The following is a 144,179-nucleotide window of genomic DNA, read 5'->3' as shown; positions in this document are numbered from 1 at the left end:
CAACTTCTTTATCTTTGGACTCGACCATTTTACGAGTTTTCTTTTTCCCAATCTTGATAATTGACTATTACAAATTTAGAAAAAATTTGTTGTCAACTTTAATCTAAACAGTTTTGGGTTATAAACAAACCAACTGTTAATCCCAGAAATAGTGAACGGGTTTTTTGAAACCAACTATTTCAACAACGGTACTCGGGTTTTCCGATCACAATGTAAATCAAAACCAAACCGTTTTCTACCAAGAATAGTACACGGGTTTAACAAGGCAAGCCAAAACCAACTGTTTGTCTCAACCAACAACAGTACACGGGTTTATCCGTTGCCTAAGCCAACTATTCTAAACACTAAAAACAACCGTTTTCCTTAAATACGAGATGAATAGTACACGGGTTTAACAAGGCAAGCCAAAACCAATTGTTTGTCTCAACCAACAACAGTACACTGGTTTATCCGTTGCCTAAGCTGACTATTCAAAACACTAAAAACAACCGGGTTTTTTTTCAAACTGAGAATAGTACACGGGTTTAACAAGGCAAGCCAAAACCAATTGCTTGTCTCAACCAACAACAGTACACGGGTTTATCCGTTGCCTAAGCCGACTATTCAAAACACAAATGGTATATCAGTTTATCCAAACAAATCGACCAAGAATAGTATCCGGGTTTTCGGTTGCAAGGCAAATCAAAAACCAATTGTTCGTCTCCACTGACAACAATACAGGGTTTTCAAACAAATCAAAACAACTATTCTTAAACCTTCTGGTTCCTTTTTTCTCTTCAATTCTGATTATAACAAACAAAATCAAGCACAATCTGTAATCACAATCTTGATCAATTCCTTGACTGAAATTCGTTCAGCCCTTACTATTGCCTCCTTTTATTTTATCGAGATCCAAGACAACAAAAACAATTAGTTTCTGTCAATTAGATAATTTCTAATTGAATTGAATTCTGATCACTTTGTTGACCGGGACAGAATCTCCTTTGATCAATCAATTCAATCATATGGGTGTTCTTGATTTCAACTTATTACAACCCTTAATAAGAAACAATTGTACATGACCCTTTTCTGATTGATCGATTATAAACAAGGGACGTTCACAAACTCAATTCCCAAATCGATTCAGATCGATTAAAACCTGGGATGTTCACAAATAGAATACCCAAATCGATTAAAACCCTTAGCTCTGATACCACTGTTGGTAATCAGAGATCAATTCACACAATTGACGATTCAATTAGAACAAGATGATATACACAAACTGATTCTTGAATTAAAATACTGAAAATATGAGGTTGAATATACTGAATACGTTAATGTTAATTTGTCTGACATCATCCCTATTTATAGACTAAACAATTACATATTAACCTTACTAAATACAATAATTACAATAAAACCCCTTTACTTAATATAAATATTAATAAGTTTAGTTTATATACTAATAGGACATGCATCCCAGAACTAAAAGACCAGAAAATTGTGTTTCATATACTGAGATATAGTCAGCGTTATCTGATATACATTTAATCTTTATTTTTGCTGAGATTTTAATTTAAATAACTGCATGTGGTAATTAGATTGCCAAACCAAGCACAGTAGTCTTTCATTTTCGTCTAATGCAAATACTTAATTTTTTAGCAGGATTTATGAATAGTTTACGTTTAGTGACACGTATGAAATCTGTTAGCATTTAGTTAATGTTGATTCTAAAGGGTCAAGGACACGAACTTCTGAGTTATTGTCGGTGGCGAATGTAGGTTAATACTAGAGCTAGTCTCTGTTACCCCTAAGCTTCTCGTCGGTAGTGTAAAAAAAGTTTATGTCGGGTTTCGTGTCTCGTTACCCCTGGGGAAAAAATAACGTTACCCATATGCGTTTTGAGCCCAACCAATTTAAAAATTCAACCCAACTAAAGCCAAACAAAGGTGTAAAGCCTAACCAATATAACTCATTTACCCTTAAAATAATATATATTACACTTAAAATAATATATATGCACTTGTTAGACGATATTTAAGCCTCGCAAATGCTCAATCAAAACGTCTTCAAAAAAAAATCAAGACCTGTTAGAAGCGTCTAAGCTGATAAGCGGTACAAATCGAACATTGAATAATCTAAGACAAAACGGGTTTGACAATATGTTGGCTAGAGTGACATCTTATTGTGAAAAAAACAAGATTAAGATGTTAGATATGACGGAAAGTTATGGTAATCAACGAAACCGAAAGAATATCATTATTAATCGACATCATTTTGAGGTTGAAGTTTTTAATACCGTTTTGGATATGCAAATTCAAGAATTTGAAAATAGATTAGTGAGGTCCCAACTATTTTGATAGAAAATATGTTCGGTTTATATTTTTGTGGTTCATTTTCTAAGTTTGACATATCGAAGATAGTGGCATTTTCTAATATGTATCCGAATGACTTTAGTAATGAAAACAGAGTGTGTATTTCGGGTGATCTCATGACTTTTTATCACACTATAAATTAATACGATAAATTTGCAAAATTGGGTGGAATATGTGACATTGCTCGTGTAATAGTGGAAACCGGAAAATGCGTCACTTTTCCTTTGATTTATCGTATATTGAAGCTAGCGTTGGTTTTACCGTCTGCAACCGCAATCATTGAAAGATGTTTTTTTCTAAAATGAAGTTTATTAAGACGGATTTGCGCAATCGAATGTGTTATGAGTATTTGAACAATCTTTCATTTGTGCGGTCGAAATGGAAACTCTTGATAAAGTAAAAAAAGAGGATATAATGGCTCGATTTCTAAATTTCAAAAACCGAATGAGAGAAATATGCAGCCCATGTTTGTAAATTTATTTATCATTGTCCTTCTATTTTTGTTTAGTTTACACAGTATAAAATACGGTTTAAAAAATTTTGAAGGTTACCCCAGATATTTGTATCTAGATCCGCCACTGATTGTTGTTATCAGAAAATAAGGTTTTCTATAAATAGTATGCGCAGATATTTGGATGGAAGTTCGTGCCTTTGCAATTTGTAATTTGTAATGTATGAATTGTATAGAGAGTAATATAAATAGGTGAAATATTTCATCTATATAAACTACATTCAAAGTTAGCTAAAACGTTCATTGTGAAAGCTTATTGTAAAGTTCTATTGTAATATTGTCACACCCGGCTCTATGGGTCTAGGCGTGTGACCATAGTTAGTACCTGTTTTGAAAATATATCAAAGTATGTATTGCGTAGCGGAAGTCTTTTCTTGATTAAAATATTTATTTATAGAAGACCAGGGAATTAAATACCCGGTATTGTTTTACAAAACATTAAAAGTTATAAAACATTAATTTATATCTTTTACTTAATTAAAACCAAACTGAGCCATCAGATGCGTCTAACGGCTATACCCTCCATCTTCTACTACACCTTTCTACTCATTACCTGTAAAATAGTTTTATAAAATACGTCAGCGACAATTGCTGGTGAACACGCTGACACTAAATTATTTATATAAATCTTTAGCTTCACTCGTAACAACTCAGCGGCCCTGTAGACCGGCGTACCAAATATATCACATAGTCAAGCCCTAACGGCCCTATAGACCGGCTCAATGAGCAGGGACATGATGCTAAGCGTGGTGGGGTATGCCTACCCTCTGACCACATACGTATGGATCCAGACACACGTATATCTAGCCCGAGAGCCAGCGACCTCTAAAGTTTTAGGGATCTATAATCCCATGTAAACTTTGACTCGTTGAAATGACTCGATTAAATTATTTAAAAGAGTTGGGGCGTATTCACCTTTTTGATGTGCTGCTCAATTAACAACTTCTCTGTATTTGATGAACGATTACCTCGGACCTATAGTTCGAGAATAATAGTTTAATAATTTATCTAGACCAAATGATCTAGCTTCAGACCTTTAGTCTTGTTAAATAGCTTTAAACCTTGATTGAATATTTTATTGTTAAAATATTCCTTTAGATCTTTAGTCTATAAAGTCCTATTTTAATATTGACGTTTCTTCCTGTAGAATAAATCATCTAAATTATAGGTTTCTTCCTTTAGAAGAAATCGTGTTTATAAAACTTTTATGTTTCTTCCTTTAGTAGAAACATTATTTATTCAGAATGATTAATTAAACATTTTAGTTCATATGACGTTTGATGTAGTATGCTTTGGCCTAATAGGTTCGAACACTCTCATCAAGCTCTTCAGGAAAGTAAACGGGTCCCGCGGTTGATTGGGATTTATACGAATTACTTTCCTTAGAAACGAGACTCGACTACCGGTATTGTCACCCTTCCAGTTACTACATGCCCGTCATGTTTTCTGATTAGATATTTACAATTATCTTTTTTTATATATATAAAAATATTAACGTTTATTCCTTTAGAAGAACGTCAATTGACAACATTTATATGCAAAATTTTATGTTTCTTAATAATAAATAAACATTTAATTTTAAAAACTTTATATATAAAAAGTTTAAATATATCTATAAGCTTTCCAAGGTTTAGGCTATACCATCGACTAGGATCTAAGCTATGAGTTGAAATATCTTAACTTTTACCTTAAAATCGGTATAACGCTTAAGGAAGAATGCGCAGTACTTGACTATATGTAGGGCGTTGGGATATGGAACGTCGAAACTTTAGAGTGGCGTCGGACTCCCACTCGATGGCACGAACTTCGAGAAAGTGGAAGTGATTAGGTGTTCGGGATGCCAAAAATGAACAACCCATGATCACTATTTATAGTTGAAACTCACATCCTCGGTCGGACCATCTCTTGCCACCTTTTATTCATGTGATGACACGTGTCCTTTCATGTTGACATGTGGCGACACATGTCATTCCATATGATTAGTCATCGGACACATGTCGCTTCATGAGAGTTTGTATATATTTATTTTAGCTAAATGACTAATTGGTCCCTCAACTTCTTAAATTGTCAAAATTGGTTTGGAAATTTGTAGGTTGTTACAAATATGAATCTTTGATTTTGGCTGAAGACGAAGTACTAGGACTACCACACAGCAGCGCCGTCTTCGAGGATTTAAATACCTCGGCCGAGCAGAAATAAAAAAACCCATAGTCTTAACGAGTAATGAAATATATAAACTAATTTTTTTTAAATGATACTTAATGTTATAAAAATAAACATAGAGAAATATATGTTATTAAAATCAAATACCGTAATAACTAAGGATTTACTGCTGATTCATGAAGCTCTCATAGCATTAAAAAAACATAGCTTGGTCATTGGTGGTTGGCTTGGTTAACCACGGAGGAGCCTGGTGGTCAACGACTAACAAATAGTGGTGGTCGACTGAGTTGTCGTTGCTCAGGTTTGTTCATCATTGCAAAGAAGGAAGGAACCAAGGAGGAATTTCTATCGGTCGCTATTTCTTTTATTTTGCGTTGGGTTTTTATTTTATTTTTAGTTTTAAATTTTAGTTTGGGCCCAATAATTTAAACTTGATTAAATGGATTACGAATAAAAAAAACTTGGGCCCAATAATTATAACATAGTAAAGATCAAATTATATTTTATAAGTTTTATATTTTCAAAAGGAATTACTTCATAGAATAGTAACCAACTTTGAAAGTTATTCCAATCAAGTCACTGATAAAAACTTTTGTTCCAATCATGTCATTGAACTTTCATTTTTGTTCCAATCATAGATATTTTACCTGGATAGCAGGTAATCTAGGTTTTTTTTAATTTTTTAATGTTTTAACTTTGCATAATAACTTTTAAAAGCTATTATGCAAAGGTTGCGAAAATTAAGTAATCCCTTTTGAAAATAAAAACATTGAAAAAATTAAAAAAAAATACTAGATTACTTGCTATCCAGGTAAAATATCTAGGATTGGAAAAAAAATAACTTTAAGGTATTGTCTTGTATATAACTTAATATAACTGACTTATAACTAAGTTTTTGCATCAAGTTGTTTAGTGTTACACACGATATGTTCGTTAACCATAATTTGAATATAAATTTTTTAATAATAATAAACTTTTTTTTGAACATAAATAAGTTATTTTATATATAAATAAGTTATTATATATATAGGCTATATATCATATTGTTTTTCTATTCTACGAATGTATAGAAGAAGGTTTTTTTACTAACAATTTCAGTAGTGGTCATACACAATTAACAAATAACGAGTAAATTGAAACAAATTCATTCTAAAAGTGGTGACAGGCACATGTCAAAGGTTTGTGTTCATAAAAGTGTTTGTTTTCCAACTCGATCTTAGGTTCGGTTCGATTAAGGGATGCAAAACCTAAGGTGTAGGATCATGCATGAGTTTAAGTATTTTGTGAGGCTTTTCGTTAGAATTAAAAGTGTCTACCGTTGATTATTATTAGGTGATCGATTAAGCAAAATGCATAGCATGACAATACTTATCATCTAGCAATAAAGGTTGGTTGTAGATGCTTTCAAATTGGGGGCATTGATAAAAGCATATTTCCATAAAAGATTATGCTTGTAAATGCGTGTTTTACAAAGATCGCGGTATAGTTTGTTGTCAACCAATTGTTAAGCTGTCATATCCAACTTATTGTATTTGAAGCAATTGGTATGGTTGAATGTGTTAGCATTCACTGGTATTTGCATTGCTAACAACTTGATGTGGAAATAAGCATGTGCAACGATTATATGGCCTAACAACATACAATCAAAATAAATTATTAAACTTAAAAGAGGAAAAAAGAAAAAGAAGCTGTATATGCCATAGAGTGTTCACGATCTTCTTTCACGGTTTTTATATCAAACCATAAGCAACGGTTTTGGATTTTGCAAACCAAATCATGGAATTTTAAACCGAATCGAACAAAACCGTTGGTAACGGTTTGGTTTCACGGTTTGGGCTCGTTGGGCTTTTTACAGATTTAACAAATTGTCAAACACAAGCTTTTACAAATTCCAAACAACCTGTTAAAAAGTAAGAATACAATGCGGAAACAATCAAAATGTAAACCATCCAAATTTGTGGAAGAACAAAGTGGAGAGCTAGGATTATACAAATAGTTATATGTTAACAAATGCAGAAAGTAGGATTGAAATGCTATACAATTGGCTTAGCACAATTTTTTATTCACTGTATGAATGCATTTCATTTGAAGTTCATACATTTTTTTTAATTTACCTAGGTCTAATAAATATATATGTATATGTATATTTTAAAAAATTGAATACGTACAATCAAATCAAACTGCCCGGTCCTGTTTTATACGGTTGGTTTTTGGTGTAAACCGTAAACCAAACCGTCCGCTATGGTTTATCGTTTTTTAAGCTAACCGACCGCAAGTTAAGAAAAAAAATAATTGTGAAACCAAACTGACAAACGGTTTGAACGGTTTCACGATTTCGTACTGAACCATGAACAGGCTAATATGTCTATATATATGATTCCTTTTTTGTGTTTTAGAAAAGAAATTTAAACTTATAAAATTGTATCTTTTTTTTATTTTGTCCTTTCTAATGTGGTGTAGTGGTAGGGAGTTAGAGATCAAAGTTCAATTCTCTCTTACAACACTGGGGGGGGGGGGGTCAATGAAGGAAGACTGAGATCCAGTTCGATCCTGAGGCATCCGGGTTTTACCACCAGTTGGCCTTCGAGCGAGTGGTTTTCCCCGAAACTGGAGATAACTTGAAGGCGCTTAAGGGCTCCGTACGGCTGGGTTGGGCCAGCTGGTGGTGACCTTTAGCCATTTGATCACCCCGTACAGAGTACCTATGCATCCTATGTCTGTTGGCCATTAAAAAAAAATTTGTATCTTTTAAATATGGTAATGAATGTAACAATAATCTTTGACTAATACATCATCTCTAATAGTATGAGGACTTTTATTATAACCAAAAACTGAGAACACAAACACCTCATATCCCTGTTTAGTATTAAATAGTGAATTTTGCTTAGAATTAACAATAAAATTTCTGAATTCAAATACATGGTACCATTTTACCAACAAAATAACATTGATCTACCAATGATCTTTTTTAATCCAATGTTTCTTGTTATCATAAAACCAAAAACCATCTGTTCTTGCCTCCCATATACAATCTTTAACAAACCCCCCAACACAATCACTAATCATATCGTCAACAAAAACTGTAACATATTTCTCTCTTGATTGCCAATTGAAATGGCATTCGTAAAAACGATTGGTGTATACAACAAATTTAACTTCCTGGCCCGGTTGAAGCGAATAATCCTCAAGCATCTCCACATTTCGAGCGTCTGGAGCTTCACACCAAAACTTTAGATCATTAACATCTTTGTCTTTGATGTGGAGGACATGATTCCAGCTAGCTTCCGGTGGCGGCGGACCGGCCAAGCAAGATGGTGGTGCCACAAGAATGAGTAACAATGCAAGGCTTCTCATGGCTTTGTCCATTCTTTTTGTATTATATATGTAAACCTTTGATGCTTGTTATATAGAGGAGAAAGTTTAGTGGCCTATCAAATATTAAAAGAAACTTCATTGGTATATTAATTACGTTATTGACCGGGGAGGACTAAAAAATTACGTGTTAATGAATGTAATTAGTATGATTACCTAATGTAAATATGATTATTTATATGTACCTAAAAGTTGTGAATTTTACAAGTTTATGTATTTATCGTGACATTATTGCAAAACTCTTAGGTAGTGCCTGATATGAATAAATGGAATACGGAATGAAATAAAACATGTGTGGAGTGTGGTTGTCATGCATTTTTCGTTTTAAATATTTTCGTTCTTATGCGTGGAATGTAGTCGTCATGCATTTTCCATTTCTAACATTTTCATTCTTTGAGAATATATGTTTTCTTCTTTTTAATAAAATGGTAGTTTATTGAGAATAGAATAAATTATGAATTCAAACGTAATTCTTATTATTATACTTACAAGCAAATATCAAGGAGAGAATTATGTATAGTAAATAAATGGTATAATAATTATAAACATATGACATATATGTACTCGTGATTTTCTACATTGCCATATATGTACTCTTGATTTTCTACATGGATTAAGCTTGATGATTAATTCAAAATATAATTAATGATATAATATGATACTTTTGCTAATAACATTAATAATTATAATAAACAAAAATAAAGTTATGATCTATTCCATTCCTACATGCCGGTGGGTTTCCTAGGAACAGGAGATGCTTTGACTTCCTAGCGTTGTTTGTATCGTGGGGATATGTGGTTTCCCCCATGTAGTCGGGCTTCACTCATCGATCATTCATAAAAAACAAAAAGTCTAAAACCAGACATTATATATTATATAGCCATGGAAGAGTGATGGCAATTGTAACTACATTTTCCTTCAATCTGAGCCCTATGAGCCCTAGAAAAGACCTGGGGTGAAAACCTAACCATTGATGTAGTAGTTTTCATGGTGGTTACCATTTATCTCATATTCAAATGCGGTTATCAAACTGTTCCTCAATTTAATTCAACTCAACTATGAACATTTTGACCCATTTATTTACTAGCTGAAATTCAAATTCGTTATTTGAATTCGGTTCGGTTCAATTCGACTTGATCTGGACTAGAGCCCATTTTGACCCATTTATTTACTTAACCTGATACATTGTTTGGCTTTTGTAGTCACAGACTTACAGATGAAATTTCTTCCTATCCGGATGAAGCACAACAAGAACATGAAGAAAAAGAGGTTATTCTGATATTTAATCATCTATTCTTTTGAAATTGTTATATGCTATATGGTTTCATTGTTTTCCTGTTGTCCTTACAGGTTTCATGTACACCTAAGAGGTTTTGCTTCTGCTTACCAATATGTGCATGAAAACATATTCAAGATTTTCTTCAATACCTGAATTCTAAATGAACAAACACGGGGTAAAGAAAACTTGAACTTACGTATAGTTTAATGCATAGGGTTGATCATATCCACTAGTCACTCAATTTTTATTTTATATTTTGTTATTATGTTATAGTTCATATTTTTGTTTGTTTATCATTATGTGGCTTTGGTATATCTTAATGTGTTAACATGTTTTAAGAACATGGAATCATTGGATTGCAACCGAAGAAGATACCCCGACCCAGATGCCAAGAAGGTATGCTATTTACATTCTGGATTCATATTAGTCTATTTTCATTTATTTATTTTTACTTAATTTTGATCAAGAGGGGCGAACATTTCAGCCAAAAGATTGGGATGATGAGGAAGATGGTAATTTTCTTTATTAACGTGTTAGTTATCAGGTCATTCTTTTCCCGGCAACAGGGCATAACAATATTGTTTACTCACGGGTCAAATTTTCACGATAACGTGTAAAGGGTTGGTATTATCAACGGGTATGTGGTATGTGTCGAAACCGTGATTTCCAAGAACGTGTCAAAAGGTTTTCATTAACAAGTAAAATTAACCCGGAAACAGGTAATACATATAGTTTTTATTGTTAACGGGTCAAAATTATCCTTATGTTAGAATTTTGGTATTAATGAGTCAATAGGTTTATAGATATGAGCTAAAATTATGCCGGAAAAGGGAATATTATTTTTATTATTAATGGTAGTTATCCCAGTAACGTGTAAAGGTTTGATATTATTAACCGGTTATGTGTCGAAACTATGTTTCTCAAGAACGGGTCAGAAGGTATTATTATTCGTTAATGAGTTATGTGTCGCGATAGTGCTTTTCAAGAACATGTCAAAAGGGTTTTATAAATGAGTAAAAGTTAATATTTTTTAATTATCCTGGTAATGTGTGAAGGTTTGGTATTATTAACAGGTAACGAGCCATAATAATATGTGTTATTGAAGCATCAAAATTTTCCTGGTAACGTGTAAATGCTTGTATTATAAATGGGTTATGTGTCGAAACCATGTTTTCCAATCACGGGTCAAAAGGTTTTATTAACGAGTAAAATTTAACCCGGAAGCGGGTCATTTTCTTTTTATTGTTAACAGGTTTAAATTATCCCGGTAACGGGTTAGAACTTAAAAAAATCAATGGTGTTGACAAACCGAATAAACAAGGTAAGTAAAATTCTTTAGTTCTTTTGGCCACAATGTTGTTTCGTATTTTGATATGGCCAGAATATAGTGTAACAAACTCTTAAGATCTAGGCTGGCCGTTTAAAGTATTTTAACTTTTGACCTGAGTCCTTTAAAGTTGATTAACAGTTTTTTTAATAAACTGCGTTCAACAGTCGAAATCATACAAATTTACGTTTCACGGTGCATGTCCTGCAACTCGTCCCTTGATTCCGGGGCTCCATCTGTCAACTGGTCATTTTCTGGTTTGTTAACAGAGTTACCTGAGGCTTTGAGTTGGAGTTTGTTGTTGTGGTGTCTATGTTGTGTTCTCTAAGTTTGCAGTTTAATTTTTGTTTAAACTAGTTGAAGTGGTAATGATTCATTTCGCTCATTTGTCCACTTCATTACCTCCTCCATTCTATTACACCATACAATACATGTTGTAAATAAAAATAACATGTTTTTGGTAAATAGCATTGTAATGAAAGGCTTAAAACCAAATTTAAACAATATTAACAAAAACATGCAAAACTACTAATGTATCTTATTCCTATGAAAGAGCTTTATAAGTTTTTGGTTGAATGTATTAACACTAAAAGATAATATCATTAAATCAAATATTTTGAATTAACCATCAAGCTTAATCCATGGATAGTTTAATCACAAGGGTATGAGACTGAGTTTGAGTAATATAACTAAGCATATATTCATTCATTCAAACAAGCAAGCGAAAGTAAAACCACGTTCATATTCGCACTATGCGGATCATAAGTTATACGCTAGAAAACATGAACAATAACAATAATAACCACCTTATTTCTTGTTTTCATTCAACCAACCGAGTAAATCATTCGCTCAGAAAGATCAGTACCAACGGCCCTCACATATTTATCCAACTGACTTTCCAAGTATTCCCTTTCCTTAACTCCAAACGCTTCTCGAATATCCTTCAAAAAAGACATGGATAACAAGTCAAACGGGTTATATTTTGAATAAATCAGTACGTAAAAGTGTACCTTATATTTCAGGTTCATTCCCCTCAAACCAATAATAATATTACTGACATCTTTTCTCATTTCCGCAGGCGTCAAACCAGTAGATTCTGGTCCTACTAATTCATCATCTTCGTCATCATAATCAGAGTCTTCAAAAGCACCTTCAGACATTTCTTCATCTCCATCGACACGAACGTCATTTGATTCATACACTTCTTGTTCAATTTGATCTTCGCTTGCAATAGGCAAAACGTCCAACTCGTTTTGCAAAGTGGCATAATCAGATAATACAACGTACGGTTTTCTATCAAGTAGCCTCTTAGCAATATCAAACGAAACCCACCTGCAAGTACACGTTTTTTAAACGTTTGACCTACATTACAACCCAAATCGACACGTTTTGTTAACTTACTCGTAACGAAGAGGACAGAGAAGCTCAGACGGGCGATAAGCTGCTTTGTATCTCATCTTGTTGCAAGAGTGAATATAGTATCCAAGATAATAATACTGCAAGCTAGGACAATGGGTTTGACTTTCTTTGACCCAATTTATTTCTTGTAGCGCTGAGTACTTACCGAGTGACAAAAAAGCAAGATCGGGATCCCAAAATAGATACTTACTGGATAAACATTTAGGGAGAATATCCACCACACCAACTGCAACCAGTTTGCCATTAATCAAATATTGTTGATGGAAAGAGCCAAACCCGCATGATGGAACACTACAGTCTCCTTTTGATTGAACATAAATTAACGGACTGTCGATCAAGAATCGCTTGTACGAGCTTTCAGTCACGTGATCTGGTGCATCATTATGCACTTTAATCTGGTACTTTCTATATAACTCATATTCTTCCGGGTCAAACGTTGACCGTTTCAAACGAATCTCAAGACTCTGTCTTTTAACCGGAAACTTTTCAGATGTATCATTTGAAGAACTCGCTTTAAAAACTGCAGGTTTTTCAACTGATGCGTCTGGTTGAGTTTGTGATCCGGTTGAGTAGAAGTTAATATGTCCATTGCAAGCTTTAACAGACAAACTGATAGCTGATGATGAGTTAGTTAAACAGTTTGTTATTGTTTCTGCAACGGATTTTGGATCTTTTCCCATGCCAACATTCTTTTCGGCCCGTTTTAAAGCAGCAGCGACTTGAAAAGAAATATTGCTGGTATACACAAGATCTTGAGATTCTTCTGCTTGTAACTTCCTTTTGTTTGGTGCAGCACTTTTGACAAAAGCTTTCGGGAATTGAATTTCACTAGAAAATTGAAACTCACCCTGTTCTATGCATGTGAGTATAGCTGAATTGATCTGGTCAGACAAAAAGTTAATCGTTTGGTCAATGTTGTTTGATTGCAACCCGTCCTTTTGTGCTGAACTTGCAGATGATGATGTCTCCTTTTGTTCATCTGAATTCTTGATATTAAGCGAACCATCTAGAAACCTGTTAGCAAGTTGATTATTAAATATCAGAATAGAATTATTGTATCAATTAATCATATTTAACCTCTGCATTCGTTTGGATACTCGAGCTTGTTCCTTAGAAGGTACGAAATCACTTGCTTTCAAACGGATTGTATAAGACGGACAACACGTTTTCTCCATTTCAGGTTTGTAGAGAAAACAACCAGATCTCCTCCAACCTCTGTCAAGAAGAGCTTGGTAGTCATGAACAGTCAGACTGTGTACCCATAAACCTGCAAGATCAAGAAACGGGAATTGAAATTGAGCAAAAAGCACGTAAAACTCTGTATATTTTATGCTCTAACCGCATACACACCCGGATGACAAAAAAAACACAATTATTTATATAACCCCATAGTAATTAAAGGCGATGCGCCCCTGCGCCTAGGCGATAATTCTGGGCAAGGGGACATCAGACCGACTAGTTTGACTCAGGTCGACAAATCGTGAATAAAAGCGGCAAGTATATATTATTTTAATTTAGTTTGATTTTCTGTGATAAATATTATAATAGCCTACCAAATATTTTTGGGATTAACAAAATTAACAGGTAAACTCTATCTATATAATTTCTTTGAACTCATTAAACCTTAAATCATTCTTCAAGCACAGCTGACCAGAAGAATAAGAAAACACAGGTTAGCATATATATATATATTTGATTTAGATTATAAGGTTGTTAATATTCTGTTTTGTTTTAATTTTCGTTTTAGATTATTATAGTAATATTCAGTTTTGTATTAATTATTGTTTTTAGTTTTATTGTCAATAGTTAGTCAGACTGGTTATTAGTGTTATGAGAGCTGGTTATGATTGTATATAATCTAGGGCTTCTAGTTGTATTCATTTTCTGAGGTAATGAAAGAATTGACTAAGAATTTTTGTTTGGTTGTTACTTGTTAATGAGTATGAATTGAACTGGTTTCCTGTACCAGTTTCATATTGCTAAGTCAATTTAAAGTCTGATAAATTTGTTAATGTGAGCCATATTTGACTGCTAGAAGAAACACTGAAATAGAAACAAATAGAAGACACCGACATAACAAAACTGAAGATGCAAAGATCTTGAAATGACAAGTTTAATTTTTTGTTTTGGATTATTAGATTATTAATATTCAGTTTTGTTTTAATTTTTGTTTTAGATTATTAGATTAGTAATATTCAGTTTTGTTTTAATTTTTGTTTTAGATTAGTAATATTTAGTTTTGTTATAATTTTTGTTTAGATTATTAGATTATTAATTTTTTTTAGATTATTAATTGCTTTGGTAGTTGAATAAAGTATTGTTTGCCATTATAAATTTTGTTTGTGAATTTTTTTTTATTTAAGTTCAGGCCACGCCTTTTTTGCGCCTAGCGCCTACCTCCTAGGACAGACAAGTTCGCCTTGTGTGCGCCTGTCGCATTTAATAACTATGTATAACCCTATCCTTCAAATAATTAAATATTGTAAATGATACCATAATAATGTCTATTGTTACTGAATATACAAAGGGTATCACTAGAACATAAGCTTAATGAATAATTGTTAAACAAGGATGTAAGCAGAACATAAGCTGAATGCATAATTGTTAAACAAGGATGTAAGCAGAACATCTTAAACAACAAAAAAAAAAGATATTAAGTACTTGAAATTACATATCTAACCCTCCTAGCAGTTTTAAATTTATGCCATTAAAAAAAATAGTCTTTGCACAACACAAATCAAGTATTAAGTACTTGAAATTACAAATTAACCAATCTTAGCACAGTGTAAATCAAATAATGCTTCGTGTTCATCATTTGACATGTTCGGATGTCAAAAACCACATAATTTAGTAACAAATTAGAATCGTCGTCAAGATATTAATTTATTAAATCCATCTCAGATCGAAAACTTTTAAAGTTATTGACCGAAGAAAATTGTTCATTGATAAACCTTTTTGATGACAAGAGATCACAGCATTTCTGTTGGAGTGACGGAGAACTGATAAGTTCTGTTGTGATTTCATTCGACCGTATCACTGTAATTTAATTACGTTGATTTAGTTTTACTTGCTAACATACTAAAATATCCAAGTTCGACAACAGCGGTTCGTGTAGCACCTTAAACGATCGCCTAAATGAGCTTTCCATACATGATATACATATACATATACATATACATATACACATACTAGTTTGATGTCATTATCAATGTTACCTATTGGTTCACAATCGAAAGTAGCCCTAATTATCCACCATATATACTAATTAAATTAAAAGCAAGCTAATTAGTGAGAAACTAACTAACCGTGAGTAATACTGGAATTGGAACCGGATTTGCAATAACCGCAGGAGCTTCTACGGCGACCAACGTCAACCACCACGCTAATAACATTATTATTATTATTATTATTATCGATGATGATTTTACTACTGCTACTGCTGCTGCTAGCTTCGCTCTTGATCTTTCGCTTATCGGCCATATATATAATTGTTCTTTGGTTTTCAATTCTTCATTTCAATTTCAGTTGAGTGTGTAATCGCCGATGAGATGAAATAGGTTACACAGCCGTACGCTCCGTCCTGCACGCCTTTCTCTCTCTCTTTATTAACCGAGTCTTATAAGCGATTTAATTACGTCACTTATCCTTTTTCTCAAATCGGGTAATTAAATCTTTAAATCGAGTTTTGTTTTGTTGGATTTTTTTTTTATGTTTGGAAAGTAATAGAGAATATGCGGTAGATGTGCAAAAATCTAGTTTTTCTAATACCTGGTTTTGGGTACAGAATCGGGTTAGGTTACGACCGGTTATTGAAAAAGCGGGTACAGGGTTGGGTTCAGGGTCCGTGTATTGTCTTTAAAAATCACACCTTATGCACTGTGTTTGGTTCGGGTATAGAACCAGATATTCTAAAACTTGGTATATGAATACCGTAATTTCGGTTATTGAAGATGCCTATTTTAAAAGAGGGGGGGGGGGTCTCGGGTATAGATGTGTTTTTTAAAGGGTTACACTTTTTTTGGGTATTTTTCATATATTTTTCGATTAATTTCATATATAGATTGGGTATTTGAAAACCCAGTTTCAGTTTCGGGTATTACCGGGTACAAATCAGCTTCGGTTCCAAATACGAGTCGGGTAGATAAACCTGAATATAAAATACCCGAAATCGATTTCGGGTTGTTTGTGCACCTCTACATGCGGGTGTCGGGATTTAATATATGTAGTTATATCTAAAATTATGGTATAGTGGTGTGGATTTCTCAATGCTGACAATTGTTTCAAATCAACCACAAACAACACTTTAGGGGGCATGTGGCTTAATGAAGGAATATTGAGATCTTTGTGATCTCCAAATCAATTCTAAGGGCGTTCGGGTTTTATCATCAATGTGCCTTCAAGCGGGTGGGTTGCTCCGGAACTAAAGATAACTTGGAAGCGCTTAAGAGCTTCATACGGCTGCCTTGGGTCAATTGGCGGCGGCATTTTGCTACTGAATCACCCCGTACGGAGTACCTAGGCAATTCTCTGTTTTTTGGTCGTTCAAAAAACGTAAATAAAACTATTTGTCATTAAAACAAAAAACATAACATGAAAATAAATATGATAAACCCTATAATTTAAAAAATGGATTACTCTATAAAATATTAACTAAGTTTTGAAATTGTTTCATTCTGGTCATTCATAAAATATTTTGTTCCAATTTGGTCACAAAAGTCTTTTGTGTTCTATTTCTAGATAGATTTTACCTGAATAGCAGGTTATGTAAGTTTTTTTTTTATTTTTAAATAATTTAACATTATAAAATATTCTATTAAAATTTGAAAAATTAGTAAAAACTGGGAAAAAGGTTTTAAATTGCGAAAAAATTCTAAAAAATTGCAAAAACAAAAATATGAAAAATTCCAATATAATTAATACGTGTCTATTTTTTTTTTGTATGAAAGCAATTAAAAACTATACTATTAAATATTGTAATATAATCTAACTATCTTTTTGAATTTTTTTTAAAAAAATTGATGGTTTCTTAGAAAAGAACCTTAACTTAAAAAAGGTTTATTTCTTAATATATATATATATATATGTATATGTATATGTATATGTATATGTATATATATATATATAGCTATACATATACATATTGCAATTTTCCATATATTTTTTTTGCAATTTTTTGCAATTTAAAAATTATTTTTCTCAATTTTTACTATTTTTTCAATTTGTTTAAAAATATTTTGCAATATCAATTTATTTAAAAAAAAATACATAACCTGCTATCAAGGAAAAATATCTATGATTGAAACACAAATAAAACTTTAATAACCTGATTAAAACAAAATATTTTATGATTGACATGATTGAAACAATTTTAAAACTTAATTACTATTCTATAGACTAATCTATATATATACTATATAATAAAAAAAGCTTTGTAAGTATCAAATGTCATCACCATGGTGATCCTTAAAAAATTTTCCATACTCTCCCTCATATTAAATATATTTTTCTTTCTTATTAATAGTTTTTATTTCATTTTTTTCATTTTAATCTTTCATTTTCTCTTTTTAATAATTCTTTCATATTTTAAAATTTTAATACAAGCATAATTATATTATTTTGTTTTATATAAATATAATGTATTAAGTTATTAATATTATGTTTTGTTAAGTAACTAATATTCACGTTGATTTTGAATAATAATTTCAAAAATTAATGTTTTAAATGTATTATATTAGTTAATTAATATTGAGGTTTTATAAGAAATGATATTATTGGATGAAGATACAAGATTAATTTAAAATTTAAATTTCAATAAACATTAACTTATTAAATATATATGATATTTACTAAATTATAAGTTTTTTTTTCTTTCAAATCTTAAATGATAAATTCACTATTGTTGTATTCTCAGTGTTTATGTTATTTTAAATGAGCGGGTTTTTATAACTGGTAAAAGTATCAAGCATGGTTCAGGTAAAAAAAGTTTATGATTAGAATGAGTTTCGATCAACGGGTTGGTTTAAAAAAATAGACATTTACAACTTCCTATTTTAATTGGCTATTTAATCAACCTATCATTTATGTTAAGTTTATCATCTTAAAAATCCACAAAATACATAAACACTAGACTACAGCCCCGTTTGTTTTTTTTAGAGATTTAAGTCTGAATCTGAATACCACATCTGAATGTTAAGAGGTGGTTCAAATGTCTGAAATCTGAATCATTAAGAGGTGGAGACTAGAGACGAACCTCTAGTCGTCGGAGATGGAGCCTAGTCTCCGGGTTAGAAGTTAATGGAGGCCGGAAACAAACGTATGTTTTTTTTGGGTTAAGAGGTTTTCAAACCCACTAAATGCTCTTACTGGTTCAGATGCTATTAAGACCCTGAACCTTTTAATGCCAGAAAAAAAAAAAAAACAGCCCCACGTCTGATTACGTCTGACCGAATCAGACGTTTTCCTCTATTCAGAGAAAAGAGGCAAAAACAAACAGGGCCTACATGTTTTGATTTTTTAGAATGATAAATCAACTTCTTACCTTAGAAATAAAAATGTTAGACATTAACACATTGTTAATCAGATGATAAATTGACTTTGTATATCCTTCTATTATTAAAGATTTCAAATATATAGATTTCTTAGTGAACGAATTATACTTTCACCAAAAAATGAGGTCATTCAAGAAATTAGCAAATGTTTGTTATCAATGTCTCCGGGAGATGAAAATATTATCATTATTAGACAATATCTATCATATATAAAATGATACATTACAATAAATTATTAGTTTCTTGATGTTTTAAATAGCCTCAAAATATAAGGTTGTTAAGTCATAGGTTAGTCCTGAAAGACAGTGTTGAAGTGATGATGCTTAAATGGTCTTAGCAATGAAACTAAAATACATGTGAAAAAACAATATAATAACTGTGTTATAGAAGCGAAAATCATATCCTATGAAATACTGGAACTCACACTTTTGTTCTTAAAAAGAAAATTTCTACACCTTTAGATAAAATGATTAATTTCAAAGAATGAAATTTTCACTTTATTTTTGTTTTGCAATTAAGATTAATAAAAGCTAAGATAGTCACTATAGATGGCTGGTTTGTTTTTTAAACAAATTATTTTAACTCGTGGCCAGTTATGCGTCACATTATCTAGATTTAAAAGCACAAACAATGTGAAACTACTAAGTTTTGATATAGGAAGTAAAATTACAAATAATACTATAAATATTGTGTATAAAGAAATATTTAGAGATTAATGAAATTTCTTACAACCATTTATTTTCATATTGTGTAATGTATAATTTATTTTACCGTATAATATCTTTGTATATTTGTTGAACATATTTTTTGTATTTGACATTATGTTATTATTTAAATAAATTTAATTATTTCAACCTGTGTGCTATATGAGTAACTATCCTAGTTCTTAATTTAATATGAAAGATGAGTGACTTAATTAAAACATTTTTTAACTTGAGTTACCTAATTAAAACACTTTTGAAATTTGTTTATTATTTTTCAAAGTTACCTGAATAGAAATTTGTTTGTAAACTTCTTGGAAAATATATACTTTTATTTGCCACTTTACAATTTAACAATTTAGTTTTTATATTTTATTTAATTTATTTTTAAATGATGTTATGTAAGATTTTGAATACGAATGTTTTGTAATGGTTTGGAATGTCAAGTTATGTAAAAGGTTTCGTATTAAATGAAATTTTGTGATACCTGAAAAAACCGTTAGATTTTTAAATGGTTGTTTACTTTGTAAACTAATTGTGGGTTACGATAAGGTGTTATATGTTCAACAGGAAAATCGTTTCCTTTAGAAAAAAGGTGTGTTATTTAACTAAATAAAAGTAAGGTTAGGTTAGTAAAAAGTTTACTTATGTTGAATAAAGGCATGAATACGATCAATTTATAATTATGAATATGAACTCTCTGCATTTTATTAGTGACGCTTGCTACATGGAGTTCAACAGATTATTTGTTTGACTTTTAGCCACTAATATTTAAGAAATCATTTTTAAAATTATAATCACCTTGTCACCTTATCAACAGTATAGGAAGGGTATATCACTTTATCATTTATTAAACATATGAATGAGAATTCACATGGTTCAATACTAGTAAAAGTGACTTTCAACTCTTTTTGTTTGATTCTTTATAATCGAATCTTAAGTTATTTATTGATAGTATGAACGATAATCTCTAGATTTTTATCTTGATTATGATTTTCAATCGTCCATACATTTTATGATGTACAGTCGATATTGTTAAATCTTTTCAAAGAATCATTGTTAATCGACTTACAAGGAAGTCCAAGTAAAGTTCATCTCACCAATTGACTAAAACTCTAGAAGCATTAAGCATGAAAATTGAAACATCTTATTACACCCACCCAAACTTATGCATCAACGATCAAAGCTTCACGTATCCATGCTTTTAGCTTCGAGGACATGTCAAGATGTACTCTATGGTGTAATAAGTATGGTTATGTACATGTTGGTTAACCTAGGAAGCCATGTCTATAGTTATCGTCTCGTTACCGTTCAGCATTATATATAAACAATAATTTGTTCAATTAAATAATTTTAATTGATGTTTTAACTTGATTTCAAGTTCTTGGCAGAAAAAAATCATATGGGGTCGTCCTCACAATGACCAAAAGCATAACAAGATTCAATGTTAGGTATGACTCAAATTCATAAGTTTTTATATTTAGAAAAAATGGTTTTTAATACTTTTAATTTTCACTTATTTTTCACTTATTGAACGATAACACTCTCAATTAATGATTTGTCTCCCATCATCCTCAACTTGTAACTTATTTTCTTATATCACTCCTGTTGGAACCCTAGATGAATTCTTGAGTTCTAAAATACTTGGAGAATGGTTGATCAAATTGATGAATAATAGTATGAATGAATCAGACATGATTATGGGAGGATACGATAAGAGGTTTTAGGAAGAACAATGATCAAGACAAGTATTGAAGATAAGCTTGTGATTATTATTATTGAATGTTCATGCTACATGAATTTGCCCTTCAACATATACATTACATTTTCTTATATAGGGTCCAGGAGAACCCCTATTACCCATTGGGTCTTTGACCCAATCTTTGTACTCCAGTTTCTTCCTTTTCCTGTTGGAATTGCAGGAGGTCTCCTTTTGTCCGTTGAATCATGTCCTTACCTTCTAGAACACGCGTGCCTTGGGCCCTTCCCCCCCCCCCCCCCAGTCAGATGTACATGGACCTAACCTGCCCTTTGACTTGGTCTTTGTCTTATTATAGTTTCCACCTTTTGATATTGGCCCCCATTTCTTGGGCTAGCAATTTATTCTTCACTTAATGGGCTATGATCCACTTCCAAGAGCCCAGTTCCTAGGTTGGCTCTTCAAGTTCCCCAGTCCATTGTGCTTGTTATTTATGACGAGTACAATGGACTCATAATAAGTCTCTATTCTACCTCTATCGATTGGGAATCAACTTGTTTAGATCGATTGGATAAGTCCTAGACCCCCTAGAACCTTTGATTTCATTTAGTTACTTTGGGAGGTCTTTTAAATACTCTTTTGGGATCCCTTACTTTGGCCATACTTACCCGCGTTTACTACTGGGCATATTTCTCTTATCATTCGGAGAACCCATTTCTAAGGTAACCTTTTCAAGTCTCCCCAGTCCATTGTGCTCGTTATTTATGACGAGTGTAATGGACTTATATTAATTCCCCACTACATTTTTAATTCACCCTCCCCGACTCTTTCTTTATTCTTTGGAGGTGTCCGTTGATGTTGTTTTCTCTATTGTCTCGATTTTTGTGTATCTCAAACAACTCAACATTTCTCTATGTACCTTTTAAAGACATTTGTCCGTCTTTCAACTTTCTTCACAAGGTTAGTGCCGATATCCTTTGTCGATATCACCATCATCTAAACGATTGCTAGAGTGAGAATGTTATTTTTTAGGCTCGTTTCCAGGGTAGCTTCCTCAAGTCTTCCCATCTATTATCCTTATAACTTGTGATAAAGGTAATGGACTAAACCCCGACCCGGCTCATCCTTACCTTTCTTTGATTTATATTATCTAAATCCCCTTTTATCTTTTCAACCCATTACTGGCCCACACTTGAACCCATGATATTTTTGAAAATGCCTCTCATGCTTCCCTCAAGATGTCATGATACCTTCTGAATCATCTGCCTTTCTCTTAACCGTTGGCTCCTTTTTTCCAATTTCAAACTTACATTTTCTATCTCCTTCTTATTTGGTTGGTAGGATGTTTGGTTGGAGTAACTAGTATTCTCCAAGTATCTTGGTTTCTCATAGGCTTCCCTGACTTAGTCCCCATGGGATGGAGACCCATTTTCATAGAATGCTTTACAAGCCCCCTAGTCATTTTTCTTTATAATAAAGACAAGAGACTAATGTAGTCTTAGCCCATCTTTCTCATCACATACGGGATAGGTTTGTCTCTTTCAGACCCATTCATTGGGCTAGTTTCGGACGAGATGCTCTTTCGATACCTGGATGAGGTAGATGATATTTAGTTCCCATGAGCTTAACCCAATTCTCTTGATAGTTTAAATCTACCATGATATAAATACACGGTTCCTCTTCTATATAATAAAGGATGAGTAAGCAATAAACATAATGGGTTGATTCCATTTTGACTCATTAAATTTGGACCCAGTAAGGTTGAGATGGCGAAGTCATGGGATGAGATAAGGACCAAGCATTATAAGCTCATCCCCACATAATGGGCCCAGTCTTGTAATTGTCTCTTCAAGTCCCCAAGTCCCTTATGCTAATTATTTATGATTGAGATAAGGGATTTTGAACCCGAGTTTCTTTAACATAGCCCAGAAAAGGTTAAGTTTTCTTTCTTGGGTAGCTATGTTGGCTGTACGTAATCTCTTTCTTCTTGTTGAATAACCCTCCGAAAGTTGTTAGCAGCCAATTAATAGGCTCTAACAATGATCATGATATTCTTGCTTTACTAGTATTGGACGAAGACACGAACAATTTCCAATGTGATAATATATGATGAAAATGTATCAAACCACCGACATTAATCATGATGATTTGAATTATTTCCATATATATTTCTTGTTAGTAATATAAATAAATAAAGTTAAAGATGTTAGTGGATATTGTGTTTTGATTCAAGGGTGCATTTAAACATATTTTGGGCTATATGGTTCTCCTCTTTTATAACACCGCATCTTCTACCCTCTTTAATTTAAGCCTAAATATACTAATTTAGAAAGTATAGGGACTGAAAATGTAAATTCTGAAAATCTTCTCCCGTCGCGGTACGCGACGGGGTAACACTCAACCCATCGCGTAGCGCGATGGGCTTGTTGAGTCAGTGGACACGTGTCCAACGACGTGTCAACACGTGGCACGTTGTGACAGGCCACATGTCACAACCGCATAAGGTGGCGTCAAATTGCGGCGCCGCGGTACGTGACGGGTCACAAGAACCCCATCGCGTACCGCGACAGGGTCAAATTTCGGCTATAAAAGGAGGGTGACGGGCATGAGCTCAATTCATCCCATCACACCTTCACTTTCACATAAATAAGCATAGGGAAACGTGCCCCGTTGCCGTAGCAAGCCGACGTGCTGTTTTCGCGTAATTCGTGCAAGAAACGAAGTTATAATCAAGCTAGCAATCGTATAAGCGAGTAGATCAAGATCCTGCCTTTTTCTTATTATCATTCTAAGCATCCGAACTAAGGTAGGATTTAAGTTTAAGTTATTTGAATTATAGCTTAGACTATCAATCGAGGCTATGGCCTTTAACCTTGATCGTATTTTACAAACATTCATTTACAATCATGTTTTCATAAACGTTACTTCATGATGAAGTAATTTTAAACGAAAGATATATTTTGACGGGCATGTAGTAACTGGAAGGGGGATATCACTAATAATAAGTTTCTTGCCTAAGGAAAAGTAATTCGTACAAATCCCAACCAACCGAGGGACCCGTTTACTTACCTGGAGAAACTTACCAACGTGATAGAACCTATTAGGCCAAAGCATGCTATATCAACGTCACATAAAACCAACTGTTTTCATTCACAATCAAAGATAAACGATTTCAAGGTTAAGAAATAATCATAGCTTAACATCATTCAAAACATTTATACAAACCTATTTTTGTATAGGTTAAGTATCATTCACAATCAATCAATCATTCAAGGTTTACAACACCGACGGTACAGGTGAATACGTTAACCTTTTTATCAGTCAAAACATATTTTTACTCAATGAGACGGACGGGTGTTTATCTTAACGAGTCAATCAAATGTCTACATGAGATCGAGTAATCTCTAAAACGTTATAATACAAAGTAGAAATAAAATCAACTCAGACCGAATACACATGTGTCTGGATCCCAACATAACCATTCAGCCTAATCATTAAAGGCTACGTGGCCGTGGGCTAATGGTCATAACTAGTCTCCCGGTAAGGGCTACGCGGCTCGGGAACAATTGTGTGTGTAGGGCAGTGGTACATAGACCAGAAGTAGAAATGCTTCTGTTGAGTTTGCAGAGAAAACTATATTTGTATTGTAATCGTCATTCAAAATGTTTTATTGAGTCATATGTGTTCACCAGCATATAGCTGACGTATTTTCCAACCCATTGCAGGTAATTAAGCATAAGTAGCTTTAACAAGGATTGGAGTCTTAATGAAGATAGAAGCACGTACAAGATGGCTCCGTTTTTTATATATAATCCTTTTAATATGAAAACATATCTTTTGTAACCTAATACTCGGGTATTTAATTCCCGAGTAAACTTTCAATGTAAATTAATATTATATTTAATCTAAAGTCTCCCGCGAAAATTTACCCATAAACTCTGATATATTTACAAAACAGGTACCAACTTGTGGTCACACGCCTAGGCCCTAAGTCGGGGTGTGACATCTTTCTTGCGGGTGCATCATGATGTTTTCAATTTGTGTGCATATGGACTATAAGGTTTCCAACCTGTGAGGTGGACGTAGTAGGTTAGCTATCAATTTGTAGCCGGGCTTTCCTTTCACTCGTTGTGAAGAAGATTCGATTTTCTTTCCCCATTAGGGGGGCATATATGTATGGTGTCCCATTTAGTCGGAAATATATAAATCGTGAGCCTCACACAAGGGGCCATATCCCACTCGAGGGAATATAGGCTCCAAGAGTCTTAGAAGGGGCTATTTTCCTCTCAGGAAATTATGATTATTGAGCCTCATGGATGAGGCTATTTTTCACGGGAGAAATTTTAAGCATTGAGCCTCATAGATGGGGCTATTTTTCACATAGAAAATTTTAAGCATTGAGCCCCATAGATGAGGCTAATTTTTTATATGGATCCAAGCCCCTCAGTCGGGCCTTCCTTTCACACTTGTGAAAGAGAATTGATGTCGTTTTCCCATTTGCGGGGAATTATAAGTAATGTATCTCTTAGAGAGGGCTTTATCTCATCTGGGGGAATTATATGTATGATGCCTCTTTTAGAGGGCTTTATCCCATCTGGGGGAATTATAAGAATGATGTCTCCTTTAGAGGGCTTTATCCCATCTGGGGGAATTATAAGAATGGTGCCTCATTTATAGGGCTTTATCCCATTTTGGGGAACTATAAGTATGACGTCTCTTTTAGAGGGCTTTATCCCATCTAGGGGGAATTATAAGTATGCTCAACCAACTAGGGGGGGGGGGGAGATGGTGGCTCACTGAAGAAAGATTGAGATCTTGGTGATCTCAGTATGATTCCGAGGGCGTCGAGTTTTACCATCAGTGTGTCCTCGGGCGGGTGGAGTTTTCCTGGAACTTGAGATAACTTGGAGGCGTTTAAGGGCTCCGTAAGGCTAGGTTGGGCCAGCTAGCACCTGGTGGTGGTCTTTTGACATTGGGTCATCCCGTACGAAGTACCTCGACAATTCTCTGTTTGTTGGTTGTTCAAAAGTAAAATAGTTAAAAGAGTTCTCATTGAAACAAAAACAAAACGTGATACAAAAACATGTTAAAACATATTATTTAATAAAATATAGAAGTTGAGTGACTTAATTGACACACTTTTTAAAATTAAGTGATATAATTAAAATATTTTTGAAACTTGGTTATTATTCTACAAAATTACTCCAATAGAAACTTGTTTGTAAACTTCTTAGAAATTATATATTTTCATTTATCACTTTAACAATTTAACAATATAGTTTTTACAATTTATATTATTTATTTCTTATAAATGATGTTATGTAAGATTTTGAAAACGAATGGTTTGGAATGCTAGATTATGTAAATGGTTTCTTATTAGATGAAAATTTATGATATGTGGAAAGATCGTTAGGTTTTTAAGTGGTTGTTTACTTTGTAAAATAAATGTGGGTTACGAGTAAGGTGTTATATGTTCCAACGAAAAATTAATTGTTTGCTTTATAAAGAAAACGTGTGTTACGAGTAAGGTGTTAAAGATTTAACCAAAAAATCTTAGATAAGTTTAGGTTAGATAGTAAAATTCTACTTGGTTGTTTTAGCATTTGATTATGATGAATAAAGGCTACGATCAGTGTGTAATTGTACATGTGAAGTAAGTTTTTGTATTTAATTAATGAAGCTTACTACTTGCAGTTCTATAGATTCTGTGTTGTGTTCTTAGCACTTATATTTGAGAAATCATTTTTTAAATTTATAATCATTTTATCACCTAATCCCGCATAAAATTAAACATATGAATGAAAATCACATGGTGTCAATATTAGTAAAACTGATTTTTCAACTCTTTTTGTTTGGCTATTTATAACTGAATCCATATTTATTTATGTAACCGACAATCCCTAGATTTTTATCTTAATTAAGATTTTCAGTCGTCCATATATTTATAATACACAGTCGATATTGTTAACCCTTTCAAAAAACCGATGTTAATCGACTTACACGTTATAAGAAAGTACAAGTAAAGTTCATGTCACCAAATGACTAACTTGATGGTCAAGGCTTCACATATTCATGCTTTTAGCTTGTCACATGTCAAGATGTATCATAAGATGTGTATAGTTTAGAGGTGGGCATACAAACCTTGTTAACCGAACTGATCGAAAATTAAACCGAAACCGAACCGGTTTAAAACCGATTATGTAGAAACCGGTTTGGAACCGATTGAAACCGCAGGTTCGGAACCGGTTTATAACTTTCTCCACCAAAACCGGTTAACCGAACCTAAACCGGGCAAAAACTGAACCGAAACCGATCAAAACCCGAACCAAAACCGATCGTAGCATGGTAAGAAACCGGTCTCAACCCGAACTGAAACCGATCATAAACCAGTTTTGACTTTTGTTAACCAAACCGAACCGGTTTTAACCCAAACCGGTTTGAGTTTTAAACCGGTTTGTTCACCTCTTGTATAGTTATTGTTGGGTGCAGATTTTTATCCTCGGAATTAAGCTTAACTTAAGGATGTTGACTGAAACGGTTATTCTGAGGAAGGTACGTTGACTAATTCAATTGTCCTATATTATCTAACTGTTTTGCAGATAAGATCACGTGTTAAATATGCTTATAAGAACGTGGATTGCAACGGAATGCTATTTGAACTTCGTCAACTAACAACGTGGGCAGTAATGGCTTGGTTGAAGAAGTAGTCTAGGGTTTCCGGATATTTCGGGATAACAGTTGTAATTTTCTTATTATAAATAGAGCTGATAATATCAATAGGAAACACACACTCTCACGATCTAGCTTACTAGCAACCACTGTAACACTTAGTTTTCGATATTCTATCAGCTCCAACCTTTGTAATCACCCGTTTTTGATATTAATAAACTTGGCGGTGATAGTTTTCACCGTCCGAGGGTTCTTTGTGCCGGAGATTATAATAATCACGCGTAATTCGACCAAAAGTTAAGCTCATAATCTTTAACCGAAGGTATTCGACTAAAGATTAAGTTGTAAACTCTTGACCGAAACGAAGACTATTATATTCAAGGGTTTTTTCCCTCGTAATCATATCCTCGTGTTCAATCTTTTTACCATTTAGCACCTAGCCTCACGCACTAATTTGATCAAGAGTTAGTTTGCTAATTTTTGACCGAAACAATTTGGCGCCCACCGTGGGGCAAACGGTTCTTTGATCATTATTCACTCTCAAATTAAACCCTGCTCTCAAAATCCACAACATGTCTTCGCAACCCAAGATTGTTTCATCTTCTGCCACAGCCTCAGAATCCTCAGCGAGACCACCCATGCCTCCTCCTGCTGGTGGTATCCCGAAGAAGCCTGATAACGTCCAAAAGAAGACTGCTACTCCTGTGTTCTCGGGATCCAAACCATCTTCCCAGGATCCTATCATGGTGTCCAACAACGACCTTCTGTCTCTGTACAGACGGCTACATAAACAGATGGATCGCCAGAACAAGACCAACCAGATGCTCGTGAAGGAACTGGAAGACTTCAAAAAAACCAAGAAGCCGGCGGAAGAATTCACAACACTAATCCCGAGATCTCTGGATTTCACTCCTCCAGGATCCTCAGGATTGGTTCATCCAGAGCCAACCACGACGTACAACTCTGGACCCCTATTTTTCCAGCATTTGGGGACTGCGGGATTGCAGCTATCCGGATCTCAAGGGTACACGTATTCATCATTTTCTGGGCCTTTTCAACATGCAGGATCTTCGCAGCCAGGTGGACCCTCCGGATTGCTCCAACAGCTGGATCCTCAGGATTGTTCCAACAATCTGAGTCCTCCGGATTGCTCCAACAGTCTGGATCCTCTGATGTGCACCAGAGAGACTTTATCCCGATGCAGGCTAACACTCCAACTGCTCTGCTCACCTACCCTGGGAATACTATGTTCGGGAATACGAGCTACAACGCCCAGACCGTTCCTCAGAATGTTAATCAGGGTAACTCTTTCAATACGATTCCATTTAATGCTAATCAAGGATTTTTGCAGGATACAGGCATAAGTCCGGGCTTAGCCCGAGAATTGCAGAAACTTAAGGACATGATATCGAATTTCCCCGGCGTAATCCATCCCATAGCTGAAGTTCCCACTGATAGTCACAGGATATCCCGGTTTGTGCCATCGATTAGCGACGTGCAAATCCCAAAACGATTTCAAACTCCAAACATGAAGCTGTATGATGGCTCGACGGATCCCGAGGAACACGTCGCACAATATAGAGAACGTATGGAGGTCAATCCAATCCTTATGGAAATCAAAGAGGCATGTCTTTGCAAAGGGTTTGGGTCCACCTTGACCAGAGCAGCCATGAAATGGCTACTGAGTAATCCTCCTAACACTATCAATTCTTTTTCTCATTTAGTTAACTTATTTAATAACAAGTTTTCTTGTAGTAGAACTTTTGAGAAAATGACATGTGATCTTTATAGGGTTACCCAGAATCCTGGGGAATATTACCAGGTTTAGTAAGGAGTCGTTAGAAATCCCGAATCTAAACCCAGCTTCAGCAGTGGAAGCTCTTAAGTTGGTATTAGAAAAGGGCTCCTCCTTCTATGATGATCTCGTTATGACTCCATGCAGGTCATTAGACGAAGCGAAAAGCAGGGCTTTGAGGTTTATCAGGCTAGAAGATGACAAGAAAAATTCTAAGCTCGATATCCCGAAGTATGACCAGAAGAACAGGAAATCCGAATCCTCAGGAAAATCATATCGAGCAAATCCTTACTACAAGCCTGATAACCCCAGGATTAATGCAGTAGACGAGGAAAATGATGAAGATTATCCTAAGATCTCTGAATATTGTTTTTCTGTTGATATTGGTGGATTAATTTGTGCTATGCAGGATTTAGGTGAGAAAGCCAGGTGGCCAAGGAAAACAGAGAGACCAGGAGCCTGGAAAGACAAATCAAAATGGTGTGCTTTCCACGAAGACTTTGGGCACTTGACCGATGATTGCATTGCACTCAGAAGGGAGATCAGCTATCTTCTCAGCAAGGGCCACTTGAAAGAGCTACTTGGCAAGAAGAAGGGGAGAGAGCAGGATCCTAAAAAAATTCCTGAAAAGCCGACTCCTCCACCAACAGATGCGAGAACAATCATATTCATATCCGGAGGATCCGACATCTGTGGAACCTCTTATTCTGCTGCAAAGAGAAATGCTGACCAAAGAAAGTTAGAAGTGGCTGACCGGCCAACAAAGACATCTATTCTCACTAAAGAGAGGATTTTATCCTTCGATGAAAGTGATAGAGTCGATGTTCAGGATCCTCATCATGATAGTTTGGTAATAACTTTATATGTGGCTAACCATTATGTTCGCAGGATTCTCATAGATGGTGGAAGCTCTGTCAACATTATTCAATTAGACGTGCTGAAAAAGATGAATATTCCTGAGGATGAGATCGTTCCCAGTTCCTCAGTATTGGTGGGATTCAGTGGAGAAACTAAGAGTACTATTGGGGAGATTAAGCTCCCAATATATGTCGAAGGGGTAAATAAAATGCAAAAATTTTGTGTTATTGACTGTTTATCTTGTTGCAATATTATATTAGGCAGGCCTTGGATACATGATATGAAAGCAGTTCCCTCCACTTATCACCAATGTGTAAAGCTCCCAAGTCCGTGGGGGGTTATCAAAATCATCAGTGACCAACAAGATGCCAAGAATTGCTACACCTCTTCCATGAAGTGTACTGCCAAACCCCAGCAGGCGTAGCAATTACAGAAGCCAGCACGAGGCGTAATGGAGACCAGGGAAAAAGAAATTAAAGAAGTACCTCTTTATCCCGAGGATCCTGAAGTCAAAGTGCTGATAGGAACTAGCATTCCTGAGAATATTGAATCAAAATTGCTCGACTTCCTCAAATCAAGGCTGTCAACATTTGCATGGAAACATGAAGATATGACAGGTATTTCCAAAAATATCATAACACATAAACTTGGAATTGATAATTCTTTCAGGCCAATTCTTCAAAAAAGAAGAAAATTTGCACCTGAAAGAAACATAATTATTCAAGAAGAAGTAGAGAGACTCTTGAAGGCGAAAATGATTAGGGAAGTTCAATATCCCCGATGGTTAGCAAACGTGGTAGTTGTACAGAAAAAGAATGGCAAATGGAGAGTTTGTGTAGATTTCACAGACTTGAATAAGGCTTGTCCAAAAGATCCATTCCCTCTACCGCACATCGATTCAATGGTGGATGCTACAGCCGGCCACGAAATGCTGACATTTATGGACGCATCCTCAGGATTTCAACAAATCCAGATGGAACCCTCAGATCAAGAAGATACGGCATTCATGACTCCCACAGGTATTTATTGTTATATTGCTATGCCCTTTGGACTAAGAAATGCAGGTGCAACCTATCAAATGTTAGTTAACATGATGTTCAAAGAGCAACTGGGGGACATAATGGAAGTCTATATTGACGATATGGTGGTGAAGTCCAAGAAAGCTGAAGATCACCTCCAAGATCTCAAGACAGCATTTGACATCCTCGACAAATACAACATGAAGCTGAATCCTTCCAAATGCCATTTCGAAGTGAAGACTGGCAAATTCTTGGGATACATGGTCACTAAAAGGGGGATAGAGGCGAGTCCAGAGCAGATACAAGCTATCCTAAATTTGAAATCCCCAGAATCAGTCAAGGATGTTCAAAGGCTAACCGGCAGGATAACGGCGCTCAACAGATTCATATCTAAATCCTCAGAAAAGTGCAAAGAATTTTATGCTATCCTGTAGAAAAACAAGAGGTTCGAATGGACCAGTAAGCATGAGGAAGCTTTATCATCATTAAAAGCTTATCTTTCTTCTGCTCCTCTACTGGTAAAACCCGAGGAAGGTGAATCTCTATCTCTATATCTTGCTGTATAAAATAATGCTATAAGTGCAGTTTTGGCTAAGGATCTCGAAGGTCAACAACATCCAATATATTATGTAAGTAAAAGTCTTTTGGATACTGAAACCAGGTATTCTTATCTTGAGAAATTAATTTTAGCACTTATTATGGCATCTACTAAACTTAGACATTATTTAGAAACTCACCCTATATATGTTAAAACTAACTATCCTTATTAAGTCTGTTTTGAGAAAACCAGAAATGTCAGGTAGAATGGCAAAATGGGCAGTAAAGGTAAGTGCATATGATATAACATATGAACCTAGGACTGCTATCAAATCCTAGGCATTGGCAGACTTTGTGGCTGATTTCACCAGTGAACTTAAAGAAAAGGCAGACTTGGAAGTCCAACAACTTGAAGAAACCAAAGACAAGTGGACTCTGTACACTGATGGTGCTTCAAATGTTAGAGGAACAGGTCTCGGGATTCTGCTGAAATCACCACAGGGGGACATTATACCTCAATCCATATCCTGCGGATTTCAAGCCACAAATAACGAGGCAGAATATGAAGCTTTGATAGCAGGATTACAACTAGCAATCGACATGAAAATCAGGTTTATTCAAGTACATGTTGATTCATTGTTATTAACTAATAATTTTAATAGTTCATATACTGTTAGAGGAGAAAGACTAATGAAATATCTAGAGCTAGTTAAAAAACTAGCAAAGTGTTTCGAAATGTTTGATATTTCGCAGCTACCTAGGGAAGAGAATGTTGAAGCAGACGCCCTAGCTTATTTAGCTTCATCCTTCAGGATAACAGAAGGTGTCAAGATCCCTATCGTACATATCCTAAGACCAGCGATAGAAGAGCAAGGTGTCAATGAAATATCAAAAGATGGCAAAGATATGGGGGCCAAGAATCCTGAGAATAGTGAAAACTCCTGGATTACCCCAATCAAAGAATATATTAAAGATGGGGTTATCCCCAGAGATGAAAACCCAAGAGCTTTTCGCACAAAGGTAATCCCATATACTATAATGAATGATATATTATACAGAAAATCTCTTGCAGGACCATATCTTAGGTGCTTGGAGAAGGAAGAAGCTCAAGAAGTTCTTCAAGATATCCAAGATGGAGATTGTGGGAATCACACTGGGGGCAGAGCTCTATTCTCCAAAATCCTGAGGACGGGGTATTTCTGGCCAACGATGAAGAGAGATGCTATGAATTATTCTCAGAAATGTGATGCATGCCAGAGACATAACAACATTTTGCACCAGCCAGCAGAACCATTATATCCTATTATATCCCCTTGGCTTTTCATGAAGTGGGGGATGGATATCGTGGGGAAATTACAAAGAGCCCCAGGAGGAAAAGTCTTTATACTGGCAATGACGGATTATTTCTCGAAGTGGATCGAAGCGGAAGCCTTTGTTCAAGTCAGAGAAAAAGAAGTCATCTCATTCATCAAGCGTAATATCCTGACCAGATTTGGGATTCCAGTAGAGATAGTGTGTGACAATGGCTCACAGTTCATCGGCAAAAGAACAACCAACTTCTGTGCCAGTTGGGGAATCAAGATGATCACATCAATACCTCTCCACCCCCAAGCTAATGGACAGGCTGAATCAAGCAACAAAATCATCATCAATAACCTGAAGAAAAAGTTGGGGTCTAAGAAAGGAAAATGGGCCGAGGAACTTCCTTTTGTTCTTTGGGCAGATAGAACCACTAAGAAGAATGCTACGGGTCAGACTCCTTTCTCATTAGTGTTTGGAACTGAAGTAGTTATCCCCACAGAGATGGTTATCCCAACGGCCAGAGTCACTCATCAAAATCCCGAAGATAACACTCGAAGCCTACTTGAAGATCTAGATGCGGTAGAAGAACTCCGGGATTTAGCAAAGATCAGAATGGCTTCTTATCAACAGAAGATAGCAAAGTCCTACAACAAGAATATCAGAGTTCGAAGGTTTCAAGAAGGCGATTTGGTTCTCCGAAAAGCTTTTCAGAATACTACCAATCATACGGATGGCAAGCTCGCTCCAAAGTGGGAAGACCCTTACCTGATTGATTCAGAAGCAGGAAAGGGGGCATACAAATTATCTACTTTGGATGGTGACCTACTACCAAGGGCTTGGAATGTTATTTATCTCAAAAAATATTTCGTGTAAGATTCCTATCCCGAGGATAACTGTTATACTAAACAATTAAGGTATGTACTCAAACTTAAACTTTTATTCATTTATTATTATTCTTATTCTTCATACAAGGTACCGACTTAAGCATCGGAGGGGTGTTAGCAAGGCTAACACCCACCCCTCACTTAGAATTGACTATTTTGTAGGGCCTTGTCGCCAGCTTATCCTTAAGGTATGAGAGGTTTTCACCTCTTCCAAGGGTTAAGGGATCTTCATCTCTTCTTAAGTCGCCTGTAGAGCACGTATATTCAGCCTTAGTTTGAGAGGCGGGGCTAGCACATGAAATATAGTGACTTGTTACCTCGTTATCCTCGGCTAATCGTTTGGATCTTGAGGTTCAAGGGATCTTCATCTCTTCTTAAGACGCGTGTAGCACATGATTTATTCGGCCTTAGTTTGAGAGGCGGGGCCAGCACATGAAATATAGTGACTTGTTACCTCGTTATCCTCGGCTAATGGTTTGAATCATAAGTTTATGGTAGACGTACCATAATCTAAGGTTAAAGAGATTTACATCTCTTCAAAAGGGTCTTGACGCCAATTCATTCTTAAGGTTTAAAAGATTTACATCTCTTCAAAAGGGCCTTGTCGCCAGAATTTCTAATAATATTTTCAGAATAATGCTAATATTACAATTATATTGTTATATTCCCAGGATCAGAAGAATATCCCAAACGATGATCTTATTTCAAAGATAAGACTGTCTGAACAATTTTCAGGTTTACTGATACACGGTTCTGGTATGATTTACTATTTGCAAATATTTCATTCATCATTTTATTTAAAAGCTTATGACTTTATATTGGTTTTGTTAAAATTTAAACTATTGCTAAGAGTTTTTTTTGAAACTTACATTTTTCTAAAAAACAGAAAAAGAGAAAACACACCAATATAAGTCATAAAAAGCAGTACTAATATTATAATGCAGGAAAAGATAGTCCGGGTTTCACTCAAAAAGGAGCCTATCCACCCGAACTACCATAATTGTTTTAAGTGCAGAAAATAAAAGACGATTTGGGCTTCGTCCTGAACCAGGATCCCTCCACCCAAATCATTATCCTAAACATACTACATTATCCATACATAACCAAAAAAGAAATTGTTCAGAACAACCATCCAAAACACATAAAAACGACCTTGAAACCAGGTTCAAGCCTTTCCACCCTCAGCATCATCACCTTCTTTCTTCTCCAAATCCTTTGTCTCCCCGGCCTTAGTTTCCTTCACGCCCTCACCAGCTCCAGCATCCTTGATCACCCCGGAAGTCCCAGCCGTCTCGTCCTCTTCAATATTCTCCCCCCTTAGCACCTTGAGCTTTTTCTTCCAAGCTCTAGAATTCCAAGACTCCATCACGTGACCCTTCGCTTGTACTTCCTCGGACATCTTGATCATCGACTCCATAATGCTAGCAGCTGCACACTTCTTAGCATCTTCAAGAAACTCATTTTTTTCTGACTCAAATGAGGCTTTGAGATCCGAAATCTCTTTGTCCTTCTTTTTGAGTAGTAAGTCCTTGATGCTAACAGCTTTCAAGAGATCGGCGAGCTTGGCTTCGGCTTCTTTCTTGGACAATTCAGCATCTTGGGATATCTGACGGTAACTTTCAGTTTTCTGTATTCCCAAATTAATGTTAGTTTTCTGCAGATTACTATTTTCAGGATACGTGAAAATTGCTTACTGTTCCAAGAAAGTTAGCAAGAGCTTGAAGCTTCTCTATAGCATCGGAGGTGGTCATATCAGCAAAGGGCTCGGTTTCAGCCGAAGTGGTGGCTTTCCTCTTCTTTTGCGCAACACTTTTTTGGCGAGTAGTTGGAATTCTCACCGAAGGGGAAAGTGTCTTTGAATGTTCTTGCTTCACCACAGGCCTATCCTCAATAAAATCATCCAAATCCACCAAGCTAAAAGACTTTGGCTTCGGCATTCCTGCACAATAATTTATCAAGTTATTTTCAAAATAACGAAATCCCTAGAAAACCTAAAATCCCCAAAACACTTACCAGAGGTCATACTCTCAGCAGGTTTCTCAGCTATCACACTCGTTTCTCCTATTTCTTCCTCTAACCAAAATTCCCTTTCCTCTGCCGGAATCTTTAACAACGCCTTAAGCCTTTTCTTTGTATCCTTCCTAAGCTTTATCAAATCCTCGAACACAACTTCCAAAAAACAAACCATATCAAAATAAATTATTTGCCGAAAAGAAATTTAAATCCTACAGATATCCTACCCTTATGAACCCATTTAATTGGCAAGTCCATCCCGTTCGGAATAGAATCTCGACGGACAAAAAAGAAATGTTTTTTCCAATCGGGGTCGCTACCGGACACCTTGGGAACCATATAAAGACGGCTGGACTTGGATTGAAGACAATAGTGAAAGGATCCATGAGTTCGGAGGTTGTAGGTTGCGGCTATATCGGGCACACCTATGGACAATCCATGGGTTTTGTTCAAACGATCTACTGTAGCCAAAACCCTCCACACCATTGGCATGACTTGCGAGTACGAAAATCCGGTTACGTCAAAAACTCTTGGATGAGAGGGGAAAAAGGGTATGAAAGGCTGATGGAAAAGGGATAATAGAAGAAACACACCCAGGTTTTTGAAGAAAAGTCGGCTTTGGTTTTGGGGTCGTAAGGTCTAATAATGGCTTCGGGAGGCAGCAAACCTGAATCTTTCAAAAACCTAATATCAAGATCCTTGAAAAGACACTGGTCTTCGTCAGTCGCCGGAAGCAGAGCTTGGTCAACGAAGTCATCCGAGGTAGCAAACGAGAATGGATTGGGCGCTCGAGGGGTTCTCTTTCTCATTATAGTTTGATCGAGAAAAAAATTTCAAGAAATTAAAGAAGACAAGGAAGAAGAACTGACCTGGTTTTGAATCAATGGAAGAAGTATTGATTTGAGATTGGGAAATGGTTTAATTATAACCTGGAAGGGCGGTTATAGACTCTCCTCAATCCGCGTGCACGTCCTTTCAGTTGGCAGAAGATATTTTACTTTTCGAAATTTGAAATTTTACAGCTGTCACGCAGTAAAAATTGGGGGCAATTGTTGGGTGCAGATTTTTATCCTCGGAATTAAGCTTAACTTAAGGATGTTGACTGAAACGGTTTGTGACACTCGTTAATTTTAGGTTAACTCCGTTAATCCAAACTCCGTCAATTCAAACTTAAGATCACACGAACTATAACGCACATCTCATTATATTTAAACTAGGGGTTTAAATGACGCTTGACAATCACTACATATGTAGTCTTTCGGGATTGCACCGAAACGCAAACGAGTTGACGCAAACCATTGGTGAATAAACGAAAAACATCCAAACAATAATTATTTGATAATTATGTGTTAGGCTTATGTGCTATTTGATAATATTGTATAGAACACTAACTCAAGATGCAAAAAGTCTATTATATGCTAGAAATTGATAAATTAGAAGCTTAAGGGGGTTAAGTGTAATATAACTAATTATATAAACAACTTATTATCAAACCCTAACCCTTTTCTCCCTCCCTCTCCTCTCACCCGACGACAGCCCCCTTTCCCCCCTCTCCTCTCTTGCTCGGCCGATCACCACCACACACATACATATACAAGTTATTATTCAAGCTTGCAATGAAGGTTTAAAGTGCTAGCTAGGTAAATTACATCATCTCTAGTCTATTTCATTGATTTAATTGCATGATTAAACCTACAATCATAAACCCTAGGTGCTAAAAATGTTGTTTGTTGATGAACTAGGGTTTACATGCATGATTGTTAGTCATAGGTTAATTGTTTATTGAGTTTTGATGAAAACTGATGCTGGACAGATTATTGAATTCGTGTTTGGACGACTGTAACTTGATGTTAATATTATGTTTTGATGCGATGGTTGATTCTACAGTATACTAGGTCGAGTCTAGTTTCTGAAAAGTCTGAGTTTGTAATTTTTGGACGTATAAAAGTCGGTTTTTATTATTTTACAAAACTGTTGTGCAAGGCTGATTTGGGAGACCTGCTGTTAGGCTGTTTTGCGACTAAGATATCTCATAAACTACAAGGCCAAATGGGTTGGTTCCACTTCTGGAAGAAAATACATTGAGTTATGAACCTAACCGAATTGGTCTTGCATTAATTGGATTTTTCATTTAACGGGAATAACAAATAACATTCTGTTGCGCATGATTTTGACTGCTGTGAGTTTGCTGTAATGTTTTGGTCTTTGTGAGTAAACTATGTGGAATAAAAATACAATAAAAATAGCTCTAGAAACCTAACTCATGTGTGCTTTTGTGACGATTTTTGGTGAATTAATTGATATGCTATGATCTGTTGAATAGAGTAATCTTTCAAGTAGAATTCTGTCTTGATGAAACTAGCTGCTGAACTATATGAAAATACACGAAACGTCCTTGTTGCTAGATAATTGCTATGTTTTGACTAAATTGCCCTTGTGGGGAATAATTGCTAGTAATGTACACTATTAATACTTGACACGTAAGTAGTTGTTCACACTTGTAACATATCACCAATGTGTTTGTTGAGACACACACAATTCACAAACGAAACACGAAACGTATCTTATGCATAGGTGTTATGTGCCGAGTCTAGAGACTCGATAATAGTTACAACACTCAGAAAATCTCATTGTTGTTTTAGAACGCTAGTGAGGATTTTCTGTGACGCGCATCACTTGGGTGACTTGTTTTTGAATTCTTCGCAAACAGTGAGTTTCACGTTCCCCTTTTTTTTACTCTTTTAAACGCTTTTCACTTGGGGGAGAATACATACTACAAAACGCTTTAGATTTTGTTATTTATTATATATCACTTGTAAAGGCTAAGTGGCAAACGAAACAACTGAAGTCCTTCACACATCGAACCGTTTAGTATTGGATAATAGCGAGTCACTGTTGAGTAGTACTACTGGGTTTGACAAACCCCACCCAACGCTAAACTCGACTGGAGGTCGAGTGGGTGTAATCTTGGCTAACACATTACCATGGTCGGGATAGACCTGGTGGCAAGGCAAATGATAAACAGTCAGCTTCGGTGTCGAACACTTAGTAATACTTGCTATATAGGCTAGCTACCTATAGATATATAATTGATTTAACATTATCTGGTAACGTAAACGCAAAACGCAAACGCTTTATTTTATATAAACTTGTGAACTCACCAACCCCGTGTTGACACTTTTAGTATGTTATTCTCAGGTAGCCGAGGCGGGCGCGCGGTATAGGAACATGCATCATTGAACTCTATTGTTTTGCAAACTTGTTTTTCTTAAACTGTTATTAATTGGGTTTTTAAGTCGTCCTGTGTGACGCAACACTTGGTTTATGATTTTACGCTTCCGCACTTATTTACACTTAAATGTTTTCGTGGTTTGAAAACTTTACTTATGGTTTGATTATAACTAACGATTCCGATCCTGTTAGTTCACACCATCTGACGGTAAAACTCCGTTAGTGGATTTTGAGGGTGTGACACGGTTATTATGAGGAAGGTACGTTGACTAATTCAATTGTCCTATATTATCTAACTGTTTTGCAGATAAGATCACGTGTTAAATATGCTTATAAGAACGTGGATTGCAACGGAATGCTATTTGAACTTCGTCAACTAACAACGTGGGCAGTAACGGCTTGGTTGAAGAAGTAGTCTAGGGTTTCCGGATATTTCGGAATAACAGTTGTAATGTTCTTATTATAAATAGAGCTGATAATATCAATAGGAAACACACACTCTCACGATCTAGCTTACTAGCAGCCACTATAACACTTAGTTTTCGATATTCTATCAGCTCCAACCTTTGTAATCACCCGTTTTTTATATTAATAAACTTGACGGTGATAGTTTTCACCGTCCGGGGGTTTTTTGTGCCGGAGATTATAATAATCACGCGTAATTCGACCAAAAGTTAAGCTCATAATCTTTAACCGAAGGTATCCGACTAAAGATTAAGTTGTAATCTCTTGGCCGAAACGAAGACTATTATATTCAAGGGTTTTTTTCCTCGTAATCATATCCTCGTGTTCAATCTTTTTACCATTTAGCACCTAGCCTCAAGCACTAATTTGATCAAGAGTTAGTTTGCTAATTTTTGACCGAAACAGTTATGTACATGTCGGTTAACCTAGGGATCCATGTCCATAGCTATCGTGTCGTTAGCGTTCATCGACATATAGAAACAATATTTTGTTCAATTAAATAATTTTTAATTGATCTTTTAATTTGATTTCAAATTCTTGGTAGAAAAAAAAATCATATGATGCCGTTCCCACAACGACCAAAAGCTTAACAAGATGCAATGTTAGGTATGACTCAAATTCATAAGTTTTTAAAATATTTATATGACCATTTTTTTATATTTGATTTGTATTATATACTTTTCAACTTCTATGGCTAAATTATAAACAATATCGAGACGTCTTATTTGTGACAAAACATATTTTTTGTTTTCAATTTAATTTTATAATTTCTTCAATGATTGGCTTGTATGTTACACCTTATTTTACCCGAAATCACACCCTACCACCACATCTAAAAAAATATATTTCAAAACAACATTTAGATGAATATACTATATTCACAAAATAGCACACCTATGTATATTCATAATAAAAAAGTATTTGTATAAAATATATTTTATTCTTAACATGAAAATAATTAGAACGAATTTGTTGTTATTATTAGGTTTATTTTTATAGGTGTTTGCTGTTATTTTTTGTCAATATTTGCTAATTTTTGAGTATGAGACGTTATAAGTATTTGCTGATTTATATTTTGTTGTTATTATTAAATTTTTTCTTTTGCTGTTATAAGTATTTATTGGTATATGTTGTTATTATTTTGTTCTTGATTTTGATTATTTTATTGCAATTTTTAGGTTTTTTTCTTTGTTATTACAAATCATTGTTTATGTATATTGGTATTGTAGTTGTTATTGTTTCTTACGTTCTCATTTTTTTATAAATTGGTATTATTTCCTACGTACTCATGTTAAGAATAAAATGTACATGAACCTTCCCCACAAAGAGTAAACAATATATGTTTTTTCATTAAATATTAGCAACCTCGATGAAGATAAATAAATGGTCCTACTAATGACACCTTAGACACCCCCTATACACCCCGTATAGCGCTATAAAAGACGTATAGGCATCCACATAACCCTATACAAAACGTAGATGAGAGTGTTTATTGTCCTTAGAAAACCCCTATATAAACTTATGATCCTAGTGAAACCAAATGTAAGAAGGTAACAAAAGTTGAAAAATGAAAAGTTGAACCTAAACCTTTTCGTTGGCATAACGTAGCTTTGAAGTGAGAGGAACTCCACTTTAGACCCTTAAAGTTATGAGTATGCTTAATTGGGCCCCTTATATTATGATCAATCACAAATTCACTTCTCAAGTATCATGAACCCGAATGTTACTCTTCGGCATGAGGATTTATTAACGATAACTCAATGGACCCACAAAAGAAGTTAAATACAAAAAAAATAGTAAAAATTTAATTCAAACCTTTAATCTTTACTGGAATTCTTAAATGTTTACCACTCTGTCACCTTTTAAAGATTTTAATGTTATTTATGATGGATCATTTATCACTTCTAAACGATAGATAATTTATGCATTTATACATAATCATTTTCTTTTTATTAATTTGTATATTACTACAATATAATTATATAATATCAAAATATAATGTATGATGCTATTACCTCTCTCTAAATTGAATATTCAAGCAATTGTTCTACACTAAAAATATATCATTTAACTTAAAGCACACAATTAAATGCATTACATAAAATATATCATTTATGTATCACATGTTAATCATAATACTGTCCGTTGCGGATTACCGTCCCGAGATTCCACCAACATCCACGTCCCTATCACGCCACCCCCTCTGCCCTTCAGGCGTTACCCCGTTAACGCCTACCGTACCGTTCTCCTACCGTCTCCGCTTTCTTCCCCTTGGGCGGTTTCCCGCAACACCCACCCAGCCATCCTAATAAAGAACTCAACAAGAAAATATTTGACATCTTTATAAACCTCATATACTATATTTGCAATATGTATAAACTTGAGGGAGTAAAAACAACTTAACTGAAACGTTTACGAAACAAATTATTGATATCCTCATTACGAAACATCTAACCAAGAAAAGAAAATTAAAAACGCCACATCAATTAACAACATTCCTTTAATAATAGTCATCTTTTCCTGCACTCCCCAAACCCACAAATCCAGATAAAGTTACACCTTTTATTGCAATAATTACAACACACAATAGCATACAATTCCGTTAACAAATCCGCAAGTCACACTCTCTCGCCGTTAGGCTATGTGTAGTGGGCGAATTGTTTAGACGAATTTGGGTTAAAAGGGGCTACAACACCGTCCCCTGGGCGAAATGTGGGGCGAATTGTGGGGGGGGGGGCGCCAAGTTATTGTCGCCTGCTTGTGTTGTTTGTGGGGGTGAAAAGTTTTTTTTTTTTTATTATTTTATTGTAATTGAGACTTATAAACATATTTATATATATATTATTATTATTATATTATATTATGGGTCACCTAAAAACAAATTCTTACCCATTACCGACTGGGCGTCACACGACGCAAAACGCCCTAATTTATAACGCCTCAACTACACATGGCCTTAGTGTCTGCTACATTGGAATGAAATTGACTCTCTCTCTCTCTCTCTCTCCTACTATACAGTCGTTTGTCTTATTCGTCTCACCTAATTTCAAACCTCATATCTCTAATTAAACAAAAATGTTTTGTTGAAAGTTTTACATATGTGAAACATTAGAAGAAGATCTAGGATGTGAGTTAGATTTTCACAAAATTATATAAATTATTATTGTGGTGGTGATGAATCGGAGTTTCCGGGCACCGGAGAAGGAAATGCCGGTGCCGGTGAAGCAACGGAACTTGAAAGAGAAATTAGAAGAGGAGCCAGGGTTATTTTTGGAAATGAGAAAACATGAATTGGAACGTCATGATCTTCTTTATGTGCAGAGTCCTGAGGCAGAATTTGATTCATCTTTTGGTATATTTTAATTGTTTACTAATATTTATTTCATAATTATGAAATTAATTAACGGTCTGAACCGGTAGCCTGCTGATAGATTCGGTAACATATATAAATGAGCATTTTGTAACGAGTTCGGTACAAAATTTATATACGGTATTGGTGCTCTATCTTACCATTATTACCCCTTAACCGGTACAGTACCGATAGATTCGGTAAAGTAGAGTACCAATACCATGAATAAATGAGCATATTCTAACAAGTATTGGTACCATACTGATACCAATGGTACGGTACAGCACGGTACGGTTTTAATTTCAACTTTTTCAAAAATTCGGTATTGGTTTTTTTGGTACTAATCTTATCTCTATTACAATCTAAAACCATTGAAACGTATGAGTCTTGTCGTACATCGGTTGCAAAGGGCAACAAATGTGGGGTTTACAAACTCCAAATGAGTGTCTGACCCACCAGACTAGTCTTTTGAGTTGAGTTACGGCTTCTTGATATCTTATCTTTACCAAAAATTACATAATTATGGATAAAATATGACATGGTTATATTCGTTAACCCCTAAATAATATTATTATTAAATTTTTGATGTTGCAGGCTCAAGAACAGGAAACTCTCCAATATTCAATATGCACTCTGCACCAACTGGTCGAAAAACTGGTGCGGACGAATTTCTCAACTCCGAAGAGGATAAGAATGACTACGATTGGTAAATCTTGCATTTATATTTTATATTCTGTGATCCAACTTTTTCCAGTTGTTCTGTGGGGTTAAAATTTAAAGTTAGTGGTCACATGTACATATAATATGGTTTCCATTTTCAGGCTTTTGACACCTCCTGGTACCCCTCTTTTTCCTTCACTGGAAATGGGATCACAGAAAACTTTCATGAACCAAAATGGTGCTCATAAATCTCATTCGAATCCGCAAAACCCGAGTGCAGCAAAATCTAGAGTAAGATTAATAATTAGTTCATTACTAGATTTACAGTTGTTGCATATGTTTTTTTCATGTGTTAGTAATACTTGTATTATTACTTTTGGTATAGTTATCAAATACCCAACAAGAGTCTACTGGTAGGAATAATTTGGTAGCATCAAAACCGCGAGCTGCGTCTCCTGGACTCCGTAGACCATTATCCACAGGGGCTACAGGCTCAGGCTTGGGCTCAAGCACAAGATCTTCTACAACAAGTAGGCCGGCTTTAGGTACACAATCTAGAGCTGTATCAAACTCGGTTACCAAAACCACACCCACTTTAACCACAACCACAAGCACAAACGCTAGACCAAGATCTTCTACACCCACACCCGCTTCACGCCCGGCCTTGTCCTCAACCAAACCAACAGTTCCTGCTAGATCGTCTACACCTACGCCTAGGTCCACCGCAAGATCTTCAACCCCAACGAGCCGACCGTCTTTATCCACAACCAAACCCATGCAACGAGCACCCACACCACCACGAAGGTCACCCGCATTATCCACCGTCACAAAACCATCAACCCCTTCGGTTAAATCCCCAACCGTCACAAATTCAGTGAGCTCTCCCAACACAAGACCGAGACCATGGAAGCCACAAGAAATGCCCGGGTATACTCTAGACGCACCGCCTAATCTAAGAACCTCACTAAACGACCGACCCATTTCGTCCATCAGGGGTCGGGCCGGTGCACCGAGCAGCCGGTCTTCGTCTATTGAGCCTCTGCCTAATGGAAGGGTTAGAAGGCAATCGTGCTCACCTTCTCGGGGTCGGCTTCCTAATCCTAACGGTGTGACCCGCAAGAGTGGAAGCTCGGTACCGATCCCAGCATTGATCCGGTCATATGCTAAAGCTAATGATAACGTGAGCCCAGGATTATACGGGACCAAAATGGTTGAGCGCGTTGTAAATATGCGAAAATTGGCCCCACCGAAGCAAGATGACAAACACTCACCAAATAGTAATTTATCCGGGAAATCATCGTCACCCGACAGCTCGGGTTTTGGAAGATCACTTTCAAAGAAATCATTAGATATGGCTATGAGGCATATGGTATGTTTTATGTTTCATTTAATTCATTTTAATCTTATAAAATCTTACAATGCATCTGAAGTTAACAAATTTATTATGTTGCCAAAAACAGGATATAAGGCGAACACTACCGGGTAATTTGAAACCGTTAATGGCAAAAATTCCTGCATCGTCTATGTACAGTGTGAGATCCGGGCCCACACGAAGTCGAATGATTAGTGTATCGGATTCCCCTATTGCAACAAGCAGCAATGCAAGCTCTGAAATGAGTGTGAGTAACAACCCGGTTGATGAAAATAATAATATTGATGACGAGAGTAACAGCGAAAAGGGTGTTCGCTCGCCTGCTAGCATACGTGGCAGGTGATCGTGTTCGTGTTTATGTTCACAATCTTATAAACCCGGATTACTTATCTGTATGTGAATGACAAAGCTAAATTAATCTTTTTACCCTGTTTTGGTCCAAGTTAATTGATGAATTTGTTGATGCAATGATATGGAAAATAGTGGTATGCAAGAAACCGAAAAAACCGATCTGAAACCAGAAAAATGAAAATCCAAACTGATAACACTGAACCGAAACGAAATTCGATGGTTTGGTTTTATGTTTTTGTAAAAACCGGATTTATGGTTTGGTTTTGGTTTTGCATATAAGAAAAACCAAAAACACCGAACCGAATTTCTAGATTTTCATTTTTTACTTTTTTTATTTCAAGTAATTTATAAGAATTTAATATATATATATATATATATAACTCAAAATGCTTTAGCCCAAACGTATAATAATTGATTAATATTTATTTAATAAAATGATGCAGGCCTAAATTTATTATTTTGGGCCAACTTTCTTTCGACCAAAAAATCTCAAACTCAAATGGCAAAACTACATATTGAAATTGAGCCGAAGCCAGAAAACCGAAAAAACCAAAACTAAACATTAAAAAACATAAAAAATTTAACGGTTTTAAAAATAGAAAACCAAAGTTTCAATTTTTAATTCAGTTTTAACCCAAAACTGATCCAAACCAAACCGTTTTAGACCGAAGAAAGAGTCAAATATTGGGGCAACATATTTAAGAATTATTACTGGTTGGTAGGACAACAATTGGGAAGAATCAGTATTGAAATAAATCAACATAGGGAAGCGATATTGAGGGACCCGTTTAATCCAAAGTTTCAAACTTTATAGATTCGCTTCACATGGGTGACCAATTTAGACTCTACGAATGAAAGTGACATGGTAGTTCAGTGCAACCATGGATTTTGTATAACAAAACAAGATTATTCAGAAAAGAAGTTGGATATTTTATGCTCTTAAAAGATTGTGTATACTTGTAAGTTGTAACAAATGACAATTTGTAAAACATTATTTTATTCTATAAATTTAAGAAACACACAACCAAACAATCAATGGTACAATAATAATAATCAACTAGACATGATTTGGGTTCACATGTTGTCATAAATTCTTGTCTTCTTCATTCTCGGTTTGAGGGGGTGCATAAGAGGCGAGCGACGTGCTCGACTAGGCTCGTTTTGAATTATAAGAGTTTGAGTTTGGCTTGTTTCGAGTTCTTTTTCTAATGCCCCAGCTCGACTCGTGAGTCCTTTTTCAAGTTGGAGCTGGGATTGTGTGTTATTTATTATTATTTTATAAACTTTTTTTTTAACTATTTTTATATAATTTGAAAAAAAAAACCTAAAAACAAGCCTAAGTTCAGCTTAAACTCGTGTGCATTTGCTGAAACGAGCCGAAGCTCGGTTATGGAGTGTGAAATTAACGCATGGCTCATTAAAACTCGATAAACCTAAACGATCTACTCATACAAAGCTCAAGCTCGAAAACTAAACGGGTTTTGTTTGAGACTTGAGGTTGATTAGTTTCGTCTCATTTCAAGCTTCTTTTCCAATCCTCTCAAGTAGCTCGCGAGCAACACGTCTCATTTGCACTGCTAGATATAAATTTAAGTGTTACATTAAGAATCATGCCTATGTGAATTGTAATAATTATTTTGAATCAAATATTAGAAATATAAAGTTGTTCCATACGGTTTCTTAGAAAGGTGTAAATGGACAATTTGAATCATACACATTAGTTTCTTTACCAACAATCATCAATAACTAACGATAAAGAAAAACACAACTGACATTTTACTTAAAAAGGAATTAATGGGGTGAGAGAGGCTTGAACTCTCAACCTCAGGATCACTCTTAAATTATTCTATGGGACCTACGCGCTAGACAACTGCGACACCACCCCTTGACGTTCTAAATCCTTTAAAGTATTTTGAACTTGTTCATTGATGCGTTGAAGCTCAAGGACCATGTTGCTAGTGTCCATCCTTTCTTCAGGTGACTCCATGGAGCAAGCCAACCCAATTCTTGCTAACAAAACCATGCACTCTTCCAATCTCTTCAAACCACGGTTCATGTTTGCGGTAGCTTCCATACGATCTTCATCGATACATGACAAAAGCTCTGGTTCAATGACTTCCATGACATGATCAGGCAATGCCATCTTCACATAGCCATGAAGGTTCAATCCTTCTTAAAATAGCGGATCTGTTGGTCTCCTTCCGGTTATAATTTCTAATAACAAGATCCCAAAGCTATAGATGTCACCTTCTTTTGTCATTTCATTTCCAACACCATACTCTACAAATCCATTTTATGAGATAATCAATGCCACAAAACTTTATGCAAAAAAACATATTTTCTAAATTCTAGTTACTAGTTACCTGGAGCTGCATATCCAGTTGTCCCTCTTATTCCAATTGAACTGCTTTGTGTGGTTTTAATGGAAGAAACTTCGCTAGCCCGAAGTCACCAATGTGAGCAACCATGTCACTGTCTAATAATATGTTACTCGGTTTAAGATCACAATGAATTATGGGTACCTCACAATCTTGGTGGAGGTAGTGAATGGCAAGAGCCACATCTGTTGCAATTGTTACTCGTTGACGAAGGCTTAATCTTCGTGGAGCTTCTTCAATCTCGCTTTCTTGTTCTGAACTTGGATGCAACCAACTTTCAAGATTCCCATTTGGCATGAACTCGTAAATCAGAGCTTTAAAATCGTTACCTTGATAATCAACTGACGAGCAAGAAGTAATAATTTTTAAAAGATTACGGTGTCTTATGTTTTTCAAAGCTTCACATTCTGCTAGAAAACTCTTTAAAGCTCCTTGGTTTTCAAGATTTAGAATCTTGATTGCAACAATTGCATCATCTGGTTCAAGGATACCTTTGTAAACATCACTAAATTTCCCACTCCCGATTAGATTCTGTTGGGAGAACCCATTTGTGGCTTTATGTATGCTTCCATAAGACACCCTTGAAAACGGTTGCATGAATGGAGATATTGTTGGCAGTGTTTGTGTCTTCCTTCGTTTCCAACAAAACAGCAAACACAACACCATTGCTATAATGAGGAATGCGCAAACTGCGATGACAACAAGAACAACACGCGGGACATGCGAACCTTTCTTTGATCTTGCTGACATGGCACACTTGGGTAGGCCAAGTTCAGGAAGGCCTCCACATAGCCTATGGTTCCCACTAACTGCAAACATGCTTGTGCTCTTGAAAATAACTGTCACGGGTACCCCCCCCCCTCGAGATTGTTGAACGACAAATTCAGTGAAAACAGATTTAACTGCTCCAAGAATCTTGGAATTTGGCCGGAAAGGTTGTTACTAGAAAGATCAAGGTATCTAAGACCTCTTAAGGTACTCATAGTGGGGATTATGGGACCTTGAAAAGAATTGGCGCTCATGTCTAGATACTCAAGGCTTGTGCAGCTTCCAATGGTGTTCGGAATTGCGCCAAATTTCTTGAATGATTTGGCGTCTAGGCTCTATAGCCCAGTGATACAAATTCAAGTGAATTTTGGTTAAAGAAAAGAAAATACAATAATTTGTTGATAATACTTTCTCAAGAGATGTATATATCAATTTTAAAGACTTTTGTAAGTTGTGTGTCATTGAAAAAATGTTGATAATAGAAAACTTTAAATAGACAAGTCACCTTCGAAAAACAAATTGTAGCAAAGAATGATCTTTGTTGAAGATATTTTACTACTTATGACTGTTTTGACCAAAACTCATAAAAGTTACTAATGATGAAGAGAAGGTTCATTTTTCAGGATTAGTTGTACAATTTAGTTGTCCTTGTAATCTATTATTTGACAAGTCCATATCAATGATCAAAGATATGTTTCCTATAAAACCTGGAAAGTTCCCGGTGAAGCTGTTGTCATCTAGGTATAAACGCTTTAAGTTTCGCAGATTACCAAGTTCACTAGGAATTATGTTTGCGAACTGATTAGAACGCATTGCTAATAGCTCTAACTTCACAAGATTCCCGATCCCAGAAGGCAAATTGCCATATATGAAGTTTTCAGAAAACATAAGAGTTGTGACTTGGGATGAGAGATTGCCTATAGAATTTGGAAGAACTCCTCTTAATTTGTTACCTATAGCACTCAACGATTCAAGATTGCTACAATTGGCCATGGAATCAATGAAATTCAAGTCATCTGGTTGTGAACTTCCTAAACCATTTCGGTTTATCCCAAGAACCCTAAGATTTGGCATCTGACTAAAATTTATGTTAAATTTCCCAGTGAAACCGTTTACAGACAGGCCGAGATGTAGCAAGTTTGAACAGTTGGAAAATGAGAGCGGAATGGTTCCTGTAAAATTGTTTCGTGCTATCTGGAAAATCTGAAGGTTAGGTAGCTGCAGCCCTATATCTTTTGGTAGTTCTCCACTGATTTGATTAAGTGTGAAACTTAGAACCGTTAACGATGTTAAATTGTATAAGGATGGAGGGATCATACCATGTAGTTGGTTGTCTCCAAAACCAACTTCCTTCAAGTTGTGCAATTGACCTAAAGCGTGTGGAATGCTTCCACCTAGACGATTGACTGAACCCGATATGCTTTCAAGAGAAGTGAGATTTGCCAAGAAAGATGGTATCCCTCCTGTGAAATCATTTTTATGAAATCAGAGAGCTAAGCTGTTGTGGGAGCTTTCCAACTAGTTTATTGTACCCCAACCTAAGAGTATCAAGTCTGGTGCAGTTTGATAAACTCGCTGGAACTTGACCTTCAAAAGAATTGTTCCGTAGAAATAGCTTCTGCAACCTAAACAGGTTACCTATTTCAGGTGGGATTACACCTTTAAAGGTGTTATTTCCAAGCCAAATTACTCTTAGAAAGCTCAAGTTTCCAATATGAGGAGACAAGGAACCAACTATGCCTCTAGACCCAAGGTCCAGTTCGGTGACTCTGGGATGCCGACGACCACATGTAACACCTTGCCATTGGCAGAAATGGAGGGAGGTGTTCCATGAGTCGAAAACATGTTGCGGGTCATAAGAGATGGCAGATTTGATGGCGAGAAGTGCAAGTTGATCGGTATGGTTTGTGGCGAGTGTTAAAGGACATAATAGTAGTAGTGTTATTGCATGAATGAAAATTAAAAGGTATGTCATGGACGACATTCTATCTTGCTTATGACACATTGATTTACTTGATTTGAGATTCATGGGATTTCTATAAATAACATTGCTAGGAATTGACAATGAAAGATAAGTCTTGCCATGCAAACTTAATTGATAGGGGACCATTAGAATGCCAAGTTTGTTTGACTTGATCTCTACAAGTCTTGGTCTTGTTTTTAAAGAGGATTTTATACGTTCGTTACCTGGAATTCAATCCGTTCATACTATTTGTGTCTCTCACGGGCCAAGTTATATATGACTTCCATTGAGTTTGACTTGTTACTCGACAGTCCATGCATGCTTACCTTAAATCCAATAGAATTCCACATTGTACTTCTGACTTTTAGGAACATGTCAAAAACATATTAGAATTTTGCGTGATTGTGGTGTTGATGGGTTAGATTCCGATTTTGGGTGTGCAATGGATTATTTGCATAACTCTATTCCCGATCTTGATCTTGGCGGGTTCGCTAATAAGAACACCGCCCCCCTAAAGCCCAAAATGCTTTGGCGAGTGCCCTTTATAGTAAAACCGTCCAAAGTTTGGGAGAAAAGTTTGGCATGCCTCTCGTCAGAGAGCGGTATTAGAATGTCTTCAGGTTCCTCATGCTCAAGACTTTTTGACTGTCACCCCATCGAAGGGTTAGGCCAGCACATGTCAGCAGTGGAGTACCGAGCCATTCTTAAATATCGGTTAATGATCCCCCTGTTCCCAGTTGATGAGGCATGCCCGGTTTGTCGTAAGGCGTGTTTAGGCAATTTTGGTGAACATGCGGTTCATTGCAAAGAACTCCCGGGATTTAAATATAGACATGATTTGGTCAGGGATGTCCTTTTTATGTGTTAAAACGAGCGGGAATCTCGGCAAGAAAAGAGGTTCCTGTGAATTTTTTGTCGGATCCGCGTGAAGGAAGGTCTACTCTCCGACCAGCGGACATTCTTGTGTTTGGATGGGTTGGGGGGAAGCGTGCTTGTGTGGACCTTACTGGGGTGTCCCCTCTTGTAGGGCGTAGGGACACCGGGTTTGTTGCTAGGCAGGCTCTGTTAAAGGCAGAAGCAGGAAAAAATGCTAAGCACGAGAAGGCGTGTGTGGAGAATCAACACGTCTTCATTCATTTTGCTTTTGATACATTTGGGTCTTTTGCTCCCGATGCTGCTACGTTTCTAAAAAAAGTTCAGCGGGTCGTGCACAGTAACTCAATGACGCCAAAGAACGATAATTTTATTTTCAGTAGGATTGGTTTTGCCATTCAAAAGGGGGTGGCAGCGCAGCTTGTTGCCCGCTTACCTGCCTCTTTATTATAATTAGATCCTTTTATTGAAAATGAAAATTGATTCTTTGATGGGAAAAAAAAATTAGAATTAGCAACCGAGTGCTTTTCTTCATAGTGCTAATAATTTAATTTATAAGAATAAGTATATGTTCTCCAATGTATAATTATAAGGCGAGGTATCATTGTATGATACAGATTGTGCTTTCTTCATAATTTAAAATATAATCCAAAATGAAAAAAAGAAAAAGAAAAGAACAACTAATAAGGTAATACAAACGAATCTACACCACAAATCTCTAAACTCTCTGGTCTCTGGTTTGGTACACTACCGACAGTTGGTATAACAACAACAAAAAATATTTAAAAGAGGACATCAATAGGGCTAGCACAACCTATTTAGAGACCCAAAGCTAAATAAAATATTGAGGCTCTTTTTTTTCCCTGAAATTTGTTGTTACAAAACTTGTTCTGTTATGATACACCGACGGTTTCTTTCTTTTTGAATGACACATTTTCAACTTTTTGTCAAACCAATAATGAAATCTTGTCCCCCCCCCCCCCCCCAAATAGTGTATATACTGTTGATTTTGTACTATAAATACTAGGTGATTGTAACGGAGATTTGCATCCCAGTAAGACTAATAATTCTTACTTTTCTTATTCCCTTATCTCTTGTTAACTCCAAAGTTCATATATTATTCTAATAAGCTTGTTATAATTAGAGCTAATATAATAACACGTTATCAGCACGAGCCGCTTATATCCTAATCAAGAAAGGTAATAGACACAAAGGTATATACATAAGCATCATAAACACTTCTTTAATTATGTACATTGAAAATATATATATATATATATATATATATATATATATATATATATGCATATACATATATTAAGTAACAACAGTAATATGTATTAACATTGTTATTAAAATTTGATAACTATTCTAACTTTTATTTATATATGCACACTAATATCTAATTTAAAAGTTAGATTTATTTACACTAACAATTCTATTCTTATTACTATGCATAATAATTATACATTTTATAAAATAAACTGTATTTATTATCTTACTTTAAAATAATTAATATTATATATATACACACACACATACAAACGGTAATGTTACCGTTATAAAACGGTAATATAACCGTTGTAAAACAGTTATAAATTTTTGCTATAAATAACCAATTATCAACTCCATTTACAACAAACATTCTTCTTTTTAAGTTTATCTAAGATAAAGCTTTCAAGATGATTCATCCAGTTCTAATGTTAACTACCATAATGCTGATAATCTTATTGTTCTTAATTTGTAATCTTCCACCTAGAGAGTTTAATCTTTTATTTTTTCTTTATCTATTTATAGATTTACCTTTGTATTTTCTTTCAATTTTAATAAGTATGTAATTCTAATATTTATCATATTTGTGTTTAGTAATAAAATGGCAAATATCGCAAAACTTGAATTTCCGGCTCTCAGTATCACCGGAGATAATTATATGTCATGGACGGCACATGTCAAACGGCATCTCAAATCAATGGGTGTTTTGGATACGATAACAGTGGGAAATAATTGCGGGGATCAAGACAAGGCAAAAGCCGATGTCTTCCTCCACAAACACATTGATGAAATGTTACAATTTGAGTATTCAAATTGTGAGGATCCATGCATTTTGTGGGAGGATTTAAAAAGCAGATTTGACCATCAAAGGGAAGTTCTACTTTCCACTGCTAGAGATGAATGTAACAATCTCAGGTTCCAAGATTTTAAAAAAGTAAATGAGTACACCTCTGCCTTGTTTAGAATATGCTCAACGCTCCGATTTTGTGGGCAAACTGTTACCGAGGGAGATATGTTGGAGAAAACTTTCTTCACATTTCATGCATCAAATATGACATTGCAAACGCATTATCGATTGCAGCATTTTAGGAGATACTCTGAACTAAATGGATTTCTCCTTGTAGTAGAAAAGAATAATGAATTATTGATGAAGAATCATCAATCTCGTCCCACGGGATCATTAGCAATACCAGAAGCAAATGTTGCTCAAAAAATTCACATAAAAATTCCGGTAATAAATGGGAACAAGGTCGTGGACGAGACCATGGACGTGGCCGTGGTCATTTTGACAAAAAGACATTTTAATGATCGTAAGCATTCATTCAAATGGAACACTAATTCTTACGGTCGTGGTCGTGCCCGTGGCCGTGGTCGTAACCAGAGAGCCAATAATTATTATGTCCCACATAATACCAATTCCAACCACCACAATAAATGGAACGAAGCTGGTAGGTCCGAGAACAATGGCACACCCTGTTTTAGATGTGGAAGTACAAACCACTGGGCAAAGGCTTGTCGCACAGCTCCACATCTGTGTGAACTGTACCAAGCCTCTCTTAAAGGAAAAGAGAAAGAAGTGAACCATGTTGATAACTTTGATGATCTCAATGCTGATCTGAGCATTGCAGGTTTTGATGTGGATCTCTGAAATAAATATTGTTTGACAAGAATAATTATATGCAATAATTAAGTGTGCTTCTCATTATCTTTAGTTATGTAGTTTCCTTCATGTATTGTTTGTTTTTCAATTAAATAAAGTTCTTATTAAAATATCATAATGTCTTCGTTATACACTTATTATTTTTTTCTTAATACTTTTAAGATTTAAAATGAAAAACACTTGAGCACAAAATCAAACAAATAAAGAAGATATATGTATAGCGGATAGTGGAGCCACGCATACTATACTTAGATCTAAAAAATATTTTTATAAACTGAAACCAACAAAAGGGATCATCAATACAATATCAGGTCCTACAAACTTGATAGAAGGAGTGGGAAAAGATAATTTAGCATTACCAAATGGTACAAAGATCAAAATAGAAAATGCTTTCTTTTCCCCAAAATCAACAAGAAATTCGTTGAGTTCAAAAACATATATCATAATGGATATGATACTCAGTCAAGGACTGTTAATAATGAAAAATATTTGCATATCATAAGCAAAGATCAGATATTGGAAAAAGTTCCAATGCTCCATTCTGGTTTGCATTATGCATATAATATGCCTCAAGCACATATGGCAGTCAAAGAAAATTGTGCGATTCTGGTATCATAAACTTATGGCATGACAGATTAGGCCATCCAGGATCCACAATGATGAAAAAGATCATTGAAAATACACATGGGCATCCACTGAAAGGTCAAAAGATCCACAAAATAGATAAAATGTCTCAATGTACATCTTTTTCTCTTGGAAAATTAATTACAAGGCCTTCGCCATTAAAAGTCGATAAAGAAACACCAATGTTTCTTGAAAGAATTCAAGGTGACATATGTGGACCAATTCATCCACCATGCGGACCATTTAGATACTTCATGGTCTTAATAGACGCATCCAGCAGATGGTCTAATATCTCTTTATTATCGACTCGTAATGTTGCTTTTGCAAAATTTCTTGCTCAAATTATCAAATTACGTGCACATTTTCCTGATTATACCATTAAAAAAGTAAGGCTTGATAATGCGGGAGAATTTACATCACATGCTTTTGATAATTATTGCATGTCTGTGGGGATTGTTGTAGAACACCCTGTTGCTCATGTACACACACAAAATGGCTTAGCCGAGTCGTTGATCAAACGCCTGCAGCTAATAGCTAGACCATTAATAATGAGGACAAAACTCCGTGTTTCAATTTGGGGTCATGCAATTATGCATGCTGGGTCATTAATTCGTGTGAGACCAAGTGCAAATCATAAATACTCTCCCACACAACTTGTTTCCGGAAATGAGCCAAATATCTCTCACCTTAGAATTTTTGGTTGTGCTGTGTATGTTCCTATTGCACCACCACAACGCACAAAAAATGGGTCCCCAAATAAGGTTGGGAATATATGTTGGATATGAAACGTCTTCCATCATAAGATACCTTGAACCTTTAACAGATGATGTATTTACAGCACGTTTTGCTGATTGTCATTTTTAACGAGACAATATTCCCGGCATTAGGGGGAGAAATTAAAAAGCAAGAAAGAGATATATCATGGTGTGAGCCATCATTGTTACACCTAGACCCAAGATCAAAACAAAGTGAGACAGAGGTTCAAAAAATAATACATCTACAAGAAATTGTCAATCAGTTACCTGATGCATTTACTGATATAAATAGGGTCACTAAATATCATATACCAGCTGCTAATGCTCCAGCTCGAGTTGAGATTCCAAGCAAGCAAAACCATAATAATGCACCTCATGAATCCCAAAAACGTTTAAAACGTGGAAGGCCAATCGGTTCAAAGGATAAAAATCCTCTAAAAAGAAAGGGCTCTGAAAAGGATAATGACCCTAAGGAAACCTTCCCTCAGGAAAGAATAAATGATTCCAATAAAGAATTGTCAATCAACTATGGTCAATCACATATAATGTGGGATCGAGATGAAATGGAAAATATTGATGATATATTTTCTTATTCTATGGCAAGTGATATCATGGAAGAAAATGATGACCCTGAACCAAAATCTGTAGATGATTGTAATAATCGACAAGATTGGAACAAATGGAAAGATGCCATGCAAGCTGAATTAAATTCCCTAAATAATCGAAAGGTTTTTGGACCTATTGTCATTACACCAAAGTCAATGAAACCTGTAGGATATAAATGGGTTTTTGTGAGAAAACAAAATGAGAAAAATGAAGTTACAAGATATAAAGCAAGACTTGTTGCTCAAGGTTTTTCTCTGAGGCCAGACATTGACTATGAAGAAACGTATTCTCCTGTTATGGATGCTGTTACGTTTAGATATTTAATTAGCTTAGCAGTCTCTAAAAAGTTAGAGATGCATCTTATGGATGTTGTCACAGCTTACTTGTATGGATCACTAGACAGCGACATCTATATGAAAATTCCCGAATGATTTAAACTCCCCGAAGCAATAAGCTCAAAGCCTAAGGAAATGTATTCCATAAAGTTACAAAGATCCTTGTATGGATTGAAACAATCTGGAAGGATGTGGTACAATCGTTTGAGTGATTATTGGGTAAGCAAAGGATATACAAATAATCTTATTTGTCCATGCGTCTTCATCAAGAAGACAACATCAGGATATGTGATCATAGCTGTGTATGTTGATGATCTAAATTTAATTGGGACACAAAAAGAAATTAATGAAGCAATTGCTCTTTTAAAGAAAGAATTTGAAATGAAAGATCTTGGAAAAACCAAATATTGTCTTGGTTTACAAATTGAGCATATGCATAATGGGATACTTGTGCATCAGTCAATTTATACTAAGAAACTCTTAAAGCATTTCAATATGGACAAAGCAAATCCTTTAAGCACACCAATGGTTGTTAGAACACTCAATATTGACAATGATCCATTTCGTCCTTGCGAAGATAATGAAGAGATTCTTGGTCCCGAAGTACCATACCTCAGTGCAATTGGAGCACTTATGTATCTTACTAACTGTACAAGACCTGACATTTCTTATGCAGTTAATTTATTGGCAAGATTCAGTTCATCCCCTACTAAAAGACATTGGAATGGCATTAAACATATTTTTCAGTATTTAAAAGGAACTGCTGATTTAGGTTTATTTTATCCTAACGATTCAAAAGAATGGTTAGTTGGTTATGCAGATGCAGGTTATTTATCTGATCCCCATAAAGCAAAATCTCAAACTGGATACGTATTTAAGAATGGAGGAACTGCGATTTCATGGCGTTCTCAGAAACAAACACTCATTGCAACATCTTCAAATCATGCTGAAGTCATTGCATTGCATGAAGCTTCAAGAGAATGTGTATGGTTAAGATCTATGTCACGACACATATTGATTTCTTGTGGACTAGAGAAAGATCGAATTCCAACTCCTATCTATGAAGATAATGCAGCTTATGTCTCGCAAATGAAGGAATGGTATATCAAAAGTGACAGAACAAAGCATATACCACCAAGATACTTTGAGTATACTCGGGATCTTATTAAAGACAGTCAGGTTGAGATGAGATATGTCCAATCCAGCAGCAACTCAGCTGATCTTTTCACAAAAGCACTTCCCACAGCAACATTTAGAAAGCATGTCCATGATATTGGCATGCGCCATGTACGAACGATGTAACGACCTGCAACTTGAGGGGGAGCTATATACTGCACTCTTTTTCCCTTAGCTAAAGTTTTTCCCACTGGGTTTTATTTAGCAAGGTTTTTAATGAGGCAATACTTCAAGACCTCGAAGTTTTGAAAAGGTGTCATACAAGGGGGAGTGTTATGATACACCGACAGTTTCTTTCTTTTTGAATGACACATTTTCAACTTTGTCAAACCAATAATGAAATCTTGTTCCCCCCAAATAGTGTATATACAGTTGATTTTGTACAATAAATACTAGGTGATTGTAACGGAGATTTGCATCCCAGTAAGACTAATAATTCTTACTTTTCTTATTTCTTTATCTCTTGTTAACTCCAAAGTTTATATATTATTCTAATAAGCTTGTTATAATTAGAGCTAATATTATAACATGTTCTATTTTATTTGGGTGTGGAATAGACAATAATAAATTCTTTATATAACAAATGTAGTCATTATATTAGGGACACTTTTTGCTTATAATTTAGATGTCTTTTACTAAGATTTTAAAAAGTAAAAAGGTTTAAGTTATTGAGTGAGATTATATAAGAAATTAGAGGGAAATTCTAGGTATAAATGGAGATAATGTAGTCGTAATTGATTTACTGAAATGAGTGGAGATAATATGTAGGAAATAGTTATATTATTGATTTTTAAATATATTCAAATAGGAATTTCCTAGAGATAATTTATTATGTAAGGTTAAAAAATAGAATTATATTCAATAAAGTTCAGCTTGCGTGAGATGTGAACCCGTGACACACATATGTTGAGCCACAAAAATAAATAGAAGAAGACGCACTCACCCGTTACACAAATTGATACTATTATTATTCTTTTAATACATATATTTATAGAATTATAGATACGTGAAATTTAAATGGGCCATTAAAAGTTGGTGGCCTAAGCTAGCGCTTGGGTTTAGTAGGCTTACCGGCCGGCCTTGGACATCGACACATGTTTTATATAATTGGAAATGTTAAAATAAAAATTACATTAGATATATCGATATGGCGCGTTATACCGCGAAAAAATTGAAGCTTTTGAAAGTAAAAACAAATTCTTAGAAAAATTATTAAATAAAAATGGCTAAGTGGACCAATAGGATGAATCTAAAAAAACTAGTTTCCCTATGGTCTCGATCTTAGGAAGGTGTCAAATGGACAATTTGAACCAAACATTGGTCTCCTTTCGGTTATCAAATCTAATAAAAAATCCCAAAACTATAGATATCCATTTCTTTTGTCATCTTATTTCATGCACCATACTCTACATATCCGTTTTATAAAAATATTAATGTCACAAAATTTTCCCTAACAATTTACTTTTAAAGTTCTAGTTATTAGTAAGGGTGTGCTGTAAACCGAATTAACTAGCCCATAACCAAGTAAACCAGTGAAGCCGAACTATACCAAAACCGGAGGGTCAATTACGGTTAACAAGGTTTCCAACTTTCCAAAGCCGTCAAAACCAAACCGAACACTAAAACTTTTTAAATGCGTATATAGCCAACACAAATATTCCATTGCATTCCCCCTCCTTAATTACAAAATTGGCAAGTTTATCCATTTTAATTTATTTTAATTAAAAGTACTTATGTAATGATTTATGTAATGACTAATTTACCCTTTCTTTGATGTGCTTTCGACCAGAAACCCATAAAAATTTCCATTAAATGACGGAGAAATATTCAATTGAACTTTTTGGGTGTGTAAATATGGAAATGCAATTAAACATAGTTTAGATGGGGTGCAATTAATCCTTTTCTTAATATTATAGATTATATGTATTTTTTAATGCTATGTAATAAATACATTAACCTATACAAATGTGTAATAACAATTTATTCCTTCGTTCAAAAATTGCAAGCTCAAACTTTCATGTCCAAGTAATGCACAATTATGTTGTTTTTGGCTATATTTAGTCAGGCCCAAATTCACAATTAACCGATCCATAACCGAGCCGCTATAACTTTCAGCTGATTAACAGAAACCGCCATAACCGATCGGTCATGGATGTGATTATCCATTAACCGGCATCTCGGCCATGGTTCTCAGCCAAAACTGACCCACATCAACCCATCCACACTGTCCCTTTTATTCCAATTGAACTGATTGATGCATGTAGTAAATGGCTTGAACCACATCAGCTGCAATCGTAAGTCGTTGGCGAAGGCTTAATCTTCTTGGAGTTTCTTGTTCTGAACTTGGATGGAGCCCCCTTGGAATATTCCCTTCTTAGAGTTTCTTATTCTGAAATTGGAGGAGCCATCTTTCAAAATTCCCATCTGGCATGAGCTTGTAAATAACAGCTTTAGAATCATTATCTTAATAATCAACAAATGAGCATGTAGTAATGATCGTTAGAAGATTATGGTGTCTTATGTTTTTCAAAGCTTCACATTCTGCTATATAACTCTTTAAAGCTCCTTGATTTTCAAGATTAAGAATCTTGATTGCAACCACGACACCATCTGGTTCAAGGATACTGAAGAGGTAGGTCCCAGCAGAGCCCAGTTGGACCCGCAAGACTCACCTCAAAGAGGGACGTCTGCGCAGTTGAACCGGCAAGACTCACCTTCAACAGGGACGTCTGCGCAAAGGCTAAACTCGCAAGACTCACCTTGAAGAGAGACGTCTGCGCAGAAACCAACTGGATCCGCAGGACCCACTATGCTCAGAGACGTGACGTCCTTACGCGCAGTACGCAAGCTGTTCCCGCAGGAAAAGCCTCCCAATGGTCGACGTACTCTGCCTGTTCCCGCAGCAACGGATACTAGCCATCAGGGAAGGCTACCCGCGCAGCAAGGCTACACGCACAAGGCACTTAACTCTTAAATAATTCAGTAATGTCACCTGAATAAGGAGTGAGCAAGCCGGGAATACTCCCGCACAAAGCCGGGAAAACTCCCGCCCAAATGAGCCAGTCCGTACGATACTGGAGGATCTTTTGTACTGTACCTGACGAGGTATGGACAAAAGATCTGACCAAATCTACGACAGCTCACTGACAACAGTACAACGAGCAGCATGCTCTATTACTTAATGTCACTATCAGCCGCTGCCTACTCACCAACCTGTCGTAGCACGTGCATAGCCTGCAGTTGGTAGAAAAGGAATAGTACACAGCCGGCCTGGTCACTATCAGCCGCTGCCTACCCACCAACCACCAGCATGGCATGTGCGTAGCCCACAGTTGGCAGAACAGGAATACTATTCAGCCGGCTGTACCTTCTTGGAAACCTACCTTCGGCTATAAATACTCCAACACCTTGGAATGGTATGGACACATTATCTGATATCATCTCATTATCTTATCTTCTCTAGCAATCTCTTAATATATACACTTATATTTAAGAGTAATCTAGTCTGATTCTCACGCCGGAGGGTGGTCACAAGGAGGTACCCCCCCTTCTCAGTGACGAGCTCACGGTGTCTGTTTTGCAGGTCATCAGAAGAACCATCTTTGCCGGACCTAACCCCTCATGGGAAACATCTATTTAACCCCCAGATTATCCGTAATCTGCCCGGGGTCAATTAGTGTTTCTTCATATACCTTTATAAACTTTAATATACGTTCCATTTCCGAACGTTCTACTCAAAGAACCCATTTGTGGCTTTAAGTACGCTTCTATAAGACACCCTCGATAATGGTTGGATGAATAAAGACTTTTTGGAAGTGTTTGTGATTTCCCTCTTTTCCATTCATGTAAAAATTTTATTTTTATAAATTAGTCTTTATTAAAAACTTCATCAGAAAACTGAAGTTTAAACTAATGAATCTCATTTTGATCTAGTTTTCAAACCAATTGAATCAAGTTTTCAAACCAATCAAATAGAGATTTTAAACAAATCAAATTGAGTTTTTAAACCAACTGAATCGAGTTTTTAAACCAATCGAATCAAGTGTTTAAACCAATCAAATCGAATTTTTTAACCAATCGAATCGAGTTTTCAAATCAATCGAATCGAGTTTTAATTCGATTCGATTCGTTCTTCCAATTTGATATGATTCATTTCCAGTTCGATTCGTCTTCATCTAATCGAATCGAGTTTCTAAGGAACTCGATTTGAATATGGTTTTTCATATCTTTCCATTCTAACCACTTTCTTACGTCTTGTTATGACCGTTTTACTAATAAAACGAGTTCTGGGTCATAACAACTTCGTTTTCTTACTTTAACTTGGTCAAAACGTCATGCGTATGTCCCGTTTCATTCCAAACAACTTGTTTACGTTCAAGTTTACATATTCTTAAATAATAATGCCTAATTTGCCTTAGTATCAAATCCTATGGCAAACCGACTTTAAAAACTTAACCTTTAACCTAAAACTTCCCTTTTTGGGGTCACTTCTTGCTTCGGGTCTGATTCAACACGTGAATCTAGACGTGTTTCTTGTATTTTGACGAATACCTAACACAAACTCTTCTTGGTTCGGATTCAGATCTGAGCCAAAATGAAATGGGAGTGTTTGTGTGTGTTTTTTAGTGTGTTATGGAGCCTGGATGTAAGAAATAAGGGTTTTCTGGTATTAGGGAGGTTTAAGGGTGTTTATATACCCCTAAGCCCATGGACCTATGACTCATCATCATTTATTATTCTATCTTTTATTGTCTAAGCCCACACTCTATTATTTTTATTTAACTTAACTAAATAATAACACATTATTAAGTAAACGAAATTCTTTTATTTGTTATTTTCAAAAGTAGGATGTTACATTTCTAGATTATCATCTAACATGCTTTCTCGAACATTGCCTTATGCCCTTATTCATTGTTAACTCTTCCTTATTTGGAATTACCAATCTCGATAATAACAGGTTCCAAGGAAATATATGCCACTGGAGTTTTTGTCAATCTTTAACGCAACTAACCCTTGCTAACAATCAATTAACCGGCCACATTGATGTACTTAGTAATGGCCTCATCATGCAAACATTTCAACGGCTTACCAACCTTACTTACCTAGTGAAGAAACACGGATCTACTCCCCAGTATTGGGTCCTAAATCCAATGAGTCAACAGGCTAGGATACGGTTAACTGCCAATACGATATGAACTCAATTTCCTAAAGTCCAGTGACGTGAACCTGCAAAACAGACACCGTGAGCTTGTTACGGGAAGGACAAGAGGGGGGGGGGGTCTTCCCGTAACCACCCTCCGGCGTGAGAATAAGTACAGTTCTGGTGAAGATAATGCACTTAAGCAAATAGTGATAGTACAGTGGGAGTGAATGAATACCTCATGATGATTGAGAGGGTATTTATAGCCGAAGGGTATGGGAAGGTAATTGGGCTAGCTGTCATTCTCAGAAGATACTCTTGTAACCACCTGGACACGTGTCCTCATTTGATAGGCTCGGTTATACGTTGCATGTGCATGTAAAACCACCTGGACACGCGTCCCTCTGTTATAGGTTGAATAGGTATCATTGGCTATATGCACGGTTATAACGGCCTTGCCAGGTGTCCCTTGTTGATTGGCTGAAGGGTCACGTATTTTTCAAGAAAGCATCTTGATAAATCTTTTAGAAAGTAGTTAGTTATTGACAGCTGTCCCGGAGCATTACCTCGTGGTCATTTACGCCGAAGGATATTCCTTTCTGCGGATGACTCTTGAGGGTGCTAAGATGTTTCCGCGTGTGTCGTGAGGGTGTTTCTTCCTCAAATGATTATGCGCATGATCCGTATGACCCGTGGGTGACTTGTGATGTACTCTTAGTTGACCCGCGGGTGTCACTTAAGGGTATTTGGGTCTTTTCAGTACCCTACCTCTATAAGCAGTGGCGAAGCTTGGACATACACGTCGGGGGGCCGGACTCAATATGTATAAAAAATTTCATACACTAATGGGGGGCGGGCTCAAAATTTCGGTCGGAAACGAGTGAATTTAACCCATGTATACAAATTTTCGGCTGAAAAAGATAAATTTACACTGCCGAGTGAAAAACGGAGGAGGCTGGGCTCAAAATTTCGGTCGGAAACGGGTAAATTTTCATCATGTATAATAATTTTCGGGCAAAAGAAGAATAAATTTACACTACCGAGCAAAAAACGGAGGGGGCCGGGCTCAAAATTTCGGTCAGAAACGGGTAAATTTACACTATATATAAAACATTTCGGCCGAAAAAGGATAACTTTACACTACCGAGCGAAAAAACGGAGGGGGCTGGGGCCACCCCTGGCCCCAACAAAGCTACGTCCCTGTCTATAAGTCCCCCCCCCCCCAGTCCAGTGTTTCTTCCGTGTGAAGTACTTTATGCGGGTGAAATTCTGGACTTAATGTGTATTTGGGGATTTTTAATTCTGCAAGTTGTTGAGAAATACCTTTTGTTGCTGTGGATAATCATGAAAAAGGTACAAGTTGAACACTCGCAAGCCCGTGTGCAGGTGACAGGACGTTTTTGACGGTTGTCACTGTACCCCACTGTACAACTTTTTTGCCTTTTTTGAATTTCTCGCGTGACGTGGCGATTGTCTACTGGGCGGTTTTTTCTCCCTCCACTGTTCGCATCTCATCACATTAATTGCGATGAGTATAAATAGAGGCAGTTAACTTCCTTTTGAAGTTTTATCACCTTTGGATTTTGAATATTAACTTGCTTTCTTTCTCTGAAACTTTCAACCTATCTCTTAATTTTCTTTGGAATAACCCAATATTTCACCAAGTGTTTTCTGTAATGGCGACTGTTCAATCTGAAGTTGACGAGATAGAGGTCCAATGGGACCTGGATGAGTACCAAAAACTTATTACAACCTATGGCATTCCGCCAGAATGGGAACCGGAGTTCCCTTCTGCCGGCTCTATCGCCGGTTTCCCCCTTCCCGAAAAGATGGCTTTGTATGCCGATTACTTTGATCATGGGAACTTTCGCCTTCCCATCACAAAGTTTTTTCTACGTGTGGTGAAAGCCTATGGGATTCATCTATCTCAACTTCACCCTCGTGCCGTCATGCGAATTCGTCACTTCGAGTTCATATCTATGGCACATGAGATAATGCCCCGATTGGACCGGTTCGTTGTATTCTACAAGATGGCTAGCCGAAATGGGTGGTTTACTTGCCATAGTTTGCCTGATAGAGTTATCGGCAATGTGACTGAGGAAATTTCCAAGGATTGGAAGAAAAAGTTCTTCTGGATCTCTGAAGACGTGGTGCCAGAGACCATGGTCCGTCGTGCTCTCAACGACGCTCTTATTGATATTACTCCGACTGCCCATGAGAAGCGCGACTGGTTCCACAAGCTAACTTCTTCACCGATGTCGATGCGGGCACTTCCTGAGGAAGCCCTTGTATGGGCGGGCATGAGTCGGCTGTGGGCGTCTCCATTTTTGGAACCTGTTTTCGTTGAGCTAGATGGCCGTAATTTTTACTACTCTGTTCTTCTTCCTTTTCATTTTGAGGTTCTATTATTGATGTCTGCGTTGATGTCTGCGTTTGCTTTCAGGTTTTGGATCAATGTTAAATGCCCTAGACGACGGCAAGGGCTGCGTGGGTAAGAACATCCGCGGCGCGAAGGATACGCCTATCCTTGAGAAGACTTCGAAATATTTTCTCGTTCCGGTTAAAGTGGTGCTGAACCGGTTGTTTCGGAGGCTATCTTCGAATCAGGTGCGTATATACTGAACCCTCATCCATTTAACACGCTGACCTCCGACGGGACAATCGTCATTCTAAGTGACGACTCTGCCACCCCTGAGGAGGAAAGCTCAGATAACGCTTCTGAAATTACATATGTCTCACATTTACTAGCAGAACTTTACCGGAAGAGACCTTTCCACGTTTCTCAGGCGAGTGACGCAGGCATCAGTGCTGCGGATGCCGGAAAGGACCGAAGACAAAGAAGCGACGGACACATCGTCCGAGGAAGCCGCTATCCAGTCTTGCAGAGCGTCTGGGAACGGTGAATGGTGAGCTTTTGTTTGTTTCCCTTTTATTGCTCTTTGAAACGAGATCTAATTATGATTTCCTTGTGCAGATTCAGCAATTGTTGAGGATGGTGTGACTGGGAAGCTGCCGACAGCCACGCCACATGCTGATAAACAATTGTCCCCTCCTCCGGAGAAGGAGGCGGATAAACCTGTTACCCCTCCAACCGAAACAAACGCGGGGGGGGGGGGGGGGTCGTCCAATGTTCAACCGGTGACTCATGAGTCTCTGGACTATCTTAATTTTCAGGTTGTTTTTAAAGAGGATTTTGACCTGTTACTCCGTATTCCACGCATGCTTACCGTATACCCAATAGAATTTATTCATTTTACTTCTGACTTTTAGAGCATGCCAAAAACATATTAGAATTAGCAACCAAGTGCTTTTCTTCATAGTGAGCTAGTAATTTAATTTATAAAATCAAAAATATGTTAGCTAATTCCAATGTATTATTCTATGTCAAGGTATCATTTTATGATACATATTGTACTTTCTTCATAATGGAAAATTGTTTATCTTGTGCTTCTTTAAATGCCAATTAGCGACACGCCTGAAAGTGTCTCTAGTAATGAGAAAATGTCACCACCTGATGGCATAAAATGACCACCCTAATTATAGCGTAGATTGCATAAACATAGTACTTAAAAATCAACGGTACAAAACAATCAATGGTACAAAAAAAATCAACTAGACATAATTTGTGTTCACATATTGTCATAAATTCTTGTCTTCTTCATTCTCAGTTTGAGGGTGCCTAAGAGCCGAGTGATGGGCTCGACTAGGCTCTTTTTCTGATGCTCTAACTTGACTTGTGACTCATTTTTCAAGCTGGAGCTTGGTTTGTGTGCTAATAATTATTTTATAAGCATTTTTAATTATTTACATATATTTTGAAAAAAGAAACCTAAAAAGAGCTTAAGTTCGGCTCAGACTTGTGTGCCGTAACTTAAACGAGCCAAAGCTCGGTTACGTAGTGTGAAATTAACACATGGAAGTCTAAAAGAGTTAAAACCTCATAAAATACACAAGGCTTGTTAAGACATGACAAACGGCTCGTCTCGTTTCAAGCTTTTTTCCGACCCGGTCTCAAGTAGCTCGCGAGCAGCTCGTCTCGTTTGTACCGCTATATATAAATATAAGTGTTGCTTTAAGAATCCTGGATCATTATTTTCTCTTTGAATTACCCATATATAAAAGACTTTATTACATGTTTCAAGAATCATATAAGAACAATTACTTAATACGGAGTAACATTTAATGGGGTGAGACAGGCTCAGACTCTCCACCTTAGGATCATTGCAATATGAGACCTACGCGCTAGCCAACTGCGCCACCACCCCTTGACGTTCAATATTGTTTAAAGTATTTTGAACTAGTTCATTGATGCGTTGAAGCTCAAGGACCATGTTGCTAGTGTCCATCCTTTCTTTAGGTGACTCCATGGAGCAAGCCAACCCAATTCTTGATAACAAAACCATGCATTCTTCCAATCTCTTCAAACCACGGTTCATGTTTGCGGCTTCCATATGATCTTTATCAATACATGACAAAAAATTCGGTTCAATGACTTCCATGACATGATCAGGCAATGCCATCTTCACATAGCGATGGAGGTTCAATCCTTCTTGAAATATCGGATCCGTTGGTGTCCTTCCGGTTATCATCTCTAGTAACAAAATCCCAAAACTATAGATGTCACCTTCTTTTGTCATCTCGTTTCCAACTCCATACTCTACATATCCATTTTATGAAATTATTAGTGTCACAAAACTTTACACAAAAAAACATGCTTTTTAAATGCCAGTTACTAGTTACCTGGAGCAGCATATCCAGTTGTGCCTCTTATTCCAATTGAACTGCTTTGGTGTGGTTTTAATGGAAGAAACTTTGCTAGCCCGAAATCACCGATGTGAGCAACCATGTCACTGTCTAATAATATGTTGCTTGGTTTAAGATCACAATGAATTATGGGTACCTCACAATCTTGGTGGAGGTAATGAATGGCATGAGCCATATCTGCTGCAATTGTAACTCGTTGGCAAAGGCTTAATCTTCGTGGAGCTTCTTCAATCTCGCTTTCTCGTTCGGAACTTGGATGCAGCCACCGTTCAAGATTCCCATTTGGCATGAACTCATAAATAATAGCTTTAAAATCGTTACCTTGATAATCAACAGACGAGCAGGAAGTAATGATCTTTACAAGATTACGGTGTCTTATGTTTTTCAAAGCTTCACATTCTGCTATAAAACTCTTTAAAGCTCCTTGGTTTTCAAGATTTAGAATCTTGATTGCAACAACTGCATCATCTAGTTCAAGGATACCTTTGTAAACATCACTAAACTTCCCACTCCCGATTAGATTCTGTTGGGAGAATCCATTTGTGGCTTTAAGTATGCTTCCATAAGACACTCTTGAAAATGGTTGGATGAATGAAGATCTTGTTGGCAGTGTTTGTGTCTTCCTTCGTTTCCAACAAAACAGCAAACACAACACCATTGCTATAACGAGGGACAACACACAAGCTGCGATGACAACTAGGATAACACGTGGTGCATGTGAACCTTGTTTTGATCTTGCTGACATGGCGCACTCACGTAGGCCAAGTTTAGGAAGGCCTCCACATAGCCTTTTGTTCCTATTAATCGCAAACGCGCTCGTGTTCTTGAAAATACCAGTCACGGGTACCTCACCATCGAGATTGTTTAATGATAAATTCAGTGAAGACAGATTTAACTGCCCCAAGAACATTGGAATCTGTCCAGAAAGGCTGTTATTGGAAAGATCAAGGTTTCTGATACCTCTTAAAGCACTCATAGTGGAAGGTATTGGACCCTGAAAAGAATTGGCCTTCATATCTAGATTCTCAAGACTTGCACAGCTTCCGATGGCGTTTGGAATTGCTCCAACTAGACGATTGTGTGACAAATCAAGTGTTGTCAAGCTTTTGAGTTTTCCTATGTCTTGAGGAAGCGGTCCAACTAGATGATTATGAGAAAGATCCAGAACTATAGACAGTGAAGATAACTGAAATAGCTCTACGGGTATTGGGCCAGTAAGATTGTTCTTAGAAAGGTACAATGATACCATTGTCCAGCAGTTAGCAAGATTTGGTAGTATTTGTCCTTGTAAGCTATTATTTGACAACCACAACTCAATGATCAAAGACAGGTTTCCTATAAAACCTGGAAAGTTCCCGGTGAAGCCGTTGTGATCTAGGTATAAACGCTTTAAGTTTCGCAGATTACCAAGTTCACTAGGAATTATGCCTGTGAACTGATTAGAATGCATTGATAATATCTCTAACTTCACAAGATTCCCGATTACCGAAGGCAAGGATCCGTGTATGGAGTTTTCAGAAAAAGATAGAATTGTGACTTGAGATGAGAGATTGCCTACAGAACTAGGAAGAACTCCTCTTAATTTGTTATCATGAACTATTAATATTTCAAGATTGCTACAATTGACCAGTGAATCAATGAAGTTCATCTCATCTGGTTGTGAACTTCCTAAACCATTTCCACCTAGCCCAAGAAACCAAAGATTTGGCATCTGACTAAATTTATGTTAATTTTGCCAGTGAAACCATTACTAACTAAGCCAAGATGTACCAACTGTGAACAGTTAGAAAATGAGAATGGAATGGTTCCTGTAAATGTATTTCCTGCTATCTGGAAAATCTCAATATTAGGTAGCCGCAGCCCTATATCTTTTGGTAGTTCTCCACTGATCTGATTAGATGAGAAATTTATAACTATTAAGGATGTCAAATTGTATAAGGATGGAGGGATCATACCATATAGTTGGTTTATTCCAAAAGTAACTAGCTTCAAGTTGTGCAATTGACCTAAAGCATGTGGAATGTGTCCACTTAGATGATTGCTTGTACCCGATATGCCTTCAAGAGAAGTGAGATTTGCCAAGAAAGATGGTATCTCTCCTGTGAAATCATTATTATGAAATCTGAAGTATACAAGGTTCACCAGAGAACTAAGCTGTTGTGGGAGCTTTCCAACTAGTTTATTGCGAGACAGCCTAAGGTCCTCAAGTCTGGTGCAGTTTGACAAACTCGCGGGAACTTCACCTTCAAACGAATTGTTCAATAGAAATAGCTTCTGCAACCTAAACAGGCTACCTATTTGAGGTGGGATTACACCTTTAAAGGTGTTATTTTCAAGACCAATTACTCTTAGAAAACTCAAGTTTCCAATATGAGGAGACAAGGAACCAACTATGCCTCTATGCTCAAGATGCAGTCTGGTGACTCTGGGATGCCGACGACCACATGTAACGCCTTGCCATTGGCAGAAATGAAGCGAGGCGTTCCATGAGTCGAGAACGTGTTGTGGGTCATAAGAGATGGCTGATTTGATGGCCAGAAGTGCGAGTTGATCAGTATGGTTTGTGGTGAGTGTTACAGGACATAGCAGTAGTAGTGTTATTGCATGAATGAAAACTAAAAGGTATGCCATGTACAACATTCTATCTTGTTTAGAACACATTGATTTACTTACTTGATTTGAGATTCATGGGATATCTATAAATAACATTGCTAGGATTTGACAATGAAACATAAATCTTGCCATGCAAACTTAATTGATAGGGAGGGGACCATTAGAAATATGTCAAGTTTGTTTGACTTGATCTCTACAAGTCTTAGTCTTGTTTTTAAAGAGGATTTCGGACGTTCACTACATGGAAGTCGATACATTCATACCATTTGTGTCTCTCACGGGCCAAGTTATATTTGACTGCCATTGAGTTTGACCTGTTACTCCATATTCCACGCATGCTTACCATATACCCAATAGAATTTATTCAATTTACTTCTGACTTTCATAGCATGCCAAAAACATATTAGAATTAGCAACCAAGTGCTTTTCTTCATAGTGAGCTAATAATTTAATTTATAAAATCAAAAATTTGTTAGCTAATTCCAATGTATTATTCTATGTCAAGGTATCATTTTATGATACATATTGTACTTTCTTCATAATGGAAAATTGTTTATCTTGTGCTTCTTTGAATGCCAATAAGCGACACGCCTGAAAGTGTCTCTCGTAATGAGAAAATGTCACCACCGGTGGCATAAAATGACCACCCTAATTATACTGCAGATTGCATAAACATAGTACTTAAAAAGGAAAGAACAAAAGATCAGCCCCTTATACCAAATCAATGCAATATATATAGGTTGTATTTGTGACAAGGATGATAAGTTGAGGGAGAAAAAAGGTAGAAAAATCCTTGAAGCACGCGGAGTGGGACACGTGAGAACCCATGAAACTCCTTTCCCCTACTGCCCCAGTTTTGAGCACCGCCCCACTGGTAACCGGGGTGGGGGGGGGGGGGGTCCTTTTTTTCATGATTTCCGAGAACTAGCCACCAGATTTCCACAAGAACGGGGATGTCACTGTTTCCAGCTTGACCTTTTAACAAATATTTTTTAATAACGATTACAAGATTCAAGCTTTTTTTTGTGCGTCAAAAATGGAATCATATTCTTAATTTTTAACAAATACTCTTCATACTTTTATTACAAGATTCAAGCATTTTTTTGTTTCAAAAAATGGAATCATCATCATGGTCCGGGCAGAAACAAAAAAAACAATCACTACTAGAAAATACATCTTTAACACGCGCAATGCACGTCATTAAAGATGTAGATGACACGTAAAATCGTGTCAAGGAAGGCCATGTCATAAAAAAAAGATGACACGTATTTGTGTGTCATCAGTTTATGACACATATTTATGACACACATTCTTGATATGTCTTTTTGACATGCATTTGCGTGTCATGGTTTTAAGGGGGTGTTTGGTAGAGAGAAAAGAGGGTGGAGAATTGGATTTCCATTGTTTGGGAGAATTAGGTAGAGAATTGGGGGGAGAATTGGATTTCTCTGGGAATTGGGTGTAGGCAAAAAATTGAGAAATCCAATTCTCTCCATTTTGAAGAGAAATGGAATTCTCTGTGAGCCACCATCGCTTCTCTGCTCTACTCATCTGTCTTCTTGGTGTAGGCAAAAAGTGTGTATGGTATTATTTCCATTGCTCCGACCGGCGATGATGTCCGGCACGGCGGAACCCTACTCCGTCGCGTTGCAACTAGCAACTCCGGCGATGATGTAGGCAAAAACATCCGTTCGTGTCCTACTCCGACTGGCGGAACCCTACTCCGTCGCGTCCTACTCCGACCGGCGTCCGTCCGTTCGCAACTAGCAACCCTAAATCGCGGCGGAGTGGTTGGCGGCAGCTGTGGTTTTAGTGGTTGGTGGCCGTGGTGGATTAGAAGAAGATAGAGGAGGAAGAACGGTCGCCGGAGAGAGAGAGGAGAAGGTGGAGTTGGTGGCAGCTGGAAGAGTTAGGTTGAGAGAAGGAGAATGATTTTCACTTCTTTTCTCTATTCTACCAAACAAAGGAAATGATTTTCAATTCTCCACCTATTTCCATTTCTTTCCAATTCCATTTCTCTCCTATTTCCATTTCCATTTCTTCTCATTTTTTTTCTCTGTACCAAACACCCCCTAAGTGTTTTTAAAAAAATATTTTTTATAAAATTACTATTTTCACAACAGGTAATGTCTCACAATACAAATAATATACATATATAGCCAAAAAAAAAATCCATTTCATACAGTATTTTATAAAATTTATATTACAAACATTTCAAAATTAACATCTCATTAATGGTGATACACAATTTCACCAAAAATGAACTTTGCCACAAAAGTCGACCATTCTTCATGATTTTCATCCATATCAGCATCTATGTACTCATCTTTCTTCTCCTAACCAGAGAAAGTTTTGGATCAGTGAAAACAATTAGATTTAGAACTAAATAAAAGCCTAACTAATTGATTTTAATTTTTAAGCCTCAATTCCACAAAATGACATTCAGCCACAAAATATGTTCTGCAAATTTATCAAGTAGACATACCATGTTTCTTAAATCTACCAAGACCAAATGCTTATCAGTTCCAACATATATGATATCATACCCGTTCTCCATCAAACTCTGCAAAATCAACAAACATGAAATATGTTCTATAGTGTTTAAATCATGCATCGTTATAAAACATTTTATTTAAAGCTTTTTTGTGTTCTATAATATAAGAGACAACGCGAAGTAAAGATTACCTGATTAAGCACTTGTCCTCTCACAAATTTATGATTCTCTGGTGATCTGTAAAACTGGTCTGATAAGAGCATGAAACTGGAGAAAGGAAAATCATTGAATAGAACTAGTAAACGTACCCGCGCATTGCAGCGGGTGGAGTTGGTACAATGTTCTATGTGTGTTGGACATCTTATAAGATAATTTGCTTTGTAGAGTATTCACATTGATTAAGCAGTCTACACCTTGCTAAGTTATAAGTTGGTTATGGCATACATAGTTTCATTATAAAAGATGAGATTGGTTTTAGCTACATTTGATGATGACAGTACATGCTTCTTCATTCCATGGTTGAAAGGATGTTGTTTCTTCAAAACATCTTGAAGATGATGTAAACATACAACATGTAGATATATGACTTTGATAGTAAAAAGGTCTGTTTACATGTTCATCTTGAGAGTCAAATGAAAGATATCGTGCATATGTGATGGCAGTTTCAATAGAAGCAAACTTAGATCAAAATAATAAGCGCCTTAGTTCATAAATAGCATTCATCTTCTTCTTAGCCGCACCTTTTTTCCCTAAAGACAATTAAAGAAAATGAAAAAAATATGTTATAAAGTTAACCTAGTTATCAGGTTATAATGAATTAAGTTACTGAAAGGTCAACAATTTAAAATTTTTAGCTTCTACTGGATTGTTTTTCTTCAATACATTTGTGAGACTTATCATAAACAACTTTTACCATTAATGTGTCCCTCAATAGAACCAACAATGAAAAGAAAATAACAAAGTAATAATGATATCAAAAAGTTTATATGTACATGGGTGATTATTACCTGGATCAAATCTCTGTGAATATAAATCAAGTATAGCATTAACTCGGAGTCTGCCATCTTGAAACTGCAAGAAAGGAGTAACAAAAAAAAGTTAAGCTGCAATCGAAGGAATCCATATACAACCATTAACAATTTCAATAGTGATATCTTTAAACTTAATCAGGATGAATTGAAGCTCAATTGCAAATATTAATAAATGATATATCCCAAATTCAACAATAGGTAAACTACCCCAGTTTGATTCAAATATCAGAACTACAATTGTTATTACTAAAATCAAAACAACATCAAACATAAATAATCATGAAAGAATAATTATTGTGAACCTGTAAACGTGTAGCATTTTCGATGGGTGGTTGAACATGCAAAAGCACTAAACGCCGCAAACGCACATCAACATCGAGTATGCCTCTGCTTCTGCCACCGACATTATTGACGCTTCCAGAACCACCAAAACCGAAACCTGTTCACATCATGAGATGGCAGCATTCTTATTGTTGATATTTTGAAGCATCTATAATTACAAATTGATTAGGCCCTGGTTGCTTAATAGACTCAGTTACATCTTTGATGGAACTAGCGGTTATCATTCTTCTTTAAACTTATGAATTTAATAATCGTGTTTCAAATTGATAAGGAAATGATAGATTAAACAACTTTCACCTTCAAAAGAAATTGTAACTATATAACATATACCAATCAACAACCTCAAAGGAGCTATATTAAAAGTAATATGCTAAAGCATAACCTTAATCATCAAATAGAACATTAATTATACTCAATACAAATTTCAAAATGGTCTGATGACCCGTATTACTTAAAAACTCAATTATCAACCTAACTATCATACTAAAAAACTTAATCTAACAATCAATCAGAAAATTCACATTCCAAAACTTAATAACAACACACAAAAACACCTGATTAACAAGTACCACACAATGATCATAAACCTGTTGAATAATCATGTTACAATCCTTCCTCTTAGTAGAAGCTTTACCACCAGAAACACCTAAAGTTACTTTAAACATCAAAATTAAACCTAAAATTGCAACAAACTAACAATTGACTTGTTGATTGATTGACTAATCAATTTAATCAACGCGCGAATAATGAAAGTTGTACCAATAATGAACGGATGTTTGATGTAAGCCTGAAAAATGAGGAATTGAGGGGCCGGCGCTTGCAGCACCTAACGCCGTCGTTTGCTAGAGCATTCGGCATCGTCGGAATGAAAGGCTCCGTTGAAGTAGGATTTTGCTCGTGTTTTGGGCGTTTCAGAGCTTGTTTAGCATACTACGAACTCGTAATCGAAGGAATAAGAGCTTCGATTCAATTTCTAGGGTTCTTCGCTTTGATTAGATCTCTAGGGTTTTTTGCTTCCAACTCTTGTGTTTGTAAATTGATCAGGAGTGCGGATGAATTATAAAGTGACACTTAAAACATTACACACAAAGAATTAAACTGCCTTCCGTGATTTTTTTTATTAGTTTTATGACAGTTACGTGATGACAGTACAAAAATTCGTCTCATCGTTCCTTGGTATTTTATTAAAGATGACACTTTTTATGACAAACATTTTTTTTATTATCATTTATTTATAGTGTGTCATAATTCGCGTGTCATTAAAAGTCCAATTTCTAGTAGTGAATTCAAAAGCCTCACAAACAATCTTCGTAACAACTGCCACAAGAATTATCCCATTCAAGACACTTGAATACCTTCCACAACTTCAAAACGACCCGCCATAGTTGTACAACCAATTCGGACAATATCCTTTGAGAAACTTTAAACAACTACTTCATGTCGCCAAACCCTCAAAATTCAATCAGTTCACTATTTATCATCAATCAACTAATGAGGCACCCGATTCAAGTGAAGGCACGTTAGACGGAACTCAACAAAATCAAGGACCGTTGGAGGATGAGGAGATACCAATTGATGTTACAATAATGCACGAGAATATACAGAGGAAAAAAAGTTAAAATGTGGACCGCTGTGGAAGAGCTGGCTTTAACAAAAGGGTGGATTTACAACTTGGAAGTCCCGATCTTAAGCAACAAATGAACTCCTGATGGGGTTTGGAGAAATGCAATATATATAAATTCACCACCATGCATCTCAAAACTCTCTTGTCTCTTGTTGGTACCTTTCACATTTGGTATATATAGCAAGCATAAAATATCCCAAAAGGATATCAACATGTGTTTTAAATCGATTAAAAATCATAAAAAGAAATTTATATTTGACGCATCAACGGCACACGTTAAACCGAAAAAAAAACTTTTTAGAAAGTGCAAACAAAACAATTATTAGAAAAAAAAAAGTGTCAAGTGGACCAATAGAACAAAACTAGAAGAAAAAAAGAACTGTTTGGAAGGTGTCGAGTGGAGTGAGACAAATGTACTATTCACAAATCTAGTAAACCCATTTATTAATCCCAATTTGGGCAAAACATTGTTTATGTATAGACATTATTTTCTTTACTGACAACCATCAAGAATTTAAGAAAAAATGAAAAAACACAACAAAAAAACAATTAGATATGATGAGCCAAAGGAAGAATCAAAAATTGAAATTTTGCTTAAAAATTTTAATGGCGTGAAAGAGGCTCGAGAAAAATTTACCCAATGGGACAACATCTATAATGATAATGCAATGTCTTAAATAATAGCTATCGGTCAATATACATACACATTCAGTTAGCCACATTCACTAGACACCCTTAGGTGCATTCATATTCACTTGGTCAATTAGTCACATTCACTAGAAATCTTTTGGTGCATCAGACTAGACACCTTTCGGTGTATCACATAAGACATTCACTTGGTCACATACACTTTTTCAGCGCGTCACAATCACTTTTTCAGTGCATCGCAATCAATTATTCAATGTGTCGATAATTCGATAGATCTATACATAACTATTTATATATACACAATAAATACACTATGTTCACATAAGCAATTTAAATAACGAATTAAAATTCCCTATTACAATAACGAGAACCCAAATCCGTACACATAAGTTGTTAAGATGTCTAAACCTGAATGACAAGTAGTACCCAAATCGAAAACAATAATTCGGCTCAAACTTGTGTGCAGTAACTTAAACGAGCCAAAGCTCAGTTACACAGTGTGAATTAATTAACACATGGAAGTCTAAAAGAGTTAAAAACTAAAAAAAAAACACAAGGCTCGTTAAGACATGACAAAATGGCTTGTCTCGTTTCAAGCTTTTTGTCGACCCGGTCTCAAGTAGCTCGCAGGCGGCTCTTCTCGTTTGTGCGTTCCTCTAGATATAAATTTAAGTGTTGCTTTAAGGTCATGTGTAGTGAGCAATAAATTTGGGCGACAAGGGCCGAGAACACCCCCTCCCCCGCGCGACAAGGGCGGGGGCAAGGAATTTTTGTCGCGGGTGTGGGTTGTGGTTTAAATAATATTATATTAGTATGTATGTGTGTGATATATATATATACATATTATATTGGGCTACAACACCATTACAGCAATAAAACAAAAACCCTCTCTTTGCTGACTAAGAGCCACATGACACAAAATACCTCATTTTGTAGCACATCCATTATACATAGCCTAAGAATTATGCCAATATGAATTGTGATCATTATTTTCTCTTTGTATTACCCATATAAAAGACTTTATTACATGTTTCAAGAATCATATATATTAGAAAAATACTTAAAAATATATAATGGTGTGAGAGAGGCTCAAATTCTCCACCTTAGGATCACTCTATTGCTATGTGACCTACGTGCTAGCCAACTGCACCACCACCCCTTGACGTTCAAGATCCTTTAAAGTATTTTGAACTACTTGATTGATGCGTTGAAGCTCAAGGACCATGTTGCTAGTGTCCATCCTTTCTTTAGGTGACTCCATGGAGCAAGCCAACCCAATTCTTGCTAACAAACCAATGCACTCTTCGAATTCTTGCAAGCCAACCAACTAGTATAACACGCGACACATGTGAACCTTGTTTTGGTCTTGCTGACATGGCACACTCGGGTAGGCCAAGTTCAGGAAGGCCTCCACATAGCATACTATTCCCATTAATCAAGAACGCACTTGTGTTCTTGAAAATACCTGTCACGGGTACCTCCCCATTGAAGACAGATTTAACTGCTCCAAGAATCTTGGAATCCGTCCGGAAAGGTTGTTACTAGAAAGATCAAGGTTTCTGAGACCTCTTAAAGCGCTCATTGTAAAAGGTATTGGACCTTGAAATGAGTTGGCTTTCATGTCTAGATTCTCAAGACTTGCGCAGCTTCCAATGGCGTTTGGAATTGTGCCAGTCAGACGATTGTGTGACAAATCAAGCGTTGTCAAGCTTTTGAGTTTTCCTATGTCTTGAGGAAGCAGTCCAACTAACTGATTATGAGAAAGATCTAGAATTATAGACAGTGAAGATAACTGAAACAACTCTAAGGGGATTGGGCCCGTAAGATTGTTTGCAGAAAGGTGCAACAACGTCAATCTCGTGCAGTTACCAAGATTTGGTTGTATTCGTCCATGTAATCTATTATTTGACAACCCTAGCTCAAATATCAAAGAGAGATTTCCTATAAAACCTGGAAAGTTCCCGGTGAAGCTGTTTTAATCAAGATATAAATGCTGCAAGTTTCGCAGATTACCAAGTTCACTAGGAATTATGCCTGTGAACTGATTAACTGACATGGATAATCGCTCTAACTTCAAAAGATTCCCGATCCCAGAAGGCAAGGTTCCGTATATGAAGTTTCCATAACAAGTTAGAATTGTGAGTTGAGATGAGAGATTGCCTACGGAACTGGGAAGTACTCCTCTTAATTTGTTATCTTCAACAAGCAACATTTCAAGATTGCTACAATTGACCATGGAATCAATGAAGTTCAAGTCATCTGGTTTTGAACTTCCTAAACCATTTCGATCTAGCCCAACAAACCAAAGATTTGGCATCTGACTAAAATTTATGTTAATTTTCCCAGTGAAACTGTTTCCAGATAAGCTAAGATGTTGCAAGTTTGAACAGTTGGAAAATGAGAGTGGAATGGTTCCTGTAAAACTGTTTCCTGCTATCTGGAAAACCTCAAGATTAGGTAGCTGCAGCCCTATTTCTTTTGGTAGTTCTCCACTGATTTGATTAAGTGTGAAACTTAGAACTGTTATTGATGTTAAATTGTATAAGGATGGTGGGATTGTACCATAGAGTTGGTTATTTGTAAGACCAACTTCCTTCAAGCTGTTCAATTGACCTAAAGCGTGTGGAATGTGTCCACCTAGACGATTGTCTGCAGCCGATATGGTTTCAAGAGAAGTGAGATTTGCCAAGAAAGATGGTATCCTTCCTGTGAAATCATTTTTATGGAAGCTTATGGTCACAAGGTTCACCAGAGAACTAAGCTGTTGTGGGAGCTTTCCAACTAGTAATATTGCTCGAGAACCAAAGATCCTTAAGTCTGGTGCAGTTTGATAAACTAGCGGGAACTTCACCTTCAAAAAAATTGTTCGATAGAATCAGCTTCTGTAACCTAAACAGGTTACCTATTTCAGGTGGGATTACACCTTCAAAGGCGTTAGCTCTAAGAAAAATTTCTCTGAGAAAACTCAAGTTTCCAATATGAGGAGACAAGGAACCAACTATGCGTCTAGACTCAAGATCAATTTTGGTGACTCTAGGATGCCGACGACCACATGTAACACCTTCCCATTGGCAGAAATGAAGCGAGGCGTTCCATGAGTCGAGAACGTGTTGTGGGTCATAAGAGATGGCTGATTTGATGGCCAGAAGTGCAAGTTGATCGGTATGGTTTGTGGCAAGTGTTACAGGACATAATAGTAGTAGTGTAATTACATGAATGAAAACTAAAAGGTATGTCATGAACAACATTCTATCTTGTTTATGACAAATCAATTTACTTGATTTGAGATCCATGGGATTTCTATAAATAACATTGCTGGGAATTGACAACGAAACATAAGTCTTGCCATGCAACTTAATTGATAGGGGACCATTAGAATTATGTCAAGTCTTGGTCTTTTGGACGTTCGTTACATGGAATTCGATACATTCGTACTATTTGTGTCTCTCACGGGCCAAGTTATATTTGACTGCCATTGAGTTTGACTTGTTACATCCCATTTTACTTCCTGACTTTTAGAACATGCCAATTTTTTTATTTTTTTTTTACAAAAGAAACCTAATAGAAATTGCAACATATCAACCAAAGAGGATTCAATTACAATAGAGAACATGTTGTGGGTCATGAGAGATGGCTGATTTGATGGCTAGAAGTGCGAGATGATCGGTATGGTTTTTGGCAGACGTTACAGGACATAATAATAGTGCTATTGCATGAATGAAAACTGAAAGGTATGAAATGACCAACATTCTATATTGTTTGAGTTTTAACACAATTACTTACTGGGTTTATATAGATAATGTTGGTAAGATTTGGCATGCAACTTAATGGGGACTGAAGTGAAGCATGGACCCATTGGATTTATGCTTTATTGACTTCACAAGTCTTGGTCTTGTTTTTTGGAGTATTTTGTACTTTCATTAACATTGAATTCCGTTCATAATCGTCACACCATTCGTTACTCTCACGACCGAGTTATACTTGACTGTCATTAAATTTGATTCGTTGCGCGACTGTAGCTCGCCAGCTTTCTAGGTTTATCACATATCCAATAAATATTCACATTTTTACTTTTGACTGTTATAGCATGTCATGATCTTTAAAATTAGCAACCACTTTCTTTTCTTCATAACGGTAAACTTTTAAGTTTATAAAACTGAAACCATATTTTAATTCCAATGTATTATTCTAAGTCAGGGAATAAGTTTTTGATACAGATGACAGTTTCTGCATAATAAAAAAATTGCATCTCTTGTACTCGAATAAATTTCACTTAGTGACGCGTCTGAAATTGTCACTAGAAATGAAAAAAGATTCATCCATTGTGAATTAACTTGAATCAAACACTTCCATTGGCTCTAATGCATGCATCCTCCACCAACTGAGCTGCAACTCCAACATAGTTATGTGGAGTCAACTTTAAGAGCTTGGTTTTAGCTTCCACCGGTATTTCTAACCCGTTAATGAAGTCGGTAATGCTCTCTTTAGTAACCGCTCTTCCTCTAGTAAGTTCCTTCAGCTTCTCGTAAGGCTCCTCAACACCATACCTTCTCATTACCTACATTTTAAAATCCATAAGATTATTCTATTTTGTCATTATTTAAAACAATTTTTAAGCGGTAATATGCATACCGTCTGTATTGGTTCAGCAAGAACCTCCCATGAATTGTCCAAATCCTTGTTTAACGCAGCTTCGTTCACCTAACATGCGCGCACACACAAAGTTCATCATTGGTTAATATAGATACAAATGCCTACAAAATATGAACATATAAATGTACCTGAAGCTTTCCAATTCCTACTAATGCACTTTTGTAAGCCAAAAGTGAATACCCCAAACCGACACCAATGTTTCTCAGAACCGTCGAATCAGTCAAGTCACGCTGCAATAGTTATATCAATATCACTTGACAGATAAGCTTTAGATGCATATATTATGACTTAAATGATTAAACGTAATAATGTATAGTTATACCTGCCAACGCGAAATAGGCAACTTCATGCTTAAATGGTCCAAAATTGCATTAGCTATCCCGAGATTCCCTTCACTGTTCTCAAAGTCAATGGGGTTGACTTTGTGAGGCATTGTTGATGACCCAATTTCACCAGCCTTAGTTACCTATACACAAATATTTAACTGTTAAGAATTATTTACTTTTAAAAACCATAACAAAATAAAAGTTGAAAGTGAACCTGCTTGAAGTAGCCCACAGAGATATAACCCCATATATCTTTATCAAAATCAAGTAAAATGTTATTAAACCGAATAAACGAATGAAAAAGTTTAGCCATGTAGTCATGAGATTCAATCTGCATCAACAGTACGATACTTTATATATATGTTTTAATATGAAATTCATAAACGGCAGAAAAATAATTTTAAGAAAACATGTTACATGCCTGTGTCACGTGCGGATTAAAGCTTAATCCAAGAGAATTTACAAACTGATTTGCAACATGCGGCCAATCTACATCAGGATATGCGACAACATGTGCATTATAGTTACCAACCGCACCTGCAAATTTTCCCAGTATTTCTACTTGTGAAATGTCCCGCCTTTCTCGGTTTAACCTCTCAGCAAATATTAACATTTCTTTTCCCAAAGTTGTAGGTGAGGCTGGCTGCATACAACAATTTAAGAAAATTAGTTACAGCTACAAGTTCAAATATATAATATTATAAAATAAAAGGGAAAATGTGAAGACTTTACTTGTCCATGAGTCCGAGAAAGCATAGGAACGTGAGCATTAGCTTTCGCCATAGAATATATCGCGTTAATTAAATCATCCATAACCGGAAGAATAACAGAATTAACCGCTTCTTTCAGCATCAGTCCATGCGCAAGATTATTTATGTCTTCAGATGTACAACCAAAGTGAAAAAACTCAAGCACCTGAAATTATTTCATCGACAATAAAACTAAATCAAAATTACATGTGAACAACTAGCTAATAGAGATTAAAGACACACCTTAGCTATCTCGGGATCTTCTTGACATTTTGTTTTAAGAAAATATTCCACCGCTTTCACGTCATGATTAGTTATTTTCTCTATATTCTTCACTTGAATCGCGTCATTTTCACTAAATCCATCAATCAGTCCTTGCAATTTTGCTTCAGCTTCATTGCTAAACTTTGGAACCTCAGATACTTCCGGAATTTGTGACAGCTTTAGCAGCCACTTGATCTATAAGTAAGAAAACACATATAATAATATATTAATATATAAACATCAAAACTGTTAAAATAATTACGATAGTGTAATAACTAATAAGCATTGTACCTCAACCAACGTCCGATAGTAGATGAGGCCGTATTCACTTAAATAACGGGATAGATCATTGACTTTATTTCTATAACGCCCGTCCAATGGACTTATGGCGGTTAAACTTGAGAGTTCCATCTCAGAAGACTTCACTTTTACCTGAACATTTATGAAATCATTCTGTGAATATAAAGACAATAACATATAAGTATACAATACAATATCACAAGCTGAAACCTTTTCTACAGCTTCAACCTTCAAGTTTGCTTTGGAAATGTACTTTTTGCTAGGAAATGTGACAAGCGATGAAGCTTTTGAAGTGCGGTTTTGGGTTCCGATAGATTGTTTATGCAGGCAAGTTGCACGAGTTATGTATGATGTTGGACAGCTGCCATTTGGAACTCTAATACATGATCCGAATTCCATATATGCACAACAACCTTCAAGAGAATGATGTCCAATCAGAATTACAGTAAACGGTATGTGACAACCGCCAAAAATTAGACTAATCTGGTAATTATCTTAACCGTAATCGTGTATTAATTAGTAAAATAAATACATAGGAATAATATTTTTAGTTAAAGTTTTGATTTTAGTTGAATTTTAACAAAAATATGGAACCCGAAAAAGTTCAATTTTGACGTGTAGCTGACACTGTGCAGATTGACACCGGGTAATATCTCAAAACGAATAAATTCATAAACGTGTCAAGATGACCTTGAAAAATAAAATTTTATGTTAGGATATTAGAGATAGTGTATAAACTTAATTTTAGAAGGTTAGAATCGCGAAAATTAGAAAATAAGTAACCGAAAGCCAGTAGAGGACACCGTAAGAGCCCGACATTAAGTTTATCAGAAAATTATGTTTTTAGGCAGACATTGACTGTAATCTAATTTCGCTCAAAGTCTGATAAAAATTATTAGAAACGGAAGTCGTTTGGCTAGATAAATTACGAGATACGTTAAACGCTAACACCTAGATATTATCACATGTCATTATTCAAAACCACCTCTCCCTCTCCCTCTCCCTCTCCCATCTCTCTCGGCCGCCACATACACCTAACCCAACCCACCTCCCAAACCCACCAATGAAAAGCTTGCATGTATGTATCCAATGATTACCTAGATTACTTGGAAGCTTCAAATATGGACACATGCACACTCTATACCATCCAACTCACAACCCTATACCTCTCTTTCTCTCTTCTTATAACCGGCCACCCCATCATCACCTTACCATCTCACATTTTCAAATTTTTACACACACAACACTTGATTAGGAGGTATTTGGTGGAGGTTTAAGCAAATAACAAGAAGTAGGAAGACAAAGGAAGGATTATAGCCAACACAAGGTCACATTAGCACCTCCATAGGCACCAAATCCGAAACCCAAGGTAACCCACTTCAAAGATTTGTGTATATTAGTTGTTATTTGATGTTTAAGGCTTGATTTTAGTATGTTTGGTTGTGTACATGCAAGTATAATATGGATATATGCATGTATGTATGTGACCGTGAGTTTGCATATGAATGTGTAAGATGGGTTTTGTTGATTATAGGACTTGTTATGGTTGCATTTAAGCTTGTATAGATTGTCCATATTGATGTTACTTGAGTTTGTTTAACAAATGGGTTTAGGTATTGTTTTAATAATGGAAGTAAATGTGTAAATGGTCAAAAGATTGGAAATGGATTATGGGTAAAAACACCCATTAGAACCATAGGTTTTGATTTTGGTATTGGATTGAAGTTGTAAGCTTGTTAAATGGTAAAATGGTTAAAGAAAGAATGATAATTTTGAAAACCCACATACTTGATTACTTGAAAAAGTTGTAAGTAATAATAATAATGGTTTTGAAAGGATCTTGGAAAAGGGTTGACAAAAATGTAGGGATTTGACTTTGTTGGAAAGTTACTTACACATGCAAGTAATACAAAAATTTGATTTTGATCATAAAGCTCATACTTGTCTTATATGGATTGAAAATGACAAACTAAGTGATTGAATGGGACATATGGAAAGGAATAAAATCTACTAGAAGTACTAGGATGCATGAAACATGATAACTTAGATAAACAAGAGTTTGTGTTAAACTTACTAATAAAGGAAACTTTGTAAATTGTACAAGATGTTTTGCAAAATGATTTGATAAGTGAACATAATCTTGTGTGGATGATTAAAGACTTGTGGTTAGGATTACTTTAGTAAACTCTATTGTAAAGATTGTTAGTATGATAATAAGGTTATTAAAAATTGCTACTTACTAGTAATAGAAACTTTGTTGTTAAAGAAATCAAGAATGTATTTGTTAAAGGATAACAATGGGATGAAATAAGATGTTAATATGGGTTAATAAGATCTGGAAATTTTGGTACATAAACACCTTGTAGAGATTGTAGAAATAACATGTATAATTGTATAGTTGAAAACTTAAGCTAAGGCTTGAGCATGTGTAGTTAAAAATTTGTTTTGTGTGCATACTTGGTGCTAGATGATCAAACATGGATGTGATGATATATTACTTGTTATTATATGTATATTTGCTGTACCAAATGGTTTGGTTTTGACATTGTGACTTAAATAGCTTGTCGGTGACTTTAACGATCGGAAAGTTCGACTTTTAAGGTGAACCGACATGAGTTTTTGGAACTGAATTAAAACAGCTCCTAAAGTCATAATATTCTTATATTTAACATAAGTTAAAGTATAAGAAAAGTCAAGAATAGCAAAACTTAAACCAACACGGTTCGTGTCGCGAAAACCGACACGAAAACGTTAAAAATTGACATTTTTAAGAAATTGGCAACAAAATAAAAACCAAAACATTTTTATTGAAAAACCAATAAAACTTGACTAAAACTATATAAAAAGTGTTCTAGATAATTTAAAAACTAAAAGTTTCATAAAAATGACAACCGGTTCGTTTTTAAGCTCAAAATCAACGAAACCGGCAAAACCGACAAAACCGATTATAATAGAGTCAAAATTTTTACACTCCAACAACTAAAGGTAATAATTTTTATAAATTTTAATAATTAAATTAAATTATTAAATAAAACAATTATTAGTTGATTATTACTTGTTTATATTTTTAAGTATAGAATTATAAGATTATAAGTAGTAAACTTTATGTGTTATATGCTTGTGTGGAATTTTTAGAATAAGAATATGTATATTTTAGTCAAATTTAAGATTAACGAACGTGTACTAATATAGGAACGAGCGTTTATTCGAACACCGAAATCAAAGGTGAGTTCTTCCTCCGAAAAGCATATTGTATATCTATATTCGTATTTATATATATATATGTTTTGAAAACACATTATACTACAAATTGTCGTTATTGTGGGATGAATCAATTTGGTTAAATAACTGTTAACCGAATTGAGGGCACAGAAGTGTTGGTAGATCTATCGGGGTGACGCCCCCCACTTCCATTCGCGTTGGGTTAAAAGTGGGAATATTTCGAGTATGGTACGTTTCGAGTTATCAAATTGGTAGTCATACACGCGTTGTATTCGTAGCTAGTTTACAACTAACGCTTTTTGTGCTTAAAGGTAAAATGCGGGTTTCGTTATTGTGTTATACCGTGTATGATCGGTTTTATTGGGAGTATAATGGCCGTACACCATTATATTCATGTGTTGTTTATATATAAATTGTTTATATTTATATAATAAGTTTTTCTTCTCAGGAATAACTCACCAACATTCGTGTTGACCCAAATATTATTTAAATATGCTTTGCAGGAAAGTGAAGGTTTCGAGGTGGCATGGAAATGAGAGCGTGGGGTGTTTGAACAAAAGTGATGTGTTGTAAACCGTGCATCAGCACGTGTAATAAACTCTGATTTTGTAAAATGTTTCCTTATAATAAAAGATGATGCTTTTATTATTAAATGTTTATTATTGTTGACTATCGGCGTCTGTCATAACCCGAACGAATTAAAGTTAAGACTTCCGCTGTGTTAAGTTAAGGTTTTCGAGGTGTGACACGGTATGGGTGTTCATGAAACTGAAAAAACCGATCCGAAACCTAAAAGATCGAAAAAAATCAAACCGAAACAAAAACCGAACTTTCGGTTCGGTTTCATTTGCGTGTAACTAAAACCAATATAACCGAACCGAACTTATAGATATGCATTTTCTATTCTAAATTTTAAGTAACTTAGAATAGTTTAATATACAGTTTAACCCAAATGTATAACAAATATTAATTATTAACTAACAAAAAAGGTTCAAGCCCGAAAGACAAAACCGAACCCAACCAAAAACAACAAAAAACCAAAAAAACTGATCTGAAACATAAACCAAACTTTCGGTTCGATTTTTCCTGTTTTAGTTACACACAAAAGGAAACCGTACGCAAATATTTTGCCCAAATTTATTACAATCAATTAATTAATAACTAACAAAAAAAAATTATGCCCAAATTCATTATTTTCGGTCAACTTTTATTTTCCGCTCAAAAGACAAAACCAAACCCAACCTAAAACAAAAAAACAAAAAAACAAAAAAAATGGGAAACCGAACGTTTTCAAAATCTCAAAACCAACATTTCAGCCTTGGTTCAGTTTTAGCAAAAAACCGAAACACACCCCACCCGACCCATACACACCCCTAGTAAAGGTAACTGTATACTTGTTACATGCCTGTCTTAATTTCACTTTTCAGTTTTACACCCTGCTAATCTAGAAGTGTAACAATTCAATAAAATCAAGAATTGATAGCAATATCACAAACTCCCGATTTATAGTTATAAAGTTTCAATGGAATCATCGATCAAATTAAATAGTGGGATTGTAGAGACGAACCTGAAGAATAAGTCGCAGACGTTGTTTTAGGGGTTTATCTAGGGGTTTTTGTTTTTCACTTCAAGATTCTGTTTAGAGTACAGAGTACAGACAGACAACGTTGTTTAACACTTTGACTTTTGCATAAAACACCCTCAAGACTTTCATGATGCCCATATGTCACTTAAATCAAGTTTATTATTTTTTTTTATCATCGTTTATAACTATCCCAATATTCAAGTAGGGTTGTCTAAACTGCTCGCCGCTCGTTCTTCGTTTGCTCGAAAATTTCTTGAAAAATGCACGTTCGATTTAGGCTCGGTTTGGAAGTGAGTCGTTCGGCTCGGTTCGGTTTCAAAACAATCCAAGCACGAGCAAAGCCTCGTTCAGTTTGGTTCGGTTCGTTTTGCTTGAATTATTTTTATTTATTAGTATTATATATAAACTTTATGTATATATATAAAAGTATACTATTTTTTTAAAGTTTTTAAAATTTCCCTCTTTGGTGTTGAATTCAAAGTTCAAATTTAAACCATAGCCGCTCGTTTTATATATGTTTTGTTGTTAACTTTGAGTTTTATACATTTTAAAGGGGAAAGTTTAGACAATTTAGAGTTGAAAGTTTTGAATTAATGATATTTTGAAGTTTTAGAAATTTAAAATTGGAAATTTTGTAAGAAATCAAGCAAAACCAAACCGAACCAAGCCGCTCGGTTTCAAAACCAAACCAAGTTCAAGCATAAAGATATCGCTCGTTTCTTTAAATTCAAGTCGCTCGGTTCGGCTCTCTTTCAAACAAAACCAAGTATGAGCATGCCCGCGTTCGGTTCATTTCGTGAACAGCCCTATATCTGAGTAAGCTTTCTTGAAATGGAATGTTAACTGTTCATTCTGATTTTGAGGCTTCAGACCTGACTCACCCACCTATAAACATTATCATGGATGTAACTCGCCACAGTAGGAAAAACTCATTGAGTCAGGTTTTGAACGTAAAACTTTAGATATCCCAAACTTTAATTATCATACTCATGCCATTAGACCAAATATCAATTGTGTTAATTAGAATTAATAATTTTTGCATTAAAGTTATTAATAATTTTTGCATTAAAGTTATTAATAATTTTTCCAATAACAGAACCTACTCAAATTTATGATTTTCTTTTAATAGATTTTAAACTTTTTATAAAATAAGTGATTTATATAGAACACAAAAAAAAAGATACAAATTTTTTTTTTTGAAAAAATGTAAAGAAAAAAAAATTGAAGTTTATAAACTTACTCATAAAACTTATACCTTTTATTGAGATAAATAAAAGACATTAAACCACCTTAGGGTTAAACACATGGCCATCTTATAGGTAAGTTAAATGAAATCATGACTTTAGGCCTCCAGTTTTATAGGGTCTTAATCTTAAATAAGGGTTATATATTATGATTTTTGAAAGTAGAGTTTTTTTAGAATTAGTAATTATTAGATGAGCCACAAGATAAGAACGATTGTCTCATATTCATTATTACTGTATATTATTCATATTCCATAATTCTTGGATATTAGTCTCTGGTGCAATATGCATAGAGAAAAGAAATAAAATGTCTCATCATTTTAGTTAGTTTTAAGCATCCGAGGACGTTGAGTCAACCTTGGTTAAAAATCTCATATTTTATTAACCATAAACTAATTAATTGAATAGATAAGTAATTATGTTTTGTTATTAGATTAGTCAATAATCTATATAAGTGTTTTCTGTATTTTACTTTTTGTGTGGTTCACAAGTGTTTTGGTTTCTTATCGTATATACAGGTTTGAGTTTAATAAAAAAAATCGTTAATTATACAATTAACCTCATAACTTTTTAATACGGTAACTCTCTCTCGTGTTTTATTAAGTTACATAAATAACTTTATAAGTTATTAATATAATATAAACCGATACCGTAACAAACCAATATTGATAACAACATAGTCCCGCCACATTCCTAGCATAACACGCGAGAAGTTTAAAACCACTGGTTTCATTCAAACATGATCACCCGTATAACAACACCACATGCATGAGAGCCACATAATTCTGAAAAAAGATGAGTAATAAACCTCACCCCATACTTTCCATCAACACCATATCTATCCACTCCCTCACTGCCACGTGTCATTCCATCGTTCCCTGCTTTATCTAAATTCTAAAGAACCAATTCCTTCAAACAAATTAAACACCTAAAAACCTCTAACTCAACAACCTCTTGCTAGCTCCTGCTTGTTCTTCATCTTTGAACATTAAAAAAAAACAGAACAACAAACATGGAGACAGGAGTAGCGTGCTTTGCACGTGGCACAATCTCACCAAGTGTTGCTTCTCAACATACAACTTCATTTGCCTCTCCTCGTACTATCTCCCCATCATTCACCACCAAGGTATATATATATATATATATATGCTTCAAATTTCATTGCCTTTACATTTATTTAAGCGAAAATGATCAAAATGTACTTACAAAAGGTTAAAGTCTAGAAAATGTCCATTTGATCATCTTATTCCGAAAATGTTCACCCTTAAATCTCGTCGAATGATGACTTTTAATCATTTATCGACGGGGCTTTTTAACCAACCAAATTCTGCCACTTGTCCTAAAAATCTCGTACAAACATATCTCGTCGGAAGCCAAAAAAATATATGTCGGGCGCCAAAATAAAACTCGTTGGACGCCTGAAAAATCCCGTGGCTCCGATGATTATTTTAAAAAATATATCAACCCGATAGTTTTGAGACGAGTGGCAGTATATTGTTAGTTGAAAATCTCGTAGGCTAATGATTCAGAAATGTGCATATCGACGAGATTGAGAGTGAAGTTATAGGAAAAAGCTAGTCAAATGGACATTTTGTTTACTTTGACCAGTCAAATAGACATTTTGGTCATTTTCCTTTTATTTAACTATAACTCATAACTTTAATCACTTAAACTGCAAAACCCCAATCCAGTTTAACCCACAAACATTTGATATATTTTTTGCTAATGACAGAATTTGAAGTCGAGTTCGTTTTTCGGAGAGTCTTTGAGGGTAGTGCCAAGATCATCCATCAAGGTTTCAAAGACACAAAACTCCTCACTCGTAACCAAATGCGAAATTGGTGAAAGTTTGGTGAGTTAACCGCGATCCTACGGATATAAATTTGTCACTCAAATTAATTGTTCTTTATATTAGCAATGTTGTGACATATGTAGGAAGACTTTTTATCAAAGGCAACCCCTGACAAGGGTCTTATCAGAGTGTTGATAAGCATGAGTGAAGCGATTAGGACCATTGCGTTTAAAGTCCGGACCGCATCTTGTGGTGGCACTGCGTGTGTCAACTCGTTTGGTGATGAACAACTCGCGGTTGATATGCTTGCAGACAAGCTTTTGTTTGATGTTAGTTTCATAGGTTTTTACCTTTTTTTCTTATACATTCTTGTCATATATAAAATAACATAACTTGTTGCAAATTTATTTCTAGGCATTGAGTCACTCGCATTTCTGTAAATATGCTTGCTCGGAAGAAGTTCCTGAGCTTCAAGACATGGGCGGTCCGGTCGAAGGTTAGCATGTTATCATTTAGTACTTTATATGTAACTAGTTTTTATCCCCCGTATTATGGGGGTTGTTTTATATTATTTGTTCTAATATTTATTTGTTTTTTGTATTTATATTTTTTTATTGTATGAAAGTTAATAACATACTTATGGTTTGATGATAAATTGTTTGACAAATAAATAAGATGTTATAACCCGGTTTAAAAGCTATATGGTTTTGATGAGACCTAAGACCCGTTTATTACTTTTACTATAAAATTGGTTTTTTAATTATAAATAATATTTCTGAAAGTTAATAATATACTTATAGTTTGATGAGACCCAAGACCCGTTTATTTTTTTCGTTTATATATATTATAGATATACTAGTGTATTGTATAACATACCGGGTTAGAAACTATGTGTTACACGAGCTTAATAAGTGGCATTTTAAATAACTGGTAATGAACATTTAAATTATTAAATAATATTTTGTGAGAAGATAAAAATTGAAATTGCATCAAAGTTACTAGCAAATAATTTAACATATTTGAAGTCAAATATCTCACATAAGTTACTATTTTTTTATATATTATTTTTTATAACTATAAATATGAAGGGGGTGAGGAAAAAAGAATCTTGGGCTCACAGAATTGTGACATGCGGCCTAACCATTTACTTATTTTATTATCTAAAAACTGAAGACGCTCATTGTTTTATCTTGACAGGTGGATTTAGTGTCGCGTTTGATCCCCTTGATGGGTCTAGCATTGTTGACACCAACTTCACAGTTGGTACCATTTTTGGTGTGTGGCCGGGAGATAAGCTAACCGGGGTGACCGGAAGGGACCAAGTGGCTGCAGCCATGGGAATTTACGGGCCTCGAACTACTTATGTCATTGCACTCAAGGGTGTCCCTGGAACCCACGAGTTTCTTCTTCTTGACGAAGGTAAAGAGAATATTCCTTTTCAAAAACTTATGATAACCGTACTTACAAAAAGAAATCAGAGATTACCATATAAAGATAACGTTAAAGCTAACAAACTAATGATAATGATAGAACGTTGAAAAAAAAAACTATTCTAATATTCAAACTAGACATACAATAATGGCAAACAAACAAACTTAAAGATAAATAATAAATCAAATAATAATAACTATAACAGATAATAAACTCTGCTAACACGTACAAACATTTATCGACTTTTATGTTAATGGTCAGGGAAATGGCAGCATGTGAAGGAAACAACAGAAATTGGTGAAGGGAAAATGTTTTCCCCTGGAAATTTGAGAGCCACTTTTGATAATCCTGAATATGACAAGGTTTTTTTAAACTTTCATTATATCATACTACTAAGCATATCAAGAAATATTGGAGATTAAATTGTATCATTTTATTAAATAACTATTATTTGATTGAATACAGCTGATCAATTACTATGTTAAAGAGAAGTACACTTTGCGATACACCGGTGGAATGGTGCCTGATGTTAACCAGGTCGATCTCGTCAATTTGTTTTTTTTTTAAGTTGTACATTTTTATTCATCTTTTTTTTGTTATAACTTATAGTGTTGTTTTTGTTACAGATTATTGTGAAAGAAAAAGGTGTTTTCACAAATGTGATATCACCAACAACAAAGGCGAAACTAAGGCTTCTTTTCGAGGTGGCTCCATTGGGACTATTGATTGAGAATGCTGGCGGTTACAGCAGTGACGGGACACAGTCCGTGTTAGATAAGGTTATTGTGAACCTTGATGATCGGACTCAAGTAGCTTACGGGTCCAAAAATGAGATCATCCGGTTTGAAGAGACGCTATACGGATCATCTAGGCTCGCATCTGGTGTCCCTGTTGGAGCCTCAGCTTAAAATCTGATCCTTTGTTTTGTAAACATGTATTGTTTAAGTATTTAATAACGAAAATTCCAATATATATTATATTTAATAATTTATTAATAATACAAATATAAAAATATATTAATATTTCGCGCCAGGTAGGGGTCGAGAACCTACGACTTTCTGCTTAGGAAACAGACGCTCCATCCACTGAGCTACAGGCGCTTGATGCTATAATAATATATAATATAAACTATAAACACAGAGTGTTATTTACATAATCATTAAATAAATAAAAATATGTTTTATTTTATTCGAATACTATATAGCTTTAATATAAATAAAAATATGGTTAACATTAGCTTTTATACTATTAGCTTTTACATAAAAATATGTTTTATTTTTACATAATTATTAAATAAATAAAAATATCTTACCATAATGATATTTCCCTTACATATTTTATTATTATTATTATTAGCTTTTATATTGCGGTTAAACTGCGACCTTATTATTAATATTATTATAATTAGTAGTAGTTTTTTTTTTATATAACTGTTAAACTTTTTTTTTTTTTTTTTTTTTTTTTCATACACATGTTCTTAGAGCCGAGGGTCTCTCTGGAAGCCACCTCTTTATTCCTTTGGATAGAGGTACGGTGTGCCTACATCCCACCCTCCCCAGACCCTACCTATAGCTCTGCTGTCGGTGGGATTTTACTGGGTATGATTGATTGATTGATTGATTTATTCGAATACTAATATTGTTTTATTATTATTATAATATCAATAGATAAAATGGGAAAAAGGTCCTTGTATTATTACTAAAAATAAAAGATATTTGCCACTATGTTCACAAAAAGAAGTTTTACAGAGTTTTCTTTCTCCTAAAGGTTTTGGTAAGAGCAATAATAACACAATAGCTTTGCTATTGGTGGGATATACTGAGTACGATGATGATGATGATGATGATGATGATGATGGATGATAACACAATAAATGAAAAGGCAAATGGATCATTGTCATGCCAAATCTTGCTAACTTTTTCATGCAATTATAAAAGTTGTCATAAAGCAAACCCTCTAGTGAAATAGCTCATTAATTATACAAATCATCCAACACTTGGTGTATAAATATCACACAATCACACTTCCATTGACAACTCTGCAACAACCTCCTTGTGCAATCATTTTGGGTTCATCCACAAATCACCATCAAGAGGTAAAGCTCTCTGCTTTCACCCCCTATGTTTTTCAAGATTCATAGCTTAGAATGAATTTTTTTTTTAGACTAGTGAAATTTTACTTTTTGATCATGTTTCTGAATTGGGTATATGATTAGTTAAAAGCTGTGATTAATTGGAAGTTATATTAGTTAAAATTTTCATATTTTTTTCAAGGTCTTCTTGATTCTTGAATTGATGGGTCATATTCAAGATTCTTGAATATGTTCTAATAAATCTTTAAAAAGAGTATTTTAAATGATATGATTCCTATCAAAGATTCTTAACTTTTCATCTACAAATATACAACAGTCATTGTAAAAGCATACCTTTGCAAGATTTGAGCTCACGATGCAAGAAAGCAAGCGATCAAAATGGACGAAAGAGCAGAACAAATGGTTTGAAAGTGCTCTAGCTATATTTGATACCGAAACACCCGATAGGTGGTCAAATGTGGCTGCCTTTGTTCCCGGGAAGTCAGAATATGAAGTGAGAGCACAATATGAGGAACTAGAAGCTGATATTAATAATATAGAGGCCGGTTTGGATGAAGTCCCAGGGTACTCCACTGTTAAGTCTGAATTTAATCAAGATCATCGATTCACTTCGTTCAAGAACAGGTTTTTGAGGTTAAGATCCTTTGACCACGAGAGGCGTAAAGGTGTACCTTGGACCGAAGAAGAGCATAGGTGAACTAGTTTTATTAGTAGTAAGTTTATTAAATATTTTATGTTTAATAACATTAGTAGTAACTTATGTTTGATGTATTAATTAAAGGCGATTCTTGATGGGTCTTCAAGTTCATGGAAAAGGAGACTGGCGAAACATATCACGCAACTTCGTGGTGACGAAAACACCAACACAAGTGGCGAGTCATGCTCAAAAGTATTATGCAAGGCAACATTCAGATGGGAAAGAAAAGAGAAGACCTAGCATCCATGATATCACCACCGTCCACCTTGCACGAACAAGCAATTTCTCAAGTGACATGGACAAATTCTCGCAATTGGTCAAAACACCAGACAATGGAATTAATATACTAATGTACAATTCGGGTCTGTTTTCTCAACCAACAAGGTACCAAGTTGAAGGTTAGGCAACCTGGATATGTGTTTGTAATTCAGATCATTGTCTTGGGGATATGTATTCATGTTATCATGTACTTAAACGATAGATCCGAACCATTTGAAGCCCAAAGTAGAGTGGTTTTCTAGTGTAACTTATGATTAATAATCATGACAAAATATGTAGATTGACATGTAATGCATAGTTAAAGTTGAACCAACTTTATTTGTGTCGATCGCCATGTCATCCATGACTCACTTTACACTTATCCGGTTTTTTCCAGATCATCACCACCATTTATAGTATACATGTATTATAAAAGGAAAGTATGCCCAAAGTGCAGCCCACATGTATATACACAACAAATCAATGTATATTATGTAGTTGGTGTAGCTATTGGAGTATGACAAAGGCCCTCACTTGATGAAATAGTTTTTTATAAATGTGTTGCAAGTTGCATGATAGACCACTGAGTTCCACTACTTTTTCTATTCAAATCATACATTACCATGAGTAGAAAAAAACAAGTAAACAATTATTGAAAGGTCCAGTATTAACAGTAAAGATACATGGAAGTTATCTCAAGATCGAAAAAGATGGTGCCTTTATTAATAATTATGTACAGATTTAGTGACCAATGAAGTCAAGCAGGATAACAAAAGGCGGGGAGTCAGTTCTTGGTCCAGCAAGAGAATAATAAGCATGTATATGTGCAGGATGTTCCAATGTTCCAATAATAAGCTGCGTTTTTAGTACCATATACTTATACAGCAACACATTCTAAATCAAGACAACCTTGTGCTATGGCAGTTAGTCCCCTTTGTGAAACAGCACCTTCTTCATCCGCTCCTCTTTCGATTCTAAAGCCGTTTCATTTTCTTGCAAAACCGAGCTAAAACTTCCATTCCCCTGTGTGTCCAAACACATTTCTTGTCCATTTATCATCAATTTTGAGTTCATAATTAGTTCAGTTTTGTTTGATGTAACAATCATTTATAGAAACAGGAACAATGAGAATGAGAATGAGAATGAGAATGAATACTTATCATCTGGTCAACACGAGGCATCATAAATAACACAAATAACAAAACTGTTGCCCAATATAATAAGAAAGAGTGATCGATCAAAGAAAATAACAAGATAACAATTTGCAAAAGGTATGAAATCTTTATTGATTTTGAGGGTATATAGACCACATATCATCGTTCATGTCTTTTGATCTTGGTGCTAATTACAACTTTAATCCTTCTACAATACATAAATATAAAACTAACTAAAACATACTATGACATATTTACATAACTAACCCTAGACTTTAACTTGAAAGGATTAAATCTAACATTCACCCCCTTAATCACGAACAAGTAAGTCTTCAACACCGAGCAGTTTCCTCATTGTTGCAAGTGATCATCTTTCAAATTATTAAAAGAACAAAAACAAATAGAAAAGGAGTGATTATTAACAAAAAGCTAATGAAGACTACTCACAACGCCATAAACTCCATCCTTTTTGAAAGTAAAGGTTCCGTACCTACCACTGGAGAGTTGATAATGTACAACCGCAGTGCATCCTGTGTAAACATTAACGAAATAACATAGATCAAGAACATAAAAACATATAAACAACATAAGTTTATGTTGTAAAATGTAAATTGATCATATACAGTTAAACTAATTAATTAATTAATTAATTAATGTAACAGATAGAAATCAAATCACGGCTGCATTAGAAAAAAGAAAGACTTCATCCACGAGTTTGACCTAAACCCTCGGCAACAGGGAAATTGTTGCTAAAGTATTCTTTATTTTCAAACGGGTAGTGAATAGAATATATGCATATGATCGATCTTGTGGCGATGCAATGCAAGTCAGTAACCTGTGCATATGTTTAATATTATTATTAATTACCAAAAAAAACTGAACTGACTCAGAGCGTAAGGTTTACTAAGAAAAGTCTAAACAATTCTGAAGTTCTTCAACAGAACTGATAACTTCAATATCCACGCCATCCTTACTCATATCCAAATAGGAAGAGGAGTTCCCCAAAACCTACTTACCATATTTGACAAATATATCAAGTGCTTCCACAAGCTACTAAGTTCAAATACTTAGGATCGTTTGTACAAAGAGATGGGGAGATGGACAATGACGTAACCCATCGCATTCAGGCGGCCTGGTGTAGGTGGAGAGCAGCTACGGGAGTTTTGTGATAGGAGGTTTCCAACTAACTTAAAAGGGAAATTTTACAGGATTGCGGTTAGACCTGCTTTGTTATATGGGACAGACTGTTGCACCATCAAGAAAACATAAGCGCGTAAGATGGAGAGATGAGGTGGATGTGTGGGCACACAAGGTTGGACCGAATAACAAATGAGGTTTTTAGGGAACAACTATGAGTTGTTAGCATATGTGAAAAAATAAAAGAGGGGAGATTGAGATGGTATGGACATGTGAAGAGAAGACATGTAACAACGCGAGCAGTGGAAACCCACAATGTAAAAGGAAGGAGGAGTAGAGGCAGACCCAAATTGACTTGGGATGAGCGGATCAGACATAATTTGCTAAAGTTACACCTCTCTAAGGACATGGTTCACGACAAGACTTCATAGAGACGTAGGATTAAGGTTAAGGAGTCCTAGAGAATGCCACTTTTGAAACTTACCTTTAGCGTATGGACGTAGACTCTTCTACATTTTATGAGATTTTGCTTGTGCTTGTTCTTTTGTTGGTATGTGTATTTGGATTCTATGATTTCATATGTGTTGGTATTTGACTATGTCACTTTATCACTATATGTTTTGTTACTTGTACATGTGTATTTGTATGTTGCATGCTTTGGAGCCGGAGGTCTCTTTGAAAACAGCCTCTCTATCCTCATGGATAGAGATAAGGTCTGTCTACATCACACCTTCCCCGGACCCTACTAATAGCTTTTGCTGTTTGTGGGATTTACTGGGTACGTTTGTTGTTGTTAACCATAAATGTAAGAGTCATGCATACTAAAGCACACCTAAAACTCCAGTACATTTGACAAGTCCAATATTCAATATGTGGGTTAACCAAGTTCTTTTAACCAATTCAATATTCAAAACGAGAAAAAAAAACAAACAAAAAAATTCATGAGAACCCTTCACGCATCATCAAGTTCTTTAACCAAGTTCTTTTGACCCATTCAATAAGCAACCATTGTAATATCCTGCAATAAGAAGTTCATAGGAACTAATTAAATAAGCATTGAAGAAACGTGGATCGACTCACTGGTAGACGATCTACTTTCCTCGGGTGTGATTATGCTTCTTCACCGATGGATCTCTGGGATCTGGGCTCTTCCACCTACAAAATGAACAGCACCGTCAACTTACCCCTCAGAAAGGGACAGAGGGGTCCTCTTTGGGGTAACCCTCCGGTGTGAGAATAAGTGTTTGTAGGAGAAGATAATAATGTGAGAGTAAGGAAAATGGAGTGTATTGCTTAATAGCTGAATACTCTGTAATTGGATGTGATTGTATGTTATTGGATGATTGTGTATCCCTCCTTGTGGAGTTGATGCTGTATTTATAGTGCTAGGGTTTCCACTGATTGGGCTAAGACCCAATTAGGGTTTCGTTGGCCTCCTCCAATTGATTTGCGCCACGTGTCCTTGGGGACACCTGGTGCTTTTTCATTGGTTATAATCACGTGGTAGCACATGAGTTATGCTGAGTTGTCCACCTTTCATTTGGCAGCTGTCAACATCAGCATATTCTTATTCCTTAAAAAGATACCTTCTGGAAGGTTGTCTGACGTGCACAATCAAGGTTGCCCTAATCCTGATTTGGATAAGGACGAGGTTGATTATGTGCATATGTGATATGTGCCTATCCTGAGGATGCGCGAGGTCTTCTCTTTATTCTCACACGCAGATGTTTCATAAGCAGATGTGATATGCACAAGCATGTGATATGCGCCACGCGCGGATGCGCCACGCGCAGATGTGATATGCGTGAGCATGTGATGTGCGTGAGCATATGTGATGCCTGAGCATGTGATGCCTGAGCATATGTGATATGCGCCATGCGCATAGGTTTTGGCTTTGTGCCTTCATAATATATTGATTTCAAGTCTCTTGTCTGTATCTTGTGGGTTGACCCGCCTCGCTCGGTGTTGAGGCGGGTACATACCTCTTCAAGCCCCCCCAGTCTAATGTGTGTCTTGTCTCGCGCGAGCGAGGTAAGATAGATATTAGACTAAATAGTTAGCTCTTTTAGTAGGGGTTTGTCCTTTTCTTCTTATTATTCATGGCTGCACGAAATTCTATCCTTTTTGTTGAAAACGAATCGTCCCTGTACGTGGTTGGTTGTTGCTGACATGCGTCAGTGATGGAGACGTGTCAGACCTTTCGTGTGCTCGAGGTGCTACAGTTGCCTTTCGTGTCCCCTCACATAGTGTCAGGGACACGTGTCGCGCTCGTATTGGTCCGTTCCTGCGAGTGGTGGCGCGTGAACTCTGGCAACAGCTGTATCGTTTCTTTTCGTGTCCCCTCACACAGTGTCAGGGACACGTGTCGCGCTCGCGTTGGCGAACACCTGCGAGTGGGGGCGCGTGTAGTCCGATCCATACCAAATTTTCTCTCTCCTGGGTCTATAAAAGCAAGCCCGTAGAGTTTTTATTCTTCATCTTCTTTGCTGTTTTATTCAAAGCTTTCCTTTCTTTCCTTGTATTCCGATTACCTTTGTTCTGCTTCCAGATATCTGTTCTTCAGAAGCATCCTTTGTTCGTTGTCACAGTTGTATGTCTGATAGCTCAGACAACACAATCTCCCCCATCCATTGCCGTGTGAAATCGTTAGTGATGTCTACATTGAAGAAGACCGGCAAGGGGAAGAGAGCTGCTGAGGCCTCATCGGAGGAGGTAGGGAGGACCAAAGCAGTGAAGAAGTGGGATGAGATCCCCTGCAAACTGAGGCAGGCTGATTTTGACAGCCTTATCGCCTCTCAGGGTTTTCTCCCTGAGTTTGGCTGCACGTTGCCTGGGGCCGGGCAAACGGCGGCGGACCCGCCTACCGGCTATATATCCCTTTACTGCCATTTTTTCACCCACTGCAACCTTCATCTCCCGATGACAAGGTTTGTGGGTGCGCTGCTTAGGTTCTATGGGATTCATATATCCCAAGTCCATCCGTTTGGACTTGTGCGCATGACTCATTTTGAGTTCATGTGCAAATCTCAGCGCGAGGAGCCCACCCCTCGTCGCTTTCAATTTTTTTACAAGCCCAAGATCCAAGATTCTTGGTTCTCATTTATTCCTCGTAGTCAGAAGGTCAAGTGCTGCACTGTTTCATTCAAGAGCCTTCATGACTGGTCTGAGAGGTTTTTTTATATCAGGGCTGGTGTGATCCCCATCCGCATGACCATGCGCGCGATCTCTTCTGCGCCTGCGGATGTGGGTGTCTTCAAGAACCCAACTGGCGCCTGGGTTAAAAAGTTGACCGCCGAACCATCCCCCGCCAAGGAAATTTGTGAGGAGGCGCTGGTGGGGGTCGGTATGAGCAGGAGGTGGGCTGACAGCGCGACTGAGCCCGTTATCCAAGTTGACGGCTTGTGTAAGTTAATCTCATTGCATTACTTCTGCGCGAATACTTATCTTTTTGCTGATATCATTTGACTTGTTTTGTGCAGTCACCAAGGAGTATATCCACGCCGCCTATGATGAGCATATGGAGGGTGGCTCCGTCGCGCTCGGCGCTGGGGAGGTTGGTTTCCCCGATCGCTTTGATGACATGTTCATCCCTGTTGATCTGGGATTTCTTTTTGACAGCGATGCGCCTGGTAAGCCTTTGTACTTTTGTTTATGCCTTTATAATACCAAATTTGGCTAACATTTCCGTTGCACGTATTGTAGATGCGCTCGAAAACTACGAGCTGGAGCTCGCGGAGGAGGAGGAGGAAGAGGAGGCGCCCCAACTAAAGCGTAAAGCTAAGGGGAAAACTGGCGCAGGGGCCAGTAAGAAACAGAAGAAAGATGATGCCCCTGTTGTTCAGGATCCTCCTACTCAGGCGAAGGGACCTGAGAAAACCCAGGTGTTTACCACCAAGTTTTCCTTGTCTTCCCTGCCTCAAAAAGTGGGCAGACCTCCTGTCCACCTAAGGTATGGTGCCACTACCTCCTCCCTTCGCGCGGCGGAAAAGGGAAGCGGTGTTGCGCCTTCGACAGGTATACTTTGCTTATCCTTTGGTTATCTTTTATGGTTCTATGAGCGCGATTCTGATAGAATTACTAATGAATCTTTGCTCACTTAAATGTTTGTAGAGCCGGCGACCCTGGTGGACCAACCTCAGGCGCAACAAGGTGCCGAGCCTGCGCCAGAGGTCGCTTCGAAGTCCCCTGTTTTACCCTCCAAAAAGGGGCGAATGGACTTCATGGCGATGTTTGCCTCGCGAACGGAGTTGCGCCAAGGTATGTATTGCCCTTTTATTTTCTGACTTTTTTCTTTTAGATCAAGTCATGAACCATTTCTTTTTGTTGATTTTTCATAGGGGCCATTGCTGGCGTACAAGCTGCTGGCGGCACTCCTGGCGCCGGTGCCAGCGCCGCTGGTTCTGCTCCTGCTCCTGCAAGCGCTGAATCTCCCCTCATCGGGATTACTAAGGAGCAGGAGGCCGTTTTACGCGCCGATCTGGCGGCGCCGAGACCTCCGTCACCTCCTCCTGCGCACAGCCCTCCTCGCGAGACTGATTTTGGTTCTAGGTCGCAGGAGAAAAGGCCTGTTTCAGAGGAGGATGAGGAGGTTCAAGTTGAAGGCTCCGACAGTGGCCGCGCCAGCCCTGCAGCGCCACGAGGTTTCGTGGCGGAGTCTTCTCGTGGGCCTGGCGCTGACTTTTCTGCTTCATCCCCGCAGGTATAGGTTCGTTTTTGCTCCGCTGCGCGGACTTCCATCTTTGTGTTTTGATGACTTAGATAATTACTTTGTGTTTGCAGGAAGCCGATCACATTTACCGCCCGAGATGGAATATTACTGAGGACAGCTCATTTCAATCCATGGGTGTGTGTGCGGAATTCTGAGCTCATTCTGTGCCTCCAGCTGAAAGGAGGTTTCAGGATGGCCGCGCTCGCGATGACTTGCTCAACGATCAATTGTTCGCTGGGTCGGCTTTCTTTGCTGCCTCCCAAGAGCTTCGCTATGATTACGTAAAGGTACGTGATGCTCTTGCGGAGGCCAAGCAAGAGGCTAAAGTGTCTGCTTGGCATCTTTCTGATGCTCGAGAGAGAGCTGAAAAGCTCCAAGCAGAGCTCAGTGAGAACAGGGCAAGTGCCAACACCGCCTTCGTGAAGCGCGGTCATGAGCTACAGGCTGCGAGGGAGAAGCTACAGGCGGCCGAGGCGGACGCTGCCAAGTACGCGCGTAGAGTGCGCGACTTGGAGCTGGACGCGGAGGCGCGTGACCAAGCTCTTGTCCAGTCTATAACTGACAAATCATCACTGGAGAGTGAGGTTGCCCGCCTGAAGAAGGAGCTGGCGGCCGCGCAGGCCGAAAAAGATGAAGCCTTGGCGACGGCAGCGTCTAGCCAGGAAGCACTTGACCTTGCGCGAGCGGAAAAGGAAGAAGCCTTAGCGGCAGCAGCGTCCGACAAAGAGGAGCTGAAACAGACTAAGGAAACTGTTGAGTTGTTAAACTCTCAGATTCCTGCCCTCGAGACGACTGTTTCTTCTCTCGCGCAAGATCGCCAATGGCTAGTCTCACAGGGTATGACTCGTTGCGCTTATGCGATGAAATACTCAGACGAGTTTCAGGCCCTGGTGATGGATTGCAACGCTGCCGCGCGCCTGGTGGGTCGAGCTGAAGGGTTTAAGGATGGCTATGAATATGGCATGCTGAAGAAGAACCCATCCGATTACCCTTATCAGAGCGACGTTGCCTGCGCGGACATGGCCGCGATGGGGGAGGAGTATTTGAATACTCCCATTCCCGTCCTTGCGCAGGTATTTTAACTTTAATGAGATTACCTTGACTTATTTTCCAAGTCTTTTTGTACTCATATTTTTCCTTATGATTTGCAGATATCCGCGCTTGCTGACCAGCCCGATCTTGGCGCGCTAAAGAACTTACTTGACGAGTGCGAAGGGGCTGGCGGCGGCGATGATGGCGCGGGGGATGCTGCCCCTGCTAGCGGCTCTGGCGTGGCCAAAGGATCCGCTCCTGACACTATTGTGATAGAAGAATCCATTCAGGATGAACAACTTGACTATGGTCAGTTTGGAGATGACGAGGAGCAGGCTGCGCCAGATGCTGAGGGTGGTGATGAGGATTATGAAGAGGCTGACGTCGACGTGGAGACTTGAGAAGCCCTTCATGTTTTTTATTTTTATTTTTATTTGTAGTTTGTATCTCATCATCTTGTAAACTTGTAAATTTCAATGCTTTGGAATGAAATTTTGTTTTTCCCTTCTTCGCATCTTGCGCATTCCCTATTCATCTCTTTATATCGCATGTTTGCTTGTTGAAAATAAGATATGCTTGCACGTTGAAATAAGAACAAGGTTGTAAGGAAATTATTATACTTAATCCTTGTCATATTGTAAGTGATTTTGCCATATCTTGATTATCACGTGCCTTGGCGTTTTCATTATTCCTCTTTTACGCGACGTTATCGCGCATTTATTATATGGAATTATGATTTTTTTTTTTAGCCTTTACGTGTCAGCATGTGTTACTCAGATATCCATTACAATTTTATGCGCGACCCCGACCTGAGACCTTAACAACTATGTTTTGGCATTTGCTTTGCCTTAGTTGTGTTTAGGTATTTTTATGGTCAGGCTGCGCAGCATGTAGGATGGATGTTGTGAGTGATTTGAGCTAAGGCTCACATTATTGGGCTAAGGCTTATATTATTGGGCTAAGGCCCTGACGTTTTAGAGTTAAGACTCGTTAACGCGTTTTTGAGCTTGAAGCTCGCGCATGTATGTTTTACTTCGTTTTATTTTGTTTTGATGTCAATACAATGTTGTCATATTGCTCAAAATTAATAAAGGGAAGTGTGAAACATGTATGCAAAAGGTAATAGAATCCATATTAAGAGAAGATAGCGCGTATCATTATTCATAATGGCTTAAAAAGCCTTGATTACAAACTTGACAATTTTTACATGAAACATTTTCTAAGCTGTGCCGCGTTCCATGCGCGCGGGATCTTCTTTCCATTCAAATCTTTTAAGGCGTATGCGCCTTTTCCCAATTCTTCCAAGACTTGATAAGGTCCCTCCCAATTGGGGGACATTTTTCCCGGGGGTATCGCGCGGCTAGCTTCATTGTTTCGAAGGACAAAATCATTTTTCTTGAAGTGGCATTCTTTCACGCGCTGGTTGTAATATTTTTCCAGTTTTTTCTTGTATTTGGCTTCACTGATGATAGCCGCCTCTCTGCGCCCTTCAAGTAAGTTGAGATCCAACCTTCTTTCGCGCTCGTTATCAATCTTGTTCATCATGAGCACTCTATGGGATGGGCATCCAATTTCTGCTGGAATCATTGCCTCCGTTCCATAGGTTAGGCTGAACGGGGATTCGCCATTGCTGGTTTTGCTTAATGTCCTGTGTGCCCACAGGACATTAGGTAGCTCTTCGACCCAAGAATGGGATTCTCCCTCCAACCTTTTCTTCAGCCCATTTAACAAGCTTTGATTCGCGCGCTCCACTTGGCCATTCCCCTGAGGGTGGTATACCGAAGTGAAGATTTGGTTGATGCGCAATTCCTTGAGCCAATTGGATATCTTCCTGTCAGTGAATTGTTTGCCATTATCGCTCACAATTTCCATGGGCAAGCCAAAACGGCATATGATGTGGCTCCAGATAAACTGCTTCATCGCTTCGGCTGTGATTTTTGCTAGTGGCTTGGCTTCAACCCATTTTGTAAAATAGTCTACTGCCACTACCAAAAATTTTACTCGCCCAGGCGCTTGCGGTAGGGGACCCATAATATCGATTGCCCATTTGTGGAAAGGCCATGCGGAGGTCACCGGAATCAAGTTGTTCTTTGGCCGCATGGTGTTTGGCGTATAGCTCTGACATGCTTTGCATTTTTGGATCTCTTTTAAAGCGTCCAAGTACATGCCTGGCCAATAGTAGCCTGCGCTCATTGCCTTGGCAACCACCATGCGCGGGCCAGCATGAATTCCACAGATTCCTTCGTGTATCTCTCTGATCACATAGCTTGCTTCCTCAGCATCTAGGCATTTCATGAGCGGTCCCAGATAAGAGCGTCGATATAATGTACCATCAAGCAGTTCATAGTTCTGTGACTTGTGTCTTATTTTCCTCGCCTGTGCGCGATCGTCCGGTACTTTTCCCTCCTTCAAGAATTTCATTACTGGAGTTATCCATGATGAAGGGGTTGTATGAGTTACAAGGACGGACTTTGCTCCCACCGACGGGTTGCTCAGTACTTCTACCCTGACATCTTTGCCAAAGTGATCGAAGCTGGTTGATGCCATCTTACTCAGCGCGTCGGCAGATTTATTTTCACTGCGCGGAATATGAATGATTCTGAAGCAGTCAAACTGCTCGATGAGCTTTTTCGCCTGCTCTAGATATAGAGGCATGGTGTTCTCCTTGGCATCATAAAGGCCATTGACATGTGCTGCTACCAAGTATGAATCAACATGGGCCTCTAGCTTTTTAACTCCGAATTTGTGCGCGATGCGCAGGCCAGCCAGCAGGGCTTCATACTCAGCCTCATTGTTGGTGCTCTTAAAGTCCAACCTGATGGCGTAAGTATATTCATGATTCTCTGGATCCACCAGCTTGAGACCTGCGCCTGACCCTTCGTTGTTTGAAGCTCCGTCAGTGAACAATCTCCAAACATTTTCTTCATCATTGGCTCGCGGAGGGTCTACCTCGCGCTGAGCCTCTTCAACTCTTCCTTCGGGGACTTCTGCGATGAAATCAGCTAAAACTTGCCCCTTTATTGCTGGACGGGGCTTATAGGCGATCGTGTGTTCACCTAATTCCAGGGCCCATTTTGTCAGCCTTCCCGAGAGCGCGGGGCGCCGCAAGACTTGCTGGATGTTGTATCCAGTTAGAACTTCAATAGGATGACCATTGAAATATCTATGAAGCTTGCGCGACGCGTGTGTTAGTGATAAAACTAACTTTTCCAGGATGGAGTAGCGCGTCTCAGGATCTGTCAGCACCCGACTCACATAGTATATTGGCGTTTGGATTCCCTTGCGATCCACCAACAATACTGCGCCGATGGCGCGCTCTCCTGCTGATAGGTACAATGTCAAAGTTTCACCAGGAAGTGGAGCTGTGAGCGCGGGCAGATTTATCAAACATTCTTTAATCTCACTGAAAGCTTGCTCGGCCTCAGGAGTCCATTTGAATTGGCTTTTCTTTAAGCAATTTCTCAATGTGTTGACAAATGGGGTAGATTTGCTTGCATGGTTCGCTAGGAACCTGTTGATTGAAACCAATCTACCATTCATCTTCTGGACTTCTTTCATGGTGGATGGCGAGGGCATGTCAAGGATGGCCTCCACCTTTTCTGGGTTCACCTTAAAACCATCCTTGGTGACCATTACACCTAGAAATTTTCCCTCCTGTACGCCGAAAGTGCATTTGCTCGGATTGAGCTTAATGTTAACTTCCTTTAGGCGCCCAAGGGTTTCTTCGATGTCTTTGAGCATTTGTTTTTCCTCCCTGCTTTTGATCACCAAATCATCTACATAGACTTCTAGGTTTCTTCCAATTTGCTCGCTGAAAACGGCATCCATAAGTCTTTGGTAGGTGGCTCCCGCATTCTTCAAACCAAAGGGCATTTTTGTGTAACAAAAAACACCCTTGTCGGTTCTGAAGGCGGTCTTGTCCTCGTCTTGTGGTGCCATTTGAATCTGGTGATAGCCCTTGTAGGCATCCAGGAAACATTTGAGCTTGAATGGCGCCACGGAGTCCACCTTTGCATCGATGTTTGGGAGGGGGTAACAATCTTTTGGGCATGCTTTGTTGAGGTCCTTGAAGTCAATGCACATCCTCCATGACCCGTTACTTTTCTTTACCATCACAGGATTGGCTACCCATGTCTGGTATCGTATCGGGCGGATGATGTTTGCGCGCAATAGATCCTCAACCTGCTCATTCATGGCCCTCGCCTTCTCATCCCCCATGACTCTCTTCTTTTGAGCAATTGGCTCTACAGACTTGAACGTGTTGAGAGAATGTTGCGCCAGGTCTTGCGGAACCCCAGTCATATCAGAGTGTTGCCACGCGAAGACCGACATATATGCTGTGAGCAATCTTTTCATTCTCAACCTCGTGTCGTCTGATATCGTAGCGCCAATTGTGATTGTCTGCTCCGGGAATTTTGGGTTGAGAATCCATTCCTCTGGCGCGTTGTCTGCCATTGGAAGCTTCATTCTCCCTTCCCGCGGAGTACTTGTCACTGCACACAAATGATCTCGGTATACAAAAGTTACACCTGTTGGTGTTGGGAACCCTAACGCGCCGTGCGCTGGCGACGGTATGGCGTTGAATTGGGCAATCGTTCCCATACCCAAGATCATATTGTGGCAAGAAGTGGTGGGCAAGACCAAGAAGTTGACAACTTTGGCTCGCTTGTGTTTTTCATCCCCCATGGTTAGTTCAAATTGTATTTGACCTAGGGGATGAATAATTTCATTCGAAACACCAGAGATTGGTGCATTCACAATTTCAAGCCTTGCTTGATCTGCCGGATCCAGTTTCCTGAAACATTGCTCATACATGATGTCTGATTCGCTGCCAGTGTCCACCAGGACTTTTGACACTTCATAATGAGCAATGTGTGTAGTGATGACAAGAGGACTGCTGATGGAAGGGCCTCCCCTGATTCTTGGGAAGATGACTTGTTGCTCGCGCCAATCTCCTTGGATTTGCGCGCTTCTCTTTCTTGATATTTGCCCTTGCCTTCCTCCCTCAGCTACACAGATTCTTTTGTACTTTTTGCTGGCTGAGGCTCCTGATTGTTCATTTTCTGGTCTTGAGTTTTTCACCAGGTGAGCCAGCTTGCCTGATTTCACATCTTTTTCAATTGCATCCTTCAAGTGGTGGCATGCATCAGTGTTGTGTCCTGTGGACTTGTGAAACTCACAGTACTTGCCACTGTCTGATGGTCCCTTGTAGTGTAGTGGCTTGGGGCTTTTGAATTGGACATTCTCAGTGCTTAACACCTGTGAAGGCGTTTTAGTGAGGGGAGTCCATATTCTTGGCAGAGGTCTGTTAGGATCTCTGCCGCCTTCCCTCTTGTCACCCTCCCCGCGATTACGAACGTCTTTTTGGGGCTGGGGTGAGCTTGGTTGCGCCTGCTTTTCTGCGGAAGAAAAACTGGTTGGTTGCAACCTGGACCATACAGAGTTCTGTTTGCCCCTTTTTTCGTTGCTGCGCGGTGACTCAGCTTGATGCGCTCTTTCTCTTGCCCTATCTTGGGCAATTTGTTTTTCATTTCTCGCGAAGACTCGCGATGCTTCCATTAGTTTGGCCCAAGTGGTGGGCATGCCATCTCTGCTTACGAGAGCTCGGCGGAGTTGATCACTGCGCGCGCCTTGTATAAAGGCCACGCGCAGGAGTTGCTCAGTTATACCTCCGATTGCCAGAGACTCCTGATTGAAACGTGTTATGTAGTCTTCAATCGTTTCATCATTCCTGCGCACGCAGTGCATGATGTCATCAGGGTCGCGCGTGTGTCTGCGCTGCTGTACGAAGTGGGCTTGGAACTTTTCCAATAGTTCCTCGAACCCATCGATTTGCCCAGTCGGCAAGCTCTCGAACCAGACACGCGCCGCGCCTGTGAGGCAGCGAGCAAACATGTGACACCATGTTGGCATCGTCCAGCTCTCTAGGTTTCCCGTGTTGTAAAAACCTTGCAAGAAATCGTCTGGATCTGTTGTGCCGTCATATTTGCCCAAACCACTTGGCATCTTGGTTTTGTGCTGGATGGGAGCCTTCGCGATGCGCTCAGTGAACTTTGAATGTTTCACCAAGATGGCTGGTCTGTACGGTATGGTTACGTCCACTTGCCCTCTAACTGGTGGGCTGTACGGTATGTGCAGATCCAGATCGGCTCTGGCTCCAGGCGCCATGTTCACGGGCGCGCGGAGCTGTGAGCCTCCTGCATGAGTATCTCGCGTCTTCCTCATGCTGTGCACTTCTTCATCACTAAACTCAGTGTGTGCAGTGTGAACAGAATGTCCTTCTTCCGGCGCGCGCGCCCTTTTTGTTCCATGAACGGTTTGCTTATCAAACGCTTGCTTTTGTGTTTTGTGTTTGACCAGCTCATTGTACTTGTCCATTAGACGCCGTTGCTCGTTTATGAGCCATTCTTTAGGGTCATTTGTTTCATCTTCTGGACCCATTGGTCCTTTTTGTTTCGCGCCGGCAAGATTTTGTAACGTGAGATCGTCTGGAGGAGTTTCAGTCTGGCCATGAGGAGTTGTGATGAAGGTACGGTTACTGGTGGTGCGCGTAGAATCACGCGGCACCCTCAGAAACTGCTGTCCCTCATTAACATCCTCACGTTCAATATCCTCAAGAACTTGATCAACGTTACGAACGCCAGAAACCATGGTGAACAATTTTTTTTTATAGATCTGATGAGATCTTGTTGCCGTTGTAACAGTGGATGGCGCCAATGAAGAAACGTGGATCGACTCACTGGTAGACGATCTACTTTCCTCGGGTGTGATTATGCTTCTTCACCGATGGATCTCTGGGATCTGGGCTCTTCCACCTACAAAATGAACAGCACCGTCAACTTACCCCTCAGAAAGGGACAGAGGGGTCCTCTTTGGGGTAACCCTCCGGTGTGAGAATAAGTGTTTGTAGGAGAAGATAATAATGTGAGAGTAAGGAAAATGGAGTGTATTGCTTAATAGCTGAATACTCTGTAATTGGATGTGATTGTATGTTATTGGATGATTGTGTATCCCTCCTTGTGGAGTTGATGCTGTATTTATAGTGCTAGGGTTTCCACTGATTGGGCTAAGACCCAATTAGGGTTTCGTTGGCCTCCTCCAATTGATTTGCGCCACGTGTCCTTGGGGACACCTGGTGCTTTTTCATTGGTTATAATCACGTGGTAGCACATGAGTTATGCTGAGTTGTCCACCTTTCATTTGGCAGCTGTCAACATCAGCATATTCTTATTCCTTAAAAAGATACCTTCTGGAAGGTTGTCTGACGTGCACAATCAAGGTTGCCCTAATCCTGATTTGGATAAGGACGAGGTTGATTATGTGCATATGTGATATGCGCCTATCCTGAGGATGCGCGAGGTCTTCTCTTTATTCTCACGCGCAGATGTTTCATGCGCAGATGTGATATGCACAAGCATGTGATATGCGCCACGCGCGGATGCGCCACGCGCAGATGTGATATGCGTGAGCATGTGATGTGCGTGAGCATATGTGATGCGTGAGCATATGTGATGCCTGAGCATGTGATGCCTGAGCATGTGATGCATGAGCATATGTGATATGCGTGAGCATATGTGATATGTGGCTTTGTGCCTTCATAATATCTTGATTTCAAGTCTCTTGTCTGTATCTTATGGGTTGACCCGCCTCGCTCGGTGTTGAGGCGGGTACATACCTCTTCAAGCATAAGTGCAAATATGAAAGAAATCAAAAAAATCACGGGCTGGGCTGATTAATAACCGTTTCATGGAAACTAATTAAATAAGCATAAGCGCAAATATGAAAGAAATCGAAAAAATCACGGGTCCGGGTTGATTAAACGACTGATTGCGAAAAAGATAAATAAATTGAATAACCTACTTTGATTTCTTGTACATTTTTTAATCAGCAAATTCTATATTACTAAAGCAAGACAATTACACATGTTATTCAATTAGACCCTCCACATAGGCTGCCAAGTGTACATGAATGATAAAATGAAAAACATATTATTGGTGGGAATCAAACTCATTACCTTGCTTTAAAATGTTTGTGATTTACCAACTTAACTAGGATGATTTCTTAATTGGTATGGATTCACAACCTTTCATTTTGATCTATGTAGTTTAAAAAGACAAAATGACAAAAGACGTCATTTATGTTTGCACGGTTTTTCAATGGACGTCCTTTGGCAAAAGAAATGACAGAATACATACTATATGTTTCAAATGTCTTTCACGTTAAGTCCTTTGGCCCTAATTCAATTAAATATTTTCAAATGTCTTTCACGTTAAGTCCTTTACGTATCATTTATTTTTTGATATTTTAAATAAAAATCTAGCCATCTCTCTCTCTCTTCTCTTCTCTCTACAGATCTGGCATTTCATCATCTTCATTCCCCAACCCTAAAACACCATAGCCCCAACCATCAACCACATATTGATCATTTGGACTTTTGGTGTATAAAGGAAGACAATGACGATTTAAGCCGCAAACCCTAGCGTAGGGCGACTTTGGTTGTAAGGTCGTTCCTGGCAAAATTCGACAGCAGGGTGGCTAGATGATGACGATAACATGGGATGCGAGAGAAATGGAGTGGCACACTGTTTTATCAATCGCGCCTTTCGAAACCCTAGAGTTACAATTACGAGAATGGTGAGTGAGATGAAGCTGAGGCGTATTGAAACCCTTGTTTTGATGTCTTTTCATGGGCGAAATTAGAAGATAATTGGTGAATGTGGTGAAAATATTGGGATTTCTCAAGGTATGCATTTGTTTCCTAATATCGTCACCAACGAAGAATATTCATTTTTAAAGAATTATCATATGAATTTTAGTTCATCTTCACATATAGATTAATATAAAAAATAATATATGATTTTTAATCTACAGATTTGCTTTGCAACAATGGTGACGGTTGCCGGCCGGTGACGAGTGGGCGATGGCAGTGGTGTGATTGTCGAAGATGAGTGGTGCAGTAGGATTTATGCAACATATATTATTTTGTTATTATTAATTAATTTAGTGGCCCACTGATATTTTTAATAAACAGATATTTTTTATTTTATTAAAAAGACTAAATTGTCATCACATGATGTGCACACGACTGGATTTAATGAGAAAAACTAACTCTCGTTAGTGAAATGGACGAACCGTGCAAGATTTTTTTGAACGTAAAGGATGTTTTCTGTTAGTAAGTTTGCCAAATGACGTCTATTGAAAAACCGTGCAAACATAAATGACGTGTTTTGCCATTTTGTCTTTAAGAAATTATTTATATTTTATGAATCCATAAGATATGTTATTATGTATATTATTAGATTTAACTTTTTTGTTTTATTTTTTTAAAACCACATGTGTATCACACGAACTCTATCCTAGTTTTAGTCATATAGTAGATAAAGTTATTAATAAAACAAAAGGTAATAAATAAATTAATAAATAAGCATGAAATTCAATAAGTTGGATAAAATATATATATATATAATTAAACATTACCAAAATAATCTTTTACCGAATATAAAATTAGTTAAGTGAAAGTTGAAAAAAACGCTAGATTATATGAATATTAAAAACAAATAAAATAAGGTTATATATATATTTTTATGGGAAATGGATCATATATTAAACATCACGCTATCGGCCTAGGACATCGGCACGGTGCACTGCGTACTTGCCATATAGCAATTACTAGGCACCATTTATTATTCATATATATTGCAGGTACACTTTTGCAACTCATGTATATATAGATGATGTCATGACAAGCTGTTTGTGTCATCTAATAAGTAATATTCACACCATGAAGTATATAGAAGACTGACCAGATAATAAAGCAGTTAGTGCGATCCTGAGTCGGCGCAATAAGTTGCCCCATGTACACCAGGTCTTCTTGGCAAAGTATGCTCTATAGGAGTTGTCCACTCTTTAGTCTTTTGTGATACCTAAGAATCGTCAGTCTTATAACGCGCCTTGAATGTGTAGTTAAAGCACCATATATATATATATAGATAGATATATATATATATAGGCATGGAACCATATTTGAGGTGGTACTTCTTTTGAAACTCTTTTCCATTAACAAAATCCCTTATGTTTTTGCATAAGTACTTAACGGCACCCAACTCCGGTAGGTCTAGTCGTACTAGAATGTCGGTTAGAACGTTCAGTAGGTAAGCAATCCATTGAGATTAAATCTGTGTCAAAAAATAAAAAGAGATCATTATTAATTAGCAGTTTAATTCTTAGAAATCATTTGTTTCATAACATAACTTTAATTTATTATTGTAAATCGACCTTTAAAGGATTTTAAACTATTTATTGACACTATTGGTAGCAATTGATGTTCACAACACTAAAAAGATAATGTGGATCGATCAGTTAAAGAAATATTTTTTCAAAAGGTAACACTTTTGGTAGCAATTATCATCTTTTCGGATATAAATTGTTCCAAAAGTGAAAAATCCCAACTTCAACAACAAAGAGGTCCAACAATTAGGAATCAAATGGGGAATTGGGTGCTAAGTAAACTAACATTAAAAGCAGCTTGTTTTTTTTGTTTTTTTTGGTACAACAGAAAAAAAAAACTCATTTAGTTCACGTTCAAAGACCCTACTCAACTTAGTATCACATTAATTGGGTGTCAGGTTAACATTAAGGGTATGTTTGGCTAAAGACCGGAAATTGAATGATGGATGTTATGTCATAACAATAAACGAGTAATGGGGTCAAATGGCAACCAACTTGGTGATAATTGGATTAAATAAGGGATCAATTCGTAACGGCACAAATTTCGATTAACAGCGAATCGCTTCACGTGTCGCGACAAGTGAAGGCTGTCGCGACTCAAATCTGATTTCGTTTGTTGTTGAGCTCGATCGCGTGTTGCGAAGGGTTCTGATCAAACCTGTCACTATATAGAAATACAAATATTTGACAAATGTCATAACGTACACTTTCAAGAATCACCCATTTTACTTGAAAATCACTTATTTTAGCTTTTGAACAAAAACCCCTTTGATTTGGTGCAATCTTGCACCACACCGGTATTTAAGATAAAAAAAAACAATATGTATTTTAACAAAATATCTTACCGCGGTTCCGCCGGAAAATGGATTGACTCAAAAACTTGCATAGATGCTCCCAAAGCCCTGTATAGGCATGCATGAAGAGGAAACTCAGAAACAAGCTTGTCGGAGTTTGGCCAGAACTCTCGTCGGAGTTGCTCTAGGGCTCAAACCGCTCTGAGTTTGGAAAAATTACCGTTAACAAGTAGTGGTTTCACTCGTCAGAAAATTCGCCGGAAACTATGATGAAATTCTTGTTGGACCACCGCCGGACGGTCGTTGGACGACCGCCGGCGGCGGTCGTCGGTATTCTCTCTAAGAGAGAGAAATAAGAGTTGGAAAGTTAGAGAGTAAGTGTGTAGGTGAGTAATGAGAGAAACAGAAATTGACTTATAGATGAGCTTATGGGCTTGGGCTTATGTAGCAGGCCCATTGCCCAGAATCGCGTGCGTTGCTCAGTTTTGTTTCACCCACAAATTTTAATACAAATTATTTATGTAACTTAAAGTAGTTATCTTTATACTTACATAATAATAATTTGTCGGGATAGTATTAGATGCCAGGCGCGCTCGTGTTGCATCACGTAAGTCGATTTGAACACGGATTTGCCGTTTTCATGATCCAAAAACTATCATACATTATTAAGATACACTTTAAAGACAAATAAATATTCTAATAATACTTGTTTAATCGTGAATCTCGTGCTTGAAGAGTTGAAGGTGTAAATACCTACCCCTAAACCACGTGTATCAACTATACAAATACCATTATGTGCTACATACTGTGTAGTGTTTATAGATTCAGTAGCGGCCCAACAATTTTGGTGGCCTAAAGAATAAAATTTTTTAGGTCTTTTTCAAAAAAATCGGCTCGCAGTACTTGTCATATTTTTATTCAGTCTGCTTCACAATAAGCTAAATATAAAACCAAATTAGTTTAATTTATCTTTAGACACTCTATTTTTTAACATAAACTAGTGCACTACATTGACATATTTCTTTTTTGGAATAAACCAACAAAAATGTGAATGCGTCACTGTATTGAAATACGACATGAAAATAACTTGAATGGAAGATAATGAAAAACATTTTGTAGATGACACTATACATATTTAACAATTTTAGCACGAGCATGTACACACATATCGTCTTAATTTAGAGAAAAATAAATATGATATCTAATATAATGATATGTTGAATTTTAATCTTTTATAATCTCTAAATATGTTTTTGAAGTAGTAGAAAAAAATGGTGAATTAATCTTAACAAGAGAAAATTAAATTATATAATATTAGACAATACCAATATGGAGAATTGTTCAAACCTGGAGTAGGATTCAAAATATACTGAAGGAAAAAAAAAAACAAAATATACAGTAGGGAATGAGGTTCGAAACAAGGCTTTCTAGATTATATGTGAGTTACTTTTCCAGTAGAGCACAGCTACATTGTGTACATTCGAAATCAAATTAAAATTTATATAAATTTTATATAGCTTTTTTTTAAATTTGGGGCCTTACAATTCATGGGGCCTAAAGCCTTTGCCTTAGTTTGTAACACATTTGGGCCGGCCCTGTATAAATTATAATAAATTTAAAACCTTCCAACTTTGGTTTTTATATTATGTCACATAATTTCCACTTATGATATATTAATTTATGCTCAATTCATTTGTAACCTCAAATACTGTCTGCATGTCCAAGTTGAATGGTACTGTAGGGGTATGGTACTAAACCCGGTTTTACGACCCTAAATTTATTATGTTTGACTTATTTTATTATATGGACCAATACAATGTTATTGGGCTGAGGGGGTTTTGTGGAGGTAACCCTAACTGGGCTAGGCCCATTAGGGTACCATGATGGTGGCCATGAGGCTCCCTATATAAGGAGGTCTCCACCTCCTTATTAGGGGTTGGTCATTCTCAATAAGAGCCACCACCATATTTTTGTGTCTGTGAACAAGAGATCCTGGAGATTTCTTAGCGGTCACCTCCACACCCCCAAAAAGTCATTGCAGATCCCAACCAGCCGGAGAAGAAGATCAAGACGTGGTTCGTTCATCTTGAAATCCGTGGAAACATCGTCATGGATCAGGTCAGATTCATCTCGTGCTTCGACATTGGCGCCATCCGTGGGAAGGCAATGAACCACGCTTCGCTCCTCGTCTCGGCCCTCCGATTTGTTCATCAATATCTCGGGTCTACGGTTTCTTCTTTCAGATATGTTCTATGGAAATTCAAAAATCCGTAGATCTAAAAAATACTTCCAGATCTGGAAATACACAGGAAGAAATACCACCGAACTTTTGGGGAAAACCCTTAGATCTGTGTTTTTTCTAAGTGAATATACCAAATCTAGTTATGATTTTTTCAGATCTGGGTTCGTTTGAGCAACAGTCACACTTCATATTCATAGATCTATAAATCCTATTAGATCTGTTGGTTTTACATAAAACCTACCCGATGTGGATATTCAAAATCTCTAGATCGTACGCGCCACCGCGGATCAAAATCGCTCCCTGTGGATCAACTTCAGATTCCGCATGCGCGCTCCCAGCGATCACTCTACGCCACAGCGGGTCGCATGCGCGCTCCCGGCGATCACTCTACGCCACAGCGGGTCGCATGCGCGCTCCCGGCGATCACTCTACGCCACAGCGGGTCGCATGCGCGCTCCCGGCGATCACTCTACGCCACAGCGGGTAGCATGCGCGCTCCCGGCGATCACTACACGCCACAGCGGGCCGCATGCGCGCTCCCGGCGATCACTCTACGCCACAGCGGGTCGCATGCACGCCCCCGGCGATCACTCTACGCCACAGCGGGTCGCATGCGCGCCCCCGGCGATCACTCTACGCCACAGCGGGTCGCATGCGCGCCCCCGGCGATCACTCTACGCCACAGCGGGTCGCATGCGCGCCCCCGGCGATCACTCTACGCCACAGCGAATTGCATGTGCGCTCCCGGCGATCACTCTACGTCACAGCGGGTCGCATGCGCGCTCCCGGCGATCACTCTACGCCACAGCGGGTCGCATGCGCGCTCCCGGCGATTACTCTACGCCACAGCTCACGCATATCACATGCTCATGAAGACAGCCAAAACCTATGCTCGTGGCGCATATCACATGCTCACGCATCACGCATGCTCACGCGTATCACGTATGCTCACGCATCACGTATGCTCACGCATCACGTATGCTCACGCATATCACATGCTCACGCATCTCATATGCTCACGCATCACATATGTTATTGGGCTTCACGTACGCTCATGCATATTAGATGCTCACGCATCATGCACGCTCACGCACCACATCTGCGCGTGAGAATAAAGGAGACATTGCGCAGGCCGCGCGTAAGCGACATAACAAATGAACAGTCTAATCCAAATCAGGATAAGAACAACCATGATTGTACTCATATGGCTACGCGCCATACTTAAAGGTTGGGAATCCTCATAATATCCCATATGGCTACGCGCCATACTTAAAGGTTGGGAATCCTCATAATATCCCATATGGCTACGCGCCATACTTAAAGGTTGGGAATCCTCATAATATCCCATATGGCTACGCGCCATACTTAAAGGTTGGGAATCCTCATAATATCCCATATGGCTACGCGCCATACTTAAAGGTTGGGAATCCTCATAATATCCCATATGGCTACGCGCCATACTTAAAGGTTGGGAATCCTCATAATATCCCATATGGCTACGCGCCAAACTTAAAGGTTGGGAATCCTCATAAACCCATAGGCCACGCGCCAAGCTTAAAGGTTGGGCACACCTCATAATTTGCCCGAGGATGGGAACCATGCAATACATCCACTTTTAGTTGACATGTTTTTGCAGGTTCGGCTACGAGCCGCACGAACACCTATGACATCATTATTATTATCTGGCCATTTGTGCCTCCATTATTATTTTGAAAACAGGCCGGGATATTCATCCTGCGCGGAGGAGGCCCTTGTGGGCCAGTCATTATCATCATTTTATAGCTCGTAAGTCGCCTCGCGCGCAAGCTTTTATTATTCTTATAGCTCGTAAGACGCCTCGCGCGCAAGCTTTTATTATTCTTATAGCTCGTAAGACGCCACGCGCGCAGGCTTCATTATTCTCATAGATCCGTAAGTCGCCTCGCGCGCAGGCTTCATTATTTTTACAGCTCGTAAGTCGCCTCACGCGCGCAAGCTTTATTATTCATATAGCTCGTAAGACGCCTCGCGCGCAAGCTTTTATTATTCTTATAGCTCGTAAGACGCCTCGCGCGCAAGCTTTTATTATTCTTATAGCTCGTAAGACGCCATGCGCGCAGGCTTCATTATTCTCATAGATCCGTAAGTCGCCTCGCGCGCAGGCTTCATTATTTTTACAGCTCGTAAGTCGCCTCACGCGCGCAAGCTTTATTATTCATATAGCTCGTAAGACGCCTCGCGCGCAAGCTTTTATTATTCTTATAGCTCGTAAGACGCCTCGCGTGCAAGCTTTTATTATTCTTATAGCTCGTAAGACGCCACGCGCGCAGGCTTCATTATTCTCATAGATCCATAAGTCGCCTCGCGCGCAGGCTTCATTATTTTTACAGCTCGTAAGTCGCCTCACGCGCGCAAGCTTTATTATTCTTATAGCTCGTAAGTCGCCTCGCGCGCAAGCTTTTATTATTCTCATAGCTCATAAGTCGCCTCGCGCGCAAGCTTTTTTATTCTCATAGCTCGTAAGTCGCCTCGCGCGCAGGCTTTTATTATTCGGCGTGCTATATCTTATTCATGCTAGTGCACCATCATTATCATAAAAACCACAACACGTCACCATCATGAAGAAAACCTCCCAAAACTCAAAGACAATAAAGATAAGGCCGAAGAAAAGGGAAAAAACCGCCTCACGCCCTAATACACCTCATAAAGTCCAGCGCTCCACCTAAACGCTTGCGCGCCCAGGAGCAACGCTGGACTTGGGGGGGCTTGTAGGGGTATGGTACTAAACCCGGTTTTACGACCCTAAATTTATTATGTTTGGCTTATTTTATTATATGGACTAATACAATGTTATTGGGCTGAGGGGGTTTTGTGGAGGTAACCCTAACTGGGCTAGGCCCATTAGGGTACCATGATGGTGGCCATGAGGCTCCCTATATAAGGAGGTCTCCACCTCCTTATTAGGGGTTGGTCATTCTCAATAAGAGCCACCACCATATTTTTGTGTCTGTGAACAAGAGATCCTGGAGATTTCTTAGCGGTCACCTCCACAACCCCAAAAAGTCATTGCAGATCCCAACCAGCCGGAGAAGAAGATCAAGACGTGGTTCGTTCATCTTGAAATCCGTGGAAACATCGTCATGGATCAGGTCAGATTCATCTCGTGCTTCGACAGGTACAGTACTTTAAGACACAATACACATGAACCACACTATCTTTGTTTCCATTTTGTTGGTTTCTATTTGTATTTGTCTAGGTGTTTTTATACCTGACTTATTCATGCAAGAATAAATCAAATTTTAGTTATGTGACCAAAACCACCAAATTTACATGATCCTATTTGCTACTTCCCCATTTTTCAAATGGCTCATAAACCGAAGTATCACACGCTAGAACGTTATTCCAAAACTACCAAAAAACCAATACAAACCGGTATAGATAGTAACGATACAACAAACAAAACCAACATAAAACTTATCTCAAGATCGAAAAAGACGCTAACTTTTTCAATAACTATGTACAGATTTATTGAGCAATGTAGTCAAGCGGGGTAACAGAAGGCAGGAAATCAGTTCTTGGTCCAGCAAGAGAATAATATGCGAGTATATGTGCAGGATGTTCGATCTCTCTACCATCTCCGCAACTAACCTTTCTTGGAGGAATTATTTCAATATTCCAATACGGACAGGCCATCGCTAACAGATCAAAACCTGTTTTAGATCCTTTGTAACCTTGTACCCATAAGTACCTTAAAGACCTCAACTGTAAAACCACCATTGCAAGTAGAGATGTTCAAAACGGTTTGGGACTAGGAACCGGAACCGGTTCCTAACCGGTTCCTATATTCAAAACCACCTTTTAAACCGGTTCCAGGCTCGAACCGGTTAGGGAACCGAACCGGTTCTCCCACCCTCGGACCCCTAACCTATCTAACCGGTTCTTACCGGTTCCTAACCCGGTTCCTGTACCGTAACCGGTCAAAAAACGGCTATTTTTGACCCCAACGGTCAAAAAACGGTTAGGAACCGGCTCCTGTTCCAGAGTCGGTTCCGGTTCGGTTCCGGTTCCTACCCGCCCCCACTCAGAAATGCAAGAACCGGTCACGGATCATCGGGTTGAATCAGATAGGGTCCGGTTCCTACAAAAAAAGGGTAGGAACCGGTTCGGGTCCGGTTCGGGTCCACCGGTTCGGTTCCAGGAACCGGTTTTGTTGATCATCTCTAATTGCACGTGCTTTTTCACTAAAACAACACCTTCTCACTTCAAGCTTTTGTAGGCTCGGGCAGCCTCGGGAAAACCCAAGAAGCCCGGAATCAGATTCTCCAAGATACCCCAGAAGCATCCATTTTATGTTTTGACTGTGTTGACCAGTATAAGTCAAACCCACATCAGTTAACCCTCCTGGTCTGAGATAGAGTGCAAATCTTCTGAGTTTATCACAGCCAATAAGTAAAGATCGGATTCCGTTATCGAGTGGCAAATCTGTGATAACTTCTTCTTTATCCAGTAAAACTAAACGAAAATCAATTAGTTTTTTCAAGTTTTTGCCCATGGATTCTAGAGCTGCGTTTGTGATATCGAATACGTACACAGAAACACATCCAAGACAGCCGTGTGCTATGGCGGTTAATCCCGTTTGAGAAACAACACCTTCTTCATCCGCTCCTCTTTCGATTCTAAGCCGTTTCATTTTCTTGCAAAACCGAGCTAAAACTTCCATTCCCCGGTCTCCAATCACATTTCTTGTCTGTTTTTCATCAGTTTTGAATTCTTAATTAATTCATTTATGTTGTTTATTGTAGGCCTGTAAACGAACCGAACAAACATGAATAAGGGCATGTTCGTGTCCGTTCATTTAACTTTAAACGAACACGAACACGAACACAAACACTTGATCGAACACATATTTTGTGTTCATGTTACGTTTATTTAAAAAATGAACATGTTCGTGTTCGTTTGTTTAAAATCTAAACGAACATTTCACAAACATACCTAAACAAAGATAAACAAATGTAAATGAACACAAACAAACATGAAAGAACCTATATAAACACACTTAAATGAACAAATATAAAACCATTAAGTAGATAACTCTTCCGGATAATGTTTATTACTTGCTATTAATATATAAACGAAAATAAATAAACATGCATAAATGAACATAAATAAACGAACATAAACGAATGTTCAGTTGTTCACGAACACAAATGAACGAATGAAACATGTGTCCATGTTCGTTCGTTTAATTAAACGAACACAAACATTTTATTCATGTTCGTTCGTTTATTAAACAAACAAACTTCTTGCCGAACAGTTCACCGAACGTTTGGTTCATTTACAGGCCTAGTTTATTGTAATAACAATCATTGATAGAAAGAGTAAAAGTGAGAATGTATACCTCAAGAACTTCCAAATTAGGACACTTTTGGAGCAACACACAATGATCCTCGGTGTCAAGAAAGGTATAGAGGAGATCAAGTTTCTTTAAACGGGTACACAATGGGCATTTCATTTTTGCTCATGTAATTCGGACCTAACCGATACAACTGCAGGGGGTATGTTACAGAAGCATACTGCTCGGCTTGATTGTTAAAGCAGCCACCACTAAATTCTTCAAGTGAAACCGCAAACAGGAAAAAACCAACAAGGTCCAAGATGTCAGTATCGCCTATCTTGACCGATACTAAAGATTTGCATCTTTTGGCTATTAGCTCAAGATCATTAGAACTGACTTGTAAAAGATCAGTCATGTAAAAGTTTAATGTTTCGAGCTAAGTGTTGTTCATAGCGAGCTCGTGTAGCCAGCTTCCATCCTTCTCTATCATCTATCATTTGGCTATCTTCTAAAAACAATACTTTAAGGTTCCTACATAGCATAGACTATAAGTCAAACATTGAAGTCATGTCTCCTAATTGACATTTTAATTCAAAATTTTGAATGACTGACATGAATTCTTCAGCTTTCAAGGATATTAAATGATACCCATGTTATCAAACAAATGTGTATTATAGATATTAATTGTGAACTTGAAGTTGAATGTTAAAGAAAAAACAAGCCGAGCCTAAGCTCGACTACGCTTGAACTCAACTCATTTTGACTTACACGGGCTCGAGCTCGAGTTCGGCTCGTTTCAAACTCTTTTTCTAAGCTTGAGCTCGGTTCGTTTTGAGCTCTTTTAATTAAGCTTGACTCAGCTCGTGAGTCCTTTTTTCAAGCTCGAGCTCAGGTTGGATCGTTTATTATTTATTAATTTATATAACAATTTTATTAACTTAATATATTTTGCGAAAAAACCTTACCGGGCCAAATCTCAGCTCGTTTATTATTTATTACGTAATTTATATTATATATTTGAGAAAAACCTTACGAGCTTAAGCTCGGCTCAAACTGGTGTGCAATACCTTAAATGTAAGGCCCCGTTCCCGGTAGCCCTACTTTAGCTTCGGATTTACTCATAAACACAGTTCTTACAAATCAGAGTTAATTAAAACTTTCGTGGAATATAAAATATTAATCATTCGTTACAAAACATTTAATCTTTTCTTTAAAACCATAACATAAGACATCATAGTTAAAACATCGTTTCTTCTATCTTCATATGCCAGCCGTTCAATCCATGCCATGTGTCATCCTCATGCCGACCCTTTAATCTACTCACCTGCGTGCATACTAAAAGTCAGCTACGCTGAGTGAGTTCTAGTTAATCAAGCAACTTATCATACAACCACTACATGCATTATATACGTATCCGAAGACACATAGTCCACTATTTAACCTGATCACCTTACCACTTAACCTCTTATTTACCCCTACAGCTTAGCCTCTCTAATAACGAATAATGTTATGCCACTTTGCCACTTTAGTAACGAATAACGTTATGCCACTTTGCCACTTTAATAACGAATAATCGTTATGCCACTTTGCCACTTTAATAACGTATAACGTTATGCCACTTTAATAACGAAGTCACATATAGGCTTACCCTATCACGTACTACCGTCATGCCACTAACACTCTTACTAGACTCTTGCCACTTCTAACACACTCTACCTCTACTCGTCTACAACACACTTCATATCATTACATCATTTACATAATAAACAAGTCACATCATAGCATTCATACACACTAACAACCTCTTGGAAATCACTATCCTTGGCGATACGTGCAATATTCGAAGATCGTTCACGCACCGACAAGCATTATATAATAACTACCTCGTATGACTTCTATAGCATACACTTAACACTTAAGGTAAGTGTATTCACACTTCACATCGAGTATGCACACAGCCCCGAAAACATAACATGGACATGGGGCTAGAAACTCACCTAAACTCTGCTTCTTTCTCCGATAGTTGTTAAGCCCTTCTTTAACTGAGCTCGGCTGACTGTATAAGTTACACGTATTAATACTCGTCTGATCTAATCTAGTGGCCTAGCAATAGCTTACATTTACTTATCATTTTTATGGTTTCCCCTTTATTTTAACTTTATTGTATTTTATCTCTTTAGTCCTTATAATGCATACCATCACGCGTGTACACATATATGTCTACATATACCAGTAGCCATGTATCCGAGTCTTGATATAAGCGAACTTAGGCATAAGCGAACTTAGACATAAGCGAACTTATATATTAAGCGAACTTATACATGAGCGAACTTATATATTAAGCGAACTTATTGATAAGAGAACTTAGATATAAGCGAACTTATTGATAAGCGAACTTAGATGTAAGCGAACTTATTGATAAGGAAACTTAGATATATAAGCGAACTTACATATCAGGCGAACTTAACAACCAGCTAACTTAGGGCGAAGTTACAGCAGCAGCTACGGGTTTCTCAACCCCCATAATCATCTTCGTTTTAACGTGTAACCCCTTGATATGATATTAACCAAACTCGTGAACATCCCCATGATCAATTTCGGGTAAAACTCGGCCCGGAAAAATATAAAGTTTGGACCTTTTAGCTAAAAACGTTCAATACTAAATCTAAGGTTTATTTAAACGAACCATACATAGCCATGAGTTCGTTAAGTCCATTTTAATCTTCAAGTTTGCAACTTCACGATTTTTCTAGACCCGATCTATCATCCTACCAATTTTCATGTAAATCCGTTCATGAAAAGTAATTTTTTTAGCAAAAACGTACCTTTGAGATTTTGTTTGAAATCACTCGGGATGCTCAAAACCATATCAAACGAACTCCGATTTGAGTGATTCAAGCGGCCACGGAACCATCTCGTCCCAATTTACAAACCCATCAGCTCACCTTCGCCGGAAACCTTCACTACAGTCGCCGTAATAGTGAAACAGTGGCCGGAAATCCTCATTTTGAGCTGCTACGGTTTTGCTGATAAAACCGTACTTCCCGACCTATGATTGAAGATCTAATCGGTGGGAATCTTCATTTATATACCGTGAACACTCAGTTAAAATTTGGGACCGATCCGACGGCTATATCTTCGGGAATCTTTGTGTCATTGAGGGTGGTTTTCTCAAAAACGGGAATTGAGTTAAGTGTGTGTTTAGATGGTGGAGGCTATGGTGTAAAGATGCATGATAATGGAAAGGATTAGGGTTTTAAGGGGTATTTATACTCCCTTAAGCCCATGGATCTAAGGTCCATCTTTCCTTTTTGGTCCATAATTAACTCCATCTAATTAGCCTACTTATCCTTCTATCCTTATTATTTTATTAATTCTCTACTAACTCAAGTAAACTTTTCCATCATAAATAAATAATATTTTAAATATTATTTTTATAAATTTTGGGATGTTACATTAAACTAGCCAAAACTCGACTCAAACTCGTGTGCAATCACATACTCCAGGCCTCGGTTAATGCTCGGAATCACCATATTCAATGAGTGCTTCATCTCGTTTTTCGCAAAGTTGGTTTTCGGTTTTACAATGGCCATATGTGGAATTCGTTCACCCTCAGCACGGGATTGGTGACTAAAGAAATGCTAGTTGCCTTCCACATCCTCATGGAACAAAGCGATGATGTAGTGCCCATCGTCATCAACAACGTCTTCTATTATCCGTCTTTGAGGTGATATGCCTTTTGAAACTCTTTTTCATTAACAAAATTACTTATATTTTTGCATGCACACTTAACTGCACACAACTCCGGTAGGCCTAATCGTACTAGAATGTCGGTTAGAACGTCAAGAGGTAAGCAATCTGTTGAGTGTAAATCTGTGTAAAAATAATAAAAATTACATATCATTATTAATTAATTAATTAGCAATCTAATGCTTAGAAATGATCATTTAGCAATTAATCAAGTTCACAACACTAGGTAACACTTTTGGAACAATGAGATCCAACAATTAGAATTAGGAATTAATCAAATTAACGGGAATATTTGGGTGGTAACTGGTAAGTACTAACTTAACATTAAAAACCCTATATATAGCAATTTATTGTTTTCAACAATTAACATTAAAAAAATACTCATTCAGTTAGCGTTCAAAAACCTTACACCAGTTAGTATCATCATGACGTTAATTAAATGGGTGCTTAATTCTGGTTCAAACACATCCCTACTTAATTGAAAAAAAAAAACAAACGATAATTTAATGACATATAGCATAACCATATTATTTATAATTTGGAAACCCATGTTTTAAAAATCGGTGTATAAATATATATACCAGTAATATCAGGTTAACCGGATGCCATGTAATACGCTTTAGCCCACGAACGGTTTAGAAGTTAAACCGCCGGTAATACATGGCGTACCAGTTAATTCGATTTCAAAGTTTTGGTTTTGATCAATATTTTAAATTAAGTAACAAAAAAACAAAAATTCGAATTATCAAGATATATGTTTACCTTCTTCAAGTTCAAGATTCAAATCCCTTGCTAATTTACGAATCAAAGTCAAACTTTCTAAAGAAATTACAATTCCATGATCTTTTTCAATTTCGTTGCCTTGAAGATTTGACTTCACACCTGCATATATATATATATGTATAAGTCCGTCTATTAATTAGTTAAACATACATTAATCATGTTTCTTTAGATTCAAAAGTAAAATATTTTGTTTTTTTACTAATGATCTAAACATTAAAGTACAATAATATTGTTTACCTTCTTCAAGATTCAAATTTTCAACTTCAAAAATCAAATGATCAGATGAACTTACAATTCCATGATCTTCTTTAATAATGTATTTGTCTTCAAGATTCAAATTTTCAACTTCAAGAATCAAATGATCAGATGAACTTTCAATTCCATGATCTTCTTAAATATTGTCTTTGTCTTCAAGATTCAAATTTTCAACTTCAAGAATCAAATAATCAGATAAACTTGCAATTCCACGATCTTCTTTAATATTGTCTTTGTCTTCAAGATTCAAATTTTCAACTTCAAGAATCAAATGATCATATGAACTTGCAATTCCATGATCTTCTTAAATATTGTCTTCGCCTTCAAGATTAAAATTTTCAAAGTCAAGAATCAAATGATCAGATGAGCTTGCAATTCCATGACCTTCTTGAATATTGTCTTTGTCTTCAAGATTCGAATTTTCAACTTCAAGAATCAAATGATCATATGAACTTGCAATTCCATGATCTTCTTGAATATTGTCTTTTTCTTCACGATTAAAATTTTCAACTTCAAGATGAAATTGCAATTCCATGATATTCTTAAATATTGTCTTGGTATTCAATATTCAATTTTTCAACTTCAAGAATCAAATAATCAGATTAACTTACAATTCCATGATCTTCTTGAATATTGTCTTTGTCTTCATGATTAAAATTTTCAACTTCAAGAATCAAATGATCAGATGAGTTTGCAATTCCATGATCTTCTTGAATATTTTCTTTGTCTTAAAGATTCAAATTTTCAACTTCAAGAATCAATTGATCAGGTGAACTTGCAATACCATGATCTTCTTGAATATTGTCTTTGACTTAAAGATTCAAATTTTCAACTTCAAGAATCAAATGATCAGATTAGCTTGCAATTCCATGATCTTCTTGAATATTGTCTTTGTCTTCAATATTCAAATTTTCAACTTCAAGAATCAAATAATCAGATTAACTTACAATTCCATGATCTTCTTGAATATTGTCTTTGCCTTCAAGATTCAAATTTTCAACTTCAAGAATCGATGATCAGATTTGCAATTCCATGATCTTCTTGAATATTGTCTTTGTCTTCAATATTCAAATTTACAACTTCAAGAATCAAATGATTAGATTGACTTACAATTCCATGATCTTCTTGAATATTGTCTTTGTCTTCAAGATTCAAATTTTCAATGTCAAGAATCAAATGATCAAATAAACTTGCAATTCCCTGATCTTCTTAAGTATTATCTTTGTTTTCAAGATTCAAATTTTCAACCTCAAGAATCAAATGATAAGATGAGCTTGCAATTCCATGATCTTCTTGAATATTGTCTTTGTTCTTAGATTCAAAATTTCAACTTCAAGAATCAAATGATCAGATAAACTTGCAATTCCATGATCTTCTTAAATATTATCTTTGTCTTCAAGATTAGAATTCTCAACTTCAAGAATCAAAAGATCAAATGAACTTGCAATTCCATGATCTTCTTGAGTATTGTCTTTGTCTTCAAGATTAATATTATCAACTTCAAGAATCAAATGATCAGATGGACTTGCAATTCCATGATCTTCTTGAATATTGTCTTTGTTTTCAATATTCAAATTTTCAACTTCAAGAATCAAATAATCATTTTAACTTACAATTCCATGATCTTCTTGAATATTGTCTTTGTCTTCAAAATTTAAATATTCAACTTCAAAAATCAAATGATCATATGAACTTGCAATTCCGTGATCTTCTTAAATATTGTCTTCGTCTTTAAGATTCAAATTTTCAACGTCAAGAATCAAATGATCAGATGAACTTTCAATTCCATGATCTTCTTGAATATTGTCTTTATCTTCAAGATTCAAATTTTGAACTTCAAGAATCAAATGATCATATGAACTTGCAATTCCATGATCTTCTTGAATATTGTCTTTGTCTTCAAGATTCAATTTTTCAACGTCAAGAATCAAACGATCAGAAGAACTTTCAATTCCATGATCTTCTTGAATATTGTCTTTGTCTTCAGGATTCAAATTTTCAACTTCAAGAATCAAATGATCATATGAACTTGCAATTCCATGATCTTCTTGAATATTGTCTTTGTCTTCAAGATTCAATTTTTCAACGTCAAAATCAAATGATCAGATAAACTTTCAATTCCATGATCTTCTTGAATATTGTCTTTGTCTTCAAGATTCAAATTTTCAACGTCAAGAATCAAATGATCAGATGAGCTTGAAATTCCATGATCTACTTGAATATTGTCTTTGTCTTCAAGATTAAAATTTTCAACTTCAAGAATCAAATGATCAGATGAGCTTGCAATTCCATGATTTTCTAGAATATTTTCTTTGTTCTTAGATTCAAATTTTCAACTTCAAGAATCAAATGATCAGATGAGCTTACAATTCCATGATCTTCTTAAATATTTTCTTTGTCTTAAAGAATTAAATTTTCAACTTAAAGAATCAATTGATCAGGTGAACTTGCAATTCCATGATCTTCTTGAATATTGTCTTTGTCTTTAAGATTCAAATTTTTAACTTCAAGAATCAAATGATCAGATGAACTTGCAATTCCATGATCTTCTTGAATATTTTCTTTGTCTTTAAGATTCAAATTTTCAACTTCAAGAATCAATTGATCAGGTGAACTTGCAATTCCATGATCTTCTTGAATATTGTCTTTGACTTAAAGATTCAAATTTTCAACTTCAAGAATCAAATGATCAGATTAGCTTGCAATTCCATGATCTTCTTGAATATTGTCTTTGTCTTCAATATTCAAATTTTCAACTTCAAGAATCAAATAATCAGATTAACTTACAATTCCATGATCTTCTTGAATATTGTCTTTGCCTTCAAGATTCAAATTTTCAACTTAAAGAATCGATGATCAGATTTGCAATTCCATGATCTTCTTGAATATTGTCTTTGTCTTCAATATTCAAATTTACAACTTCAAGAATCAAATGATCAGATTAACTTACAATTCCATGATCTTCTTGAATATTGTCTTTGTTTTCAAGATTCAAATTTTTAACTTCAAGAATCAATTGATCAGGTGAACTTGCAATTCCATGATCTTCTTGAATATTGTCTTTGACTTAAAGATTCAAATTTTCAACTTCAAGAATCAAATGATCAGATTAGCTTGCAATTCCATGATCTTCTTGAATATTGTCTTTGTCTTCAATATTCAAATTTTTAACTTCAAGAATCAAATAATCAGATTAACTTACAATTCCATGATCTTCTTGAATATTGTCTTTGCCTTCAAGATTCAAATTTTCAACTTCAAGAATCGATGATCAGATTTGCAATTCCATAATCTTCTTGAATATTGTCTTTGTCTTCAACATTCAAATTTACAACTTCAAGAATCAAATGATCAGATTAACTTACAATTCCATGATCTTCTTGAATATTGTCTTTGTCTTCAAGATTCAAATTTTCAACGTCAAGAATCAAATGATCAAATAAACTTGCAATTCCCTGATCTTCTTAAGTATTATCTTTGTTTTCAAGATTCAAATTTTCAACCTCAAGAATCAAATGATCAGATGAGCTTGCAATTCCATGATCTTCTTGAATATTGTCTTTGTTCTTAGATTCAAAATTTCAACTTCAAGAATCAAATGATCAGATAAACTTGCAATTCCATGATCTTCTTAAATATTGTCTTTGTCTTCAAGATTCGAATTCTCAACTTCAAGAATCAAAAGATCAAATGAACTTGCAATTCCATGATCTTCTTGAATATTGTCTTTGTCTTCAAGATTAAAATTACCAACTTCAAGAATCAAATGATCAGATGGACTTGCAATTCCATGATCTTCTTGAATATTGCCTTTGTTTTCAATATTCAAATTTTCAACTTCAAGAATCAAATAATCAGATTAACTTACAATTCCATGATCTTCTTGAATATTGTCTTTGTCTTCAAGATTCGAATTTTCAACTTCAAGAATCAAATGATCATATGAACTTGCAATTCCATGATCTTCTTGAATATTGTCTTTGTCTTCAATATTCAAATTTTCAACTTTAAGAATCAAATGATCAGATAAACTTGCAATTCCATGATTTTCTTGAATATTGTCTTTGTCTTCAAGATTCAAATTTGCAACCTCAAGAATCAAATGATCCGATTAACTTACAATTCCATGATCTTCTTGAATATTATCTTGGTCTTCAAGATTCAAATTTCCAACGTCAAGAATCAAATGATCAGATGAACATGCAATTCCATGATCTTCTTGAATATTGTCTTTGTCTTCTAGATTCAAATTTTCAACTTCTAGAATCGAATGATCAGACGAACTTTCAATTTCATGATCTTCTTGAATATTTTCTTTGTCTTCAAGATTAAACTTTCCTACGTGAAGAATCAAATGATCAGATGAACTTCCAATTCCATGATCTTCTTGAATATTGTCTTTGTGTTCAAGATTCAAATTTTCAACTTCAAGAATCAAATGTTCAGATGAACTTGCAATTCCATGATCTTCTTGAATATTGTATTTGTCTTCAATATTCAAATTTTCAACTTCAAGAATCAAATGATCATATGAACTTGCAATTCCATGATCTTCTTGAATATTGTCTTCGCCTTCAAGATTAAAATTTTCAAAGTCAAGAATCAAATGATCAGATGAGCTTGCAATTCCATGACTTTCTTGAATATTGTCTTTGTATTCAAGATTCGAATTTTCAACTTCAATAATTAAATGATCAAATGAACTTTCAATTCCATGATCTTCTTGAATATTGTCTTTGTCTTCAAGATTCAAATTTTCAACTTCAAGAATCAAATGATCAGATAAACTTGCAATTCCATGATCTTCTTGAATATTGTCTTTGTCTTCAAGATTCAAATTTTCAACCTCAAGAATCAAATGATCCGATTAACTTACAATTCCATGATCTTCTTGAATATTATCTTTGTCTTCAAGATTCAAATTTCCAACGTCAAGAATCAAATGATCAGATGAACATGCAATTCCATGATCTTCTTGAATATTGTCTTTGTCTTCTAGATTCAAATTTTCAACTTCTAGAATCGAATGATCAGACGAACTTTCAATTTCATGATCTTCTTGAATATTTTCTTTGTCTTCAAGATTAAACTTTCCTACGTGAAGAATCAAATGATCAGATGAACTTTCAATTCCATGATCTTCTTGAATATTGTCTTTGTGTTCAAGATTCAAATTTTCAACTTCAAGAATCAAATGTTCAGATGAACTTGCAATTCCATGATCTTCTTGAATATTGTATTTGTCTTCAATATTCAAATTTTCAACTTCAAGAATCAAATGATCATATGAACTTGCAATTCCATGATCTTCTTGAATATTGTCTTCGCCTTCAAGATTAAAATTTTCAAAGTGAAGAATCAAATGATCAGATGAGCTTGCAATTCCATGACTTTCTTGAATATTGTCTTTATCTTCAAGATTCGAATTTTCAACTTCAATAATTAAATGATCAAATGAACTTTCAATTTCATGATCTTTTTGAATATTGTCTTTGTCTTCAAGATTCAAATTTTCAACTTCAAGAATCAAATGATCAGATAAACTTCTAATTCCATGATCTTCTTGAATATTGTCTTTGTCTTCAAGATTCGAATTTTCAACTTCAAGAATCAAATAATCAGATGAACTTGCAATTCCATGATCTTCTTGAATATTGTCTTTGTCTTCAAGATTCAAATTTTCAACATTAAGAATCAAATGATCAGATGAGCTTGCAATTCCATGATCTTCTAGAATATTGTCTTTGTTCATAGATTCGAATTCTCAACTTTAAGAATCAAATGATCATATGAACTTGCAATTCCATGATCTTCTTGAATATTGTCTTTGTCTTCAAGATTAAAATTTTCAAATTCAAGATGAAATTGAAATTCCATGATATTCTTAAATATTGTCCTGGTCTTCAATATTCGATTTTTCAACTTCAAGAATCAAATAATCAGATTAACTTACAATTCCATGATCTTCTTGAATATTGTCTTTGTCTTCATGATTCAAATTTTCAACTTCAAGAATCAAATGTTCAGATGAACTTGCAATTCCATGATCTTCTTGAATATTGTCTTTGTCTTCAAGATTCAAATTTTCAACTTCAAGAATCAAATGATCATATGAACTTGCAATTCCATGATCTTCTTGAATATTGTCTTCGCCTTCAAGATTAAAATTTTCAAAGTCAAGAATCAAATGATCAGATGAGCTTGCAATTCCATGACTTTCTTGAATATTGTCTTTGTCTTCAAGATTCGAATTTTCAACTTCAAGAATCAAATGATCACACGAACTTGCAATTCCATGATCTTCTTGAATATTGTCTTTGTCTTCAACATTCAAATTTTCAAATTTAAGAATCAAATGATCAGATGAACTTGCAATTCCATTATCTTCTTGAATATTGTCTTTGTTCTTAGATTCAAATTTTCATCGTCAAGAATCAAATGATCAGATGACCTTGCAATTCCATAATCTTCTTGAATATTGTCTTTGTCTTTAAGATTTATATTTTCAAAGTCAAGAATCAAATGATCAGATGAACTTGCAATTCCATGATCTTCTTGAATATTGTCTTTGTTTTCAAGATTCAAATTTTCAACTTCAAGAATCAAATGTTCAGATGGACTTGCAATTCCATGATCTTCTTGAATATTGTCTTTTTATTCAAGATTCAAATTTTCAACTTCAAGAATCAAATGATCATATGAATTTGCAATTCCATGATCTTCTTGAATATTGTCTTCGCCTTTAAGATTAAAATTTTCAAAGTCAAGAATCAAATGATCAGATGAGCTTGCAATTCCATGACCTTCTTGAATATTGTCTTTGTCTTCAAGATTTTAATTTTCAACTTCAAGAATCAAATGTTCAGATGAGCTTGCAATTCCATGATCTTCTTGAATATTGTCTTCGTCTTCAAGTTTCAAATTTTAAACGTCAAGAATCTAATGATCAGATGAACTTGGAATTCCATGATCTTCTTGAATATTGTCTTTGTCTTCAAGATTCAAGTTTTCAACTTCAAGAATCAAATGATCATATGAACTTGCAATTACATGATCTTCTTGAATAATGTCTTCGCCTTCAAGATTAAAATTTTAAACTTCAAAAATCAAATGATCAGATTAACTTACAATTTCATGATCTTCTTGAATATTGTCTTTGTCTTCAAGATTCAAATTTTCAACTTCAATAATTAAAATGATCAAATGAACTTTCAATTCCATGATCTTCTTGAATATTGTCTTTGTCTTCAAGATTCAAATTTTCAACTTCAAGAATCAAATGATCAGATAAACTTCTTATTCCACGATCTTCTTGAATATTGTCTTTGTCTTCAAGATTCGAATTTTCAACTTCAAGAATCAAATAATCAGATGAACTTGCAATTCCATGATCTTCTTGAATATTGTCTTTGTCTTCAAGATTCAAATTTTCAACATCAAGAATCAAATGATCAGATGAGCTTGCAATTCCATGATCTTCTAGAATATTGTCTTTGTTCATAGATTCGAATTCTCAACTTTAAGAATCAAATGATCATATGAACTTGCAATTCCATGATCTTCTTGAATATTGTCTTTGTCTTCAAGATTAAAATTTTCAACTTCAAGATGAAATTGCAATTCCATGATATTCTTAAATATTGTCTTGGTCTTCAATATTCAATTTTTCAACTTCAAGAATCAAATAATCAGATTAACTTACAATTCCATGATCTTCTTGAATATTGTCTGTCTTCATGATTCAAATTTTCATCTTCAAAAATCAAATGATCATATGAACTTGCAATTCCATGATCTTCTTGAATATTGTCTTCGCCTTCAAGATTAAAATTTTCAAAGTCAAGAATCAAATGATCAGATGAGCTTGAAATTCCATGACTTTCTTGAATATTGTCTTTGTCTTCAAGATTCGAATTTTCAACTTTAAGAATCAAATGATCACATGAACTTGCAATTCCATGATCTTCTTGAATATTGTCTTTGTCTTCAACATTCAAATTTTCAACTTTAAGAACAAATGATCAGATGAACATGCAATTCCATGATCTTCTTGAATATTGTCTTTGTTCTTAGATTCAAATTTTCATCGTCAAGAATCAAATGATCAGATGAGCTTGCAATTCCATAATCTTCTTGAATATTGTCTTTGTCTTCAAGATTTATATTTTCAAAGTCAAGAATCAAATGATCAGATGAATTTGCAATTCCATGATCTTCTTGAATATTGTCTTTGTTTTCAAGATTCAAATTTTCAACTTCAAGAATCAAATATTCAGATGAACTTGCAATTCCATGATCTTCTTGAATATTGTCTTCGTCTTCAAGTTTCAAATTTTAAACGTCAAGAATCAAATGATCAGATGAACTTGGAATTCCATGATCTTCTTGAATATTGTCTTTGTCTTCAAGATTCAAGTTTTCAACTTCAAGAATCAAATGATCATATGAACTTGCAATTCCATGATCTTCTTGAATATTGTCTTCGCCTTCAAGATTCAAATTTTCAACATCAAGAATCAAATGATCAGATGAGCTTGCAATTTCATGATCTTCTTGAATATTGTCTTTGTCTTCAAGATTCAAATTCTCAACTTTAAGAATCAAATGATCAAATGAACTTTCAATTCCATGATCTTCTTGAATATTGTCTTTGTCTTCAAGATTAAAATTTTCAACTTCTAGATGAAATTGCAATTCCATGATATTCTTAAATATTGTCTTGGTCTTCAATATTCAATTTTTCAACTTCAAGAATCAAATAATCAGATTAACTTACAATTCCATGATCTTCTTGAATATTGTCTTTGTCTTCATGATTCAAATTTTCAACTTTAAGAATCAAATGATCAGATGAGCTTGCAATTCCATGATCTTCTTGAATATTTTCTTTGTCTTAAATATTCAAATTTTCAACTTCAAGAATCAATTGATCAGGTGAACTTGCAATTCCATGATTTTCTTGAATATTGTCTTTGACTTAAAGATTCAAATTTTCAACTTCAAGAATCAAATGATCAGATTAGCTTGCAATTCAATGATCTTCTTGAATATTGTCTCTGTCTTCAATATTCAAATTTTCAACTTTAAGAATCAAATAATTAGATTAACTTACAATTCCATGATCTTCTTGAATATTGTCTTTGTCTTCAAGATTCAAATTTTCAACTTCGAGAATCGATGATCAGATTTGCAATTCCATGATCTTCTTGAATATTGTCTTTGTCTTCAATATTTAAATTTTCAACTTCAAGAATCAAATGATCAGATTAACTTACAATTCCATGATCTTCTTGAATATTATCTTTGTTTTTCAATATTCAAATTTTCAACTTCAAGAATCAAATAATCAAATTAACTTACAATTCCATGATCTTCTTGAATATTGTCTTTGTCTTCAAAATTTAAATATTCAACTTCAAAAATCAAATGATCATATGAACTTGCAATTCCATGATCTTCTTAAATATTGTCTTCGTCTTCAAGATTCAAATTTTCAACGTCAAGAATCAAATGATCAGATGTACTTTCAATTCTATGATCTTCTTGAATATTTGTAACGATTCCGGCAAAATCAGGTATACCCTAGCCGATATATACTACTTATGTGTTATTTAATAAGGAATATATGAATTATAATGCGTTGATACGAGTATGTATGATTCACAGTACGGATTATACTCGATTATACAGTTAATCGTATTGGAAATACGATCAACCGATTAACGGTTGTTGAAACCCGAACGAATCGAGGATTACATTATAAACGAGATATATGATATTTAGTGATGTTTACGAAGTATTAAAGCTTCGGGATAAGTGAATTAAAGCACAGAAAATAATTTTCGATTTAATGGTACGTCGGTACGTTAAACGAAACCTTTAATACCAAACCGAGCAAGAGACGACCGATCAAGCCGAAAAAGATGCACGATTATTAATAATATGATGTTCTAAGATAATAAATGCCATGGTTTAAGTTTTTAAAGTTTTTAAATCGGTTTTATATAAATTTCATTTTTAAGCCGAAAACGACCGTTTTAGCCTCGTTTTAAGCCGAATTAAACATTTAACCAAAAAACAAAATGAACCAGATTATCCAAAACATTATCCAGATTGCCGAAATATAAATGGGTGGCTAAGAATGGAAAGGTGGGTCCCACCCCACCTCCCCTTCACACCGATCGGACAAGGGGGGTATAACCCCCTGCTTGTTATTTCTTTTTTTAAAACAAACACTTCCATATTCATCAATTCTCTCCATTTTATGATCCAAAAATCCAGAATTTTAGCAAGAAAAGTAAGGTAAAAATCGAGTTATTTACGTTTCCATCTTCGTTTCTTGAGTTTATTTGCAAGAAAATGAGGTTTCAAAGATGAAAACCGATTCTTGCATGATCAAGTGATGTATACGGGTTATACAAGGGATCTTGGTCCAAGAAAGGAGTTAAACGAACCAAAAACGAATTTTTACGGTTTAAATCTTTGTTTTTAAATCATAACCGAAACCATGAAAGAAATGGCTTGATTGTGGGTGTAACTTGCTTGGTGTGGTGTTATTGTGCTTGTAGGTGTTGTATCAAGTAGTTAACCATGGCTAGAAAGCAAGATCATTGAGATTTGAAGCTAAAAACACAAGGTAGTTCGGTTTTTGTATGTTGTATGTGTTTTGGACAGATTGTGGTACGTTTAGAGTTAGGCTATGAAATTTTACAGAGATGATCTATACATGGAAATATGAGATCTGTGAAAATTTGGTAATTTTTGGACAAAGGATGAAATTTGGTGAATTTAATGCTCGGTTTTGGCTAAAAATGGTGAAAAATAGTTAAATATCATGAAAAATTCTGGAAAATTCCAGATAAACTTTTTATAACATGTAAAAGTCACACACAAAATTTTAGGTCAGTTGGAGAAGTCTAAGTAGGCTTTTCGGTTAAACGAGTTCTAGGGTTTTCTAGCTCGGTTTTAGTGAAAATGGCATGTAAAAAGAGATTTTGGTTCTGGAAAAATTACAGTAGACTATGTGTATGGCAGGGGTCATCCAGGAAAAATTTGGGATTTTTCTAAGGTCGTTTGGTATATACGACATATTTAGTGTTTAAATGGTGTTTAAAAATAGATAAATAAATTTTAAATATAAAAATTAATTCTAGAAATATTTTTATAAAATTCCCCACTGTCAAAAAGTGATTTGTGCAAAATTTCAAGATTCGAGACTAAACGGATAATTATTTGTGCTAAAAAGAAAGTAGAAACAAACTTTTAAAGTTTAAAACGCGTAAACCGGTAAAGTTTGCCTAAACGAGCTGACTGGTGTATAAAAACCCTAAAAATGAACTATTTTCTTATAACTGAGTTGAACAGGTAAAAATGAATCATCCGAAAATAATTCGGATGATTTGGGTAATGTTATCCGATTTACAGTTTCCGGTACACTAAAGATGGAAACGGGTCCCGCGGCCAATCGGGGCGTCTAAACCGAGCTTTAATTTCACAACTTTAATTAAATTATCAGTCAACAACTATTTTCGGGTCGTGTGTGACCAAACTCATTTTTGAAACGTAAAAAACGGATAACCGTGCTAGGCACGCAAAACTGGGAAAACGAACTAATAGTAATTTTGACTATTGAACTCTAAACGATATCACAATCTGAGTCCGGAGAAGTGTTTCTGGGTTAACATTGCCCCCGGAACGGGTACAGTACTGGGTTAATAGTGTCCCCAGATGTACCGGTTAACACGGTTAAAGTTGTATTAATAGTGATTGTATAGTAACGAACTTAGGGATCGTATTACAGATCCGGATTAATAGCTTGCGTACTGTGTTACCTACTTGCTTGCGATAAGGTGAGTTTCACGAGCCCCTTTTTTTCTGAATTGTTTTTAAATATTCTCCCGGGGCGGAAAGCATGTTACTATTGAAATGTTTAAGTACATACTGAATGCATGGATTTACGTGTATTTATATATATTTTATTGTACGGGAATCGTACGGAAATGTACTAAGATGGTAATTGTCTGAGTTGCTAACATTGTAAGGCCCCATAACACGAGTGATTAGCTAAAAGCCGGTAGAGTGTGAATAGTACTATTGGTCTGACAAACCCAACTGGTCCGGCATGGATTTGCTGATGTTTCCCAGCCAGTTGCACATGTCTATTTTGTTGTTATATATTTTTGCTATGTAATGTTAGGCATAGCGGTTTGGGGCAGGTCCGTGGGCGGAGTATGCCACGGGGTTGTATGTGGATAGTCAGAGGTTTCACTTGTGAGCTCAGCATAATTACATCGCTAATATATGATCATTATAATGATTTGTCACTGTTTTTTTAAATTAGTGAAACTCACCAACTATTCGTAGTTGACCCGTTTTCTTTACATGCTTTCTAGGTACTCCCAAACTGGAATAATTGCTACATGCTTGACGATGCGTGCTTTTTGTGGAAGCTAAATGATCTTTTTGTATTAAATATGTTAATGTACTGTTGGTAAAACTTATGTGTTAACGCCTAGACGGTAACTAAACTCGGAACAATGTAATATGGTGTGAATTAATGTAGTGGTGTTTTCTTTATAAGCAATGCTGTTGATATCAGACGTGTCTGTTGCATCCCGTTTACGTTTCCGCTGCGGTTACGGGGTGTTACAGAACTTGGTATCTGTAACACCCCGTAACCGCAGCGGAAACGTAAACGGGATGCAATAGACACCTCTGATATCAACCACATTGTTTATAAATAAAACTGAATACATTAATATACTTCAAATTACATTATCTAGTATTTCATTACCGTCTAGGTGTTACACACATCATACCATACGATACATAATTCTATTTATTATTATGTATCCTAACATCCCGCACGCAAATCTTACGCACATCAAGCACTTAGCACGTAAGCAATCACTTCATCTATTGTATCTGAAAAGCATGTGAGAAAACGGATCAACTACGAATAGTTGGTGAGTTTCACAATTCGAGTAAACCATGATAAATCATTATCAAAATATAATATTATCGATGTAATTATGCTGAGCCCACAAGTGAAACCTCTGACTATCACACACAACCCCCGTGGCATATCCCCCGCCCACGGACCTGCCCCAAACCGCTATGTCTAACATTACATAGCAAAATATATAACAACAAAATAGACATGTGCAACTGGCTGGGAAACATCAGCAAATCCATGCCGGACCAGTTGGGTTTGTCAGACCAATAGTACTATCCACACTCTACCGGCTTTCAGTTAATCACTCGTGTTCCGGGGCCTTAGAATGTTAGCAACTCAGACAATTACCATCTTAGTACATTTCCGTACGATTCCCGTACAATAAAATATATATAAATCCACGCAAATCCATGCGTTCAGTATGTACTTAAACATTTCAGTAGTAACATGCTTCCGCCCCGGGAAAATATCTAAAAGCAATTCAGAAAAAGGGGCTCGTGAAACTCACCTTAGCACATGCAAGCAGGTAACAACAATCATTATCAGTTAACACATCCAATCTGTAATATGATCCCTACGATCGTTACTATACACTCATTATTAACATAACTTTAACCAAGTTACCAGTACATCTGGGGACACTGTTAACCCAGCACTGTACCCGTTCTGGGGGCAATGTTAACCCAGAAACACTCATCCGGACTCAGATTGTGATTTCGTTTAGAGTTCAATAGTCAAACTTAATATTAGTTTGTTTTCCCCGTTTTGCGTGCCTAGCACGGTTATTTGTTTTTACGTTCCAAAATGAGTTTGGTCACACATGACCCGAAAATAGTTGTTGACTGATAATTTAATTAAAGTTGTGAAATTAGAGCTCGGTTTAGACGCCTCGTTTGGCCGCGGGACCCGTTTCCGTCTTTAGCGCACCGGAAACTGTTAAATTGTTTAAAATTACCCAAATCATCCGAATTATTTTCGGATGATTTATTTTTACTTGTTTAACTCAGTTATATGAAAATAGTTCATTTTTAGGGTTCTTATACACCAGTCAGCTCGTCTACCCGAACTTTGCTGGTTTACGCGTTTTATATTATAAAAGTTCACTTTTATTCCAAATAAATATCCGTTCATCCTCGGATCTTGAGATTTTGCACAAATAACATTTTGACAGTGGGGAAAATTTATAAAAATATTTCCAGAATTAATTTTTATATTTAAAATTTATTTATCTATTTTTAAACACCATTTAAACACTAAATATGTCGTAAATACCAAACGACCTTAGAAAAATCCCAAATTTTTCCTGGATGTCCCCTGCCATCCACATAGTCCCCTGTAATTTTTCTAGAACCAAAATCTCTTTTTACATGCCATTTTCACTAAAACCGAGCTAGAAAACCCTAGAACTCGTTTAACCGAAAAGCCTACTTAGACTTCTCTAACTGACCTCAAATTTTTTGTGTGACTTATAAATGATATAAAAGCTTATCTGAAATTTTCCAGAATTTTTCATGATATTTAACTATTTTTCACCATTTTTGGCCAAAACCGAGCATTAAATTCATTAAATATTCATCCTTTATCCAAAAATTACCAAAAATTCACAGAACCCATATTTTCATGTGTAGATCATCCCTGTAAAATTTCATGACCTAACTTTAAACCTACCACAATCTGTCCAAAAACTCCAAAACCGAACATAAACCGAATATACCTTTCGTTTTCCGCCACTACAAGCTACAAACTCGTCTTTCCGCCTTATCTACCACTAAATACAGAACCTAAAACCAACATACCACAATACCAATCAAGTTACAATCACGATCAAGCCTCTTACACTATAGTTTCGGTTATGATTCAAAAACAAAGATTTAAACCGTAAAAATTCGTTTTTGGTTCGTTTAACTCCTTTCTTGGACCAAGATCCCTTGTATAACCTGTATACATCACTTGATCATGCAAGAATCGGTTTTCATCTTTGAAACCTCATGTTCTTGCAAATTAACTCAAGAAACGAAGATGGAAACGTGTATAACTCGATTTTTACCTTGTTTCTCTTGCCAAAATCTCGGTTTTTAGTTGATATTGTGGAGAGGATTGTAAGGATGATGCCATGGTTGTTTGAAAAAATGAGAAATGAATGGGGTAACACCCCTTTAGGCCGATCGGAATTTTTGGAAGGTGGGGTGGGACCCACTTCTCCAATTCTAGCCACATGTTTGGATTCTCGAAATCCGGATAATGTTTTGGATAATCTGGTTCAGTTCGTTTTTTGGTTAAATGTTTAATTCGCCTTAAAACGAGGCTAAAACGGTCGTTCTTCGGCTTAAAAATGAAATTTATATAAAAACCGATTTAAAAACTTTAAAAACTTAAACCATGACATTTATTAACTTAAAACATCGTATTATTAATTATCGCGCATCTTTTTCGGCTTGATCGATCATCTCTTGCTCGGTTTGGTATTGAAGGTTTCGTTTAATGTACCGACGTATCATTAAATCGAAATTCTTTTTCTGTGCCGTACTTTACTTATCCCGAAGCATTAAGGCTTCGTAAAATCACTAAATATTATAGATATCGTCTATAATTGAACCCTCGATTCGTTCGGGTTTCAATAACTATCAATCGATTAATCGCATATTCAATACGATGAACTATATATTCACGTACAATCAATACAGTTAACCCTGTATTCTCGTATAATTACTATGGTAAATCATGTACCCGACATTAAATATAACGTAAATATTGTCTACCGGTTAGGGTATACCGGGTTTCGTCGGAATCGTTACATTCTCCCCCCGTTAAGAAATTTCGTCCTCGAAATTTTACACGCCCACTATCCCCTTCCGAGAGAAAGGTGGGGGTTTTCCCTTCAGAATTCACCCTCGCGTTACTAGGTATAATCTGGTCCTCGCTGTGAATTCCACTTATTCTTAATCAATAAAGCTTGGTGTGTCCAAACTGTTTAGTTTTCCCGTCTACTATCTCTACGAAATTATTTATGATAACAAGCATGTCTTCTATGAGTACCTCCATTACTAGTACTTTCGTTGCCTCATCGCTTAGGTACTTTTCAATCCGTATACATGGCAAAACATCATGTATAGTACTTAGCCCCTGGAGTACTTTAATCGATAACTAAATGACCAATCATGGAGATAGTCTCATGAGGTCCAATATATTAAGGAGCTATTTTCGGTTTTGCCAAACCTCATATCACCTCTCGAAGGTGATGCCTTAAAAATGCCTTGTCACCTCTTTCCAGTGACAATGGTTTCCTTTGAATGTTGGCATAAATCCTTTGCCAATCTCGCGCTGCTTTCAACTTATCTTAAATATTATAAATCCGATTGGTTGTTTCTCGAATCAATTCAAATCTTATGGCTTGATTGACGCCCATTTTCAATTTAACAAATTGGTGTTAATTACTTCACCCATAGAAAGCTTCAAGCTCTCGATGCTTCCTTCCCCTCCTTCCAATAATGGAAGTAGGATGACTATTTCGATCTGAGATCATTGAAAATGGTACTCCACGACGAGATACCATTTCACCATCAGGAATTTGGGCGAGAATTCATTGTGGTAATCGTCATGGATTGGGATGAAATGCGAGGATTGGTTAATCGATCCGCGATTACCCAATTTACATCATGCCTTTGATATACCTTGGGAATTTTCGTCCCGAAATCCATTGTAATCTATTCCCACTATCATTGGCGAATTTTCTGTCGTTGTGGCGTTCTCTAGGGTTTTCGGTGTGCAGCCTTATCTCCTGCATAACTTACATATTCACCAACATACGTAACCATATCTTTCTCCATACTCGGCCATTAATAAAATTCTTTCAGATATTCGTATTATCAATAGTCAAATCCGATCCCGGATGTATGGAATATTTCGATCTATGCGCTTCGTCTATGATTAATTCACGAAGGTCATGGAGGGTCGGGATCCAAACCTGATTTTTGAAGTAGAGAATTTCGTCCACGCGCTGTTCGAAATTCTTCTCATTGCCGTAAAGTCCCTCTTTTTCCATTTGTTCCTCTTTCAACGCCTCACGTTGAGCGACTCGTATCAGGTCCGAAAGGTTCGACTGGACTATCACCCCCAGCGCTCGCACTTGCAATGGCTTAACCCGATCTTTCCTACTCAAGGCATCGGCTACGACGTTAGCCTTGCCGGGGTGATAACGGATGTCACAGTCATAATCGCTTAACAACTTGACCCATCTTCGTTGAATATGAGACTGCGGTCTCTTATCATCT

At 36.5% G+C, this 144,179-nt stretch overlaps 6 protein-coding genes, 1 long non-coding RNA gene and 4 pseudogenes across 9 annotated transcripts; 3 read left to right on the top strand and 8 right to left on the bottom strand.

The window, feature by feature from the left end:
* Nucleotides 1–11,660: 11,660 nt before the first annotated feature.
* LOC143622192 (arginyl-tRNA--protein transferase 2-like) lies at nucleotides 11,661–15,972 on the bottom strand. The gene is made up of 5 exons (XM_077093401.1): nucleotides 15,731–15,972; nucleotides 13,503–13,692; nucleotides 12,408–13,439; nucleotides 12,017–12,338; nucleotides 11,661–11,947 (listed from the first exon to the last, which is right to left on the bottom strand). The coding sequence occupies exons 1-5, from the start codon at nucleotides 15,903–15,905 to the stop codon at nucleotides 11,831–11,833; spliced, it is 1,836 nt and encodes a 611-aa protein (XP_076949516.1). The 5' UTR covers nucleotides 15,906–15,972; the 3' UTR covers nucleotides 11,661–11,830.
* A 27,261-nt stretch (nucleotides 15,973–43,233) lies between these two features.
* Nucleotides 43,234–45,969, top strand: LOC143622191 (uncharacterized). Its single transcript, XM_077093400.1, has 5 exons — nucleotides 43,234–43,498; nucleotides 44,090–44,201; nucleotides 44,317–44,446; nucleotides 44,541–45,524; nucleotides 45,616–45,969. Exons 1-5 carry the CDS (start codon nucleotides 43,321–43,323, stop codon nucleotides 45,868–45,870), a joined length of 1,659 nt encoding a protein of 552 aa, XP_076949515.1. The 5' UTR covers nucleotides 43,234–43,320; the 3' UTR covers nucleotides 45,871–45,969.
* A 1,662-nt stretch (nucleotides 45,970–47,631) lies between these two features.
* Nucleotides 47,632–51,247, bottom strand: LOC143622189 (receptor kinase-like protein Xa21; annotated as a pseudogene). Its single transcript, XR_013151651.1, has 3 exons — nucleotides 49,619–51,247; nucleotides 48,242–49,465; nucleotides 47,632–48,158 (listed from the first exon to the last, which is right to left on the bottom strand). The product of XR_013151651.1 is annotated as a receptor kinase-like protein Xa21 (transcript).
* LOC143622190 (putative LRR receptor-like serine/threonine-protein kinase At3g47570) lies at nucleotides 47,632–69,916 on the bottom strand. The gene is made up of 3 exons (XM_077093399.1): nucleotides 68,169–69,916; nucleotides 67,664–68,085; nucleotides 47,632–47,733 (listed from the first exon to the last, which is right to left on the bottom strand). Exons 1-2 carry the CDS (start codon nucleotides 69,901–69,903, stop codon nucleotides 67,664–67,666), a joined length of 2,157 nt encoding a protein of 718 aa, XP_076949514.1. The 5' UTR covers nucleotides 69,904–69,916; the 3' UTR covers nucleotides 47,632–47,733.
* On the bottom strand, nucleotides 69,915–70,901 carry LOC143622165 (uncharacterized; annotated as a pseudogene).
* A 2,393-nt stretch (nucleotides 70,902–73,294) lies between these two features.
* Nucleotides 73,295–74,771, bottom strand: LOC143622143 (uncharacterized). Its single transcript, XR_013151639.1, has 3 exons — nucleotides 74,633–74,771; nucleotides 74,213–74,370; nucleotides 73,295–74,022 (listed from the first exon to the last, which is right to left on the bottom strand). It is a non-coding gene; the product is annotated as an uncharacterized LOC143622143 (long non-coding RNA).
* A 3,420-nt stretch (nucleotides 74,772–78,191) lies between these two features.
* Nucleotides 78,192–80,237, bottom strand: LOC143622164 (uncharacterized; annotated as a pseudogene).
* A 647-nt stretch (nucleotides 80,238–80,884) lies between these two features.
* On the bottom strand, nucleotides 80,885–88,104 carry LOC143622188 (uncharacterized). The gene is made up of 11 exons (XM_077093397.1): nucleotides 88,026–88,104; nucleotides 83,447–83,649; nucleotides 83,228–83,368; nucleotides 82,916–83,131; nucleotides 82,656–82,838; nucleotides 82,345–82,566; nucleotides 82,138–82,254; nucleotides 81,920–82,063; nucleotides 81,726–81,827; nucleotides 81,577–81,645; nucleotides 80,885–81,502 (listed from the first exon to the last, which is right to left on the bottom strand). The coding sequence occupies exons 2-11, from the start codon at nucleotides 83,633–83,635 to the stop codon at nucleotides 81,284–81,286; spliced, it is 1,602 nt and encodes a 533-aa protein (XP_076949512.1). The 5' UTR covers nucleotides 83,636–83,649; nucleotides 88,026–88,104; the 3' UTR covers nucleotides 80,885–81,283.
* Nucleotides 88,105–90,090: 1,986 nt separating this feature from the next.
* Nucleotides 90,091–93,525, top strand: LOC143622185 (sedoheptulose-1,7-bisphosphatase, chloroplastic-like). Its single transcript, XM_077093395.1, has 8 exons — nucleotides 90,091–90,413; nucleotides 91,020–91,139; nucleotides 91,223–91,408; nucleotides 91,494–91,575; nucleotides 92,277–92,498; nucleotides 92,772–92,872; nucleotides 92,976–93,047; nucleotides 93,137–93,525. Exons 1-8 carry the CDS (start codon nucleotides 90,300–90,302, stop codon nucleotides 93,416–93,418), a joined length of 1,179 nt encoding a protein of 392 aa, XP_076949510.1. The 5' UTR covers nucleotides 90,091–90,299; the 3' UTR covers nucleotides 93,419–93,525.
* A 929-nt stretch (nucleotides 93,526–94,454) lies between these two features.
* On the top strand, nucleotides 94,455–95,902 carry LOC143622187 (transcription factor DIVARICATA-like). The gene is made up of 3 exons (XM_077093396.1): nucleotides 94,455–94,605; nucleotides 94,919–95,295; nucleotides 95,384–95,902. The coding sequence occupies exons 2-3, from the start codon at nucleotides 94,958–94,960 to the stop codon at nucleotides 95,700–95,702; spliced, it is 657 nt and encodes a 218-aa protein (XP_076949511.1). The 5' UTR covers nucleotides 94,455–94,605; nucleotides 94,919–94,957; the 3' UTR covers nucleotides 95,703–95,902.
* Nucleotides 95,903–120,355: 24,453 nt separating this feature from the next.
* Nucleotides 120,356–122,863, bottom strand: LOC143622142 (coronatine-insensitive protein 1 pseudogene; annotated as a pseudogene). Its single transcript, XR_013151638.1, has 3 exons — nucleotides 122,229–122,863; nucleotides 121,059–121,577; nucleotides 120,356–120,592 (listed from the first exon to the last, which is right to left on the bottom strand). The product of XR_013151638.1 is annotated as a coronatine-insensitive protein 1 pseudogene (transcript).
* Nucleotides 122,864–144,179: the final 21,316 nt, after the last annotated feature.

The sequence above is a fragment of the Bidens hawaiensis genome, unplaced genomic scaffold (assembly GCF_021521415.1).
Source record: "Bidens hawaiensis isolate Kalapana, Puna unplaced genomic scaffold, B.hawaiensis_p1.1 tig00003058_1, whole genome shotgun sequence".
Classification (NCBI taxonomy): domain Eukaryota; kingdom Viridiplantae; phylum Streptophyta; class Magnoliopsida; order Asterales; family Asteraceae; genus Bidens; species Bidens hawaiensis.
This window is presented reverse-complemented; position numbering and strand designations above follow the sequence as displayed.

Coding starts and splice junctions, on each gene's coding strand:
- LOC143622192 (XM_077093401.1), bottom strand. CDS start 15,905: ATGGCCGATAAGCGAAAGATCAAGAGCGAAGCTAGCAGCAGCAGTAGC. Junction 13,693..15,730: donor CAATTCCAGTATTACTCACG/GTTAGTTAGTTT, acceptor TTGATCTTGCAG/GTTTATGGGTACACAGTCTG. Junction 13,440..13,502: donor GTATCCAAACGAATGCAGAG/GTTAAATATGAT, acceptor ACTTGCTAACAG/GTTTCTAGATGGTTCGCTTA.
- LOC143622188 (XM_077093397.1), bottom strand. CDS start 83,635: ATGGAATTCGGATCATGTATTAGAGTTCCAAATGGCAGCTGTCCAACA. Junction 83,132..83,227: donor ACTATCGGACGTTGGTTGAG/GTACAATGCTTA, acceptor TCTTACTTATAG/ATCAAGTGGCTGCTAAAGCT. Junction 82,255..82,344: donor TTAATCCGCACGTGACACAG/GCATGTAACATG, acceptor CTGTTGATGCAG/ATTGAATCTCATGACTACAT.
- LOC143622190 (XM_077093399.1), bottom strand. CDS start 69,903: ATGCCAAATCTTTGGTTTCTTGGGCTAGGTGGAAATGGTTTAGGAAGT. Junction 68,086..68,168: donor AACTGGATATGCTGCTCCAG/GTAACTAGTAAC, acceptor ATGGATATGTAG/AGTATGGAGTTGGAAACGAG.
- LOC143622191 (XM_077093400.1), top strand. CDS start 43,321: ATGAATCGGAGTTTCCGGGCACCGGAGAAGGAAATGCCGGTGCCGGTG. Junction 43,499..44,089: donor AGAATTTGATTCATCTTTTG/GTATATTTTAAT, acceptor TTGATGTTGCAG/GCTCAAGAACAGGAAACTCT. Junction 44,202..44,316: donor GATAAGAATGACTACGATTG/GTAAATCTTGCA, acceptor TTCCATTTTCAG/GCTTTTGACACCTCCTGGTA.
- LOC143622185 (XM_077093395.1), top strand. CDS start 90,300: ATGGAGACAGGAGTAGCGTGCTTTGCACGTGGCACAATCTCACCAAGT. Junction 92,499..92,771: donor GTTTCTTCTTCTTGACGAAG/GTAAAGAGAATA, acceptor GTTAATGGTCAG/GGAAATGGCAGCATGTGAAG. Junction 92,873..92,975: donor ATAATCCTGAATATGACAAG/GTTTTTTTAAAC, acceptor GATTGAATACAG/CTGATCAATTACTATGTTAA.
- LOC143622187 (XM_077093396.1), top strand. CDS start 94,958: ATGCAAGAAAGCAAGCGATCAAAATGGACGAAAGAGCAGAACAAATGG. Junction 95,296..95,383: donor TGGACCGAAGAAGAGCATAG/GTGAACTAGTTT, acceptor TATTAATTAAAG/GCGATTCTTGATGGGTCTTC.